Source organism: Scyliorhinus torazame, chromosome 18, assembly GCF_047496885.1.
Source record: "Scyliorhinus torazame isolate Kashiwa2021f chromosome 18, sScyTor2.1, whole genome shotgun sequence".
Lineage (NCBI taxonomy): Eukaryota > Metazoa > Chordata > Chondrichthyes > Carcharhiniformes > Scyliorhinidae > Scyliorhinus > Scyliorhinus torazame.
The window spans coordinates 116,190,118-116,334,296 of NC_092724.1; the positions used below are offsets into that span (position 1 = coordinate 116,190,118).

Genomic DNA, 144,179 nt, shown 5'->3' on the forward strand with positions numbered 1-144,179 from the left:
AAGGAGCAGAAGAGTCAGAGATGGACAAGACGAAGGTGAGGGAAGGGTGGAGATTGGAAAGAAAACCAATTAAATTCCAGTTCTGGATGCGAGCAGGAAGCAACACTGATACAGTCATCAATGTACCAGAAATAAGAGGGATCAGAAATAGGGCTGCAACGTTCCACATATTCCATAAAAGGTAGGGATACCTTGGACCTATACGGGTGTCCATAAGAACCTTTCTTTGTAGGAAGTGAATGGAGTTTCAGGAGGAGTTGTTCAGAGTGTGAGGAAGCTCAACCAGGGGGAGAAGGGCGGTGGTGGATGGAGAATGGTTGGAGGCCTCCGCTTCTTCCTCGAACAGACTTCCACTCTTGACCTTTCTGTTCACGACCTTCAGTTCTGATAAAAGGTCCAAACTCCTCTCCACCTGATGCTATCTGACCTGCTGAGTATTCCCTAGCATCTGTAACGTTTTGGTGGTGTCACATTCAAACACATGGCATTTTCACAGAGTGCCTGGTACTCATTTACAGGCTGTGTTGGCTCAACTCCATTGCCTTTATCCTTTGAGCGGTTTAATTTACCAGGTAAATCTTAATAGCTTCAATCACAGTCAAATGTTTTCCAAATTTTGTTTTAATCTTTCCACGAACATTGCGTCTGTACAAAAGTAAATTTTGTCAGTGTACAATATGTCATGCATTTCAACATGAATTTATTGCTATAACTTTAAAAATTGGAAATTTGTGCATTTACAAAAGATGTTCTTTTCTTAGCCACATTATTTCCTCCTTAAAGAGTAGCTCAAACGCTTCACCAGTCTCTCAGACGAGTATTTTATTAGAAAGCACATACAATTTCTAAACCTCATTTCTCCCCTCCCCCCCAAAAATCTTTGTGTTTATGATGAAAGTAAAATTTGAGCCTTGATCTCAACCCACACCAAGGAGTGATGAGGTTCCCTCTTCTTTTTACACATCCTCCCTGTCCCTTGACATAGATTAACTTTTTGGAGAGATTCTAACATTAGATTTTGCTTCAAAGGTTCATTCCAGGCTGGGAGACAATTAAATCAGCTCCCATTGAGACCGACCGCAACAGTTTCCAAACATAATTAATGGGGGCGGGGGCAGGGGGAGGAGGAGAGAAAGGGGGTGAAATAAAAGTAAAAACTACAAATCATGAGATGATCGCAATTTTATCTGATCTTCCTTTATCCCAAATGAGTTCCGAATATTAAAAAGAGAGAAAAGTAATGTAAAAATTGCCAGTCTTCAGCAATACGAGTTCCAAATTCACAATACAAAAGGCATCTCAAGTGTGTTTCCAAAATTCCCATCCTTCTTTTAAGGTTCTGTGTTCTCTTCTTTCTTCAATGCCTGTGACGTTAAACAAGAAGTGACCTTGATCAGCCAGGCTGCTCAAAACAGTCTACAGAAGATGCTGGTTAAGCTCAGCAGATCGGGCAGCTCTGAAGAAGTCCATATGGACTAAAAACATCGACTCAGTTTCTCTCTCTCCACAGATGCTGCCCGACCTGCTGAGCTGATCCCGCATCTTCCATTTTTATTTCAGATTTCCAGCGCACGCAGTATTTTGCTTTTATTAGGCTAAAAGGCTAATAAAAAGGCTTTCCAAAAAGCAGCTTTCTATTGTAACTGTCTTTATATTTATCTTTATATTTTTAATACTATGCTGTTAGATAACAGTCACTGAACATGACATAGTGAAGCCATTTCAATTAAATCTACAAGGCACACAACTATTATCTGAACTATAAAATCAGATTACATCTTGAAACTCCATTATCTGGCACATTAACATTTGCAAGTCTATGGTTTCAATATTGTCTGCGTCTGCACAAACTTGATCTTTTTTGGCCCATTTTGTTCATTTAGTAGTACAATAAAGTTCACCAAAACAAATCAAGGAATGCTTGCTGGGGCATTTTTTAAACAAGCATGCTTTTATAAATTACTCCTCCACTCAAAACAAGGAATAAAGACGCTGCACTTCAAGATCCCGACGTACAAAGCTGTAGGTTAGAGGATGTATAATTTGTGACAGGAAGCAGTGAATGACTATATATATGTGAGGGAGGCAGCAACAAAGAGGAAGGGCTCACAAATTATACACTATACATTTGCCAGAAACTCAATACCCGCTATTAAACAGGATTTATTTGTTGGATTCATGCCGATATAGATCATAAGAAGGCACTGGTGTAATGTCTCCTTGCTTGGATGTATCATTTGGGACAGATTGCCACCATGAGAAGAAAGCTTGATATTTTTTTTTATTTTTTTTTTTTTATAAATGAAAAAAACCTGTCCCAAACGATGCCTCCGTACATATCAGTCATCACTATCACCAGGTGCTGCAAGCACATTTCACCCAGTTTCAGGCTCCCGCAGTCCGACAGCCAAATGCAAACCAGGAAGGTTTTAAACAGCCATCTGCGCAGCAGACAAATCGTGCTGATGGGCCCAGCGCCGAGTGCATCACTTGCAACATAATGGATCAATTATTGGACCCTTTTCATGATTAGGACATCAGTGCACACACTGCAAATTATTTTCAATAGAAGCTGTACAGAGCTTTATTCTGGTCACCTCACACAAAAAAGCACATTATTCATAATTCTGCATCGAGTCAAGGTCAGTTAAGTTTTGTCTATGTGGATTAAACAGGCCTTCCGCATTCCCTTGGGTGTAGAGAACAACCCACTTACTGTAACTGCTAGATTAATGGGCTGCTGTTGCTGAAACAGATCTAAATATACCTCCTGTAAATTATCATTTGAAACCTTGATCACCATGTCTGTAATCATATTACATCAAAACTAAAATGGTTTTGAATACAGGCTGTGCGGCATCTTTTAATTTGATCTCTTTCACTCAGCACAATGTCAGGGTCTTGATTCAGGAGTTGGAGAGGGCCAATTCAAAACCATTTAACCATATTAAAATGGTCGAACTATAGATACCAGTGAAAATGTCATTAGCTTCAAGAATCATTGGATCCACCCACTCTTCACAGAATCTGGACTCCCTAAAGTGCAGGAGGCCATTCAGCCCATCAAGTCTGCAACGACCCTCTGAAAGAGCGTTCCACCCATGCCCACTCCCCTGCCCTATCCCAATGACCCCTTTAGGTTCCTTCAAATCTTTGGACACCAAGGGGAAATTTAGCATAGCCAATCCATCCAACCTCAAACCTTTGGACTGTAGGAGGATTGCAGAATTGGAGAGGCTCGAATTAACCTCAACAACACTGGATGGGCCAAATTGGTTGATAGTGCAGCTATCAGAGCACTCAGGGTTTAAAATGTCAATCAAGCACGTAATGTGGCTCATTTCCACATCTGAGAAGCATCAGAAATTCAAACACAGGAGTCTGTTCTCTGCAAACAGTAGGAATATGTAAAATAAGAAAAAGAAAATGCTGGAAAAGTGCAGATCTGGCAGCATCTGTGGAGACAGAAACAGTTAATGTTTTGAGCCCATATGACTCTTCTACAGAGCTTGGGGGGGATAGCCTATCAGGGGAAAACAGCAGCAGCCAGAGCAGTGGCACCACGGCTGGCTCTGATGTTCAGAAGGGAGGGTCAAAGCGCAGAAGAGTAATAGTAATAGGGGACTCTATAGTCAGGGGCACAGATAGGCGCTTCTGTGGACGTGAAAGAGACTCCAGGATGGTATGTTGCCTCCCTGGTGCCAGGGTCCAGGATGTCTCCGAACGGGTAGAGGGAATCCTGAAGGGGGAGGGCAAACAGGCAGAGGTCGTTGTACATATTGGTACTAACGACATAGGCAGGAAGGGGCATGAGGTCCTGCAGCAGGAGTTCAGGGAGCTAGGCAGAAAGTTAAAAGACAGGACCTCGAGGGTTGTAATCTCGGGATTACTCCCTGTGCCACGTGCCAGTGAGGCTAGAAATAGGAAGATAGAGCAGACAAACACGTGGCTAAACAGCTGGTGTAGGAGGGAGGGTTTCCGTTATCTGGACCACTGGGAGCTCTTCCGGGGCAGGTGTGACCTGTATAAGATGGGCGGGTTGCATCTAAACCGGAGAGGCATAAATATCCTGGCCGCGAGGTTTGCTAGTGTCACACGGGAGGGTTTAAACTAGTATGGCAGGGGGGTGGGCACGGGAGCAATAGGTCAGAAGGTGAGAGCATTGAGGGAGAACTAGGGAATAGGGACAGTGTGGCTCTGAGGCAGAGCAGACGGGGAGAAGTTGCTGAACACAGCGGGTCTGGTGGCCTGAAGTGCATATGTTTTAATGCAAGGAGCATTACGGGTAAGGCAGATGAACTTAGAGCTTGGATTACTACTTGGAACTATGATGTTGTTGCCATTACAGAGACCTGGTTGAGGGAAGGGCAGGATTGGCAGCTAAACGTTCCAGGATTTAGATGTTTCAGGCGGGATAGAGGGGGATGTAAAAGGGGAGACGGAGTTGCGCTACTTGTTCGGGAGAATATCACAGCTATACTGCGAGAGGACACCTCAGAGGGCAGTGAGGCTATATGGGTAGAGATCAGGAATAAGAAGGCTGCAGTCACAATGTTGGGGGTATACTACAGGCCTCCCAACAGCCAGCGGGAGATAGAGGAGCAGATAGGTAGACAGATTTTGGAAAAGAGTAAAAACAACAGGGTTGTGGTGATGGGAGACTTCAACTTCCCCAATATTGACTGGGACTCACTTAGTGCCAGGGGCTTAGACGGGGCGGAGTTTGTAAGGAGCATCCAGGAGGGCTTCTTAAAACAATATGTAAACAGTCCAACTAGGGAAGGGGCAGTACTGGACCTGGTATTGGGGAATGAGCCCGGCCAGGTGGTAGATGTTTCAGTAGGGGAGCATTTTGGTAACAGTGACCACAATTCAGTAAGTTTTAAAGTACTGGTGGACAAGGATAAGAGTGGTCCGAGGATGAATGTGCTAAATTGGGGGAAGGCTAATTATAACAATATTAGGCGAGAACTGAAGAACATAGATTGGGGGCAGATGTTTGAGGGCAAATCAACATCTGACATGTGGGAGGCTTTCAAGTGTCAGTTGAAAGGAATACAGGACAGGCATGTTCCTGTGAGGAAGAAAGATAAATACGGCAATTTTCGGGAACCTTGGATGACGAGTGATATTGTAGGCCTCGTCAAAAAGAAAAAGGAGGCATTTGTCAGGGCTAAAAGGCTGGGAACAGACGAAGCCTGTGTGGCATATAAGGAAAGTAGGAAGGAACTTAAGCAAGGAGTCAGGAGGGCTAGAAGGGGTCATGAAAAGTCATTGGCAAATAGGGTTAAGGAAAATCCCAAGGCTTTTTACACGTACATAAAAAGCAAGAGGGTAGCCAGGGAAAGGGTTGGCCCACTGAAGGATAGGCAAGGGAATCTATGTGCGGAGCCAGAGGAAATGGGCGAGGTACTAAATGAATACTTTGCATCAGTATTCACCAAAGAGAAGGAATTGGTAGATGTTGAGTCTGGAGAAGAGGGTGTAGATAGCCTGGGTCACATTGTGATCCAAAAAGACGAGGTGTTGGGTGTCTTAAAAAATATTACGGTAGATAAGTCCCCAGGGCCTGATGGGATCTACCCCAGAATACTGAAGGAGGCTGGAGAGGAAATTGCTGAGGCCTTGACAGAAATCTTTGGATCCTTGCTGTCTTCAGGGGATGTCCCGGAGGACTGGAGAACAGCCAATGTTGTTCCTCTGTTTAAGAAGGGTAGCAAAGATAATCCCGGGAACTACAGGCCGGTGAGCCTTACTTCAGTGGTAGGGAAATTACTGGAGAGAATTCTTCGAGACAGGATCTACTCCCATTTGGAAGCAAATGGACGTATTAGTGAGAGGCAGCACGGTTTTGTGAAGGGGAGGTCGTGTCTCACTAACTTGATAGAGTTTTTCGAGGAGGTCACTAAGATGATTGATGCAGGTAGGGCAGTAGATGTTGTCGATATGGACTTCAGTAAGGCCTTTGACAAGGTCCCTCATGGTAGACTAGTACAAAAGGTGAAGTCACACGGGATCAGGGGTGAACTGGCAAGGTGGATACAGAACTGGCTAGGCCATAGAAGGCAGAGGGTAGCAATGGAGGGATGCTTTTCTAATTGGAGGGCTGTGACCAGTGGTGTTCCACAGGGATCAGTGTTGGGACCTTTGCTGTTTGTAGTATATATAAATGATTTGGAGGAAAATGTAACTGGTCTGATTAGTAAGTTTGCAGACGACACAAAGGTTGGTGGAATTGCGGATAGCGATGAGGACTGTCTGAGGATACAGCAGGATTTAGATTGTCTGGAGACTTGGGCGGAGAGATGGCAGATGGAGTTTAATCCGGACAAATGTGAGGTAATGCATTTTGGAAGGGCTAATGCAGGTAGGGAATATACAGTGAATGGTAGAACCCTCAAGAGTATTGAAAGTCAAAGAGATCTAGGAGTACAGGTCCACAGGTCATTGAAAGGGGCAACACAGGTGGAGAAGGTAGTCAAGAAGGCATACGGCATGCTTGCCTTCATTGGCCGGGGCATTGAGTATAAGAATTGGCAAGTCATGTTGCAGCTGTATAGAACCTTAGTTAGGCCACACTTGGAGTATAGTGTTCAATTCTGGTCGCCACACTACCAGAAGGATGTGGAGGCTTTAGAGAGGGTGCAGAAGAGATTTACCAGAATGTTGCCTGGTATGGCGGGCATAAGCTATGAGGAGCGATTGAATAAACTCGGTTTGTTCTCACTGGAACGAAGGAGGTTGAGGGGCGACCTGATAGAGGTCTACAAAATTATGAGGGGCATAGACAGAGTGGATAGTCAGAGGCTTTTCCCCAGGGTAGAGGGGTCAATTACTAGGGGGCATAGGTTTAAGGTGAGAGGGGCAAGGTTTAGAGTAGATGTACGAGGCAAGTTTTTTTACGCAGAGGGTAGTGGGTGCCTGGAACTCGCTACCGGAGGAGGTAGTGGAAGCAGGGACGATAGGGACATTTAAGGGGCATCTTGACAAATATATGAATAGAATGGGAATAGAAGGATACGGACCCAGGAAGTGTAGAAGATTGTAGTTTAGTCGGGCAGTATGGTCGGCACGGGCTTGGAGGGCCGAAGGGCCTGTTCCTGTGCTGTACATTTCTTTGTTCTTTGTTTGTTCTTTGTCAGAAGCACTGACGGAGGCAGAGGAACTGGGAAAATGGGATGGAGTCCTTACAGGAAGCAGGATGTGAGGAGCTGGAGCCGAGTTAGCTGTGGGAGTCGGTGGGCTTGTAATGAATACTGGTGGTCAGTCTATTGCGAGAAATAGAGACAGAAGGGGTCATGGAAGGGAAGGAAAATGTCAGAGATGGACCGTGAGAAGAGAGAGAGGGGTGGAAATTGGAAGAAAAAACAACAACATGAAGCAACACCGATATATAGTCATCGAAGTAACGGAAAAATAATTTGTGGAAGCGGGCCCGGATAGGACTGGAAGAAGGAATCATCTACATACTCCACCAAAAAGACAGGCATAACTGGGGGCCCTACAGGTACCCATAAGCACACCGTTTATTTGCAAGAAGTGAGACGAGTTAAGCCAGGTGGAGGAGTGGACATTGTTCAGGCCTCTGCTCTTAAGAGGTGGAGAGGCTTCAGACTCTCCTGATGGGGGATGCTGTAGAGAGAATGGACGTCCAGATTGAAGAGGTGGCAGTCAGGGCCAAGAAACAATTGATATGACGCAGGGAACCAGAGGAAGCGCAAGCGTAGGTGGGAAAAGACTGGACATGGGGAGTGAGAATCGAGTCAAGACAGGAAGAAATTAGTTCCCTGTGGCAGCAACAGGCTGATATGATGGGTCTACCAGGGTACCACAGTGTGAAGATTTTGGGAAGGAGGTAAAGGTGGGCTGTGCTGAGTAGGGGGACTGAGGTTGGAGGCTGTGGAGGGAAGATCACCAGAGGTGAGGAGGTTAGTAACCGTCCTGGAAACAATGGCTTGGTGTTCGATGGTGGGGTCATGGTCCAGAGAAGGTAGGAGGAAGTTTTTAAGAGTTGGCGTTAGCACACTGGACTAAATAGATGGCTTGTAATGCAGAACAAGGCAGCAGCGAGTTCAATTCCCGTACCAGCCTCCCCGAACAGGTGTCGGAATGTGGCGACTAGGGGCTTTTCACAGTAACTTCATTGAAGCCTACTTGTGACAATGAGTGATTATTATTATTATTAACACTGAAAGTGGGTGGAGTAAGCAGAGCAGGGTGATGAAGGTGATGAAAAAAAGACTTCAGCACTGTGCCGAGATCAAAATTAATTGAGGTGAGGATGCAAGGGGATGAAATGTAGTCCTTTGCGGAGTACAGGATGTTCAGCATCAGCGAGGGGCAGGTCATAGTGAATGCGCGGGAAGGGTTGGGTTTGGAAGGAGTGGGGTCAAAGGGATGGGAAGGAGTGGATGGTCCCGGGTGGACGTTGGTATCTGTTGGAGTTTGTTTTCCTTGACACCTGAAAGAAAAAGCTTCTTGTTAAGGCATCAGATGGGATGAAGAGTAAAATGGAGCTGGAGACATGAGCAGCTTTGAGAAAGTGCAAATGTGAATCAGTGCTGCTGGAGAGAGAGGTAGAGTGTGTACGTATGGCGGCACATAGTACTGAGTGTGGACCTCAGCAGGCGGCGAGAACAACAGTCCGAGGGGCATTTATGTCCCAGAGATACTGGTTATTCTGGGTGGATTCGAAATATAAGAGATGAAACTTCAGTTGGAATCCACATGGGATAAGTCAGCGACAGAGACGGTCATCGAAGAAGAAATTGTGACTGTGGAATAAAGTTCTGGTAAACACCTTGTCAAACACAAAGAGGGAAACGGAAAGCAAGAAGGCGAACAGAATAAAATAGGCAAACGGAAATCCTGTTGAAGAGAAAAACAGTACTTATTAGGCAAACCTAGGAGAGAAGTGGTAGTGAATTAAACACTAAAATAAATGAAAACAAAATACTGCAGATGCTGGAAATCGGAAATAAAAACAGAAAATGCTGGAAAAACTCAGGTCTGGCAGCATCTGTGGAGAGAAAAACAGAGTTACTCTCCACAGCTGCTGCCAAACACGCAAAGTTTTTCCAGCATTTTCCGTTTTCATTTACGATTTCCAGCACCTGCGGTATTTTCCTTTCATTTTAGGAATACGCAAAAGCCTTGCACCTTTTTTGAATTATCCCAGAGTTTTGCGAGCCTATAGTTCCCCGCTGCTTTTGCCATGCCAATGTTTTTGCCAATCAGAGTCAGCTTGTCAACTATTCAGCATGCTTTTCTAGTGTACTGTAAATTCTTGTGATAGTTCAAAATTCTTGCCTTTGTTCTGATGAGTGCAAGATGAAAAGCTTCAGCAACATGTGTTCTTTTTCCAGCAATATTCGAGATACTGGTTAATTTATGAAATCAAATGTAATCTGTTCTAACGATTTGCATCTACATCAATGGTTTACTTTCAACAAGCGGATTCGTAGCCGACACCCAACCAAGGTGACATAGTCTGATAATGTTTCTTCGTCATAAACCAAAGATTAGCACACAAGAGGCTTTTTGCAACGACAGTAATCTATTCAAACAATGAGAGTTCTTCTTTAACCCCCAGACAATGCTACTGGGAAGATAATGCATCAAAAATAATGCTCTGGACTGTCTGTAGCAAGTGCCTCATTTATTCTGTTTGGCACAAAGCACAAGAGAACGTCTGGAGTAAAATCACTTAAGGGGAGACCCATGGCGCCGAGGTCCCGGGTTCGATCCTGGCTCTGGGTCACTGTCCGTGTGGTGTTTGCACATTCTCCCCCTGTTTGCGTGGGTTTCACCCCCCCTCCCCCAACCCCAAGATGTGCAGGATCGGTGGATTGGTCACGCGTTTGTCCCTTAATTGGAAAAAATTATGTGGGTACGCTTAATTTTTTTTTTTTTTTTTTAAAGATTTAAGGGGAGACCACCAGCATCTGTGGAGTTCCAACTCAGCACCAAATATCACCTTCAAGCACAAAGGATACAAAACAGGAAATGATTTTGGGGAGACTGAGTGGCTGCTTTGCGGAACAACTTTGCCCCGCCTGCAAGAACGATCCTAACCAACCTGATGCTTGTCATTTCAACTCGACATCTTTCTCCCATGCCCACATGTCTGTCCTCGGCCTGCTGCAATGTTTCAGTGAAGCCCAACGCAAACACCACCTCATCTTATTTAGGAAGGTTACAGCCTTCTGGACTCAACGCCGAGTTCAGCAACTTTAGACGGTGACCTTTCTCCTCCATCTTGACCTGCTCTTTATATCCCAAACATTTTTTGCCCCATTGCAAAATCTCCCCCTCCTGGCCATCTGTCACTCGTTCTTAAGTTTTGTTACACCTTTGTTGTTCTCACTTCCACCAATCACTGAACTTCTACTCTGTTCCAGCTGTCCCACCCGCCTCTCTTAAAGTATACAATCCAACACATTTCTCCCTCTTTAGCTTTGAAGAAGTCATACAGACTCAAAACATTAACTCTGTTCTGGTCACGTGAGGCAACAAGAGTCTCGGATTGAACTCACCGTCTTGAAAAACTGACGTCCCAGATAGGAGGTGGCCATGCTAGTTAGATTCTTTCCACTTCCTATTTTACATTTTACGTATCCATAAAGATTAGACCCTTGAAGCGTAACACCCATGATAACCACAGCCTGTTCCAAAAGAAGAAAAACAGTAAGAACATTCAAAAAGACTATCCCATGGATGTAAAACAATCTCCACCTTCTACAACCGATGTAGCAAAACTGTGTGTGTAGTAACATCTGCTTTACCCCTCTCCATCACTTTCACCATTTTAAACATATTTCAAGACCAGCATGAAGTTTTAAAACAACATTTCAAGTGGTACAAGTGACACAACCTGTCGCGATTCTGCAATCTCCCAGGATGTAGAAAACCATCTGCATTGTTTGCATTTATGCAAATATATTTTAAAAACCATGAATGTAATTTTTAATGAGAAAAAAAAAGGTAACCACAAAACTCCACATAGGCTGCCAGTCAGGAACTTACCAACCATTTCAACTTAAAGGAAAAGAAAGTGCTGAAGACAAAAATGATCCACAGAATGGGACAGATGATTAATCCTAACCAGAAGATTTTGGATTCTGCGTCGGAGGAGGCTCTCTTTCCTTTTCGTGACGCCTATGAAAACCATACAGAAAAAAAAACATTTAAAATTAGAACAGAATAACCTACTGTTTCCCCCAGAACTCAATGCAACAACTGTATGGGACCCAGCTTGATTAAAAAGGTTTTCAATAATTCATAAATATTTATGTAATTAGTTTAAAAATATTTCCAGTATTACTCGTGTACTTTAAAAAAAAAAACATTTCCTGCTTATTCAGGTTAAACAGCGTCCACGGTACCCAGCATGGTCTTAAACTCGCATCTACAAACCTCGGGGCTGCACTTCATCTTCTTGACTGGAATGAGAGTGCGTGGGGAGTGAAGAGCTTATATGCAGCTCCAGCTTGTCAAGTTCTCTTGTGCCAATCCCAACGCCAGTGAATCCCACTCCGGCGTCAGTTGGAATTGCACTAGTTCCACGTGGCGAGAGTGCTGGCCTATTAGCATGTCGTGAATGGCTCCGGCACTGGTGCCCCCATCAGAACCAGGGAACGCTTAGTCTCTCAGACGGAGAATCCACCCCTTTGTGTCTGCCTTCACAGTAGCAGACACAAAGCTTCATACCAGAAGGAGAGAGTAACGTAGGTGGCAAGAAGAATGACAAAATTAAGGAAATTATTGGCAGAGAAAATCTACTGGAGAAACTCAAGGGACTAAGTACTGACAAATCTTCAGGGCCAGATAGCCTACATCCTAGGATTCTAAAATAATAATAATCTTTATTAGTGTCACAAGAATGCTTACATTAACACTGCAATAAAGTGAAAAGCCCCCAGTCGCCACATTCCAGCACCTGTTTGGGTGCACGGAGGGAGAAGTCAGAATGTCCAATTCACCTAACAGCACGTCTTTTGGAACCAAAAGAAATAGCTACATAGATAATAGACACTCTGGCTACAATTTTTTTTTTCTTTTATAAATTTAGAGTACCCAATTAATTTTTTCCAATTAAGGGGCAATTTAGCATGTCCAATCCACCTAGCCTGCACATCTTTGGGTTGTGGGGTGAAACCCACGCAAACATGGGGAGAATGTGCAAACCCCACACAGGCAGTGACCCAGAGCCGGGATCGAACCTGGGACCTCGGCGCAGTGAGGCAACAGGGCTAACCCATCGTGCCACCGTGCTGCCCTCTGGCTACAATTTTGCAAAATTCCCGAGATTCTGGAACAGTCCCAGCAGATCAGAATTCAGTAAATGTGACACCGGTATCCAAGAAAGGGAGACGCACACAAACGGGAACGCCAGACCCGTCAGCCCAACATTAGTTGTCTGGAAAGTGCTGGAATCGGTTAAGTAAGCCTTAACAATGCCCCGAGAAAATCAAGGCACGATCAGACAACGACCACATGATTTTAAGAAAGGCAAATCCTGTTTCACAAATAGATTCGTTTTTTGAGGATGTAACTATTAGGGTGGATAAAGAGGAGCCAGTAAATGTAGTATACCTGGATTTCCAAAGGCATACGATAAGGTGTCGCACAAAAGGCTGATAGGCAAGCTAAGGGCTCATGGAGTTGGTGGTAATATATTTGCATGGATAGAGGATTGGTTGACAACAGGAAGCAAAGAGTAGGCATAAATTGGGCAGTCTCATGTTGGCAGATAGTGAATAGTGGAGTGCTGCAAGGATCAGTGCTGCGGCCTCAGCTATTTACAATCTATATTAGACAAAGAGTCAGAGAGAAATGTATCCAAGGTTGCTGATGATACAAAGCTAGGTGGGAGTTTACATTTTGAGGCGTACGCAAAGAGATACGAATAGGTTAAGCGAGTGGGCAACAAAATGGTAATGGAGTATAACCCGGCGGGAGGGGGGGGACGTTATTCCATTCTATCGCAAAAATAGAAAAGGAAGAACATTTTTGAAAAGACATGAAACTTGAAAGTACCAAGCTTCAAAGAAACTTGGATGTGCTCGTACAAGTAATGCAGAAAGTTAGCATGCACGTGCAGCAATCAGGAAGGCAAAAGGCATGCAGACCTTTATCGCAAGGGGGTTGGAGTAGAAGAATAAAGAAATCTTGTTACAATTATGCAATTTTTTGTGAGATCGCATCTGGAATACTGTAGACAGTTTTGGTCTCCACATTCAAGAAATGACAGACTTGCATTGGGGGCCAGACAGCGAAGGATCACAGGACTGGTCCCTGGGATGAAGGGATTGTCCTATGAGGAGAGGCTGAGTAAACAGAGTTTCTTTTTTCTGGTGTTTAGAAGAATGAGAAGCGATCTCATTGAAACAGACAAGTTTGAGATGGTATTGATGGGGTGGACACGGAGGTTGTTTCCTCTGGTCAGGGAATTCTGAACACAGAGATGCAGTCTCAGGATAAGGATCGAGTTCTTTTAGGATTGAGGCGAGGAGAATGTTTTCCCTTTTGAATTCTCTACCCCAGAAGGTTGTGATGGTTCCATCATTGACCATCTTTAAGTCTGAGATAGACAAATGAAGGGAAATGGGTGGGAAAGTGCAGTTATAGCTCATGACAAACCTTGATCGTATTGAATGAAGGAGTAAGTTCGACAGACCCGGTGATCTATTCTTATAAAAATTGAATCCAATACTATTCATCAACTAGCTTTCCAAATGAAAACACCCACTGGTATTTGTAATCTGTACACACAGACTGTTTTAGTTTCAAAGAACAATACAGCACTGGAACAGACCCTTCAGTCCTCCAAGCCTGTACTGGTCATGATATCAACCTTTGCCAAAACCATCAGCACTTCCTTGTGCCGTATCACTCTATACCCATCCGATACGTGAGTTTGTCAAGATGCCTTTTGAACGCCGTTAATGTATCTGTTTCCACAACCTCCTCTGGCAACGCATTCCAGGCGCTCACCACCTGCTGCGTAAAAAACCTGCCTCGCACATCTCTAAACTTTGCCCCACGGACCTTAAACCTATGCCCCCTGGTAACTGACCCCTCCACCCTGGTAAAGAGTGCCTGCCCATCCACTCTATCCATGCTCTCATCATCTTGTAGACCTCTATCAGCAGCACGGGGCACAGTGGTTAGGACAGTTGCTTCACAGCTCCAGGGTCCCAGGTTCGATTCCCGGTGTGGGTCACTGTCTGTGCGAAGTCTGCACGTTCTCCCAGTGACTGCGTGGGTTTCCTCCAGGTGCTCTGTTTTCCTCCCACAGTCCAAAGATGTACAGGTTAGGTGGATTGGCTAAACTAAATTGCACTTGGTGTCCAAAGAAATGGTTAGATGGGGTTACAGGGGATAGGGTGGAGGTACGGGGATAGGGTGGAGGTATGGGCTTAGGGTGCTTTTTCAATGGGCCGGTGGCAGACTCGATGGGCCGAATGGCCTCCTTCTGCACTGTAAATTCTATGATCAGGTCACTCCTCAACTTCCGTCTTTCTAATGAAAACAGTCAGAGTCTATTCAGCCTCTCCACATAGCTAACACCCTCCAAACCAGGCAACATCCTGGTAAACCTCCTCTGCACCCTCTCCAAACCCTCCACATCCTTCTGGTGTGACACCAGAATTGTGCGCAATATTCCAAGTGCGGCCTCACCAAGGTTCTATCTAACTGTAGCATGACGTGCCAGTTTTTATACACGATGCCCCGTCCAATGAAGGCAAGTATTCTGTATGCTTTCTTGACTACCTTGTCCACTTGTGTTGCCATCTTCAAAGATCTGTGAACCTGCACGCCCAGATCTCTCTCTATATTCCTAAGAGTTTTACCATTTATGGTACATTTCCCCTCTATGTTAGAATTACCAAAATGCATTACCTCACATTTGTCCGGATTAAAACTTCATTTGCCATTTCTCTGGGCAAGTCTCCAACCTGTCTATGTCGTGCTGTATCTTCTGACAATCCTCAACACTATCTGCACTCCACCAACCTTGGTTTCATCCGCAAACTTACTAATCAGACCGGCTACATTTTCCTCCAAATCATTTATGTACAACACAAACAACAGAGGCCCAAGCATCGATCCCTGTGGAACACTACTACTCACAACCTTCATTCAGAAAAACACCCTTCTACTGCTACCCTTTGCCTTCTGTGACCGATCCAGTTCTGTATCCATCTTACCACCTCACCTCTGATGCCATGTGACTTCACCTTTTGTACCAGTCTGCCATGAGGCACCTTGTCAAAGGCTTTACTGAAGTCCATGTAAACAACATCCACCGCCCTCCCCTCATCAATCATCTTTGTCACCTCCTCAAAAAACTCGATCAAGTTAGTGAGGCATGACCTCCCCTTCACAAAACATTGTTGTCTATCGCTTATGAGTCCATTTGTTTCCAAATGGGTATAACTCCTGTCCCTGAGAATTCTCTCCAATAATTTACCTACAACCGACGTGAGGCTCACCGGCTTATAGTTTCCAGGATTATCCCCGCTACCTTACTTAAACAGCGGTACCACATTAGCGTGGGCAGCACGGTAGCATTATGGATAGCACAATTGCTTCACAGCTCCAGGGTCCCAGGTTCGATTCCGGCTTGGGTCACTGTCTGTGCGGAGTCTGCACATCCTCCCCGTGTGTGCGTGAGTTTCTTCCGGGTGCTCCGGTTTCCTCCCACAGTCAAAAGATGTGCAGTTTAGGTGGATTGGCCATGATAAATTGCCTTTAGTGTTGGGTGGGGTTACTGGGTTATGGGGATAGGGTGGAGGTGTTGACCTTGGGTAGGGTGCGCTTTCCAAGAGCCGGTGCAGACTCGATGGGCCGAATGGCCTCCTTCTGCACTGTAAATTCAATGATCTATGATGAATTCTCCAGTCCTCTGGGATCTCACCTGTAGCCAATGAGGATACAAAGATGTCAGTCAAGGCTCCAGCAATTTCCTCCCTTGCTTCCCTCAGTATTCTGGCCCAGGAGACTTATCTACCTTAATATCTTTTAAAAGACCCCTCCTTTTCGATGTTAACATGATCCAGGATGTCCACACACCCTACCCAAGAATCAACTTCCACAAAGTCCCTTTCTTTAGGGAACACTGATGCAAAGTATTCATTTAGTACCTCGCCCATTTCCTCTGGCTCAACAGATAGATTCCCTTTAGTGGTCCAATCCTTTCCCTGGCCACCCTCTTGCTTTTTACATATGAATAAAAAGCTTTGGGATTCATCTTAATCCTACTTGCCAAGGACTTTTCACGACCCCTCCTAATTTCCTGCTTCAATACCTTCCTACTTTCTTTATACTCAAGGGTTTCGAATGTTCCCATCCTTCTAGACCATACAAAAGTCTCCTTTTTCTTTTTGACGAGGTTTACAATATCCCTCGTTGTCCAAGGCTCCCTAAACTTCCCACACTTATCCTTCATTCTCTCAGGAACGTGACTTTCCTGAATCCTAATCAACTGTCGCTTGAAAGACTCCCACATGTCCGATGTTGATTTATTATCCAACAGCCGCACCCAATCCAAATTCAATTCCGGTCTATTGTTATCGTAAACAAAGAAACAATCGAAACAAAGAACAAACTTTGGTCAACCATACCTTTTTGGCCTCAAAGACCCAGTGGCTCTTTCCATCATCATCAACCTGGTTCCACCAGCGTAGCCCCACCAGCAGCCTACCAGTGATATTCTGGACGAGAGATAGAACAGTGCAGGGTAACTGGAGGATCACGTTTGCACATTAATATATGTTGCGCCAACATAGTGATTCTCACAATACATATCATAACATAAACATTGAGGTTTTAGTTCAGGAACATTGAAGGCTGCCTTCGTAAAGAGTAAAAACACTCGATCAATTCAAATATGCAGCAGCAATATTTGGAGTTTTCTCTGGCTATAACAATTGACTACAAATAGTAGGTAACAATTAGAACTGCTACACACACCCCTTTAACAAAACCAGCACATAATTTGAACAAGTGCATGACTGTTCAATACAGATAAACAATGCTCGACTCATTTATACTGCACAGCAGCCAACGTACAGCAAAGTGGTTACTTCTGATCTATGGCCCAAGCTTTGCAGTCAGCAAAGTGACAGCACTTACCAGTAATCTCAAGAAGAAGCGGCCCACACAGAACTAGTGGTGGGGATTTCACCTCTCCCCCATCCCCTCTGTTAATTTCATTCTGGCACTAGCTCTCGAGGATCTCTGGCGTCAGGCACCTATGATGTCATTTCCAATCACATTGTAGAATTCTCACAGACAGCAAACCAGAAAGTAACAAGCGGGTTCTCCCATTCATAATTTTACAGAAAGCAAAATAAAGATTGGGCAGCACAAGTGGATAGCACTGTGGCTTCACAGTGCCAGGGTCCCAGGTTCGATTCCCCGCTGGGTCACTGTCCCCGCTGGGTCATTGTCTGTGCGGAGTCTGCACGTTCTCCTCATGTCTGCGTGGGTTTCCTCCGGGTGCTCCGGTTTCCTCCCACAGTCCAAAGACGTGCAGGTTAGGTGGATTGGCCATGATAAATTGCCCTTAGTGACCAAAAAGGTTAGGAGGGGTTATTGGTTACGGGGATAGGATGGAAGTGGGTCAGTGCAGACTCGATGGGCTGAATGGCATCCTTCTGCGCTGTATGTTCCATGACTTACACAGGGAAGTAATGCAAAAAACTGAATTTCAAAAACAAGACTTTTTTTTTTTAAAAAGATCAATGAAATCTTTATCATGGAATGGAGAAATTTGACATTCCACATATACGAAAAGTAGCTTTTGAGGGCCAATGAGATTGCTCAACAGTAATTATAACTTAACATGCTGTTACATCCCATTCAAGCAGTCAGATTTTCATTTGGGAGTGTTTCTACAGTGAGATTACAGCCAAAGAAGAAGTTCAAATCACCGCAGTAACATCTCCATTTCCACTTTTAACTGTGCATGTATGGACATGAGAAGTTGATGACAGTTATTACAACTGCAAAATCTGGGCCATTATATTCCTACAACATCAAAACTGCATTGCTAAATGCTAGAGTCCAACTTATGAGAACATTAAAACTAAGAATCTTGTCACCTATGTATCCTGCTAACGATGTACTCATTATAATTAATCGCTTGAACTGGTTAAATAATGACAACTTAATACTATCACGGGCTGGAAATTTGCTGAGACCTACGAAGTACACCATGATTACTCAATGGCCCAGATATTACAAGATAAATAAAGAGTTCACAGTGTAAGCCATTATTAGTGCATCAAAATCACCAACCTGCTGTGGTGAAGAAATTCGCTAGGAGTTGCAAATCACCAATTGCTGGACTATTGCTGCGAGGGTATACTCTTCAGGTAAGGATGAGCAGATGGGGTCAAAAGACAAGGCTGAAGAGCGACCCAATAAGAGGTCTTTAAAATTATGAAAGCTTTGATCCGATGGACACAGAGCAAGCATTTTCACAAGAGCGAGCATTTTCACTTGTGGGGAAGAGCAAAACCAAAAAGGCCATCAACATGAGGTAGCCACTGAGACCCAAAGCTCACAGAACTGAATGTAAACACCAGGATGATGATAAGATTCAAATACCAGGGAAGATTATCGATTAGAAAACTCGGGAGTAAGAAGGAAAATCATCTTTAATTTCTCTTTCCCATATGAAAATCGCAGGTTTTGTCACGAGTAGGCTTCAATTAAGTTACTGTGACAAGCCCCTAGTCGCCACATTCCGGCGCCTGTTCGGGGAGGCTGGTACGGGAATGTGTATTTAAGTCTCTGAGGAAAGAGGAAGGATTGAGAGACATAGTGAGTTTGGTGGGGTTAAAACCAATGAAAAACAGTCATGTTCTATCAAATGGCCTTTATCAACACCTAAAGGAAATTGTTATTGAACAAGTTTTTTTTAAATATAAATATGTTCGTCTACTATTTATCCAGCTATAACACAGCCCTAGATATGTTGTGGTGCATGCCAGTAATCCTTTAACATTCAGTTCAACAGCACAGGTTTCCTTTACTGAACAGCTAAATTACACACTTCGAAGATTACTTACTTTCACAGTCCAGAAGTCACACGATAAAAGCAATATTATTGTCACAAAGCAGGCAATGAAGCTATTGCTCAGGAACTCACAAAGAAGGTAGACAACTATTGCACTAATTCGGAAAAACAGATGGAAGAAGCAAGCCACTGGATGCCTTTAAAAAGAGAGACAATATTATTTTCAATTAATCTACTGATATCTAACAATACATGACCATAACTACAGCACAATATCATATTGTGTGAGGTTTTTAAACTGCAAATTAACTATGGTTGATAATACTTTGCACTCTTTCACATACCGTAAAAGATTTGTCACGTAGGCTTAATTTTAACTTGTGGAAGATCTTGGGTTTGTTTGGTTGCAGGTGGGAAGCATGCAAAGGTAGAAATTGACTGCACTACATGTCGGGAAGTTGGCTCCTACCCATCAAATCCCACGTTTAATTGCACCATTTTGCACTGCGTGCAAACGTGAGAAATGGGCTGACAATTTCAAACTGTTAATCGCTTACTTGCCGTAATTTTATCACAGATTTTGGAATTTGCTGATTGGCACCCAGGTTTCCCTGAACTTCCCAGTGTCAGGGAAAACAAAGTGAAAACACAGCAGCAATTCAGGGAGCTGAAGCACAGGTCAAGATATTTTTATGTTAGGGGTCTTTTTGAGATTTTCTTGAGGACTGCGTTTTGGTATTCAGGGGCTACTTTTCGGTTTCTTTATAATCCTCACTAACTCCTTTATCAGAGGATGCAGCTATATATTAACATTACCTTCATGCTGCCTGACTTGCCCTCGCTATTGCGAAGTCCACTTAGGTTCCTCAAGTGCACCGATCTGACAGCAACACCCCGACCGTCATACATGCCCTCACCACCAACCTTCCTCCAACAGACAGCAATGCTGCAAACAACTAAGCATCCTCTCCACAGCACCCCCATTGCTCAGAACTAATTTGGTCTTACCATTCATCACAATTGGGAAACCACTTGCCAGGCAGCAACTAAAGATGGGCATCACAGTCTCACCTCTCTCCCGCCTGCACACACTCTCACAAACACACAGTCTTATCCCTCAGCGCACACACTCATACATGCTACATGATGGCAGCTTCCCCACTTGCTCAGTGGCCGCTTCCTTCCCTGTTCTGTCCCCCGCTCCACCATCCGGCCACCTCACTCTCGTCCTTGCCGGAGAGTTTGAATATGGACTTTGCCACTATTAGCAACTTGTCCAATCAACACTGTCCGTGTGGAGTTTGCACATTCTCCCAGTGTTTGCGTGGGGTTCGCCCCAAAACCCAGAGATGTGCAGGGTAGGTGGATTGGCTACGCTAAATTGCCCCTTAATTGGGAAAAATGAATTGGGTACTCTAAATTTATTGTCCAATCAGAGGGTGGCTTCTCGGTGCATTGGTTGCTGAGAGGCCGATTAGTCTGCTGATCAGGAGCCAACGCAGTGTGAAAATCGCCGATCGGACGAACTGGAAGGACAGGTTTTTTTTCAAATTTACGATGGCCGAACCTAGCAAGGGTACCCCAGGGTGGTTAGCACTGCTGCCTCACAACGCCAGGGACCAGGGTTCAATTCCGGCCTTGGGTGACTGACTGTCTGTATGAAGTTTGTACGTTCTCCCAGTGTCTGCGTGGGTTTCCTCCGGGTGCTCTGGTTTCCTCCCACCGTCCAAAGATGTGCGGTTTTAAGTGGAATTGGCCAAGCTAAATTACCCCTTAAGTGTCCAGGGATGTGCAGGATAGGTTATGGGGTTACAGGGATAGGGCAGGGTGAGCGGGGGAGTACTCTTTCGAAGAGTTAGTGCAGACTAGATGGGCCGAATGGCCTCCTACACTGTAGGGATTCTATACAATAATGACTGTTACATTGAAAGTTATTGAAAATTTAGTGAATTATGAATTTCCAAATAGATCAGTCAATATAAAAAATATTTTTTGAAAAGCTAGGCATTTAGAAACCAAAAATAAAAGTTCTCGTTAGCAAGGTACTCGAATAAACAAGTTTTGGACAAAATGTCCAACAAATGTGGTAACTATGCATCGACAATGAGTAACGGCTAAAAAGAGCGCAGAGTGAACGTCAAACTTTGCAACTTCAGTAAAAACGTACAAGAATTTTAGTTCATTCTAAGCAAATCAGTGACTATCCCAAGGTCAATTATTCGTTAGCAATATGTGAAATTTCTTGGAAAATTTATTTTGTTTCTAATATATTTGATAAAGATTAAAATGTAGCTTCTTTTACTATTCAGGGGTTAATTTGGCAAATTTCCTTCGGCATTGTGCAACAAAGAAGGAGGAAGTAGGTGACTTTCTGGAATCAGGCAAGCATTAAGATTTCCTATTAAGATATCAGTTCTGATGGCGGGGGCTAATCTAAAGTACAAGAACCTCTCGCCATTGAACATCCTTCTCACTCACTTGATCAGTTCCTGCTTTCCGACCAGGTGGGGTTATGGGGATAGGGTGGAGGTGTGGGCTTGGGTAGGGTGCTCTTTCCAAGAGCCAGTGCAGACTAGATGGGCCAAATGGCCTCCTTCTGCACTGTAAATTCTATGATCAATCCTGACATACTTTGAACGAAAGATTTTGAGAGACTGAAAATAAATGCCCCTACATCTAGAGACAGATGGAGGACAATTGAGACACTGAGGCCGGCCCTCTCCCAGCGATCCAAATTACACCCCCCCCCATGGGAACTGCACTTTCACCTGCGTGAGGATCACATCCACTTTAAACACAGACATAACATTTTAAGAACATAAGAACTAGGAGTAGGCCATTCAGCCCCTCGGGCCTGCTGTACCATTGAAATGAAGTAGACCCCAAGGACCATAGGCTGCTCTCCCATTTTGAGAGAAAGTTGACTGGTGGTGATTTAACCTGCTGGTCACCACACCGCAGGCGAGGGGAAGGTTGAGAAGGCAGGCCTTCATGGGATACCCTCAGCCGGTACAGGAATTGAACACACGCTGTTGGCAACACTCCGCACCACCGACTAGCCATCCAGCTAACTGACCTAACAGACCCCAATACAACCACAGCTGATCCAATTGTGGCCTTCCAACTCCAGTTTTCTGCCAGTCCCTCTTAACCCAAATCTGTCTAACACAGCCTTGAATATATTCAATGACCCAGTCTCCACTGCTCTCTGGGGAAAAGTATTCCACAGACTAATGACCCTCTGAAAGAATAAATTTCTTGTCCTCATCTCATCAATTAACATTTTGTTTTTTGTTAAACCTGAAGAACATTAGGTTCTTTTGACTTTGAACCTTCACCCTTACAGCAAACCCCCGCTCACAGAGCCAACATTGTGTTGATCTAATTTCCCGCCCAGACTATCTCATGTATAGCTGTAATTCCCCAAAGAGCTAACATCCTATAGATCTAATCCACCCCCCCACCCCAACAAAAGAGCACAACCTTTTCCAGGACAACATCAAAGCACCCCCCCCCCCCAAAAAAGACTTCTGGGTCCTCTTTCCACACAAACCCCAGTATTACCGGATCCTCCTTCGCTTGGGTTTCCTCGACACCTCATCATCGGCATCAAACAGCGACACATCCTCCGCCTCGTCGCTGGATTCCTGCAGAGAGAAAGAAGGCAATCATAGAAGCAGTAGTTCACCTTAGGGGAGGGTGCTCACTGGGAAATATTAATGAGGAGCAGCTGGAGACCATTCAGCCCCTCAACCCTGCTCCACCATTCAACGAGATCACGGCTGATCTGATTGTAACCTCACCCCACATTTCTTCCTACCCCCGGTAACCTTTCACCCTCTCCCTCTTGTTAATCAAGAATCTGTCTTAAAAAGGTTCAAAGATTCTGCTTCACTGCCTTTGGAGGCAGAAAGCTCCTCTCAATCTCTCTAACCCCTTATCTCCATCGCCGTCTCTCTTATCCTCATATCTCTGTCTCTTCATCACCTGCCGCATCATTCTCTTCGTTCCGCCATTGACAACACTTCCGGACCACGTGTCCCTTGTTTACCCTCAGGACCCCTCAAGCCTCGCCCACCTCCTCTATCTGGGGTGACCATTCAGCGCCTGAGCGGCCGTGATAACAGCGCGGCCGGCGCCTTTTGTCAAGCACGCATGCGCACGGCCGGCTCCATCTGTCAAATGCGCAGGCGCGCGACTGGCTCCCTCTCTCAAGTGCGCAGGAGCGGACGAAATCAGGGCGGGAAGAGTGAGCAGGTTGTTATTAATTAGTCCTGATTTTAGAGAGTAAAAAAAGTCAAGAATTCTTTGCTGTTGCTCAATAAATGAGCAATAAATGCTGATTTAGCCAGTGAAGCCCCCACATTCCTTGGATGAATAATAATTTTTTAAAATCATTTTCATTCAATATTTCTCTTTACCAGATACAAAAATATTGAAAATGTTTTTAAAGAAAAAAGCTGTTTGGCTGACAATTAAACATCATCCAATTGGGTCATGAGAGTTTTTGCTTTCCAACTGGTGTAGGAATGGGCTTTCATGATGGAACCTCCAGGAATGTGTTTAATCACAGTTGGGAACCCTAATTATGCTGAGGTGTTACAGTTCATTCAGGGGGGCAGAGTTGCTGTGGCAACATACACTCTTACATGCACATTGTAGTCTGGAGTGATGGATAGAGATGGTGGAGGCTCCAATATTCTCTCCATCGTATGGCTGGCCAAGTATCTCCCACTCACCACCTGCCTGTGCTGCCAAGTTGATACTGCCTGTTTGGTCAATATAACAACGCAGCTCCGGTGGTCATCGAATCCTGGCACAGGATTCAGTTCCACCCACTGCTCCACAAGACCTGTGAGTCTTATAAAAAGTTGTCTTAAAAGTAAAGCAATGGTCCTAAGGTGTTTCACCGAGCTGTGTAATGGGACAGCTGTGTAATGTGTGTTGTGGAAACAAAAGTCGGCATTTGAAGAGCTTGTCAAAAGCTTTGTATTTTCCTGGAGGTGAAGTGAGGGCCGTCTGATTTTATCTTTTTTTGCGTTTTAATGTTGGCTGCTGGGCCACATTTCCTGTTAGCCCTGCTTGCAATGTGTTAGTACAAGTGAATGTGGGCTTGACAGGCCAAGTGGTCTGCAAGGTGGGTTTCTCGCAGTGTGAGTCAGTCCACATTGCTGTCAGAATACTTTTGCGAGCATAGTAGCTCACGCTTTGCATGGGATAGGCCTTCAACGTTGAGTCTTGAGGTGGATAGAAAACTGGTTAGCAGACAGGAAGCAAAAAGTTGGAATAAATGGGTCTTTTTCTGATTGGCAGGCAGTGACTAGTGGGGTACCACAGCGATTTGTGCTAGGACCCCAACTGTTCACATTATATATTAATAATTTGGACGAGGGAACTAAATGTATTATCTCCAAATTTGCAGATGATACAAATTTGGGTAGGAGATTGAGCTGTGAGGATGCAGAGATGCTTCGGCTGTATTTGGACAGGCTGAGTGAGTGGACACATGCATGGCAGGTGCCGTATAATGTGGATAAATGTGAGGTTATCTGCTTCGGTAGCAAAAATAGGAAGGCAGATTATTATTTGAATGGGAGTAAATTGAGAGAGGTGAATACTCACCGAGACCTTGGTGTCTTTGTGCATCAGTTGCTGAAAGTAAGTACGCAGGTACTGCAGGCAGTAAAGAAGGCAAATCGTATGTTGGCCTTCATAGCAAGAAGATTTGAGTATAGGAATAGGGATGTTTTACTGTAATTGTATAGGGCATTGGTGAGGCCACACCTGGAGTATTATGTGCAGTTTTGGTGAGGAATTATGTTCTTGCTTCGGAGGGAGTTCAGCGAAGATTTACCAGGCTGATTCCTGGGATGGCAGGACTGCCATAGGAGGAGACTAAATCAGTTAGGATTATATTCATCGGAGTTTAGAAGAGTGAGCGGGGATCTCATAGAAACTTATAAAATTCAAACAGCGTTAGGCAGGGTAGATTCAGAAAGAATGTTCCCGATGGTGGGGGAGTCCAGAACTAGGGGTCATAGTTTGAGGATAAGGGGAAACCTGTTAGGATGAGGTGAGGAGAAATTTCTTCACCCAGAGAGTGATGAATCTGTGGAATTCACTACCACAGAAAGTAGTTGAGGCCAAAACGTGTCATTTCAAGAAGGAATTGGATACAGCTCTTGGGGCTAAAGGGATCAAGGGATATGGAAGGAAGGTGGGATCAGGGTATTAAACTTGATGACCAGCCATAATCATAATGAATGGCGGAGCAGGCTTGAAGGGCCGAATGACCTCCTCCTGATTCTATTTTCTATGTTTCTATAAATTTTAAAAGCAAATATGAGAAGCAAATGTAGAGTGAGAGGAGACTGCCAGCTTAAGAAAAAAAGGAATCCAAAAGTCTTCTATGGGCATTTAATAGTAAAAGGCTGGTAAGAGTAGGAGTGGGGTTAGTTGGAGACCCAAAAGGGGATTTATGCATGGAGGCAGGATGCTTGACTGAATACTTTCATCTGTCTTTACCAAGGAAGATGCTACCCAGACCATGGTGAAAGAGGAGATAATTGATGATGATGAGGGATTGGATAGGCTGTCTGTTATTAAACTTGATAAGTTACCAGGGCCAGATGAGATGCATCAGGAATACTGAAGGCATCAGGAATACTGAAGGAAGTGAGTGTGGAGGCACTGGCCATAATTTCTCAGTCTTCCTTGGACTCGGGTGGTGCCGGAGGACTGAGATTTGCAAAGTTACACCCTGGTCCCAAAAAGGGAGCGAAAATAAGCCCAGCAATTACGGGCCTATGTTTATCCACGGTGGTGGGGAAGCTTGTAGAAGCAATAATTTAGGACAAAATATATCATCATTTGGACAAATGTGGGTTAACTAGGGAAAGCCAGCACAGATTTCTTAAGGGAATGTGGTGTTTCATTAATCCGCTTGAGATTTATGATGAGGAAGCAGAGAGGGTTGATGAGGGCGATGTGGTGTACACAACCAGGCATTTGACACAGTGCTACGCAGCAGACTTGTGAACATCGATAGAGCTCATGGAATAAAAGGGGTCGTGGCAACATGGATATGAAATTGGCTGAGTAACAGGGAACAGAGAGTAGTGGTTTATGGATGGAGGCAGGTTTATAGTGGAGTTCCCAGGGATCAGTATTGAGATACTTGCCCATCCTGACATATTAATGACCTAGACCTTGGCGTCGAGGGCACAGTTTCAAAACTTTTGGAGAATATGAAACTTGAAGCCATGATGAACTGTGAAGAGGATAGTGTAAGACTTCAAAAGGACATAGACAAGTTGGTGGAATGGGCAGACAAGTGCCAGATAAAGTTCAATACAGATTTATTTTGGTAGAAAGAAAGTAGAGAGACAATATAAAATAAAGTGTACATTTCTAAAGGAGGTGCAGGAGCAGAGGGATCTGGCTGTATATGTGCATAAATCATTGATTGTGGCAGGAGAGGTTGAGAGAGCGGTGAATAAAGCATACAGTATCCAAGGATTTATCAATAGGGGCACAGGGTACAAGAGGAAGGAAATCATGTTAAACATGTGTAAAACACTGGTTCAGCCTCAACTGGGGTATTGTGCCCAGTTCTCGGTGGCACATATTAAGAAGGATGTGAAGGCATTTGAGAGAACGCAGAAAAGATTCATAAGAATGGTTTCAGAGATGAGGGATTTCAGATATGTGAATAGTTTGGAGAAGCAGGACCTGGTCTCCTTGGAGAGGAGAGAAGAGATGACTGAGAGGAGATTTGATAGAGGGTGTTCAAATTCATGAATGGGGGCTGGACAGAGTAGATAAGGAGAAACTGTTCCCATTGATCGAGAACCAGAGATCACAGATTTAAGTAAAAAGTCTTACACCATGTTAAAAGTCCAACAAGTTTATTTCATGATTCCAAGTAAATCTGTTGGACTTTAGTGCCCACCCCAGTCCAACACTGGCATCTCCACATCACAGATTCAAGGTAATAGGGAAAAGAGGCAATGGAGATAAGACAAAACATTTTTGTACAACCTATGGTTAAGATCTGGAATGTACTGCCTGAGAGTGTGGTGGCAGCAGGTTTGATCGAGTCTTTCAAAAGAAAATTGGATTATTTATCCAAAAAGGAAATATTTGCAGGGCTATGGGGAAAAGGCAGAGGAATGGCACAAGGTGAGTTGCACTTTCAGAACAGGCCGGGGCAGACACTCTGAGCTGAATGGTCTCCTTCTGTTCTGTGACCAGGGCGGAATATCCCGGTTCTTCCCGTCAGTGGGATCTTCCGGTCCCTTCGAAGGTGACGTCCGTGGAAGCGGGACCATGAGCGATACAAAACGCTGTAGACATCGGCGAGACAGGAAGATCCCGCAGGTGGCAAATGGTGAGCTGCCTCCGCTGCCGGGAAACACCCCACAGCTGTGGGAGTGAATTCTGCCCAATGTTTTCTCTGAATAGGTGCTGTGTTGGTGTCCTCTCGAAAAAGCCAGAGATCAGCAGCAGTTCAATTCCTTCAATTATGTTTCCTTCATTGTGTTTACTTCATACAGTATTTCAGTATGCGTTACTTCATACTTTTATCGATTTTATTCATGGTTCCCAACTTAAATATTGCACTTCCAATGGACACTGCACTGTCGTGACTGCCTAGCAGTAGATTCACTACCAACTGGAGCAGTGGGATGTGATTGGATTATTACTGGATGACCATTTTGAATAAGAACATTTAAACAATGTAACCAATTTCAATACCTAATTTATACGACATCTCTGCATTAACATATATCAGATGGAATGCCTTTTGAAGGAAGAAGTTAAATGTATGGGGAAACTTGCAAACTGTATTTTCATTACTGGTGAATCCTTTTGAAACTGTAACCTTGTGAAAATCCTTCAATATCACCTCGATCGCAGCACAAGGTGCCCTTTCAGACACAAAATCTTATTCAGATTCCAACTTAACACACAGAATTGACCCACACAAGCACGTGTAATACTAGCTGTACAGCAGGCAAACGATTTATTAAACCATTACTCAATATATTACTGTACATATGAACTGCTTTCGAACATGAGGTTTCTTATCAGCTCATTTCCGCGAATGAGGCTCAAGTTCAGTTCCTTCAGCTTTCTTTAACCAAGCCCTCCGACTAGCTGTGTGCTTTTCCTGATCTTTTATTTGCTGCTGAACATTGTGTTCCATGACTACTCTGTCCGCATACTCCTTCATTTGTTTTGAAGTCAAAAGATAGAAGCCACTGTTTATCCGAAGTGGATTAATGTCACCTGTTGGCTGTAGCTTCATTTTGGTATCTAACATGGGTATCGCCATAGGGCTCACGAGCAGATTGGTTTTGTTTTGATCTTCATTGTTGCCACTAGTTACGTAGCTCGTCGTGTTAGCCATATCTTCAACTGCAGTCTGGGGTCTATTCTTTTTGCCTATGAACTTGACCGGGTCTACAAAACCTAGTGCCGACTTTGATCGTTTCGTCATTGATTTTGATGTAAAACATTCGTTGAAATTGTGCAACATATCTTTAAATCCTTGCCCTTTCGAAATGTAAGGAGCCATGAGTGTTTTGACAGTAACACAATCGTCTGTTGATTTAACAGCATCGGCAACATTTTTCGATTTGTCTTTGGACATCTTTTTTGCTGTACTTGGGAGCATTTCCCCAGTGTCTTCAAGAGGGCATAGGGACTGACCCCAGTCCTCTGCAAGTGAATTGTTGTAGAGAGTATTTATTGATGTTTCATCAAATCGGAGGGAATTGTGGATGGCGTTGACAGTCAGGTAAATCTGCTCTGCGGTTTTCGGCCGATAGGGCCGATGTCTTTTAATGCGCTTTAATGAAATCTGCTCACTGGCTGAAAGGAATCTAGAAGCTGTTGACAAGGATTCGGACCTTGTACCTATAAAAAAGTCAAAAGCAAATGATGTCATTGTGTTGCAGAGCATTAGAATTATGCAAATAAAAGAAAAATTTAAGTAAATAAAACCCTGCACAACCTTGTTTCACTTACCAATATCTCGCTCCAAACCGTTTGGAGTCTCTGGTCAGGGTTTTTATAGGGCAGTGCTGGCCCTTCCCACCATCTGCATATCGCAGGAACCCTGCCCCTACCAGCCTGGATTTTAATGATCTCCAGGCAATTCATGGCCTGTGGTCAGGGCCTACACCCTGCTAAGGCAGCACAGGATGTCCTGGTCCCCATAAGCTGCCGGCCAATCAGATGACTGGCTGCCCTCCAGTCCCATGGGCATCACCAGGAATGGTGACCAATGCTTGGGACTGCAGCAGCCCCAGAGCAGCCAGGCTGGTGGAGCTCCGGACCATAGGTAGTTGGGATAAGGAGTGGCTGGGGACATAAAGGCAGACCGGGGATGAGGGTCAGGGAGGGAAGGGGGTCGATCACAATGGCAGGTTGGGTGGATCTCTCATCGGGAGCATGCATTGGTACAGGCGTTCCCTCCGTGGGCCACCCAATCAGGAGGAATCCCAGCCTTCACTAGCTCACAAGGAGGCTGCTGGCTTTCACTGGCAGCTGAATGAGGCCATTACATATTGCCCCATCCACCATACCACTCAATCTCCACCACCTCCCAGGAAGTGAGTGGAGGGCTTAAAATCCCAACCTTGGTTTTATTCTTCCATTCTGAACTCTGTGAATATTCCAGCTTCTTGAGCTTAACTTCAAGAAAATAAAGTTCTGTTGATAGGATGACAACATTACACTAACCTTACAAAAAATTAATTTTTTGACCCTCAACAAATCCCTACTCCTCTTAACATGAAATGATTTGTGTTGTATTGGGGTTGCATCTTGGAATGCCCTGGACGATGTGATTCTGGAAATGAAAACTTTTTCATAGATCCATAGAATCCCTACAGTGTAGAAGGAGGCCATTTAACCCATCGAGTCTGCACCCACCCTCCAAAAGAACATTCACCACCCCATCCCCATAACCCCGCGCATTGATCATGGCCAATCCACCTGATCTGTACATCTTTGGACTGTGGGAGGAAACTAGTGCCCCCGGAGGAAACCCACAAGGACATGGGGAGAATGTGCAAGGTTGCAGGCTAGGTGCTGGAAAATGGGATTAAAATGAGCGCCCATTTTATTTTTTCTCTCTTTTCAGCTGGCGCCGAAACGATGGGCCGAATAGACTCTTTCTGCTCCATAACCTTTCTATGGCTCTAAAAAGGTGAACGGTAGAAAAAGCAGAGCATTTTATTGCCAATTTTATGCAGACTGAGTGATCCTCACTGCAGTATAACTAGTAACCATTTGTTAATTGGCAGTTCATTGTTGTGAAGCTGGTATTGCCCAAGTTATTTTCATGTCACACAAACCGAAACACGGTTGGCGTATCCTGAGTAAGTCACTACGTCAGTCCAAGTGTTAAAGTCTGGGCTGAAGGAAGAAGGAAATTCAGTGATGTTTCAGTTCTTGGCCATTGTTCAATGATCCCCTGCTATAACTGGATATTTAATGGAAACAGGATCCAGGTTCATCTTCCTTATTCCAAGGTGATACCGAGAACAGCAACCTGAACAAGCATCTCTAACTGGCAGAAAATATCCCCTAAATGGCGGAAAAAAATAACTTCAGAAGGATCCTAAACGGCCAACGCTCCTGCCCTCCGACTCGTGAAACTCAAAAAAGACATTGGCTCAGATTGGATAATAGAACAGCTCAGTCCCACTTGTAACCTCTCCAAACAGAAATAAAATCAGCTGACCGGATTCATATTCAATGCTCCAGCTGTTCTAACAGTTCACTGTAGAGGATCAGCATAGTCAAAGTGAGAATTCTAAAATGCCAGCAGACACCCTCCAGCCATGTGCCCCAGTGTCTTCTTCACTTAACTGCAGACACTAAATCCACCTTCCCCAATCCAGTATCTGGCAAAAATCTTCCATTCTGTAATACCATTCATAGCTTACCACTAATATCTGACCGGCGCAGATGAGTTGGGCCGAAGGGCCTTTTCTGTGCTGTATGGTTCTGTGACTATGGATGGGATTTACCGACCACCCCGCTGCGTGTTTTGCAGCTTCCCCGTTGACAGCACCCCGCATCGCCGGGAAACCCGTACGCTGGCATGGGACAGGAATTTCCCGCCGTGAACAGCCGGTAAATTACGCCCTCTGACTCCTATCTCCCACGCCAAATTTTCCTCCTCGTACAGGTACCTCCTCTCTTGTGGAAACAGTATTAATGAGGGCTCTGTCATCATATTTAGAATGAATATCCCTTAATACCCGGGTATGAGTAGAGCTGTACCAATAAGATTGCTACGTTTCAATGTTGCAGACTGCTTCTGTGAAACACAATAGAGGTGTAACGCCTTCAACAACATAGAATCATAGAGTTTACAGTGCAGAAGGAGGCCATTCGGCCCATCGAGTCTGCAACGGCCCTTGGAAAAGACACCCTACTCAAGCCCACACCTCCACCATATCCCCGAAACACAGTAACCCCACCTATCCTTTTGGACACTAAGGGCAATTTAACATGACCAATCCACCTAACCTACACTACTTTGGACAGTGGGAGGAAACCGGAGCACCCGGAGGAAACCCACGCAGACACGGGGAGAAGTGCAAACTCCACACAGAAAGTAACCCAAGGCTGGAATTGAACCTGGGACCCAGGAGCTGAGGCGGCAGCAGTGCTAACCATTGTGCCACCGTGCTACCCCATTAAGACTTCTTTCCAGAACCGGGTTGCTGAGTATAGCAGTCTGTATCCAGCCTCCATTCCCCGAGCACAAACTCAAATCGACAAACATTTCCTATCAAGAAACAAAAAAACAGGGGCAATAGAAGAATCCAGGAATGAAATTCATTCTTGGTCTCTTAGCTGGAAAACAGAAAGATGATAATGCCTCAATCTGTAGCCTTATGATGGAAGAAAGGGGAATTACTCAATAGTACACAATTCTGAGAGGTCTAAATTTATGTTTGCTAATGCAGTAACAGTCAAGTAGGCCAATAGAAAATATAATGCACGGATCAAGAAAACCTGGGAGAATTCAGAAACTATCCTTCGTTATTCTGATCAAGAGTGCCCGTTGTCTCAATATGACGGTCCATTTCAGCCCCTCTAAAATAAGGTCATATGTGACTGAAATCAAAACAATATAATTGAATGTCAGATCTTCCCCCACAACCTCCAGCACCCCCAGAAAATCATCGCTGCTTTAATCTCCAAATGCAGCACGGGGTTATCTGTCAGTAAAATGCCTGCTGTTCACACAGCCCACCTCCGAATGAACAAGCTGGTCAAAATGTTTTGCCGTCATTTGATCAGCTGAGCAACAGCCATCCACCTCTCCCCTCCCAGCTTTTCCAGCCTCAAGATTTCCAAACAACAGCTCAGTGTGGTGTATGTATTAGGGGTCATGTGGGACCTGTGAAGCCGAGATGCTATTGGCTGACAGATCCCGGGTCCTGGTTGGATCTGCCGACTTCTGGCTCCGCCCTGAAGGCGGAGTATAAGAACCCAAGCTTCTCCCCGCAGCTTCATTCTGTTGCTGAGCTGCCGGGGACCAGCATCGCTTAATAAAGCCTGGATCGACTTCATCACTTCTCGTCTCTCGTAAGTCATTGTGCGCAACAATTTATTAAGCGAGCTTAAAAGACTATGGAGCTCCGGATCGCCCCGGAATGCCTGCGGATCAGCCCCCACGCAGCGAACTCGGCAGCAGTATTCAAACACTGGCAAGCATGCTTTGAAGGCTACCTCCGAACGGCCCCCGGCTGGATCACAGAAGACCAGAAATTGCAGGTCCTGCATTCGAGGGTAAGCCCAGAAATTTACCCTCTCATAGAAGATGCAGAGGATTTCCCGATGGCGCTCGCATTGCTGAAGGGCATCTACGTTCGGCCCGTTAACCAGCTCCACCAACTCGCGACGAGACGGCAAAGTCCCGGAGAATTGCTAGAGGAATTCTACGCTGCGCTGCTAATTTTGGGACGAGGCGGCAGCTGCCCGCCGGTGAACGCGATCGAACACACGGACCTGCTAATTCGTGATGCATTTGTGGCAGGTATGAACTCTCCCCAAATCCGCCAAAGACTTTTGGAAAGAGAGTCGCTAGGACTCTGAGGCACGGGCCCTTGCAACCTCCCTTGATGTGGCCTCGCAATACGCCCGCGCCTACGGCCCCGACGGCGCGGCAGCCCCTTGGGCTCCATGGATCCCCGTCGCGACAACCCCCCCCCCTCGCAAGCTTGCACGGTTAAAGCGCCAGACCATCCCGGGGGGGCCCGCTGCTATTTCTGCGGACAAGCGAAACACCCCCGGCAGCGCTGCCCGGCCCGCGCAGCTATTTGTAAAAGCTGCGGCAAAAAGGACCATTACGCGGCAGTGTGCCGGTCCTGGGGGGTCGCCGCAATCCCCGGAGAAGAACGAGCCCAGCACATCCCAAACACCCCCCCAGCGCCCCATGTGCGTCCCGCGGGCGCTGCCATTTTGGGTCCCAGGCACCACGAGGGGAGGATGGGCGCCGCCATCTTGTGACCCCCCAGCCACGTGCGATTCATGGGGGCAGCCATTTTGTCCACCCCCGACCACGTGCGATCCATGGGGGTGGCCATTTTGTCCACCCCCGGCCGCGTGCGATTCATGGACACCACCATCTTGGTTGACAACAAAGGACCCCAACATCGATGGCTCCACGGGGTCCGAAGAAGACGCCGTGACACTACTACCACGACTGGCTTCGGTGACACTGGATCAATCGTGGCCCCGGACGCTCCAGACGACGACAACAACGGTGCTGGTCAACGGATACGAGATGCCATGCCGGATCGACTCCGGGAGCACTGAAAGTTTTATTCACCCAGACACGGTAAGAAGCTGTTTTCTGACCATCCATCCAAGCACGCAAAAGATTTCAATAGCTGCAGGATCCCATTCCGTAGAGATCAAAGGGTTCTGCATCGCAAACCTAACGGTGCAAGGGAGGGAGTTTAAGAACTATAGGCTCTACGTCCTTCCCCAACTCTGCGCGCCCACATTACTGGGATTAGATTTCCAGTGTAACCTGCAGAGCCTAACATTCCAATTCGGCGGCCCAATACCCCCACTCACTATCTGCGGCCTCGCAACTCTCAAGGTTGGACCGCCGTCCTTGTTTGCAAACCTCACCCCGGATTGCAAACCCGTCGCCACTAGCAGCAGACGGTACAGCGCCCAGGACCGGATATTTATTCGGTCTGAAGTCCAGCGGTTGCTGAAGGAAGGCATAATCCAGGCCAGCAATAGTCCCTGGAGAGCCCAGGTGGTAGTAGTAAAGACCGGGGAGAAGCAAAGGATGGTCGTAGACTATAGTCAGACCATCAACAGGTACACGCAGCTAGATGCGTACCCTCTCCCCCGCATATCCAACATGGTCAATCGGATTGCCCAGTATAAGGTCTTTTCCACCGTGGACCTCAGGTCCGCCTACCACCAGCTCCCCATCCGCCCAGGTGACCGCAAGTACACAGCATTCGAGGCAGACGGGCGTCTATACCACTTCCTAAGGGTCCCATTTGGCGTCACGAACGGGGTCTCGGTCTTCCAACAGGAGATGGACCGAATGGTTGACCAGCACGGGTTGCAGGCCACGTTCCCGTATCTCGACAGCGTAACCATCTGCGGCCACGATCAGCAGGACCATGACGCCAACCTCCAAAAGTTCCTCCAGACCGCTAATGCCCTGAACCTCATATATAACGAGGAAAAATGCGTTTTTAGCACAAACCGGTTGGCCATCCTGGGATACGTAGTGCGCAATAGAGTAATAGGCCCCGACCCCGAACGCATGCGCCCCCTTATGGAATTCCCCTCCCCCACTGCTCCAAAGCCCTGAAACGTTGCCTGGGTTTCTTTTCATATTACGCCCAGTGGGTCCCCCAGTACGCAAAGGCCCACCCGCTAATACAGTCCACTACCTTCCCCCCGTCGACAGAGGCTCGCCAGGCCTTCAGCCGCATCAAAGCGGATATCGCAAAGGCAACGATGCGCGCCATCGACGAGTCCCTCCCCTTCCAGGTCGAGAGCGATGCATCCGACGTAGCTCTGGCGGCCACCCTTAACCAAGCGGGCAGACCCGTGGCCTTTTTCTCCCGGACCCTCCACGCCTCAGGAATCCGCCACTCCTCAGTGGAAAAGGAAGCCCAAGCCATAGTGGAAGCTGTGCGACATTGGAGGCATTACCTGGCCAGCAGGAGATTCACTCTCCTCACCGACCAACGGTCAGTAGCCTTCATGTTCGATGATGCACAGCAGGGCAAAATTAAGAATGACAAGATCCTAAGGTGGAGGATCGAGCTCTCCACCTTCAACTATGAGATCTTGTATCGTCCCGGAAAGCTGAACGAGCCGTCCGATGCCCTATCCCGCGGCACATGTGCCAACGCACAAATAGACCGCCTCCAATCCCTCCACGAGGACCTCTGCCACCCGGGGGTCACTCGATTCTACCATTTCGTAAAGTCCCGCAACCTCCCCTACTCTGTTGAGGAGGTCCGTACAGTCACCAGGAACTGCCACATCTGCGCAGAGTGCAAACCGCACTTTTTCAGGCCGGAGAGAGCACACCTGATCAAGGCTTCCCGCCCCTTTGAACGCCTCAGTTTGGATTTCAAAGGGCCCCTCCCCTCCACCCACCGCAACGCATACTTCCTGAACGTGGTGGACGAGTACTCTTGTTTCCCCTTCGCCATCCCCTGCCCCGACATGACAGCGGCCACAGTCATTAAAGCCCTTGGCACCATATTCACACTGTTCGGTTGCCCCGCGTATATCCATAGCGACAGGGGGGTCCTCCTTCATGAGTGACGAGCTGCGCCAGTTCCTGCTCAGCAACGGCATAGCCTCGAGCAGGACGACCAGCTCTAACCCCCGGGGGAACGGGCAAGTAGAGAGGGAGAACGGCACGGTCTGGAAAACCGTCCTACTGGCCCTACGGTCCAGGGATCTCCCAGTTTCCCGGTGGCAGGACGTCCTCCCGGACGCTCTCCACTCCATCCAGTCGCTGCTGTGTACCACCACTAACCAAACGCCTCATGAGCGCCTCCTTGTCTTCCCCAGGAAGTCCTCCTCCGGAATGTCGCTGCCGACCTGGCTGGCGGCCCCAGGACCCATCTTGCTCCGGAAACATGTGCGGGCGCACAAATCGGACCCGTTGGTCGAGAGGGTTCACCTTCTCCACGCGAACCCGCAGTACGCCTACGTGGCGTACCCCGACGGCCGACAGGACACGGTCTCCCTGCGGGACCTGGCGCCCGGCAGAAACACACACACCCCCGACACCGATCATCCCCTCCCTGCCACCGGCGCACCCCGCGACCGCCCCCTTCCCGGGGGGATCGGTCCTCCTCCCGTGCCCGCCCAGGAGCAAAACAAGAACAAACAGCGAAACGCTCCCGGAGACGACAATGCCCGAGCAAGCACCTGCACCACCACCGTGGCTGAGGCGATCGACGAGGAAGACCAGACCGCCCGCTCGACTCGGGGAATCCGCGTGACACCAAGAATGTTGTAACAAAAAAAAATGTTTTTTTGCTCATATTGTAAAAAGTTCTCACAAACTTGTACATAGCCCAGTGTAGGGCTAAAGCTGTAGTAACACTGTCTGAAAATTGTTCCAGGGCCAGCCTTGTAAACTCCTACCACCATGCGAACCACCACCCCGCCGGGTTCCTTTTTAACAAGGGGTGAATGTGGTGGTATGTATTAGGGGTCATGTGGGACCTGTGAAGCAGAGATGCTATTGGCTGACAGATCCCGGGTCCTGGTTGGATCTGCCGACTTCTGGCTCCACCCTGAAGGCGGAGTATAAGAACCCGAGCTTCTCCCCGCAGCTTCATTCTGTTGCTGAGCTGCCGGGGACAAGCATCGCTTAATAAAGCCTGGATCGACTTCATCACTTCTCGTCTCTCGTAAGTCATTGTGCGCTACAATCAGCAAGACTCTCATTCTCTCCTGATGATTTGAGCCTGTTTAGGTTTATAGGACGCCTCTGTATCTATCCATAAGTCCCTGTGTTACCAACAAAGCCACAGATATTCTTCTGTATTTTACAGTGATCTGAGATGGTGCGCAAGGTACTGTTCTGCTTAACAATCGCAAAATGAAAGAAAACCCTTCCCATCTTTTTGAGAAGAATCAAGGCACCCAAATGAAAAATACCCAAATAAGGATGTCCGAGAATGAATGACAGCCCCAGTTCCAAGATGGGAGAACATTGTCACGGCAACTTACGCAACGATTTGTTTTATATCTCCTGCTGAAAGATATTTGAATCAAAATTTAAAATATATGACATACTGAGTTACAACCAAGGGTATCAAAGGAAATGAAACCTCATCTGTCTCACCATAAAAAATCCTGGATGGCACATCTGTTCTTAAACCGTCTCCTCTGAACATCTTTGGACTCCTTGAGGATGCCAAGGGTGGCTTTGAAGGTAATTCAGACCGCAGGCCAATGTGCGGTGCACTTTGATGCCGATACTTTGAATCTGATTGAATCCCTGCCAAAGAGTAACAGAAAGGAAAATAATATCTGCATTGTACCATTTGTAAAGTTGCTATTCAGGTCTTCAATCGTTTTTATGTTGATCTTTGCTTAACCGTGTTATACTTTTGAGGCATCAGGAATCACAGCAATTTAATCCCACCGCTGTAGATGATGTATAAAGAAAACCTTTATTATAGCTGCATAAACAAATGTTGTTAATTTTATTAAGACACTTACTTCGTGCTGCCTCCAAGCACCTTCCTGACATGTAGCGTGTATGGTGGAACAGACCCTCTTCTGCAAGATTCTCACGTCTATGGTAGATCTTTTCATTAGTTGAACCAATTCTTCTCATGCGCTGAGCACGGGTATAACTATAGGGTTGCTTCCTCAGTGGGGCCATTTTGAATTTGTCTAGCAGCGCTAAACTTTCAGTTGCTGATTTTGCTGTGTAATCCCATGTAATCTCCTCAAAATGAAAGTTCACCACATTGAACACAGTGTTTATTATCATCCTAAGTAAGTAAAGAAACTTTTGATGGTACCAGAGACAGAAAATAAAATACTTTCTCTATAAAACCTCCAAACTATGCATGGCTCAGAAAATATCGAGGCGTAACTTTCAGACTGCTGACAGCTCAGTGCTCAGTTAACACACTGATAGTTATCTCGTACCATTCAAGAATTCACAGGTATGGAATCAGTTCTCGTGCAGCAAGCCCTGGACAACATTCAGGCTTGGACTGATAAGTAGCAAGTAACAGCGTGCCACACATGTGCCACGGAATGACCATCTCCAACCAGAGAGAACCTTGCCATCTACCCAAGATAGAACAGGAGGTAAGAGAGGAGGGGGAGTTGCGTTTTTGATTCGGGACAGTATCACGGCAATACAGAGAGAGGATATATCCAAGGGTTCGCCGACTGAGTATATGGGTAAAACTGAAAAAGAAGAAGGGTGAGATCACTTTGGTAGGAATGTACTATAGACCCCCAAATAGCGGGATATTGAGGAGCAAATATGTAAGGAGATGACAGATACTTGCCGGAAAAATAGGGTGGGAATAGTTGGGGTCTTTAATTTTACCAACATTAACTGGGACAGCCATAGCACTAGGGATTTGGATGGAGAGAAATTTGTCGAGTGTATTCAGGAAGAATTCCTCATTCAACATTTTGTGGGTCGGGAAGGGCTAAACTAACAGACGGGTCTAGGCTCATTACTATGAGTTTCACTTCTTCCTGCTCGTCCAGACCGTACATGACGGTCTGTTGCCTAACTCGCTCAAAAAAGTGGTGTGGGTCTGATGTGTGGTGCAAGGTTTCTATTTTATCCAAGGCATCCCTTAACTGGGTGATGGTTAGTGGGGTGGTGTACACAAAATCGGGTTGGTCTTCTGTCGGTACTCTGCGCTGTGTGGTGACTGGATTCATAGGGTTGGGTGCTGCCTGTGCAGTCGGTGGTGCGGGTGCTTTCCTTTTCATGGCCTGGAGGGCTCTATTCTGACTTTCTGTTTCGTTTACATATCGATGGGCCGTTTCGTTAAGTTCCTGCCAATCGAGGCCATCTTCCTGATCTAGCTTTATAAAACCCTGGTTAGACCACACTTGGAATATTGTGTCCAGTTCTGGTCGCCTCATTCTAGGAAGGATGTGGATGCTTTGGAGAGGATGCAGAGGAGATTTACCAGGATGCTGCCTGGACTGGAGGGCCTGTCTTATGAAGAAAGGTTGAGGGAGATAAGGCTTTTCTCACTGGAGCGAATAAGGAAGAGAGGTGACTTGATAGAGGTGTGCAAGGGGATGAGAGGCATGGATAGAGTGGATAGCCAGAGACATTTCCCCAGGGCTGTCACGAGGGGACATAATTTTACGGTGATTGGAGGAAGGTATAGGAGGAAGGTATAGGAGAGTTGTCCGAGGTTGGTTCTTTACAGAGTGGTGGGTGTGTGGAATGCACTGCCAGCGGAGATGGTGGAATCAGAGTCTATAGGGACATTTAAGCGACTCTTAAGCACGTGGACAGCAGTAAATTGAAGGAGTGTAGCTTCGGTTGATCTTGGATTAGGTTAAGTGGTCGGCACAACATTGTGGGCTGAAGGGCCTGTACGGTGCTATACTGTTCTATGTTCTAATATGTGGATGGCCCGACTCTTGGGGAATAAGGAAGGGCAGGTGATGGAAGTGTTGGTGAGGGATCACTTTGGGAGCAGTGACCATAATTCCATTAGTTTTTAGATAGCGACGGAGAATGATAGTTCTGACCCAAAAGTTAAAATTCTAAATTGGGGCAAGGCCAATTTCAAGGGTATTAGGTGGGAACTTTCAAGAGTTGATTGGGGGTGCCTGTTTGCAGGCGAGGATACAACTGGTAAGTGTGAGTCTTTCAAAAAGGTGTTAACTAGGGTTCAGGATAAACACATTCCTCTTAGAGTGAAGGGTAAGGCTGGTAGAAGGAGGGAACCCAGGATGCCATGCATAGACAGCTGGGATCAAGTGGATCCCTTGAAGAGTATAGGGCTTGTCGGAGTAGAGTTAAGAGAGAACTTGGGAGGGCAAAAAGAGGACATGAGATTGTCTTGGCAGCTAAGGCAAAGGAAAATCTAAAGAGCTTTTAAAGATACATAAAGGGTAAAAGGGTGACTAGGGAGAGGGTAGGGCCTCTTGAGGATAAACAAGGTCATCTATGTGTGCATCCACAAGGGATGGAAGAAGTCCTAAATGAATATTTCTCATCAATATTTACTGTTGCGAAAGGCACGCATGTTAGGGAAATTGGGGAAATACAAAGTGATTTCTTGAAGAGTGTACATATTAGAGAAGGAGGTGCTGGGGGTATTAAAGCACATCAAGATAGATAAATCCCCGGGACCTGATGAAATGTATCCCAGGATGTTGTGGGAGGCTAGGTAGGAAATTGCCGGACCCCTAGCTGAGATATTTGAATCATCAACAGCCCCAGGAGAGGTGCCTGAAGATTGGAGGGTAGCAAATGTTGTGCCCTTGTTTAAAAAGGGCTGTAGGGATAAGGCTGGGAACAACAGACCGGTTAGCCGTACTTCTGTAGTGGGTAAATTGTGAGAAGGTATTCTGAGGGACAGGATCTACAGGCATTTAGACAGGCAAGGGCTAATTAGGGAAAGTCAGCATGGATTTGTAAGGGGAAAGTCATGTCTCACCAATTTGACTTGAGTTTTTTGAAGGTGTAACCAAGAAGGTAAATGAGGGCAGTGTAGTCGACATTGTCTACATGGACTTTACCAAGGCGTTTGACAAGGTACCGCATAGTAGGTGGATGCAAAAGGTTAAATCTCACGGAATCCAGGGTGAGGTAGCCAATTGGATACAAAATTGGCTGGGCGACCGAAGCCAAAGGGTGGTTGTGGAGGGTTGTTTTCCAAACTGGAGGCCTGTGACCAGCGGTGTGCCTCAGGGATCGGTGCTGGGACAACTGTTATTTGTTATATATATTAATGATTTGGATGAGAATGTAGGAGGCATGGTTAGTAAGTTTGCAGATGACACCAAGATTGGTGGCATAGTGAATAGTGAAGAAGTTAGAGAAGATTGCAACAGGATCTTGACCGATTGGGCCAGTGGGCCGATGAATGGCAGATGGAGTTTAATTTGGGTAAATGCGAGGTGATACATTGTGGTCGATCAAATTAGGGCAGGACCTACTCAATTAATGGTAGAGAGTTGGGGAGAGTTACAGAACAAAGAGATCTGGGGGTACAGGTTCATAGCTCCTTGAAGGTGGAGTCACAGGTGGACAGAGTGGTGAAGAAGGCATTCAGCATGCTAGGTTTTATTGGTCAGAATATTGAATACAGGAGTTGGGACGTCTTGTTGAAGTTGTACAAGACATTGGTAAGACCACACATGGATACTGTGTTCAGTTCTGGTCACCCTATTATAGGAAGGATATTGTTAAACTAGAAAGAGTGCAGAAGAAATTTACGAGGATGTGACCAAGACATGTTGGTCTGAGTTATAAGGAGAGGCTGGATAGGCTGGGATTTTTTTCCCCTGGAGCGTAGGAGGCTTAGGGGTGATCTTATAGAGATCTATAAAATAATGAGGAGCATAGATAAGGTAGATAGTCAACATCTTTTCCCAAAGGTAGAGGAGTCTAGAACTAGAAGGCATAGGTTTAAGGTGAGAGGGGAGAGATACAAAATAATAATCTTTATTGTCACAAGTAGGCTTACATTAACACTGCAATGAAGTTACTGTGAAAAGCCCCTAGTCGCCACAATCCAATGCCTGTTCGGGTACACAGAGGGAGAATTCAAAATGCCCAATTCACCTAACACCACATCTTTCGGGACTTGTGGGAGGAAACCGGAGCACCCGGAGGAAACCCACGCAGACACGGGGAGAACGTGCAGACTCCACACAGACAGTGGCCCAAGCCGGGAATCAAACCTGGGACCCTGGAGCTGTGAAACAACAGTGCTACCCACTGTGCTACCATGCTGTCCAAAAGAGACCAGAGGGGAAATTGTTTCACACAGAGGATGGTGAGCATTTGGAATGGGCTGCCAGAGGGAGAGGCGGGTACAATTTTCTCCTTTAAAAAATAGTTAGTCGGTTACATAGGAAGAGCGTTATGGGTCAAATGCGGGCAAGTGGGACTAGCTTAATGATAGAAACTGGGCAGCATGGACAAGCTGGTTCGAAGGGCCTGTCTTCGGGCTGTAAATATCTATGCTCTATGACATTCAATGGCCTGCCACCACTGAACTCCCACTCTCAACATCCCTTGGGATTTCCACTGACTGAAAACTGAACTGGAATAGTCACATAAATACTGTGGCTACAAGAGCAGGTTAAAGTCTGAGAAACCTTTGGAGTAACTCATCACCTGACTCCCCAAAACCTATCCACCATCTACAAGATATAAGTCAGGAATGTGATAGAATACTGTTCACTTGCCTGGACGAGGGCAGCTCCAATAACACTCAAGAAACTTGACACCAGGACAAAGCTTCTGCTTGACTGGCACTTCATCCACAGCCTTTAACATTCCCTCCCTTCATACCGATGCAGTGGTAGTAGCAGTGTGTGCCACCTACAAGATGCAGAACGGCAACTTGATAAACCTCCTCTGTCAGTAGCCTCCAAACCCACAATCTCTACCGCCTAGAAGGACAAGGGCAGCAGATGCATGGGAACACCACCACCTGCAAGTTCCCCTCCAAGCCACTCACCATTCTGATTTGGAAATATATCGCCGTTCCTTTACTGTCGCTGGGTCAAAATCATGTAACTCGCTCCCTAACAGCTCTGTAGGTATACCTACACCACATGGACTGCAGCAGTTCAAGAAAAACGCCCCCACCACCTACTCAAGCACAACTGGGATGGACAATAAATGCTGACCCAGTCAATGATGCCCACATCCCATAAATGAATATAAGAAAAAACAATGAACCCACTCAAATCTTATTTCTAGCTATATACCAATAATCCAAGTACAAATCATAAACACAAACGCCTTTTTCTGCTTTCCCTGCCCCACTCTCTTTGTCCACAATCTCACCATTTCATCATCTCCTGATTTCATTATATGTGGTTTGGTGTGGTCAAATATAACCTTTACTGCAGTCATTTCCCTGAATAACATAATTCTTAGAACATTCTGCTCTGCAGCTGCCTCTCAAATCCCATCGAAATTTTAAAGATGGAAACCAGTCAAAAGCAATGGGGCTGGATTCTCCAAAAATGGGGCTATGTCCCCACGCCAGGGTAAAAACGCTGGCGTTTCACTCTTGACTTTCCTTAAGAAAGTCCTGAGCGATTCTCCTACCTGCAATGGGCTGACAGGGCCCCGGAGTGTTCCTCGCAGCTCTGGCTGTGGATACGGGGCCCCGCACTTACGGTCGGGAGTCCGCGCATGCGCACTGCGGTGGTCTGCAGCAGCCGTGGCGTGCGCTATTGCGGACTTGGACTGCGGACCGTCATCCAAAATCGCGTTTGACGTGGTGGTGGAGAATGGCTGTTTGCGAGGAAATCGGGACCGAGATCGCGCGCGCCCTCGGATCCGTGCCGCCCGATCGCTCCCCTTGACGTCCATGAGGCCCCCATGGTGATCGCCCCCCCCCCCCCCCCCCCCCCCCCGCCTGAGTCCGCAGCCGCCACCCGAGGTTCCCGACAGCTGATACATGGTTAGAACCACACCGTCGGGAACTCAGCCAGTTTTGAGCGGAGAATTGCAGGGGGGATGGGGCGCCTCTTTCAATGGCCCCCTAGCCATTGTGCGCGAGAATCGCTTCAGCGGCACCGGTCCCAATTTGCTCATAAACGGCCATCCTCCGCCCCGTGCAGAACGCGATTTCGACGCGGGGCTGCGGAGAATCCAGCCCATGATTGCCAGGAAAAACAACCACAAAGGCAAGTTATTCAGTCAGTTAAGCCCTTGAAGTCTGAAGACGGATATTCACCTCTTAATCACAAATGTCCAAGTGCTAGCACTGGATGAAAAATCTCATACCTGGGCAAGACAGAGTAATGGTAATCTAGCTTCAGAAATCAGAGTAATGGTAATCTAGCTTCAGAAATGCCATGGGTCAGTAACTGTAATGTGTGCCTTTATTAAACTGTATACTTGCACGTAAATCCAGAAATCTAGGTCACCATTTGGGTGTTAACAATAGGAGGTATTTTTTGGTGGCTCACTTTGAGGGAGATGGCGGTGTGGTGGTATTGTCACAGGATTAGTAATTCAAGGTAATGCTCTGGGACTCTGGTTCGAATCCCACCATCCAAATGGTGACATTTGAATCCGATTAACAATCTAATGCTGACCATGAAACCATTGTTGACTTTCGTACAAACCCATCTGGTTCACTACTGTCCTTTAAGGAAGGAAATCTGCCATCCTCACCTGGTCAGGCCTACCTGTGACTCCAGACACATAGCAATGTGGTTGACTCTTAAATATCCTGTACTGTACACACCCCTGTCAGCATTAACGGGGCTGAGGTGGAGATGGTTAGCAGTTTCAAATTCCTAGGGGTGCACATCTCCAAAAACCTGTCCTGGTCCACCCACGTCGACGCTACCACCAAGAAAGCACAACAGCGCCTATACTTCCTCAGGAAACTAAGGAAATTCAGCATGTCCACATTAACCCTTACCAACTTTTACAGATGCACCATAGAAAGCATCCTATCAGGCTGCATCACAGACTGGTATGGCAACTGCTCGGCCCAGGACCGCAAGAAACTTCAGAGAGTCGTGAACACCGCCCAGTCCATCACACGAGCCTGCCTCCCATCCATTGACTCCATCTACACCTCCCGCTGCCTGGGGAAAGCGGGCAGCATAATCAAAGATCCCTCCCACCCGGCCTACTCACTCTTCCAACTTCTTCCATCGGGCAGGAGATACAGAAGTCTGAGAACACGCACGAACAGACTCAAAAACAGCTTCTTCCCCACTGTCACCAGACTCCTAAATGATCCTCTTATGGACTGACCTCATTAACACTACCTGTATGCTTCATCCGATGCCAGTGCTTATGTAGTTACATTGTATATGTTGTGTTGCCCTATTATGTATTTTCTTTTATTCCCTTTTCATGTATTTAATGATCTGTTGAGCTGCTCGCAGAAAAATACTTTTCACTGTATCTCGGTACATGTGACAATAAACAAATCCAATCCAATCCAATCCTCTTGCATGGTCGACCATGCCACTCAATTCAAAGGCAATCAGGGAGGTGCAATAAACACTGGCCCAGCCAGCGACACCCACATCCCACGATTGAATAAAAAACCACTTTCATCTGTTTCTGGTCCAGTTCCTAACCTCCAATGTGACTGGGTTTTATTTTGAGGCTCTGGCCCAGATACCTACGGGGAGAGGGCAGAAAGTGGCTGAGAAAGCTGAAAATGAGGATCATCTAATTAAACGGCAGGACCTCATTTGCAACTTTTTTCTACATTTCACAACTGGCAGCTGGATGGTCATGTGGGAAGGTCTTTGGGTGTTATAGTGTTTTACAGCACAGGAAGAGCCCCTTCGGCCATTGTATCTGCACCGGCCATCAAACACCTATCCATTCTAATCTACATTTTCCAGCACTTAGTCCATAGCATTGCATGCTCTGGCATTTCAAGTGCTCATTTAAATGCTTCTTAAATGTTGTGAGTGTTCCTGCTCTACCATCCTTTCAGGCAGCGAGTTCCAAATTCCCACCACCCTCTGGGTGAAAAAGCTTTTCCTCAAATCCCTTCTAAATCTCCTGCCCTTAGCTTAAATCCTGCCCCATGGTTACTGACCCCTCTACTAAGGGGAAATGTTCATTCCTATCTACCCTATCTATGTCCCTTATAATTTCAATAATACACCTCAATCAGGTCCCCCCTCAGCCTTCCCTGCTCAAAGGAAAACAACCTCCACTTAACCAGCATCTCTTCATAGCTGGAAAACTACAGCCTAGGCAACATCCTAGTGAATCCCCTCTGCACTCTTTCTGGTGCAATCACATTCTACTAATAGTATGGCGACCAGAACTGCACACAGTACTTTAGCTGTGACCTAACAAATGTTTTATACAGCTCCATCATAACCTTCCTGTTTCTCATATTCTATGCCTCGGTTAATAAAGGCAAGTATCCCATATGGCTTTTTAAGCACCTTATCTACCGAATTGAATGGAGTAACTGAACACAGTGAAAACTTTTGGTCGATCAGGGAAAGCTAGAATGGATTTGTGATGGAAATGTCATGTCTGACTAATCTTATTAAATTTTTTGAAGAGGCGACTAAGGTAGTGGACAGGGGACTATCTATAGATGTTATTTATATGGACTTTCAGATGACATTTGATAAAGTTTCACATAAGAGATTGTTAACCAGGGTGGAAGCCCATGGAATTGGGGGCAAATTATTGACATGGTTAGGAACTTGGTTGAGTGGCAGGCAACAAAGAGTGGGGATAATGGGTAATTACTCTAATTGGCAGATGACCAGTGGTGTACCACAGGGATCTGTATTGGCCCCTCAATTATTCAGAATATTCATGAATGACTCTGATGATGGCATAGAAAGCTATGGGGCGATTCTCCGAGCCCCGTGCCGGGCCGGAGAATCGCCGCAACCGCGCCACGATGCCCCGGTGCGTGATTCTTTGAGGTGCGGAGAATCGGCGGCATTTGCGCCGGCACGTTTGGCGCGGCGCGGCCACGGGAATCGGCGGGGCTGCCGATTCTCTGGCCCGGATGCCGAGCGGCCGCGCCGATACGACAGAGTCCCGCCGGCGTTGTTCACCCCTGGTCGTTGCCGGTGGGAACTCTGCAAGAACGGTCGGGGGGCAGCCTGGGGTGGGGGGTGGGGGCTCCTTCACCGGGGGGAACTCCAATGGGGTCTGGCCCACGATCGGGGCCCACCGATCGGCTGGCCGTCCTCTCCCCACCCCACCCCGGGCCTACTTTCTGGTGCGGCCGGCCCCTGAACACTGACTCCATCTTGAGTCGGGGCCGGCGCGCTAAAGAAGTCCCCCGCGCATGTGCAAGATGGCGCGGGCCAACTGCGCATGCGCAGGATTGAGCTGGCCCAACTGCGCATGCGCGGGTTGGCGTGGCGCCCATTTGGCGAAAGGAGACTGGAGCGACGTGAACCGCTCCAGCGCCGTGCTGGCCCCCTGTGGGGGCCAGAATCGTACGTAACCGGGCCTGGTTCGCGCCGTCATGAAACGCGACGGCTTTCATGACGGCGCAAACGCTTGGGCCCAATATTGGAGAATCGCCCTCTATCCAAATTCGCTGATGATACAAAGTTAGGCGGCATTGTAGGCAACTGAGATTATAGCATAACATTGCAAGGAGATATTGACAGACTAGGTGAATGGGCAAAATCGTGGCAGATGAAATTCAATGTAAGCAAGTGTGGGGTTATCCATTTTGGATCAAAAAAGGATAGAGTAGAATACTTTCTAAATGGAAAGAGGTTCAGTACAGTGGATGTCCAAAGAGACCTGGGAGTTCAGGCGCATAGATCCTTAAAATGCCATGAACAAGTGCAGAAATCTCTCCCTCAACATCAGCAAAACTAAAGAGCTGGTCATTGGCTTCAGGAAGCAAAGTATCATACACAACCCTGTCTGAATCAATGGTGCTGAGGTGGAGATGGTTGACAGCTTCAAATTCCTCGGTGTGCACATCCTCAACAATCTGTCCTGGTCCACCCACGTCGACGCTGCGACCAAGAAAGCACAAGAGCGCCTATAACTCCTCAGGAAACTAAGGAGATTCGTCATGTCCACATTGACTCATCAATTTTTACAGATGCACCATAGAAAACATCTTATCTGGCTGCATCACAGCTAGTATGGCAACTGTTCAGCCCAAGACCGTAAGAAACTACAGAATCGTGAACACAGCCCAGTCCATCACGTGAACCTGTCACCCATCCATTGACTATGTCTACACTGCTGCCTTGGGAAAGCGGGCAGCATAATCAAAAGCCCACTCCCCCCCCCATCCGGGTTATTCTTCTCTTCCAACTTCTTCCATCAAGCATGAGATACAAAAGTCTGAGAACACGCACTAACAGATTCAAAAACAGCTTGTTCCCCGCTGTTACTAGACTCCTGAATGACCCTCTTATGGACTAAACTGATCTCTTCACACATCTTCTCCACTGAATAGTACTACACTCTGTATGCTCACCCGATGCCTGTGCTTATGTATTTACATTGTATATTTATGCATGTCCTCTGTTTTTCCATTTATGGAACGATCTGTCGGGACTGTATGCAGAACAATACTTCTCACTACCTCGGTACATATAACAATAAATCAAATTAAATTCAATTTTTTTTAAAAGGCTAATGGAATGCTAGCCTTTATATTTAGAGGATTGGAGTATAAAGACATAGAGGTTGTGCTGCAGCTATACAAAACCACTTGGAGTAGTTATGGGCACCAAACCTTAGGAAGGATATTTTGGCCTTGGAGCGAGTGCAATGTAGGTTTACAAAAATGATACCTGGACTACAGAGGTTGAATTATGAGGAGAGGTTACTCAAATTAGAACTGTTTTCCATAGAATTTAGAAGGTTAAGGGGTGATCTAATTGAAGTATTCAAGATATTAACAGGGAAAGACAGGGTACATAAAGATAAACTACTTCTACTGGCTGGAGATTCTAAAACTAGGGGGCACAGTCTAAAAATTAGGACTAGACTATTCAGGGGAGATGTTGGGAAGCATTTCTTCACTCAAAGAATGGTAAAGGTTTGGAACTCTCCCACAAACAGCAGTTTAAGCTGGATCAGTTGTTGATTTTAAATCTGAGACATAGATTTTTGTTAAGCAAAGATATGAGCCAAAGGCAGGTATATGGAGTTAGGTCACAGATCAGTCATGATCTCATTAAATGGCAGGGCAGGCTTGAGGGGCTGAATGGCCTACTTTTGGTCATATGTGCCTGTCCTGTGGTCTTCAGGAATCAAGGGAAATGTATTGTACTTCCTAGTGTTCATTGTGTATTCCCTTGCGATGTTTGTCCTTCTAATCTGTATTGGTGGAGAGGAGGAAATGAGAGAGGGCAAGATTGAAGAGATTGCAGGTAAAGTTGCAAAGTCCTGGATGGAGGTTGAGGATGGATGTGCAGAATGAAGACTCAAAAAGTTCATGGTTCCTATTGCAGGAAGATTCTGATTATAGAAAGGAAATGTGGTGAGCTTGGGAACTGGAAGAGATTAGGGAACCAACCCCTGCTCTGCCTGGCTCACAGGCAGTACTCAAAAGGCACTTAGCTGCTAGATCGGGCCTTTCACACTTCCCTTTAGCTCCAGGGTTTCCTGAGCCTTGGGAAATCTAGCCCTTTGTTTTAAAACTGGCTGACAGCCTCATTAAAATATTTCAATCACAAACCTATATCTGGAGACAAAAACAGAAAATACTGGACAATCTCAGCAGGAGAGAGAAGTGAGCTAACATTTCGAGTCTGGGTGACTCTTTGTCAAAGCTGGAGAGAACTGGAAATGGGGTCAGATTTATACTGTTGGGGGGGAGGGAGCGGTGGGGCTGGCTAGGGGGCCAGCGATAGGTGGAGATTGACAAAGATGTCAAGGATAGAAGACAAAAGGAATGTAAATGGAGGTAATTAAGGCTAATAAGGGTGCTGATAGTGGCACATAAAGAGGTTAGAATGTGAGAATGGCAGCACAAAGATGAACAATGAATGAAAGGGCAACTAGGAACAGTTGGTTCAAGTGGACTGGCGGGGGAGGGGGGAACGATGGTGAGGGAAAAACAGATTAATGGAAGAAATGAAAATTAATGGATTGAAATAAAAATGGGGTGAAGTGGAATTAGTGTACAGTCTATCCCAGAATTTTGAAGTAGAAAGGTCAAGGAAGGGAAGAGAAGTGTCGGAGATGGACCATGTGAAGGTGATAGAGGGGTGGTAATTGGAAGCAAAATTAATAATTTTTTCCAGGACCAAACGGGAACATGAAGCGGCACTGGAACAGATGTCGATGTACCGATTAAAGAGTTGTGGGATAGGGCTGAAGTAGGACTGGAACAAGGAATGTTCCACATACCTCACAAAGAGACAGGCAAAAACTGGGATCCATGCTGGGACCCTTTGCTTTGGAGGAAATGAGGCATTCATAGAATTTAGTGCAGAAGGAGGCCATTCGGCCCATTGAGTCTGCACCAGCCCTTACAAAGAGCACCCTACTGAAGCCCACATATCTACCCTATCCCCGTAACCCCTACTTAACATTATTTGGACACTAAGGGCAATTTAGCATGGCTAATCCACCTAACCCGCACATCTTTGGACTGTGGGAGGAAACCGGAGCACCCGGAGGAAACCCACGCAAACATGGGGAGAACGTGCAGACTCCGCAAAGGCAATGACCCAGCCGGGATTCGAACCTGGGACCCTGGAGCTGTGAAGCAACTGCTAACCACTATGCTACCGTGCTGCCCTATGTTGAAGGAGAAATTGTTGAGTGAGATGACAAGTTCTGCCAGCTGGAGGAGAGTGCTGGTGGATGGGGGATTGTTCGGGGGCCTCTGTTTGAGGAAGAAGCAGCGAGCCCTCAGATCATCCCGGTGGGGAAAGGAGGTTTAGAGGGATTGGACATCCATGGTAAAGAGGGGGCGGTTAGGGCCGGGGAACTGGAAGTTGTTGATATGATGTAAAGCATCAGAGGAATCACGAATGTGAGGTTGGAAGGACTGGACAAGAGGAGAGAATATGGAGTCAAGATAGGAAGAAATTAGTTTGGTAGGACAGGAACAGGCTGATACGATGGGCCTAATGGGACAGTCCTGTTTGTGGATTTTGGGAGGACTGTCTACACCTGGAGAGTAGGTTAGTCACTCAGCTCCCAACCTGTCCCCATTAAAACTGGAAGTGGTTGTGTTGGAGGCAGATTGTCAGTCAGATTTCCAGTTTTTAAAATCATAGAATCTCTACAGTGCAGAACGAGTCCATTCGGCTTATTGAGTCTACATCAAACCTCTGAAAGAGCACCCTACCTAGGTCCATTCACGCTATCCCCATAATCCCACCTACCATTTGGACAATAAGGGACAATTTAGCATGGCCAAGCCACCTAACCTTCACATCGTTGGATTGTGAGAGGAATCCGGAAAACATGCAAACTCCACAGTCATCCAAGGTCAAGGTGTCCATGGCGCTGTGAGGCAGCAGTGCTAACCAGTGTGCCACCCGAACTCTTAACCTGCCCTTCCTCACCCATTATAGGTTAAAAATTACCACCTTCACTTTTCTCAGGCTTCTGACTTGTTACAAATGCAAGACATTTTAAAGCAGTTATGTTTTAAATTGTCTTAATTAATTTAAGGTGAAACAAAATGAAGGGCTTTTTTGACAATACTGGAAAACTCACCTTGGTTGACAAGAATAAGAGATCCTGCTCAAAGCTGAGAGGAGTTTGGGACTATAACTTCAAAGCTCCTGAGAGTGAGGCATAACATATAAGGGCAGCATGGTACCAACAGTGGTCAACACTGTTGCTTCACAGCCCCAGGGTCCCAGATTCGATTCCGGCTTGGGTCACTGTCTGTGTGGAGTCTGCATGTTCTCCCTGTGTCTGCGGGAGTTTCCTCCAGGTGCTCCAGTTTCCTCCCACAAGTCCCAAAAGATGTGCTGTTAGGTAATTTGGACATTCTGAATTCTCCCTCTGTATACCCGAAACAGGTGCCGGAATGTGGCGACTAGGGGCTTTTCACAGTAACTTCATTGCAGTGTTAATGTAAGCCTACTTGTGACAATAACGATTATTATTATTAAAGGGTTTTTTGGTTGTTGATCAGTTAATGGGGAAAATGCCTTTTCTGTACATTTATATATTAGGTGCCTACGAAGTAATGTTTATTCGAGATTGATATTAGTTTGTTTCTTACAGTAAAAGTGTTAAAAACATGAAAACATGTGCGATTTTTGGTCACTGGGAGAAACATGGGCAAATCACATTAAATCAGTAGCAAATTCCTTACTTCTGGAGAACTGTGGTATCAGAATTGGTATAGTGAATTCTTTTTTCTAAGTCTTTCCATGACAGCATGGTGGCACGGTGGTTAGCAATGCTGCCTCACAGCACCAGGGACCTGGGTTCAATTCAGGTTTTGGGTGACTGTCTGTGTAGACTTTACACACTTTCTCCCCTTCTTTGCATGGGTTTCGTCTGGGTGCTCTGGTTTCATCCCACAGTCCAAAGATGAGCAGGTTATGTGGATTGGCCATGATAAATTGCCTCTTAGTGTCCAAAGATGTGCAGGTTAGATGGGGTTATGGGGATAGGGAGCAAGAATGGGCCTAGGTAGGGTGCTCTTTCAGAGGGTCAGTACAGACTTAATGTGCCGAATGGCCTCCTTCTGCACTGTAGGAATTCTATGGTTCTAAGTTGCTGAATGACATTTTTCATGATCCTTGGATGTAAATGAGGAGGAATTGTATGTGGAAGTCGTATATGGAAGTGTATACAGTATTTTGTGTTTATTTGTAGTATATATATATATATATATATATAATCAATCGCTGTTTTTAAAGGATAATATTATTTACTGTACAGCTACACTAATTATATGCTTGAATATTCCTATTGTTTGGAAAATTAACACGTAACAAAAAAAAAAATAGAAAATCGCGCAGAGCAAGATATATACATGGCAAAATGATATATTTACACAGCTTTGTTCACTGGCCCTCACCCGTACGTGCCAGTTTCCCCCAACCCTTCATGTTATCTCTTGCTCATCCACCCTCCCAGGCAGTCCCCCCCCTTCCCCCCCCCCCCTCCCAGGACGTCCCCTCCACCCTCCCACCCCCCCCCCCCCCCCCCTCCCAGGACGTCCCCTCCACCCCCCCCACCCCTCCCAGGACGTCCCCTCCACCCCCCCACCCCCTCCCAGGACGTCCCCTCCACCCCCCCCCCTCCCAGGACGTCCCCTCCACACCCCCCCCCCTCCCAGGACGTCCCCTCCACCCCCCCCCCCCTCCCAGGACGTCCCCTCCACCCCCCCCCCCCTCCCAGGACGGCCCTCCACCCCCCCCCCCCCTCCCCCCCAAGGTTGCTGCTGCTGCTGACCGACCTTCCTCGAACGCTCCGCTAGATAGTCTAGGAACGGTTGCCACCTCCTGTAGAACCCCTGCGCAGATCCTCTCAAGGCAAACTTAATCCTCTCCAACTTTATGAACCCAGCCATATCATTTATCCAGGCCTCCAGGCTGGGGGGCTTCGCCTCCTTCCACATTAGCAAGATCCTTCGCTGGGCCTACTAGGGACGCAAAGGCCAGAATGCCGGCCCCTTTCGCCTCCTGCACTCCCGGTTCGTCCACTACTCCAAATATTGCTAGCCCCCCAGCTTGGCTTGACCTGGACTTTCACCACCTGAGATATTGCTCCCGCCACTCCTCTCCAGAACCCCTCCAGTGCCGGGCATGACCAAAACATATGGGCATGGTTCACCGGGCTCCCTGAGCACCTTCCACATCTGTCCTCTACCCCAAAGACCTACTCAACCTCGCCCCCGTCAAGTGCACTCTGTGGACCACCTTAAATTATATCAGGCTGAGCCTACCCTAAATTGTATCAGGCTGAGCCTAAGTGCCACCTTTTTGATGTGATGTTAAACCAAAGTCCGGTCTGCCCTCTCAAATGAGCTTGATGGATCCCATGGGACCATATAGAAGAGATCCTGGTCAGTACTTGTCCCTCAATCAACATGACACTGACATTATCTGGTCTTTATTACATTGCTGACTTGTGGAATCGGTTGTGTGCAAATATCCTGCCATGTTTCCCACTTTACTTGATTTAAGTGCTTTGGCATGTCCTGTGGTCATGAATGGTGCTATATAAAAACTAGTTTTTCTTTAAGGTTTTCTAAGGCGGCTATTTTTAATGATCTGGGAGGCAAGAACAAATAAGAACCCGCAAAGTAATGAGTGCAGTTTCTAACAGTTTACCACATACGTACGTGTTTCCAGTAGGATGTAAGGATAGCACAGGATCACCACGGCCGTTTGCTCTCATTACTCTTAGGCAGCTGCCATTGCATACGTCGAAAATCCGGATCTTTCCATCGCCACATCCACTGATCACACGCAGATAAAGAAATTTCACACACAGCACTTCCCTGGAGAAAAACATCGCTAGAAATTGGATTTGATCATTGACATAAAATTGAGAGTACATCAAAATAAAGTGGATAATTTTAACCCCAAAGGCCAGTAGTTTGAGTTAGATGTTAAAATGCTAACATTTGAAACAGAAATCCAACCACAACTTAACCCTGCCTGTTCGTGAGGGCCAGGCGAGCAACTCCACGCACCCCCCCACCGCTGGAGGTGAGACAGTCATTGGAACACTTTAAGGAGACTGTCCTTCATTTTAACAGTGCTTCTACTTTTAACCAATGTGGTCATGTTTCTATGCCTCAGGAAACCCAACAAGAGATGATGTGAAGAGCCCTTGGTGTTGGGTGGGGTTACTGGGTTATGGGGATAGGGTGGAGGTGTTGACCTTGGGTAGGGTGCTCTTTCCAAGAGCCGGTGCAGACTCGATGGGCCGAATGGCCTCCTTCTGCACTGTAAATTCTATGATAATCCTTCAGATAAGTGGGAAACCGCTTCTACAGCACTGTTTTCTGGAGGTGCAGGGGTACAATCTCTTTCGACCTCCCTAGCTGCTCCGCCATAGAGTCCTTTTGTAAGGGCCCCGAAGAATCCAGCACGAGTTTTAAGGATACAAAATAATAACGTTTATTTACTATAACAATATATACATAACAGTAGCAGTAACTGCCCTTGCTACCTTCTCCTTCCTCCTGGTTCCTGGACTGGCCAGCTATATTTATAGTAGGAGTTCCTCCGCCCCCCTCATTGGGGAAGTTCATACTCCCATAGGATTGTGGGATAGTCATTAGTCCCCAGCCAATCAGCCAATCGTCAGTAGGCAGGTTATAACAAGTCCTCTTGCTGCAGGTGACTGCAGTTAATAATTACAGGACATAAGGACATTTCATACTGAGTTTCCATGCATAAAGCAACCCTCCAAACAAGCGGCCCTTGTAAATATCAGGACTAAAATATTACAACACATTCAGGTCTTCAAAGGGCTTGCTGTATTCACCGCAAAATCTATTTAATGGAAATAATTAGAATTCTTGCGATTGTCATTTTTCTGCACCTGATTTGTCAGTCTTTCTAAGCCCTTCTAAGTTTTTCTAAGATTGGTCTATCAGTGAAATCGATAATATACGAAATAAATCAAAATTGGGTTACAGTTCCAATCTGTGAGGTAAATGTTGAAAGTTCCAAGCTTTTACTTTCGGGGGCGGGGGGGGGGCGGGGGGGGCGGGGGGGGGGCGGGGGGGCGGGACATCTAAATGATAAGATGGGAAGCCACAGAGGACTAGATAAACACAGAACTCTTAATCAGGAAATCGAGAGTTACCCAATCAGCGAAACAGAGAAGGAATGAGAGCATGTGGAATAAGGACAAGAGGAGGAAGACAGCAAGTGAGATCTTATTGAGGGGAGTAAAGAGAAACATCGTTCAGGAGAAGGTAAAGAGAGAGGCTGCACAGTAGGTATATAAGAGGGAGACCTTGGGAGGGTTTTTTTTGGCCCTTCCCACCAGTGCGATCTTCGGGTCCGGCCGAAGACAACTCTCGGTAAGCAAGACATACAGAACGTTGTAGACTTCAACAGGTCGTGAAGGCCAATACAGAGCCATCTCCACCGTCAGAAAACATGGAGGGTTGGGAGGAAAATCCCAGCCCATGTTGCTCATATATAGGAAAGAGAAGGAAGATAATTTTGTCTACCCAATACCCAGCTGTGTGTTGACTGTCATCTCACTGTATGGATGGTGATGGAAAGGGCAAGATTGAGATGGTAACAAGCCAACAATGAAAGGAAGAATGTGAGAGACTTGGGGGGAAAAGGGCTGAGTGAAACAGAAAGATCAGGACAGGGAAGAGAAATAAAACCAGTCACATAGAGACACTTCTGGAAACAAATTGTTTGCGTTATACAACAGCAAATTACTTAGACGTAGGAGTGAGACAGGCAAAGCACTAGGTTATATCTGTTTTCTGTAGCTTATTTTTCCTGGCACAGGCCGATAGCCTGAAACCAGCTGTAGCTTGAAGGGCGACACTCCACATCAGGCACAGCTGACCAGGAGATCAGCCACCAAAAGCAGATTGGAAAGATTTGCTTACTTGTTTGCCCGTGTAACAAACGCATCTTCCTTGGCCATCAAGCCCTCTGGTGGGGGGGGGACTCAAATCCAGGGCTTCAGGATCAGATGCAGGGACACCACCCACTGCCACAAGACGTCCAAAACCAATTCGTACAACATGAGAAATATCTTCAATGTCATTTGTACCTTTCTAATTTATTGTTTCAACCCACCCCAAAGTGTTATTCTCTTTGTTCTCAAGGCGCTCATTTAGGCTGTAATGGGATCCATAGGTTTCTCTGTTAAATGAGTTTTTATTAATGCAAAGTCTTGGAAGGGTGGCACGGTGTTTTAGGGTGGCAGGGCAGCACAATGGTTAGCCCTGCTGCCTCACAGCACCAGGGACTCGGGTTCAATTCCAGTCTTGGGTGACTGACTGTGTGGAGTCTGCACGTTCTCCCCGTATCTGAGTGGGTTTCCTCCGGGTGCTCCGGTTTCCTCCCACAGACCAAAGATATGCAAGTTAGGTGGATTGACCATGCTAAATTGCCCCTTAGTGTCTAGGGATGTGCAGGTTAGGTTATGGGATTAGTATAATCTTTATTAGTGTCACAAGTAGGTTTACATTAACACTGCAATAAAGTTCCTGTGAAAATCCCCTAGTCGCCACACGAATGGTGCCTGTTCGGGTACACAAAGGGAGAATTCAGTATGTCCAATTCACCTCACAAGCACGTCTTTCGGGACTTGTGGGAGGAAACAACAGACACGAAAATGGTTTGTTCATACTACGGAACACACATGCTCTGAAACCAGTGGGTCCATTAAAAACTTTAATCCAAGAAGCAAAACCTCCTGCTGCTATAATTAAAGATGGAAAAAGTTGTCATGTTGTGTTGAAGCTTAAAGAGACAAAAATATAGAAATTAAACCTAATCTATTACACGTGGAGAAAAATTGGCAAGAATGTTTTTCATCCATTTTGACAAAGGTTATTTTTAATGTTCGAGTTTGGAATGATTATGCATCATTGATGCCTTATTTACTATTAAGTTACTTACTGTGGATGGTTGAAAGTCATTAAACATTCACTAAATTTTCCAATCATACTCCAGGCCTTAACACATCTATCTTTGCTTCCACTGATCAAATGCCATTGATCAACAGACAGACATGTGATTGAGCTTATATGACCAATCAGAACCTGAATAATCAAAGAAGGGAATTCATCAATTGAATAGTACAACCACATCAATCCTGCCAAAGTGACACAGAATGAATTTCAACAGTCAATATTATACATCACACAGTAAACAGAGTAGAATGTCTAGACCCCAGCTCGATCATGTCGTAACACTGGTCTCTATTTCAAGATGATCATTTTTACCCTTTTATTCTGAATTGCGTTGCGACTATGGAGGATTTTCTAATTCTAAGCCTAAAGTAAATATGCAAAGCTATCATCTATTATAGAAATAGAAAGGATGAAATACTCAGCAGGTCAGGCACAAACAGTGGAGACAGACACTGAGAGTTCATGGGCAGAATTTAAGCGGCCCCTTGCCGACAAGCTGGAAAGATTGTCAAAATGGGGGGGGGGGGGGGGGGGAGAGAGCGATACATGCTATTCTGCCTGTGGCAGGAAAGCTGGCAGACGTGCCATACACCATGAGCTCAGCTGAGCTATTTGCATGGCCAATTAAGGGCTCTTGCCTCCTCCATGGGCCAACCACTGGTTGAAGAAGGGTCACCTTCCGCTTTTGAGCCAGTGGCAGGACTTTCGCGCCTGTGACAAAATCCAGCCCAACGTTCAGATCGATGACCTTTTACTCTCTCATAACTGATTCATTCTCCAGTACAGTGGGGAGAGATTTTAACTCCCTTTAACGAGCAAAAACTGGTGTTAAAATGTCATTATAACTACCTACTTGCCAGAACGTCTGCTGTGGGTGCTCTGTTCAGTAACACTTGCTGCAGAGGCAGAAGCAGACCATAAAGGCAAGAATTGAAACTATTTTCCACCAATTCCATAAGAATAATGTGGGTCAGTGCCACCAGGCTACAACCTTTCCCACCAGCATTGATCGATTGGCACCCCAACTGGACCTATCACTTTCTTGCTCAGAATATATGATGTGAAGATGCCGGCGTTGGACTGGGGTGAGCACAGTAAGTGGGGTGAGCACAGTAAGAAGTCTTACAACACCGGGTTAAAGTCCAACAGGTTTATTTGGAATCACTAGCTTTTGGAGCGTAGCTCCTTCATCAGGTGAGTATGTTGTTGAGAGAATATGGGCGTCATTCTCCGACCCCCCAGAGGGTCGGAGAATGGCCTTTGGCCGCCGTGAATCCCGCCCCCGCCGGTTGCCGAAGTCTCCGAAGGGAGAAAAGTCGGCGGGGTGTTAATGGCGCCGCTGCCGCGGAGAATGTCACGGGTCTACGCAAGGCAGCCGATTTTCGGCCTGCCGATATTCTCCCTTCCAGATGGGCCGAAGTCCCGTCGACGTGATGACCGTTCACGTCGACGTGAATCAAACCTCCTTTTCATCGGCGTGACCCGGTACTCCAGGCTCACGCCGACCAGCGTGGAGGTGAGTGACGGCCTGGGGGGTTGGCTCTGGGCAGGGAAATGGCGTGGCCGCAGTCTGAATGCGTGAGGAGAGGTGTGTCTCGGGGTTGTGTGTGTGTGTGTGTGCGGCGGGGGGGGAGGTTAGAGTAGGCTGGGCTCCAGGGGAGTGCCGGAGGGGGTCCGTGCCAGGGTGGAGGTTGGGGGGGGTGGGGGGGGGGGGTCCGTGCTGGGGTGGAGGTTGGGAGGGGGGTCCGTGCTGGGGTGGAGTTGGGGGGGGTCCGTGCTGGGTGGAGGTTGTGGGGGTCCGTGCCGTGCCGGGGTGGAGGTTGCGGGGGGGGGGTCCGTGCCGGGGTGGAGGGTTGGGGGGGGTCCGTGCTGGGGTGGAGGTTGGGGGGGGTCCGTGCCGGGGTGGAGGTTGGGGGGGGGGTCCGTGCCGGGGTGGAGGTTGGGGGGGGGGGTCTGTGCTGGGGGTGGAGGTTGGGGGGGGGTCCGTGCCGGGGTGGAGGTTGGGGGCGGGGTCCGTGCTGGGGTGGAGGTTGGGGGGGGGGTCCCGTGCTGGGGTGGAGGTTGGGGGGGGGGGTTCCGTGCCGGGGTGGAGGGTTGGGGGGGGTCCGTGCCGGGGTGGAGGTGGGGGGGGGGTCCGTGCTGGGGGTGGAGGTTGGGGGGGGGGTGTCCGTGCTGGGGTAGAGGTTGGGGGGGGGTCCGTGCCGGGGTGGAGGTTGGGGGGGGCGTTCCGTGCCGTGCCGGGGGTGGAGGTTGGGGGGGGTCCGTGCTGGGTGGAGGTTGGGGGGGGGGGTCCGTGCTGGGGTGGAGGTTGGGGGGGGGGTCCGTGCTGGGGTAGAGGTTGGGGGGGTCCGTGCTGGGGTGGAGGTTGGGGGGGGGGGGGTCCGTGCCGTGCCGGGGTGGAGGTTGGGGGGGGGGGGGGGGGGTCCGTGCTGAGGTGGAGGTTGGGGGGGGTCCGTGCCGAGGAGGGGGATGGGAGGGCAAGTGAGTTGGTCCACCTGGCCAGGTGCCAGCCTCCAACAGTTGGACCCATGCGGTCCATGCCACCTGGCTGGGGGGAGGTGGGGATATGGGCAATGATGACATGTCGTCGTTCCCTCCCCCCCACCAGGCCGTCATGTTTTCAGATCATCCAGCGATGTTGGCCGCCGTGGTGGCAGCCGCTCATGTCTATGTTGCCCTGGATGAGGAGGAGGAGGAGGAGCGTGCCAGAGAGGCGGCGCAGGCTGCCGCAGAGGGGCAGGCGGCAGCCGCCCAGGCTGGAGGGACACCTGACCGACAGGACGAGGAGGGGGAGGAGGACGTCGCGGCCCCACGGCAACGGAGGCACCCGAGGGCGCCCCGTGTGTACCGGCCCCGGCAGTCATACCAGGACCTCACGGACCGGGAATGCAGGTGGAGACTCCGGATGAGCCGGGAAACCGTGGCACACATCTGCCACCTGCTGGCACACCTGTCACCGCGTGGCACTGGCGGGGGACACCCTCTCCCCGTGTCCGTCAAGGTTACGGTGGCCCTGAACTTTTATGCAACGGGGTCATTCCAGGCACCGAGTGGGGACCTGTCCGGCATATCGCAGACATCAGTGCATCGGTGCATCCGGGCAGTGACAGATGCCCTATATGCCATGGCGCACCACTACATCCGCTTCCCCGTGGACCAGGCCAGCCAAGATGCCCGGGCCGTGGGCTTCTCTGCCGTTGCCGGGTTCCCCATGGTCCAGGGCGCGATCGAATGGGATGCACGTCGCCGTGCGGGCACCTGCAGATAACAGGGCCGTGTTCACTAATAGGAAGGGGACCTATTCGATGAACGTACAGGTGGTCTGCGACCACCGCATGATGATCCTGCACGTCTGCGCCCGTCACCCAGGCAGTGTACACGACTCATTCGTGTTGTCGCGGTCATCCATCCCCGGCATGTACGAGGGACGCCATCCCCGGCTGAGGGGCTGGTTGCTGGGCGACAGGGGCTACCCATTGCGATCGTGGCTGATGACGCCTATACGGAGGCCACGCAATGAGGCGGAGAACCGCTACAATGATGCCCATGTAGCGACAAGGGGAGTGATCGAGAGGTGCTTTGGCGTGCTGAAGATGCGTTTCAGGTGCCTGGACCTCTCTGGGGGCGCCCTCCCAGTATCGGTCAGATAGGGTCGGCCGCATCATTGTGGTGTGCTGCGTCCTGCACAACATAGCCCAGCAGAGGGGCGATGTGCCGCAGGCAGAGGAGGGGCGGAGTGGAGGAGCAGCAGGAAGAGGCCCAGTCCTCCCAGATGAGGGGGATGGGGGCAATGGTCAGGGCAGACAGGGTAGACACAGGCGGGTGGCTGTCCACCGTTACCGGCTGGCCCAGCGGGCACGGGACAGACTGATAGACGCCCGCTTCACTGACTAGATGGTGTGGGAATCGGGTAGTATGGCCACAGACCGCACACCATGGCAACAGCCGACCACCCACACCCCCCACCCATCCACCCACCCAGCACCCCTCACCCCCCTCCCCAACCCCACCCACCCCACCCGCATGCACACCATCCCCCCCCACCCCCATTGCCGATCCACCTGCGGCACAACGGGCCGGGCTCACACAGTTGCGGGTGGACGCGTGTCTATCGCAGGCCATGGAGGATGATGACAACCCGCCCTGCGATGAGCTCCTGGCTCTACATCGTTGGACTATGTCTGACCCATGGCCACAGTACCACCATCCACCCGGACCATCCCTGCATGCGGCTGGTGACACTGCAGCGCACGGTCCCGTCCTCTGCCCGGGGGATGTTGATGGCGGCCCAGGGGAAGGGGGCAGACTCACCTGGGGCTGAGGTAAGACCACCCCTCACACACACACTTGCGCTCAACGTACATGACACCCCCGCACACTTTGGACAGAGCACAAAGGCAGCTTCTGTAGGTGTAACATTGACTTTAATAACCAAAGGAGTTCATGCACGTGCCCTAGCCCCTAAAATCTCATCTGTGCCCCTGCACCCGTGCCAACTTACTCAGTGTCTAATTGTTTGGCCTTACGGGCCCTTTGACTATGTCTCCGTGGTTCCCCAGACGGTACAGCAGAACTGGAGGTGGACTCCTGTGATTCCTGCCCTCTGACACTGGATCCCTTTGGCGGCCGTTTCCTGGGGGCGTCCTGGCCTAGATGGGCCAGGCTGCGGCCCAGGCGACTGGGATGGCGAGCTGCCAGCCTGTCCTGCCCGTTGCCCACCCGATGCACCTGGGACGGAAGGGGGGGGAGTCCGAGGTGTCGCGGTAGTACCGGGACCTCCCCTACAGAGGAGCCGGGACGGACCACACCACCTCCTCCTCCTCGGGGTGCCCGATGGCCCCCCACGCCTCTACATGGGTGGGGGATGCGAACGGACTGGCCATCCGACGGCCCCCCCCCCCGACATCTGGCCCTGCCAGTCCTGGAGGCCCGTGCTGGTATCGACAGGGGTCTGCAGGTTTGCAGCCATGGAGCCCAGGGTGTTGGCAAACCCTGTCTGTGACAGTGCGACGCCGGCTCGCACATGGCCACTGGCGCCGATGCCCTCAGCGATGGCCTGCTGAGACTGGGCCATGGCCTGCAGAGACTGGGGCTATGGCGTTAAGCGCCTCTGCCATCTGGCGCTGGCACTGGCTCATGCCTCCCTGTGAGATGGCAGCCATTTCCTGGGCCACAGACGCCGCCTGCACGGAAGGCCCCAGGCCTCGCAAACCGTTCCCAATGTCTGACACCGTCGCACCCATTGCCTCCACCGCGGACGCCACCCGTGCGGTGTCAGCCTGGGTGGCACGCATGACCGGCACCACTCCCAGCTCCTGGACGCGGGTGGACTCCTCCACCTGCGACCGCAGCCGCCGCAAGCCGCCCGTCACCCTCTTCGCTCGTCTCCGGGTCGGTGGTTGCATCGGATCTATGTGTGGGTGTGGTAACTGCAGGATCCCGGGATCCATCTGGGCGGCAGATGTTCGCTTGGGCTGGGCTGCCCTCCGACCGCCCGGTCCCTCTGCTGCTCCTACCTCCACCTGCTGTACCGGGACGGCTGTGTTGTGCGCACTAGTGAGTGTACCAGACGCCTCATCACTAAAGTGCCCAACCGTGGTGAGTGTTTCTGCGATGGTGGAGGGTGTTGGTGACAGCAGTGGCGTTGTGTCGTGCTCTTCGTCCCACTCTGAGTCCATGGCACTTTGGGGTGGGGGGTTCGTCTCCACCCATCCACTCTGACTCACTGTCCGGTATTTCGTCTTCCTGTGTAGTGCTGTCCCGGGTAGGGGTGTCCTGGGTAGTGCTGTCCCGGGTAGGGGTGTCCTGGGTAGTGGTGTCCTGGGTAGTGGTGTCCTGGCTCGGATGTGACGGGGGCCTGTGGCTGCCCCCCCTCATCGCTGGGTGGTCGCTCCCGCACGTGACGGGGGGTGTCGTCTCCCTGTTGCTCCAGGTCTCTCCGTCTCCCCGTGGTGTGCGAGGGGCATCCTTGCGGGCGTCACATGCTGGAGGGTGCGGGTCTCTCCGTCTCCGTGGTCTCCGAGGGGCATCCTGCGGGCGTCGCATGCTGGAGGGTGCGGGTCTCTCCGTCTCCCGTGGTCTCCGAGGGGCATCCTGCGGGCGTCGCATGCTGGAGGGTCCGGGTCTCTCCGTCTCCTGTGGTCCTTCGAGGGGCATCCTGCGGGCGTCGCATGCTGGAGGGTGCGGGTCTCTCCGTCTCCTGTAGTCTCCAAGGGGGCATCCTGCGGGCGTCGCATGCTGGAGGGTGCGGGTCTCTCCGTCTCCTGTGGTCTCCGAGGGGCATCCTGCGGGCGGTCTGCATCTGCGGGGATTGGTGCCTGGACGTTTGGTCCTGCGATACACAAAGAAGCATGCATGGTTAGACATCAGGCAGTGATCAGGTGATACGGGGGAGGGGGATATAGGGGAGGGGGGATATGGGGACGGGCTGTCGGTGGCTCACTCGCTAGTACGCCCCCGACCTCTGCATCAGCAACCTCCTGGTCCTCAGGTCCGCCAGCCAGTTCCAGGGCCCTTTCCTCGTGTACGGTCAGTGGCCTCTCATCAACGGGCCCCTCCTCCAGTCCTCACATGCTCCCTATTGTTGTTGTGCGCGCTTCTCCTGTGGGGGGGGGGGGGGCAGGGGTAAAAGGCAACAGTGTTAGGCAGGTATATGAATGCACGCCATCGGTTGCGCGTGCATTGCAGAGGTTAAGGTTAGGGCTGGATTCACTGGAGGATATGGGGGAGGGGGGGCTATGGGGAAGGGGGGATATGGGGGAGGGGGGATATGGGGGAGGGGGGATATGGGGGATATGGGGGAGGGGGGATATGGGGGAGGGGGATATGGGGGAGGGGGATATGGGGAGGGGGGATATGGGGGAGGGGGGATATAGGGGATATGGGGAGGGGGGAATATGGGGGGAGGGGGGATATGGGGGATATGGGTAGGGGGGGGATATGGGGGAGGGGGGTATATGGGGAGGGGGGGGAGGGGGGATATGGGGAGGGGGATATGGGGGAGGGGGGGATATGGGGGAGGGGGGGTTATGGGTGAGGGGGGGATATGGGGGAGGGGGGATATGGGGAGGGGGGATATGGGGGGGATATGGGGAGAGGGGGGATATGGGGAGGGGGGATATGGGGGAGGGGGGGGATATGGGGGAGGCTCACCCTGCCTGCTCTGACGAGGTCGTTCACCTTCTTGTGGCACTGGGTGCCTGTCCATGGTGTCAGGGCCACAGCGGTGACGGCCTCTGCCACTTCCCTCCACAGACGCCGGCTGTGGCATGGGGCAACTCTGCGGCCGTGCCCGGGATACAGGGCGTCCCTCCTCTGCTCCACCGCGTCCAGGAGCGCCTCCACATCGCGTGACTCGAAACCTCGGGGCTGAGCAACGGCCAGCCATCCAGTCGGGTGTTGCGGTCGGGTGTTCCGGTCGGGTGGGGGGGGAGCAGCGCGGCCTTATGAGCCGTCACGCCGTGCAGCGCGTATGACGCTGCACGGCGTGAACCACTGCGCAAGCGCGGATCCCGTTACGTCGCTGCTAGGCCCATTTCGGGCCGGAGACTATCGACCCATTTTTCCGACGTGACGCAAGTCGGATTTGCGCCGTTTTTTGCGCCGATCGGCGGACTTTCCTCCGATAACGGAGAATTTCGCCCTATATGTTGACTCTGAGCTATGAGCCTGATTGATGCCAGTAACCTACCCCATATATGTTCCCGGGTACTGTTGGAAGGGTCTGTCATTAGCTGCTTAACCGTTAAGCATATATTCAAGTGTCTCTTGCCTGCCGTAGCCACTGTATATGTTACCTGTTATTTACAGATGGACACATTGAAGACCTTGGCCGGGATTCTCCCCTCATTGGCAGGACGGGCCATACTGGCGCCGAGGGAGTGGCGTGAACCACTCCGGCGTCGGGTGCCTGGAAGGTGCGGAATGCTCTGCACCTTCAGGGGCTAGACGCGCCAACCAGCGCCTAAGGGCCTCCGCTGGCCGGCGCGAGTTGGCGCATGCGCGGGAGCGCCAGCGTGTACTGCCGTGATCCCAGCGCATGCGCAGGGGGGTTCTTCTCTGCACCAGCCATGGCCGGACCGTTACTGCCGCCGGCGCGGAGGGCAAGAGTGCCCCCACGGCACAGGCCCGCCCGCGGATCGGTGGGGCCATGATCGAGGGCCAGGCCACCGTCGGGGCACCCCCCGGTCCTCCCCCCCGAGGACTTCGCAGGCCGCCCGCAGAGCCAGGTCCCTCTGGTAAGGACCTGGTGTATTTCATGCCGACGGGACCGGCCGAAAACGGGCAGCAACTCGGCCATCGTGGGCCGGAGAATCACCGGGGGTGGCCGCTGCCAACGGCCTCCGACCGGTGCAACGCGATTCCCGCCCCCGCCGAATAACCCACGCGCGAGAATCCGGCGGGGCGGGATTCACGCCGCCCCTCAGCCGATTCTACGACCGGGCCCGGCGGGGGGGGGGGGGGGGTGGGGGGGGTGGAGAATCCCGGCCCTTATGTGGTTATGTACATTTGAGTGGCACTACAACATTGATATGAGGTCATTCATTCGCAGGAAAGTTAAGCAAAGCAAAGATCTCACCGAGTACGTATTCCGGATAGAGTTTTGGAAAATATCGTACTTAGGGATGGTCAGTTAGATCGGGATGTGCGACGTTTGATAATCCCTATTTTCATTTGGCTAAGGTAGATCAGGATGCGGATAAGTTGATCACATCGCCATAGAATTTACAGTCCAGAAGGAGGCCATTCAGCCCATCGAGTCTGCACTGGCTCTTGGAAAGAGCACCCTACTTAAGCCCGCACCTCTACCCTATCCCCGTAACCCAACCTAACCTTTTGGATACTAAGGGGCAATTTAACGTGGCCAATCCACTTAACCTGCACATCTTTGGACTGCGGGAGGAAACCGGAGCACGGGAGGAAACCGGAGCATGCGGGGTAGAACGTACAAACTCCACACAGTCACCAGAGGCTGGAATTGAACCTGGGGTCCCTGGAGCTGTGAGGGTGCGGCGCTAACCACTGGACCACCTGATCCTTTCCCAGTTCCAGCACAGTCCAGACATTAATTCTTCTTTTCGCTAGAAAGGACAGGACATTGAAGAAGAAGGGGATCTAGGGAATCACGGTCACCAGTATACTTAGTAACGGCACACCATTCTGCACTGAATACCTTGACTAGTGAAGGTGGTTTGATGCTCCAGACATGAACCAGTCCTTTGGCACATCCGCTCACCACATACATCTCAGTGAGAACCACAGACTCAACCGGCTTTTCATGCCTGAAGCTGCAAAGACATTTTCCTTTCTGAATGTCCCACACTAATGGCAAAGCAAAAAGAACACACCACAATGTGAATTAATTATCAATGAGCATAACAAACAAGCATTCATCAGAAAATGCACTGCTCCTAACAGGGTTTCACACGGATTGGGACGTCTATAGACAGCGCCTAGCAAGGGCAAGTGTTTAGTTTGTGTATTATTGATTATACAGCTAATAAAGACAAAAGCGACTCACGTTAAAATGAGCGTGTATTGCATAAATGGATTCAGTGTGAAAGTTGTGAATCATGCATGAATCACAAGTTATGTAATGGATCAAATAGATTCAGGAATGTGGAGGAATGAGAAGGTGGAAATTAAGATATTAGATCAGGGATTATGCACAATAGGGATAACGGAATTGATTTCTCAAAGGTAAACTTTCAGTTTTGCTGGGTTATTTATTCATTAATAATAAGGGAAATATTATAAGAGTGTGAGATTTGCTGTCTCTCGGCCAGCACTATCAGAACCCAGAACAACACAAACAAAATACTGCGGATGTTCTGAAATAAAATCAGAAAGTGCTGGAAAATAATTTCCAGCCCCGCCCGACCGCTGCCGTGATCGTCCAGTGCCGCCAAAGGAAATGTAATCAATGAGGGATAAAGCAAAAATGTTTAATGGAATCACTGCTGGCATTATATTTATAATTCTCCATTTGAGCTGTAAATGGGTTAAACTACATGTACCTCAGTGATTCAGTAATGATCAACGTTTATCATTGAGTCACTGAGTTACGCAAGACATAATGAGAACAAACAGAGAATGCAGGAAAAACCCAACAGGTCTGGCAGCATCCATAGTGAGAGTAAACAGAGTTAATGGATTTGATTCAACTAATTGTGGAAAAATTCCCATTTCAAGCCAGGTTTAGCCGTGTGTTTCCCGGGCTTGCAGTGTTATGCAATGAGGAGATCTGCGCGCTAGAACTCCAGAGTGTAGCGAGAGATCATTTAAAAATGGCGTTCCAAAGCAACGACCCTGCACCCCCCTCCCCCAGCCTGAATGCACTACAGGAGGGCCCCCCGGCCCGGCCCCCACCCCTGCACCCTCCCAACACCCACGCAGGGGCAGTCCTGGCTCAATCACGCACATGCAAAAAATGCCAGGTTGGCACCCTGTCAAAAACGGGACGAGGAAGCAGCCAACCGGATCCATTGAGACAAGGTTGGCACCATTTGTTTGATTATCGAACTACACTACATACCACGTGAGTCGCCTGCCAAAGACTGTGATGGGATGACGACTTTGTTCCAGGCTGAGCCTGTTCTTTCTCAATTTGTTGGGGTAGGTGGAGTCCAAACAGGAGAATCAAAGTAGAAATTATGACACCATGAGGTCTGAGAGAGTGTTTAAGACGGGGAGAAATGGCCGTGTAGGCGTGTAACCTCCGGTATAGCTCTAGTTGGGTCTCTGGAGTCGTATTGGAGAAGATGGAGTCTATCTCCTACAAAATCAAGGTTCAAGGAAAAGTCCTCAAAAAGCACTTAGACCACCTTAGGAGTAGGGAGCCTGCACTTGTCGAAACCACGTCTCCAACCCCAGTCCGTGGATGTCTCTACTGCCCACGGAGGACCCTAGGATCGTCTCCCCGAATAGTCGAAGAAATTGGATCACCCCCGGTGGCTGGTAACGATGACAAACCTGCATCCATGACCTTCAGGGGCTCCTTGAGGAAGCAATGGTCACATGTCCAGCTCCATCTGCCATGGACTCGAGGCTGAGCGCTCAAAGGCAGAAGTGGCCCTCTTTGTCGCGGGAGAGATGAGGACGAAACGGACTGAAGGAGGGAGGGATGTTAAAGCCCCCATGAAGACTAGCGGGAGGGGGGGGGTCGTCGATTGACCTCCCTGTGGAATTTGTGGAGCATGAGTTCCCATATTGACTGGGGCGGAGGCTCGCCCAATAGGGACTTGTCAGCTGGAGTCTAAATACTGTAACCCAGATCTGGGCCGTGTTCCCGATGGTCCTGGACCGAGAAGCTTGTTGTACTCCCGAACTGCGGCTCCTGTTTTTGTTCTGGAAAAAACCTTTGGTTGCTTTGCCTGGCCCTCCGCTGGAGTTATTATACCTGTCAAACCCTCTCAGAATCCTATACGTTCCAAAGAGGTCACCTCTCATTCTTCTAAACTCCAGAGAATGTAGGCCCAACGGACGCAATCTTTCCTCTATCAGAAAATCCTCTCATTCCAAGAATAATCCTGGAGAACATCGGACAAAGTTAATACACTGGGCGGAATTCTTCATTCGAACTCGGGGATAAACAGCTTGATTTTTTTTTGCTCTAACGTGTAGGTCAGGAGACTGTTGGGAATGAGTGCAAAGCTGGTTTAAACCTGTCCGGTGCTTCCACTGAAGTCTATAGAGTGTGCTGTTGATTGGGGTGGAAAACTGAGATTGCACCCAATTCCCGGATAACAAATTCAAATTAGCGTCCACAATGTATCTAACCTTTGGCCTGCAAGGTCCAGTCCCGCTGATGCAAACATATCCTTGTGCTGGTCAAGACAGGTAATGATCCCCATGTGACCACGGTAGGTGTTCACGCATATCCAGTCTTCAGATCCCACCGTCTAAAATTGACCAATTTTGTTTGTTGTAAAATGAGTTATATTTCGTTCTCGCAAGCAAAGTATCTGCTAAGAAACATGCAAGAAAATATTTTAACTCCCACCTGATGCTGAGGTCATAACTTCCACTGAGTAAAAACCCTTTTTCCTCATTGAGAAACAGTGACTTGATGCGTCCGGCATGTCCATGCAGCGTAAGAGAAATTTCTTTGGAACGATTGGAATCCAAAAATTTTAATCCTTCTATCCGATGTCCCCACAGCTATCAGGTGTCCACCACTATAGTCAATTACCTGCTAGGGTCCGTACTGCATAATGGAAGACAAAAATGGTTCGACATCAGCTCTCACTATGTCCTTACAATCCCTACAGTGCAGATGGAGGCCATTCGGTTCATCGAGTCTGTACCGACCCTCTGAAAGAGCACTCTGCTTGGGCCCACTCCCACCACCCCTTCCCCGTAATCCCACCTAACCTGCATATCCCTGGACACTAAGGGGCAATTTGAGCATGGCCAATCCCCCTAACCTGCACATCTTTGGACTGTGGGAGGAAACCGGAGCACCCAGAGAAACTCACGCAGACACGGGAGAGAACGTGCAAACTTCACATAGACAGTTACACAATGCTTGAATTGAACCTGGGTCCCGGGCGGCGTGAGGCAGCAGTGCTAACCACTGTGCCGCCCTTTTATGTTGGTCATTATTTTCTCTTGTCTTGTTTTCCCATGAGAGTCACTCGCCTCAAATAACCCAACTTCACTGCCAGATCGTTAAACTGGCCCGTTGACCTTTTGTTTAAATTCTTGGTCCTGTGTGTGAACTTTCCAGAGAATGTAAATGTAACAAATGTTATCCTTCGACTAAAAGGCAGCCAACCGGATTGCTAAACGGGAGTGGCAAGACCACCGAGGCCCAGTAGGTACGTGCGGCAAACCCGAATCTCTAACACAGGGTGAGTGAAGCACAAGGCAGAAGTAAGTAAAGGAAAGAGAAAGAAAATGATTCAAAGTAAAATTAATAAGACTTCCGAAGGACAACATTGACCCAGAGGATTGATAACAATAAGGATTATAGCTGGAATTTTCTAGATCCCCTGTGGAAGGGATGAGAGGCTGGAAGGCTGGCACAATAGCAAGAGAAGGCCTCGGGGAGGGAGAGGGGTGCGGTGGTAACTTCTTCCCACTGACATGCCATTTTGCCAGTGGCAGGAAAGTTGGCAGATTGGCTGTGAGCTGGGAGGCCAATTGAGCCACTTAAGCCACCAGCTCAGGACCACTTCCCACCTCCACTGACATTTTGCCCACACGGTGAGGACCTATCATGGTGTGTTGAGACGGTTCAGTGAAACCTGGCAGCCTTCCAAGATTGGGGGGGGGGGGGGTTCTCCTTTATGGATACGCCACAGATCACAGAAGAAGTCCCCCCCCCCCCCCCCCCCCCCACACTGAAGAGCAATGTCCACCCCGGCAGCACTGGCACCACTGGTGCAATGCAAACCCCATTTCCTACAGCAGGGCCTACCCGTCGAGCCTTAGTGACCCCCAACCCTCTTCGAGGGCACCATGGAGGAGTCCTCTCCACATCCACAGAATGGCCCCGGTGCAATTGGTGGCACTGCTGAGTTGTCAGCCCACTCATTGGGCCAGCAGGTCATGGGAGGGGGCGGGACAGCTCCCATCCAATTAAGTGACCTTGCTGGGAATGGGCCTCCACAGGGCCTGCTGCAGGCTGATGTGGGAAATGCTCCTACCTTCAGCCTGGCAACAGGACTTCTGCCATTCCAGGAAAATTCAGCCCAGAGCTGGATGTTGGATTTAAATCGCTTCTCCACCCCACCCTCCCCCAAACCCTTCCCAGTACAAACAATATTTAGAGCAATAGTTTTTAAATGTAAACTTACACACCATTGTTTAACTCTTATGACACAAAAGTATTTGTGCTTTATTTTTTACTGCAACTAATGGGACTAAAATTATTAAAAGATTCAGAAATGAAAATAAACTGTTTGTGTTTGGTATAGTTATTACATACTGTTGTTTGATGACTTTTATATTGTAAGGACCACAGTAAACATTTCTCTCCTCCATCTGTATCCTGTTTGTATGAATGCCAGAATATGCTGCTCCTAATCCAATCTAAAATTAAACACATCAGCACATTTAACAATGTATTAAAGTATCAGATTTCACTCAATAGCCTTAGATACAGAAATATCATTGAGGAGAAGCAGCTTACCATTTAACTTACTTAATAGCCTTTTTTGTTATTCATTTACAAGATGTGGGCTTCATTGGCTAGGCCAGGATTTATTGCCCATCATTAGTTGCCCTTAAGGAGGCAGTAGTTAGCTAGCGTCTTGAACCGCTTGCAGTTCCCCAGGTGTAGGCAGACCCACAGTGCTGTTAGGGAGGAGGTGCCAGAATATTGACCCAGCGACAGTGAAGGAATGGCAATATATTTCCAAGTCAGGAAGGTGAATGGCTTGGAGGGGAACCTCCAGGTGGTAGAGTTCCCAGGTATCTGCTGCTCTTGTCCTTCCAGGTGGTAGTGGTCGTGGGTTGGGAAGGTGCTGCCTAAGGAGCCTTGGTGAGTCACTGCAGTGCATCTTGTAGATGGTACACACTCGACTACTGTGCGGTGATGGAGGATGTTTGCGGATCGGGTGCCAATCAAGCGGGGCTGCTTTGTCCTCGATGGTGTCGTGTTTCTTGATGTTGTTGACCTTCACTCATCCAGGCAAGTCAGGAATATTCCATTACACTCCTGACTTGTGCCTTGTAGATTGTGGACAGACTTTTGGGAGTCAGGAGGTGAGCTACTCGCCACAGGATTCCTAGTCTCTGACCTTCTCTTGTAGCCACAGTATTTATATAGCTAGTCCAGTTCAGTTTCTGGTCAATGATCATATTGAATGGTGGAGTAGGCTCGTGAGGCCAAATCGGCGCCGCCTGCGCCTATTGTTTTTCAATGGGAAGGATTTTCCAGCCATTCCCCCCAGCTGGATATTCTAATCCTGCAGAAGAGCCTCCCCCCCCCCCCCCCCCCCCCCCCCCCCCCACCACCCTGCCCACACACACACACACACACAGTGGCTTCCCTGGCAGCGGAGTGGGCAAGCCATGCTGAATGTCATAGAGTTTGGTGGGATTGGGAGAGCCCACGGGTGACCAATGACGAACAACCGCCGCCACCCGAAAGCCCGTCATGGTCCCAGCCGAATATGTTTCACTCTTCGGATTTAATAGGAAGCTATTGCAATAATGTACCACTGGATGGTGACCTAACTACATGGTTTGGAATTACAGACCACCCACGTATCATGAAAGATGAGCTGCTTATTTGCACACTTAAGGATCAGCATTGCTAAATGTATGCCAGCACGTCAGTTTCGACTGACAATCTGCTTGTATTGCTTGGTGTCTTGAAAATAGAGTGTAAATGGCAAAAAACAAAATAATAATAAGCTATTATTAATTTATAAAATAAATTCTTAATCATAATAATGTTTTTTTCCGCTATTGTAACAGTAACCTTGCTACCTGGCTAATAAGGTGAGATTTAAATGTGTCACCATTGTTCCCTCACTTATTCAAATTGACAGTGATGGATAAATTGAGGGAGCAACTGGTGCAGGGTGGGGAGGAACATCGGGTGTCGCTCTATGTTCTCGGGTATAAGCTCAATATGGGAAGAGCGAGTTGTTCGTTGTTCACCCAGGGGACCAGGAGAGGAGGATTGGTGAGCTCCCACTTAAAAAGGGCGGAGAGGAGTTTTAGGTATTTGGGGGTGCAGGTGGCTAGGAGTTGGGGGGCCCTGCATACGTTTAAGTGGAGTGGAGCAAATGGAGGAGGAGTTTAAGAGGTGGGACATGCTCCCACTCTCCCTGGCGGGTAGGGTGCAGTCAGTTAAAATGACGGTGCTCCCGAGATTTTTGTTCCTGTTCCAGTGCCTCTCCATCCTGATCCCCAAGGCCTTCTTCAGGCAGGTCAATAGGGGCATTATGGGGTTTGTGTGGGCGCAGAAGACCCCGAGAGTGAGAATGGTGTTCCTGGAGCGGTGCAGCGATATGGGGGGGGTTGGCGCTGCCTAACCTCTGTGGGTATTATTGGGCCACCAATGTGGCGATGGTGCGTAAGTGGGTGATGGGGCGGCATGGAAGAGGCTGGAGATGGCGTCTTGTGTGGGCATGAGCCTGGAGGCGCTGGTGACGGCGCTGCTGCCGCTTCCTCCAACGAGGTATACCACAAGCTCGGTGGTGGCGGCTACCCTCAAAATTTTGGGGCAATGGAGACGCCACAGGGGGGAGGTGGGGGGCCTCGGTGTGGTCCCCGATACGGGGTAACCACCAGTTTGGCCGGGGAGGATGGACGTAGGGTTCTTGAGCTGGCACAGGGCAGGTTTTAGAAGGATGGGGGACCTGTTTGTGGATGGGAAGTTCGTGAGCCTGGGTGAGCTGGAGGAGAAGTTTGGGCTCCCCCAGGGGAACACCTTCAGATATATGCAGGTAAGGGCGTTCGTTCGGCGGCAGGTGGTGGAGTTCTCACTGTTGCCGCCACGCAGGGTCCAGGACAGGGTGCTGTCGGGGGTGTGGATTGGAGAGGGGAGGATCTCGGCAACATATCAGGTGATGCAGGAGGAGGAGGAGGCCTCGGTGGAGGAGCTAAAGGGTAAGTGGGAGGAGGAATTGGGTGAGGAGATTGACGAGGGGACGTGGGCGGATGCCCTGGGGAGAGTGAACTCTTCCTCCTCTTGCGCGAGGCTCAGCCTCATACAATTTAAGGTGCTGCATAGGGCTCACATGACCGGGGCAAGGATAAGCCGTTTTTTTTGGGTGCGAGGACAGGTGTGTTAGGTGCTCAGGGAGCCCAGCAAACCACACCCACATGTTCTGGGCGTGCCCAGCGCTGGAGGACTTTTGAAGAGCGTAGCGAGGACAGTGTTGAGGATGGTAGGTTCCAGGGTCAAGCCGGGCTGGGGGCTGGCAATATTTGGGGTGGCCGGGAGTGCAGGAGGCGAAAGGGGCCGTATTCTGGCCTTTGCGTCCCTGGTAGCCCGTGAAGGATTCTTCAGTGGAAGGATGCGAGGCCCCCCAAGCGTGGAATCCTGGATCAACGATATGGCGGAGTTTATTAAATTGGAGAGGGTGAAATTTGCCTTAAGGGGATCGGCGCAAGGGTTCTTCAGGGGATCGGTGCAAGGGTTCTTCAGGCGGTGGCAACCGTTCATAGACTTCCTGGCAGAGCGTTAGAAGATGGTCAGCAGCAGCAGCAACCCGAGGGGGAGAGAGGGAGAGAGGGGGGGGGGGGGAGAGCGGGGAGGGGGGGGGGGAGAGCGGGGAGGGGGGGGAGAGCGGGGAGGGGGGGGGAGAGCGGGGAGGGGGGGGGGGAGAGCGGGGAGGGGGGGGGGGAGAGCGGGAGGGGGGGGAGAGCGGGGAGGGGGGGGAGAGCGGGGAGGGGGGGAGAGCGGGGAGGGGGGGGAGAGAGGGCCGGGAGAGCGGGGAGGGGGGAGAGCGGGGAGGGGGGAGAGAGGGGGGAGAGAGGGGAGGGGGGGAGAGCGGGGGGGGAGAGGGGGAGAGAGGGGGAGAGCGGGGGGGGAGAGGGAGAGGGGGGGGAGAGAGGGGAGGGGGGGAGAGAGGGGAGGGGGGGAGAGAGGGGAGGGGGGGAGAGGGGGAGGGGGGGAGAGAGGGAGGGGGGAGAGAGGGGAGGGGGGGAGAGAGGGGAGGGGGGAGAGAGGGGGGAGAGGGGGGAGAGAGGGGGGGAGAGAGGGGAGGGGGGAGAGAGGGGAGGGGGGAGAGAGGGGGGGGGTGGGGAGAGAGGGGAGGGGGGGAGAGAGGGGGAGGGGGGGAGAGAGGGGAAGGGGGGAGAGAGGGGAGGGGGAGGAGAGAGGGGAGGGGGGGAGAGAGGGGGGAGAGAGGGGAGGGGGGGAGAGAGGGGAGGGGGGAGAGAGGGGAGGGGGGAGAGAGGGGAGGGGGGAGAGAGGGGAGGGGGGGAGAGAGGGGAGGGGGGGAGAGCGGGGAGAGAGGGGAGGGGGGAGAGAGAGGGCGGAGAGAGAGGGGGGGAGAGAGGGGGGGAGAGAGGGGGGAGGGGGGAGAGAGAGAGTGAGGAGGGGGAGGGAGGGGGAGAGAGAGGAGGGGGGGAGAGGGGGGGGAGAGGAGGGGGGGAAGAGGGGGGAGAGAGGGGGAAGGGGGAGGGGGAGAGAGGGGGAGGGGGAGGTGGAGGGGAGGGGGGAGAGAGAGAGGGGGAGAGAGGGGAGAGGGGGAGGGGGAGGGGTAGACAGGGAGGGGGAGGAGGGGGAGGGAGGAGGGGGAGGGGGGAGAGGGGGAGGGGAGAGAGAAGGGGAGGGGGAGAGAAGGGGAGGGGGAGAGAAGGGGAGGGGGAGAGAGGGGGAGAGTGAGAGGGGGGAGGGGGAGAGAGGGGGAGGGGGGAAGAGGGAGGGGGGAGGGAGAGAGGGGGAAGGAGAGGGGGAGGGGGGGCCCTCGGGGGTGGTTGGTTCGTTTTTCTTGAGTTGGCGTGTATATTTGCTTTTGTGTTGATGATGGTTGTTGATTTATTATTTATGTATACGGGGGGGGGGGGGGTTGTTCTTTTTTTTTTAAATTGAGGGAGCAAAGAAAAAAAAATGCCTTTGGCAAATAACTGAAGGCGGCACGGTAGTACAGTGGTTAGCACTGCTGCTTCACAGCGCCAGGGACCCAGGTTCGATTCCTGACTTGGGTCACTGTGTCTGTGCAGAGTCTGTACGTCCTCCCCGTGCCTGCGTGGGTTTCCTCCCGGTGCTCCGGTTTACTCCCACAAGTCCCGAAAGATGTGCTTGTTAGGTGAACTGGACATTCTGAATTCTCCCTCAGTGTACCCGAACAGGCGCAAGAGTGTGGCGACGAGGGGATTTTCCCAGTAACTTCATCTACCAGCCTTTTTATAAATGCAGCGTTAAGCCTTTGAAGGGTAGCTCTGGATTTGCATTAACATCACTTTCTGGGTAAAATCAACTCCATTTTGTTTTGCCATGCATGACTGATCTTCAAAAGGATCTTCATTGCTCAGCAATCACTGCCCCCTTCATTCTTTTTAAAATAAATTTAGAGTACCCAATTCATTTTTTTCCAATTAAGGGGCAATTTAGCGTGGCCAATACACCTAACCTGCACATCTTTGGGTTGTGGGGGCGAAACCCACGCAGACACAGGGAGAATGTGCAAACTTCACACGGACAGTGACCCAGAGCCGGGTTCGAACCTGGGACCTCGGCGCCGTGAGGCTGCAGGGCTAACCCACTGCACCACCGTGCTGTCCCCCCTTCACTTTTATTTAATTTCAGGAAAGAGAAATGATGGGCGTGATTCAGCGGACTTGAGTTAAAGGTGCGTTTAGCGGTAAGTTTCTCGGTGCCGACCTCGCCATTTTTTTTGCCCTCGGCAAGGAACTCCTCGTCAAGGCCACTCTTTAAATCATCTCCAGGAAGACTATTGGCAGATCAGGGCACCATTTTTAAAGGCAGCCCCCATTTTTCAACCCCCCCTCTGTGCAGCCTCACCACAGCCTCAGGACCCCCGCCCCCCCCCCCCCCCCCCCCCCCCCCACTTCACCCAACTTACCTCTTCTGAGGGCCTTGAGACCTCCCCTCACCCTACCTCTTATGGGCAAGGCGCCCCCAGGCCAGACCCCTGACATGGGCAATCTGGGCACTGTCAGGGTGTCAGACATGGCAGTGCCAAGGTGCCATGCTGGCAGTGCCAAGGTGTCCAGGTGTCAGACGAAGTGCCAAGGTGTCACCCTGCCCAGTGTCCGACCACCCAGGTGCCCCAGCTCTCAAGCGACACCCCCATAGCTGCCATCAAGTACCAAATGGTGCCCGGTTGAGGCCTCGCTGGGGAGTGAACTCCGGACCCCGGGTGAATTGGGCAAGCGCATATTTAATGAGCCTAATGGATAATTTAAATATGCATGCATGGATCCCGCCGAGTGAGAGCGATTCCAATGATTCCCGCAAGACTTTCCGAGCGTTGCGAGGCCTCTCGCGAGATTCACCGGCCTCAATGCACCCGACTTGGTGTCGGGACGAGGCCGTTGAATCTCACCCATTATTTAATGAGATCCCCAGGTTCATTCTGACCAGTTGTATTGAGACATAAAACAAAATGACAAGCTGGCACTTTACTGGTCACACATACACTTCATCCTTTGCCATCTGTAAATTAAGCAAATACACTCAATTGTTGTCATTCTTTTCTGCAAAACTCAATACCTTTTTTGTTGACCTTCGTGTTGGCATGGTGAATCCCTTCTCATCTATTCTTGGCACTGGAATGTGACGGATCTTTGCATATGTAACGTTTGCATTGTGATGTGCTGTTCCCTGTAAAAACAAATGTACTATAAGGAAAACGGCAATTGCTTTAAAATGTATTCTTTACTCAATTTATATCGTGCTAAAATAAAAACCTGCAATGTTAACATGCAAGTCTGCTAAAGGTAGCAGATTCATCAGCCCATGGAAAGATGGCTGGATGTGTAACGTTAATGCTTGTGCTGGGACATTTGTCCCTGAAACATTCACCTCTCTTTTCAGAAGGTCATTATCTTACTCTGTAATTTCAGCGTGTTCTATTTTTAACTTGCATGTTAATCGTTTCTTTTTATTTTTACTTTTTAAAAAAGGTTTTGGCTTGATTCGGCACGACGGAAAATAATCCGTCCCCACATTCTTGTCAGTAACGTTTTGTAGCCAAACACTGGGAACTTAGTACAAGCTCAAGGCACTCACTATTTCATCTTTCCCCTCATTGTATGAAATCAGTGGGTGGAGTTCCCCCATGCCCTCGCAGGCAGGTTCAATGGTGAGTGGGGGAAGGGGGGAGGAATTCGATAGGAGACCCAAAATCGGTTTTACCCCGGCGCAAATTTCCCGATCACTGTGGGATCCACAGGATCTTCAGCTGGTGCCCGCCACGGCGATCAGGAAACCCATTGGAGGCCAGCATGAAACTCATTTGTATTTCGCTAATAGGATTCAGATAATGGTCTGGCCACCCAAGCACGATTCTCAACAGTGTCAAAGGAAAACACGCCTGTGGGAACACATATGCAGCGCGTGGTGCGCAGGTGGTGTTCAGGCTCACCTGAACAATACCTGGGCTGCTTCTGGAGTGCAGGGTGGAGGCAGCCCACAGCCCTGGACTCCAGAATAGCAGTGGGGGCAGGGAGTCATTCTCAGGTGGATCCTCCAGGTTTGGTGTCTCGGAAGGACGGGGGGAGGGGGAGACATCATCCAGTCTCAGAATGTTCCTGGAAATACATCTTCATTTTCAGGGGGTCCACCTACTTTCTTCAATAGTAGGTCAGTGATATCGGCCGCCTTTACTACATGCCGCCCGGATGGGACAGCGAATAATGCACCATCCAGACCTGCCCCACCACGGAATACGGCACAAAACCCTTGGGTGCACAATTAATCAGCTCGGGGGCTGGAAGATGTGGTTTGTTTTCTCCTCGGCCTCCGCAGTAGGAAATAGACCATGTTTCCCCAGGACGAGAGCATTCCACCCATTGATTCCTCCAGTCTTCCCAGGCAAGGTAAGAAATCTGCAAATGAGAACTGTACTGACCTGCATCTCACCGCCATGTGCCACCATATAATCTGCATACCAACCACAGCTTTCCATTAAAATCCACAACAATATTAAACTTGACAGTGCTTATTAATTAATGACCCGAGCTGTTAATTTTGAAAAACTGTTTAATGATGACTCTTCTTTCAAACCATTTTAGGGGGCGCTGTTTTAAAGCTAGGGATCGCCCTCTGAGGGTAGAGTTGAGGAAGAGGAGCGAGATTCTCCATCCCGCCAGAACCATTTTCTGGCGCGGCGTGCCCCCCCCCCGGCAGCGGGATCCTCTGTCCCAGCAGCCGGCCAATGGGGTTTCCCATTGTGAGCTCCCCCACACCGTTGGGAAATCCGCGGGCGTGAGTGCGCTGCCGGCGAAGCGGAGGGTCCCACCGATGGAGAATTCAGCCCAAGATTTATTTTTCTCTCAGAGGGTCGTGGGAATTTGGAACTCTGTCTCAGAAGGTGGTGGAGCAAGGGCACTGAATATTTTTTAAGGTAGAGGTGGATAGATTCTTGTTAGGCAAGGGAATCAAAGATTATTGGGGGTAGATGGGAATGTAGAACTCGAAACACAGACAGATAAGCCCCGATCTTATTGAATGGTGCAGCAGGCTTGAGGGGCCGAAAGGCCTGCTTCTGCTCCTATTTTCTATGTTTGTATGTTTTGAGGTCAGTGGTGAGCTGGTTTTGTATTTATGAAATTAACATATTCAACAAATGATTCAACAAGTGATTCAAATGAGTTCATGGGCTTTATGCAAACTGTGGGCGGGACTTTCCGGGCCGCCGCTCCGCAGCGTGCTTTCCGGGCCCCCGCTCCGCAGCGTGCTTTCCGGGCCGCCGCTCCGCAGCGTGCTTTCCGGGCCGCCGCTCCGCAGCGTGCTTTCCGGCAGCAGAGACGGTCCCGCTGGTGTCTGCAATGTTTTGCTTGGCTCGCCCGTCCTGCCGCCAGGGAACCCGCCGCCGGCGCGCGTTGCCTTCGGCGGGACTGGAAGATCCTGCCGATGGGATAGGCCGGAAAATTTTGCCCAACAAAGGAAAGACAAAGTGATCACGCAAACACATCCTGTTACAGAATTAATATCAAAATTCCACACAAGTCAAGCATTTCAGTGATGCAAGAGACTTTCGTCACGTTAAAAATAACTCCATTATTACAAATGCATACAGTGCTCAGCAAGTCAAAATGGAATAATTTCAAACTGTTCCATACTTCTATCCGGAAACGAAAATCACTACTTTTTATCAACAATGCCCAATGCAATTTGTAAAAATGGCATTTGTACTGTATCAACAATTGAATTCATCTGTTTGTGCCAAAGGGAGTTACTTCTCTTGTGCTTTTTTTAGATAACTTTATTTGTTTGTTATGAGCACTTACACTGAAAACATATCTTTACGCAGGTAGAGGTTAACTGGGCTTGATCCTCCAATCTCAAAAATATGGCGGCCATGCTAAATTGCCCCTTCGTGTCTCATGGTTAGGTTGGGTTTCGGGGATAGGGTGGGGAAGTGGGCCTACCTAGGATGCTCTTTCAGAGGGCCGATGCCGACTTGATGGGCCAAGTGGCCTCCTTCTGCACTGTAGCCATTCAATGATTCTATGGTAAATTGCATTACCATTATTTTGAGGAAGTACAAACATCCACTGCCTCAAAAAAAAACTGGAGAGCTAGCCGCCATATTTAAATGTTTAGCGAGAGTGAAAACACGGTGGCAATGCTGAGAAAGTTCTCCGGTATCGGTGCGATGTCCACCGACCGGCGCCAAAAACGGCGCAAATCAGTTGGTCATCGCGCCGCCCCAAAGGTGCGGAATCCTCCGCACCTTGGGGGGCCCAGCCCTAACCTTGAGGGGCTAGGCCCGCGCCGGACTGATTTCCGCCCCGCCAGCTGGCGGAAGTGCCCCGCCAGCTGGCGCGGAAATAACATTGCCGGGCGGCGCATGCGCAGGAGCGTTAGCGGCCGCTCACGGCATCCCCGCGCATGCGCTGTGGAGGGAGTCTCTTCCGCCTCCGCCATGGTGGAGACCGTGGCGAAGGCGGAAGGAAAAGAGTGCCCCCACGGCACAGGCCCGCCCGCGGATCGGTGGGCCCCGATCGCGGGCCAGGCCACCATGGGGGCACCCCCCGGGGCCAGATCGCCCCGCGCCCCCCTCAGGACCCCGGAGCCCGCCCGCGCCACCTTGTCCTGCCGGTAAGGTAGGTGGTTTAATCCACGCCGGCGGGACAGGCATCCTAGCAGCGGGACGTCGGCCCATCCGGGCCGGAGAATCGCGGGGGGGGCGCCAACCGGCACGGCGCGATTCCCGCCCCCGCCGAATCTCCAGTGCCGGAGAATTCGGCAACCGGCGGGGGCGGGATTCATGCCAGCCCCTGGCGATTCTCCGACCCGGCGGGTGTCGGAGAATCTCGCCCCAGAGGTCTACATTTCTTTACACCTCGCCTACTTCTTCTAAATTAATTTATCTGCTTTAAATATCACTGTTAAATACCAGAAAATAAAAGTCAGATGTCTCCAGTACTTTAGTTGAATTTTTCACTTAGCAGTTAAAAAATTTTATAAGTACCAGTGCTGGACATAAAATAATTCCTTTTCTTCTAATCTTGGTATTAATTATACCAAAATTTGCAGTTTCCAATGTAAAACTGGGGGCGACATTCTCCGACCCCCCCGCCGGGTCGGAGAATCGCCGGGGGCTGGCGTGAATCCCGCCCCTGCCGGTTGCCGAAGTCTCCGGCACCGGAGGTTCGGCGGGAATCGCGCCGCGCCGGTTGGTGGGCCCCCCCGCTCGATTATCCGGCCCGGATGGGCCGAAGTCCCGCCGATAAAATGCTTGTCCCGCCGGCGTAAATTAAATCAACTACCATACCGGCGGGACAAGGCGGCGTGGGCAGGCTCCAGGGTCCTGGGGGGGGCGCGGGGCGATCTGGCCCCGGGGGGTGCCCTCACGGTGGCCTGGCCCACGATCGGGGCCCACCGATCCGCGGGCGGGCCTGTGCTGGGGGGACACTCTTTCCCTTTCGCCTCCGCCACGGTCTCCACCATGGCGGAGGCGGAAGAGACTCCCTCCACTGCGCATGCGCGGGAATGCCGTGAGCGACCGTTAACGCTCCCGCGCATGTGCCGCCCGGAGATGTCATTTCCGCACAAACTGGCGGGGCACCAAAGGCCTTTTCCGCCAGCTGGCAGGGCGGAAATTCCTCCGGCACCGGCCTAGCCCCTCAATGTTGGGGCTCGTCCCCCAAAGATGCGGAGCATTCCGCACCTTTGGGGCGGCGCGATGCCCGTCTGATTGGCGCCGTTTTGGGCGCCAGTCGGCGGACATCGCGCCGTTTCTGGAGAATTTCGCCCATGGTTTCCAATTAAAAGCTCCTGTGCTGTAACAAAGGGTCACAGGTGTGTTGGTTGTCCTGATGCACAAATGAGCCAACATGGCTGTAGATGGTACAACTTGATTTTATTATGTTAACTAACAGATGCAACTAACTATAGACTTGGGTACGTTAGCTACCAGCTAACCTATGGACCCAGCCCTATCACTAATGTTGGTGAGGCACTCAGCACATTGTCCATGTCTGAGTGTCACGCTGCAAGCTCTGTGTCCCGAGCTGTCTCCTACCAGAATGAGCGGGAACTCTCGTGTTCCCCCTTTTATAGTGCGTGTGCTTTTACTAGTGATTGGCTGCGATGTTGTGTGTGTGCTGGTTGGTCCAAATGCCTGTCCATCAGTGTGTGTGTGATTGCACCATGATATGTTGATCTGGATATCATGACATCCCCCCCTTTCACAAGAAAATGTGCCTGCATGATAATAAATAAGATTGTGTACTGGGTGCAACTAAATATGTGTGTGTGAGATTAACTACAAAATGTACAGGAGGCTAACTATATACATAGGAAGATGTCAGGTGCAACATAAGAACAAAAGTGTACCAAGAACGGAACAAATGCAAACTCTCAAACACAGAACGATAATAGAAACATGTCAACAGTAGTGTAAACCAGTTCAGTAAGTCCAATGGAACAAAAGAAACTAAAACAGGCTCATAAGTTCAGTCTCTCAGGTGGGCGACGAATTCGGGTTGACCGTCAGGGTGGCACACCACTCATTGTCCGGATCAATGGTGTGGACTGGCAGCTGCTGATGGTGCCTGCTTGGGGACAGCCTGTTCTTATGGATGACCACAACGCTGAAGGGCTCGCTGTCGTCGGTGTCGCCGATCTGCAAGGTGTCTGGAGGTGAGCCAGTGAATGTAGGCTGAATGGCGTGCACGGTCCTGTGAGACTGGCGGAATAGTTGCGAGTTGGCAGGTTGAGGTGCTTGACAACAGGCAGCATGGTGGCCCAACCTGCCACAGCGTAGGCACTGTCAGGTTCTAGCAGGACATTGCCCCTTTAAATGTGCAGATCCACAGTTGCTGCACGTCATGATGTCATTACGTCCATAACGTTTGTTGCGCCACCGCACATGTGCGGTGCGGTCCTGCGTAGTGAGCGCCTGTGCATCGCGTTCCTCTGCCTCGGCGTCCCCTCTTTTGGCGCGTACAAGTGCGGGAGGCCTTTGAAAGCGCACGAAATGGCCGCCCTCGTCTGGGCCACGGGCCGGGAGGCATTCAATCGACCAGACCTGCTCCGTCTCGGGGGCCCCGTGCTGCGCCATTTCGGCCGCCTGGATATGGGAGTACCGGCTGGTCGCGTTTTCATTGAGGACACAGGTCTCTATCGCAGTCGCCAGTGTGAGTTGTTTCACTTTAAGGAGCTGCTGGCATAGTGTGTCTGACACAACCCCAAAAACTATCTGATCCCTTATCATGGAGTCGGAGGTGGCCCCGTAGCCACAGGATTGCGCAAGGATCCGGAGGTGTGTTGGGAATGATTGAAAAAATCCGTCCTTACCCTGCAGGCGCTGCTGAAATAAATACCGTTCAAAGCTCTCATTTACTTCCACGCTGAAGTGTTCATCGAACTTGAGCAGCACCGTTTTGTATTTCTTTTTGTCCTCGCCTTCCGCGAATGCCAGGGAGTTAAAGACGTGGATGGCGTGTTGCCCTGCCGTGGAGAGGAGAAGGGCTATCTTCCTGGTGTCCGAAGCATTCTCCGTGTCTGTGGCCTCGAGGAATAGCTGGAAGCGCTGTTTGAAAAACTTCCACTTTACACCTAGATTGTCAGCAATTCGGAGCGGCTGCGGCGGGCTGAAGCTTTCCATGGATCAGGATGGCGGATGGCTGAAATGGTGCAGGTAGGTCTCACAGTCGCTGGTCTGCGTCCACTCGTATCATGTCGTGTTGGGTGTCCTGATACACAAATGAGCCAACACGGCTGTAGATGGTACAACTTGATTTTATTATGTTAACTAACAGATGCAACTAACTATAGACTTGGGTACGTTCGCTACCAGCTAACCTATGGACCTAGCCCTATCACTAATGTTGGTGAGGCACTCAGCATATGGTCTATGTCTGAGTGTCACGCTGCAAGCTCTGTGTCCCGAGCTGTCTCCTACCAAAATGAGCGGGAACTCTCGTGTTCCCCCTTTTATAGTGCGTGTGCTTTTACTAGTGATTGGCTGCGATGTTGTGTGTGTGCTGGTTGGTCCAAATGCCTGTCCATCAGTGTGTGTGTGATTGCACCATGATATGTTGATCTGGATATCATGACAACAGGGGGAGGTTTATGTCATGTATGACACTCTCAAATCAAACTCTGAACTTATCTATTTTTGTCCTTTTCAGCCATATCCTCCCCATTCAAATGCATTCTGCAATCTGTTCCATCTCTGCTCGTTCAACCTGTGATATGGAATCAGTGATTTGAGTGTTATATTGTTACATTACTAAAATTGGGCGAGATTCTCCGACCCCCCGCCGGGTCGGAGAATCGCCGGGGGCTGGCATGAATCCCGCCCCCGCCGGTTGCCGAATTCTCTGGCACCGGCTATTCGGCGGGGGCAGGAATCGCGCCGCGCCGGCTGCCCCCCCCCCGGTGATTCTCCGGCCCGGATGGGCCGAAGTCCCGCTGCTAGAATTCCTGTCCCGCCGGCGTGGATTAAACTACCTCTCTTACCGGCGGGACAAGGCAGCGCGGGCGGGCTCCGGGGTCCTGAGGGGGTCGCGGGGCGATCTGGCCCGGTGGGGTGCCCCCACGGTGGCCTGGCCCGCGTATGGGGCCCACCGATCCGCGGGCGGGCCTGTGCCATGGGGGCACTCTTTTCCTTCCGCCTTCGCCACGGTCTCCACCATGGCGGAGGCGGAAGAGACTCCCTCCACTGCACATGCGCGGGATGCCGTGAGCGGCCGCTGACGCTCCCGCGCATGCGCCGCCCGGCAATGTAATTTCCGCGCCAGCTGGCGGGACACCAAAGGCCTTTCCCGCCAACTGGCGGGGTGGAAATCAGTCCGGCGCGGGCCTAGCCCCTCAAGGTTAGGGCTCGGCCGCTCAAGGGGCGGAGGATTCCGCATCTTTGGGGTGGCGCGATGCCAGACTGATTTGCGCCGTTTTTGGCGCCGGTCGGCGGACATCGCGCCGATTACGGAGAATTTCTCCCATGATTTTGGAACTATATGTTCATGCTTATGTGTACATAAGTATCCAGTTTGAAACATCACTCATTGCTACACTATAGTCATGGTACCGAGCACTAACGTACGATGTTCCATATGTTCTGAGAAATTGGATTGGATTTGTTTATTGTCACGTGTACCGAGGTACAGTGAAAAGTATTTTTCTGCGAGCAGCTCAACAGACCATTAAGTACATGGGAAGAAAAGGGAAGAAAAGAAAATACATAATAGGGCAACACAAGGTATACAATGTAACTACATAAGCACCGGAATCGGATGAAGCATACAGGTGGGTAGTGTTACTGAGGTCAGTCCATAAGAGGGTCATTTAGGAGTCTGGTAACAGCGGAGAAGAAGCTGTTTTTGAGTCTGTTCGTGCGTGTTCTCAGACTTCTGTATCTCCTGCCCGATGGAAGAAATTGGAAGAGTGAGTAAGCCGGGTGGGAGGGATCTTTGATTACTCCATTAAAATAAAAGTCACAAATATAAATAGTTCTGCACAGCTTGTTACCGCCCCCTTTGGCGGACGTCTCTTAACATGAGAATTATCAGACGACTAACGCAGTCAAGAGGCTCGTGTGCAAATCATTTAAATAGCTACAAACAATTGAAACGGATTAGGACGACTTGAAAGGTGACCATTTGATGACCTTTTAACTATGAAACGAACACACAGTCCGCTGAGTGCAAAATACAAACGCCTTGGCCGGAATTCTCCAGTCGTCAAGATTCACTTTCCCCGCTGGCAGCGCATCCCCGCCCATGGGTTTTGCGGCGGCTGATTTTGATGGGAAATCCCACTGACAAGCGGCGGGAGGATAGAATGCAGCCGCCAGCGACACCGCGCGGCCAAGAAACATGTGGCTGGGGGACTGGAGGATCCCGCCCATTATCTACATCTAATTGGATAGTTAACATTCTAATAGGTCAGTTCTCATAAATACCTGCACTACATCTGTGGCAATCTTCTTGGATGTTGCCTTGGTTAAGTGTACTCTTTTACTTTCTAGTTGCCTGACGCATGCTTCTAAGGTTGTTTCCTTTTCCTTTCTTTTATGCTTCCTGCTTTTCTTTCCTTTCTCTTTCTTTCCTTGGTCTTCTTTTTCTTTCATTTCATTCTTTATACGTTTCACTGTTTCCTTCTTTGTATTGATGCCTATTTTCTTTCATTTTTTTCACGGTAAAGACAATCATGTCAAAAAAAGAACATCTTGCTGCCTCTTGTAAAAGAGCTGATTTTCAAAGTTACCTCAAAACAATGGAATAAAAACAGAAAATGCTGAGAAAACTCGACAGGTCAGGAAGCATCTGCGGAGAGTGAAACAGAGTTAACTTTCCATGTCCATATGACTCTTCTTCGTGAGCTTTTCCAGCATTTCCTGCTTTTTTTCCCCCCCAGAGTTCCAGCATCCAAAGTATTTTGCTTTCATCCCCAAAAAGTGGAAGTGTGCTTTCTGCACATTTCCAAACTTTTCCAAAGAATTTACAAGTTTGTACTTGATCGTTTTAAAATTATAAATGAAAATGACATAAGCGACCACTGGAGATGCTCTGGAACTTCAGAAAAAACCCCAGAACAATATTTCCAATTTTTGCAAACAAGATAAAACAAATGTAGAGGAATGATAGTAACTGCGTGCAACTCTTAAACAATGGTTTCTATTGCTGCAAGAGAATCAATGCACATCATGCTTATCAACAGCAGAGTAAGAAGGATTAGAAAAGGGCCTCTTGACCTATCGATATGCGTCTACTGGTTCTCGGATTTCTCCATAACAATCACTATTCCATTGAGATTTTGTGCCACATTTTTGGAAGTAGCTTTTTGACAAGAAGCTAGTTTTGTGAATCAACATGCATAAATGAGGATAGAAATATTTGAACTGTGTTCGAAAATAGGAGGAAAACTGGAGGAATTAGAGTACCAGGGGATGAACATTGATTGGTCAAGAGGCCTTTTCTAATCCTTCTCAATCTGCTATTTTTTTAAAAATTCTTTCATGGAATGTGGGCTTCGCTGACCAACATTCATTGCCCATCCCCAATCGCCTTCTTGAACCGCTGCAGTCCCTTTGGTATAGGTAGTTTGATAAGCACAGTTTGCACTGATTCTCTTCAGCAATGCAAACACATTGTAAGAGTTGCGTCCAGCTCCTATCATTCATCTGCAAGTTCTTTTTTATCTAGTCAGTAAAAACTGTAGATAATGATCTGGGGCTTTTTCTGATATCTCGGTATAACTAATCAAATATTGTCAACTCATGAAGGTAAAGGATGTCCATGAAAATGAACAGAATACATTTCCTCTTCTATTGCACAGTGTTAGCAGCATGAACTCTCTGGTCAAGTTTGATACAGCCATACGCAGAGTAAATTTCCTGAGCTATCAAACTTCAGTGCTGCAAATCTACAGCACAATACTGCACACTAATTAGTAATTTTCAATCAGAAAATAAAATGTTATCTTGAACCTATATCCTTTGGAGTTTAGACAATTGAGAGGTGATTTTGAAATATATAAAACACTTAAGTGGCTTGACAGGGCAGTTTCAGAAAAGCTGGTCCCCCAATCCTACTTCTGCTTGTCTTTCTCAGGATTGGATACAAACCCAGGTGTCACGGGTGAATGGATAATGCGGTAGTGCATCCCTTATCCAAAATGCTTGGGGCTGAGTGTGTATCGGATTTTGGAATTTTTTGGATTTCAGAATAAACTGCGCAGGTACGGCGCGCTGGGAACTGCGCATGTGGGGTGCACATTGGGAACTGCGCATGTGCAACATGCATTGTGAACTGCGCATGTGCAGAACATTGGGAACTGCGCATGTGCGGCGCACGTTGGAAACTGCACACATGCAGTGCGCGTTGGGAACTGCGCATCGCCCAGGAACTTGAGAGATTTCCCATTCGTGATGTCATGCGACGCTGAAAAAAAAGTGCGGATTTCAGAATTTTTCGGTTTTCGGATAAAGGATGCTCAACCTGTATTTTCTTTTCTCCAACTCACCGCTAAAAAGAGATAAGTTTAATCATTTGTATGCTTGTTGGATGAACAAGTGCTTCTGGCCTCATTATGTCCTCAGGCTCTTTTCTATTAAACTCCACTTGGTGCTACAAATGGACTTCCATGGCGTCAAAGCTGTCCTATATATTTTGCAGGGCAGATTTAGCAGAAATAGCAAACTATTTTTAGGCAAGATGCAACAGGGCTCGTTGTAAGTGCAACTTTAAAAGAACTGCGGACACACAATTTAATACACGTCAGAAACTTTCTGACTGTGGAATCTCCTTGGTGTCAAGAAGAGTTCTCTGCAGGTCATCAATACCAAGTCAAAAACGTTTGTCTTAAGAGGTGAGGCCGGAATCAAACTGGACCAGATGCAAGCACTGGCATTTATCTTTGCTGCCCTGTTTTTATTCTCTCATTCGGAGGCAGACACGACAAGAGCTCAGCTCCCACAGTGGGTTTCAAGGACCACGATGGATTTCACCGCCTGGTTGTTTTGGTGCTGGTTTGTGTATCTTACATATTTGCTCTCGGAGGCAACTGTGAAATATATGAAGCATAAAAGAAAAATGATTTTCACGAACAGGGTGCAAGTAATGTGATCATTATTTTCCCCTCAGCCAAAAATAAACAGGGGGGCGGGATTGTCCATCCCACCAGACCTGTTTTCCAGCACAGCATGCCCCCACCGGCAGCAGGATCCTCTGTTCCAGCAGCCGTTGTGGCCGTCGGGAATACCACAGGCGTGGATGTACTGCCGACAAAATGGAGGATCCCGCCAACGGAGAATCCCACAGGGGAACTTTTCACTTGAAAGATGAATTTCCATTTAAAAAATATAACGGCAGAAATCCTGATATATATTGCTATATATTGCCAATATTCATGAAGTAGGAACTGCAAAGGGTATGCTGCTTAGAGGGGAAAAAAAGCGGCTGAGTTCCATTCATGCTTAATGTCTGTCCCCTTCTCCATAGCACAATGCAAATGAAATGCACTGGAGTAAAGGCGGGGGCAGGGGAAATGAGCAAAAGTGAAATGCAACCCAAATCTATTTTTGCTGAATGTAAATTTTGTCACTTTTATGATAATTCAGGTGGGGGACTTCAGCTTCACAGATCTGCGCAGCTTGCACGCATGACTAGATTTTACAGTAATTAAATTTGCCCTAAGGCTGTCAATCTGTCATGTTGCTTTCAATGACATTTTACACAACCATGTTAAGTTCACAATCACGGTGTGGTTCAATCTGGGTATTCTAACTCTAACATCTTGAAAGTTCAAAACTCAAAAAACTTTTGTTTCAGTTCACTTGAAACCTTGCATCAAACCAAATTCGAAATTAATCTCATCAATTAATGGTGCACCTTTTCAAACATTTCTGCCGAATGCTCACTCGATCCTGCAGAGGGCTGTACAGTCAGATCCGCAAGCATCGCAACTACCTCAACACGCCTTTTAACCAATAACTAAATAGATATTTTAAAAATTAATATCTCATTCTTCTGGGATGCAGTACCAGGTCGATTCTGAGAAAAGATACAAACCAGCTTGGTCTTAACAAAGCGAATAAAGAAATTTAGTAATTTTAAAATAAAATAACACTTGGGCTAGCGATCAGGAATTTTAATATTAAACATATCTGACGATACATAAGGATAACTATGAATGATACCTGTAACTTTAAGACTTCATCAAAAATGCATCGGAGAGCCAGTTTATCCCTGATAATCTCCTTTCCCAAGCAGGCCCAGTATCGTGACACATGCATAGAGTTTGTGAGAGATCTTCCATCCAGAAAACCTAATGGGGAAAAAACATATTTCATTCGTTGGAGATTTTTAAACAGACAAAAAAGGAACCATTTGTTGGATCGTACCAGTTCCTACGGAAGGCCATCGACCTGAAGTGTTCTGCTTCTCCTCTCCACACACGTTGCCAGACCTGCTGAAGATTCCCAGCATGCTGTGCTTTTATCTCAGATTTCCGGCATCTGCAGTAATTTGCCGACTGATCTAACTTCCTGCAGATTTTAAACTATGAAATGGGTTTAATAAGCCTGGCATTCCCATGCTAAGGAAAGGAACAATGATGGATTCTCGTGCATATTAAATTACCATATGTAAATTCATACAGGTATCAGCCTCTATCACTACCCTTCTATTTTCACCTCAGTTTCAGTACATTGAAGACGAACAGTGATGGGAGATCGACCCTCCCTGATGATTCATAACTGGATAATAATAAAAAGCTGCTGTAGCCATGGAGGCACGATTGTGTTAGGAGGTATAATGCTCCCTTCCAGCTTTACCAGCATTCATATTCCTTGGCCCTCAGTTCTAAAGCTGTCTTCTTTTTAGTTGGGCCAGTCGAGGCACTGAGTGTTTTATTGAATCACAACTCATAGAAAACCAGATCCAGTAATGTGGAAGAAGCTTACCAGCAAGAAGAATGAACAGTGGCCTGTAGAAAGCACATTCTTTATAAGAAAATGCAATTGCTCATTTTTACCTGGAACGACATTGAACATAAAGCTCAGAAACAGTCCATTCAGGCCAACTGGACTCTGCCAGTGTTTGTGCTCCACGTGAAACTCCTCTCACACCCTTCATCTAGCCTTTCCATTCCTTCGTCCCTTATGTACTAATCTAGTTTCCCCTTAAATACGCCTTTTCTACTTGCCTCACCTACTCAACACACGCCTAAATTTGGCCACAAGCGGATGCCAAAATAGGTTTCTCAATTTCACAACATGCCAGTAAGCAGCAAGAGACGTCTTAAACTATTCCAGGGACATCTGAGTTAACCGGCTGTTATTCCTCAGGGAATCTCATTTTCAGGTTTTATGACGGTAGTTTTCAGTGTTCTGAGTCAGTTATAGTTAAAGGTACAGTCTTCTACATGTGAAAATGCACTATGCAATAGGAATATTCTTTTATTAGTTGTTCACATACATCATAATGTTGCAGTTAATAACGTGTCCTTACTAATGTTAATCAATCCGATAGAACAAGTGAATATTTATTCATAACATTTTGAAACATCATTGAAATATAAAACCAATACAGTTTGTTTAAACCAATATTTCCGATGCTTGTTTATAAACAGCAAGGAAGGGAATTGGAATGTCCATGGCCAAGTTTCAATATTAGCAAACTGACTGTGATGCCTGTGTTTATCCTTTTTGAAATACAATATGAAAGTTGTATTGCACCTATTTTTCTTTTCTATCCCAGGGGAATCCGGTGCTGGAGAATTTGACTTTGGACTGAGGTTTTCTGAGGTCTCTCTTGCCACTGGGATTGAAAGCTGGGTCCGTCTCTGAAACTCCTGGCTGCAGTTCCCTGGGTGGCATTTTGCCAGGGGCAGCAAATTAACAGGGATGCCACTGTCCATCAGAGCCACCCACCTCTCCAGAGCTGCTGACCCCATCAGAGAGCCGGCAGCCTGGCAGCCCCAAAAGGCACCACTAATAGAAGTGCGGGCTGAAGGAGAGGACCCAGGGGGTGGAGGCAGGCCTCAGTGATTGGGGATGGGGGAGCACATTCAGTCGGCAACAGCATAGCCGTAGAGATGGCTGTTGCCACCAGGCGGCTCCTCCGGGGGCTATGGAGTGGCCATAAAGGCGAAGCAACCTCCTTCCCTACACATTAGGAACCTCCAGGGAGGCAGAGGCAGTCACCACATGCAGCGATTGCCCCTTCTGTGGTAGTAGAATGCCAGCTCGGGTGGAAAGGGGCCCTTAATTGGGCACTTAATTGCCACATTGAGGTTCTTGCTCCTTGCAATATGAAGAAGAGGTGGTTAGGGCCATGGAACTGGACATGACGTAGTGCATGACTCAGAGGCTCTGAAGAGTCGTATTCAACTTGAAACATTAACTCTTGTTTCTCCCCCCAGGGTTTGCAAGCTTTTGTTTGCAAAGATCACTCCATGATAAAAGCAATAGCCTGGGTTTTGTGATCAGTGTTTGTACCATGTGACATTGGGCTCCATCGTGAAAGTGTATTGGGTCTGCAACTGAAAATTAATTCTATTAAATTATTTTTTCCTCACTGCTCACACCCCTCCCAATAATCCAAAGGAGGTTTATCTGAAAGAAAATCCGCCCTCACCAAGTATATATTTTGCCAGATGAATGGGTAGACAGCGGAGAAAGTCCTTATGATGAGTGATCCCTGAGGTAGCCTCGAAAGATGAAGTTATAATTATCGAAGGATTTTCATTGTATGAATCAATAATTTCTTTCCATGACGGCAATTGCTCCGTCTTTTCGCTTTCAACCGGTGGCTGAGAATTAGCTGCAACTAAAAAATATTTGTGAATCATTTGTGAAAAGCTAACTTGTACTGACAGTAAGATTTCATGCTGTAAATTGCAACAGGCTTATAAGTTATTTTAGTACAAATTTATTCAAATCTTTCAGCCCCAGCTGTTAAATAATGCCAACAGTTAGGTCGAAGCAAACATTTTCAGCACTAAGTGAATATTTTCCGTTTAATATAAAGATTTACTCACATATTGTGCAAAATCGTTTGCTCTCGCTTGGTGAGTTTGGAGGTGGGAATGGCATTTGTTTTGGGGGGGGGGGGGGAGAGTATGGCGTACCGGAGCCCTGCCGCCTTCCTGCCTCAGCCAGAGTTAGGTTCTGGGTGAGAAGGCACATGGTCGCCCTTCCTATTGAGGCCTTTAGTGCTTTTCAGAGACGACTCGGGAGGAGGTGGGGTGTGATAGCCTTCAGCTGAGAGCTGCAGGATGCTCACCTTGCCGGACCTCATGAGGGTCAATGAACCTTTTCGAGAACTGAATGTTCCCGCTGCTCACTGCCACAGTTGAAGCCACCTGTTTGGTGAGGCTCCCTAGCCTCCTCTTGTTATCCTCCAGGTAGAGGAGTTTTCCCCTTGCCCTCATCACCTGAATTATTACCTCCAGGGCTGAGTCTGCAAAGTGAGGAGCAGCTTTTTCACACTGTGGTCTTTCCTCCCTCACACTGGATGTTTTCCTCCACACAGTAATACTGTTGTGAGTGGCGGAGACCAATTATTTTTTTCACAGGAAGAGCAGATAAAGAGGGTGCAGAGGACATTCACCAGGATGTTGCCTAGGTTCAGGGGTGTTTCAGCTATGAAGAGAGGTTGGTTAGGCCAGGGTTGTTCTTCTTGGAGCAGAGATGGCTGAGGTGGGACCTGACTGAGGTGCACAAAATTACGAAGGACATGGATAGGGTAGATAGGAAGAAGCTTTTCCCCTTAGTAGCGAGGTCAATAACCAGGGGGCATAATTTAAGGTAAGGAGAAGGAGATTTGGAGGGGATCTAAGGGAAATAAATGTCATCCAGAGGATGGTGGGAATCTGGAACTCACTGCTTGAAAGGATGTTGAAGAGAGGAACCCTCACAGCATTTAAGATGAATGGAAATGAGCACTTGAAATGCCATCGCATACAAGACTACGGTCCAAGGGCTAGAAACCAGGATTAGGATAGGTGCTTGATGGACGGCACAAACACAATGAGCTGGAGGGCCTCTTTCTGTGCTGTAAAACTCTATTACTATGATTCGATGAGAGAAACCATGAGGTATGTAAATCGGGAGTTAGGTTTCCAGCCCAGAAATGGTTCCTACCTTTATGCCAGGGGTTAGATTCCACCACCACTTTCTGAAGCCTACATTCAATGGTACAACTGCCAAATGCTAAACTTATTTTGAAAGCCTTTACATGCAAAAATTCTTCACTCTTTACTGAAGAAAAATCATTGGTGAATCTGTGGAACCCAATCTCACAAATCGGATCAGATTGGGATCCATTGGCTTTTTAAAATTTCACACCATTGAAACTTTCTTACCAGCATGATGCTTTGGGTGAAAGAGCAGGCTTGCAGGAAGCATATCAGCTGTGAGAATTGTATATTTAGGCCAGATCTCACTTAGCAGCTCCAGTTCAGGATGTTCTTCCGTCCGAAAGGTATAATGTGATCCATCAAATGAGCTGGCATCTACAGCCACATCTGAAAGGTGAAGCACAGTTTTATGTGCTGTTCTTGTTGTAATATAGAAAATACAGGAGCTTACTTGCACCCAGAAAGATTGTACTAGTAGCAGGTGATGACCACCAGCTAACGTGTCTCTTTAATTTAGCGATGTTGGCTGAGGGATAAATATTGGAGAGAATTCTGGGATCTCAGTGCTCTGTTCGAATAAGTGCCTCGGAATCTGTTATAGTCGCCCAAGAGGGCAGCTGTGGCCTCAGTTTTACCTCTCATCCAAAAGATGGCACCTCCGTCAGTGCAGAATTCCTTCAGTACAGCGCATGAGAGTCAACCTAGATTACGGGCAGGATTTCCCCGGCCTCCCAGCCATGTGTTTCCCAGCAGTGGGAAGCAGCGCACCGTTTTCTGGTGGTGGGATTTTCTACTCCCGTCGCTTGTCAATGGAAATTTCCATTGAAGTCACCTCACGCTGCCTGGAAACCCACAGGCGGGGATGTGCTGCCAGTGGGACTGGAGAACCCACTGCCAATGAACAGCCGGAGAATTCCGGCATATATGCTCAAATCTTTTGGTCGGAATTCTCCAAAACCAACCCCCCCGCCCCCCCCCCCCCCCCCCCCCCCCCCCGGCATGCACCCCTCAACCAAATGATGGCATTACCTCCCTCTCGTGTGAGGTTTTGGATATACTTTTGCATGCAGGTTTTTAAATCTATGTTGTAATCTCCCACCAAATAAACTTTAAAACAAAAATTGTGCGACTAACCACAGAATTTAAGTTTGGGATGACTTAACTAGGATGAGAGGGAAGTATCATATGTCATTAATTTTTTTAATTAATTGAAAAGCTTGCTTTGTAATCAATTTGGAAAAATCTTTTCATTTATATAAAGCTCAATAATTATGGGGAGAGTCAACTCTTGGACTGTTTTTATCACTTCAAACGGAAAATCGTTGGGCATTTGAAGGACGTAAACTTGCAAGTCTGTGAGGATAGAGTGGGGGGAATGGAACTGACTGGACTACTCTAAAGAGAGCTAGCCTGAGCTCGATGAGCTGTATGCTACTTGTGTGCTGCAATATCTCTCAGGCCTAAGTTTTTGTATCATCGGAGACCGAACGTACTGCCCAAGATGCACAATGGGACCCCAAGGAAGTCCTGATGTGCTGACCTCCATGGTAGTGGACAAATCCCCTGCTCCCCAGGCTCTCCACGAATGTCTTTGAATCAGAGTTGAAGACTTTGGGAGGTTCCGCTGCACTAACCTGGATAGTTCCCAAGGAAATGTTAGACAGGTTAAAACGTAATCTAACATCTGGGTAACTCCAGAACTGAAACTCCCCCCTTCCCACCAAATATTCACACTGAATACTCCTTCCCTCCCCCAACTCCTCAATCACCCCTCACCCCCAACTACCCCACCACCCAACCACCAGCTAACCAGACCTGACTACCAATGACCCATTTACCCAACTCACCCACCTGCGACCTCACCAATCTACCACTTCATTTATTCATCCACTCACCCTTTCACTAAGATTCAAACAAGACCATTAAACACTACTAGGCAGCTACTGCCGTTAACAGTATCGAATTCCAATCTCCCCTCGACTCTACTCCGCTGAGGATGAAGCTCTCCGAGAGATGTCTTGCCTTTATTTGCCTTTATTAGTCGAGGCATTGAGTTGAAGAGCAGGGAGGTTATTCTGGAACTGTATACGATGTTAGTTAGGCCACAGCTAGTGTCTTGTGTGCAGCTCTGGAATCCACATTATAGGAGGGATGTGATAGCACTCGAAAGGATGCAGATTTACGAAGATGTTGCCTGGGCTGGAGAGATTTAGCTATGAAGAGAGATTGGTAGATTGTTTTTTTTTTCCTTGGAGCAAGGAGACTGAGGAAGCACATTATTGAGATGTATAAAATTATGAGGGGCATATAAGGAGTAGACAGGAAGAAACCTTTTCCTTTGGTGGTGGGATCAATGACCAGCGGGCATAGCATTACGGTAAGGGGCGGGAGGTTTAATGGGGGTGCGAGGGAAACCTTTTCCACCCAGAGGGTGGTGCGGGTCTAGAACGCACTGCCTGAAAGGGTGGTGGAGGCAGAGACCCTCATAACATATATGAAGTATTTAGATGTGAACTTGTGATGCCAAGGCATACAAGGCTATGGGCCAAGTGCTAGAAAATGGCATTAGAATAATTAGGTGGTTGTTTTTGACCGGCACAGAAGCGATGGGCCGAAGGGCCTATTCTGTGCTGTAGACCTCTATGACTCTGTGCTCTGCACTTCTGGAAAGTATGGGCTCAGAAGATCCGGTAAGAAATACAGGGCTGCATCAAGGCGGGAAAGTTTGAGCAGTGTAACAATCCGACAATGACTGCTGTTCCTCGGAAGAGGGGCTGGTTTAGCACAGGGCTAAACCGCTGGCTTTTAAAGCAGACCAAGGCAGGCCAGCAGCACGGTTCAATTCCCGTACCAGCCTCCCCGAACAGGTGCCGGAATGTGGTGACTAGGGGCTTTTCACAGTAACTTCATTTGAAGCCTACTTGTGACAATAAGCGATTTTCATTTTCATTTCAAGATCTGGGCCAATGACTCTGAAGTTGGTGAAAGTATTGAACTAAGAGGTGTCAGTGTGAAAAGGTGGATGACTTTTGCTTTGTCACAACAAAGTTCATTGATGTCAAAGCAAAACCAAACTTGCATTGATCATTACAGCATGTATAATCTTCAGCAGGCAGGGGATCTTTTACTTTACAGTGACTAGTTTTATAATTTTTTGGTGCTCAGCTCACTACTCAACTTATTCAATATCATTCACAATATTACTTGCTGCAAAATGGTGCCCAAAGTCTTGTGACAATTTCTAAGCCCTTCTGGGGGGTTAATTTGGCACTGGCTGAGTTTCTCGTTTGAACAAGGTTGTTTTTTTCATTTGTTACTGGGATGTGGACGCTGCTGGCGAGGCCAGCAATGGTTGCCCATCCCAAATTGCCCTTGAGACGGTGATGGTTAGCCTTGAGACTGCTGCAGTCTGTGTGGTGTAGGTGCACCCATACTGCTGTTAGGGAGGGAGTTCCAGGAGTTTGACGTAACAGCAGTGAAGGAAGTATGATCTATTTCCTGGTCAGAGTCTTCTAGGACTTGGAGAGAAACCTGCAGGTGATGTTGTTCCATGTCCTTGCTGCCACAGCTCTTCAACCTTACATAAATAGATGGAAGAGTGAGTGTTTGGTTTATGACACCTTCTGGGACTGAGAATTACACAGCATCAAATCAGGCTGATAGGCAAATGTGCTACAATGCAGGCTTTCAACCACGATGGCAGTAAGTATAACCATAATTCACCCAAAATGTTTGAGTGAGATGATACAAACATTTGTTTGAAGGGTATTCTATTCATGCTGTGAAGATAATTTTCCAGTAATTATGGTCCCCAAACAATTTAATAATCTAGCTGTGACTCATTGCGTTCGAGTCACATTGCAAAGATTTAGGCACAAAATCTAGGTTGACACAAAAATTAGGACTGCTCCTGTATTACTTTCTGTTTGACAAGCAGAAGTACTTATTAATTTTTTTTTACGGTTGTGGTGATATGCCTGTGCAGTTTTGTATATAGTTGTCTATCAATGTATATAGTTATCGATGCGACCTCCAACCAGCTGGTGGTGATAGAGATCTACAATGTGACTGGAGATATCTGCCAGCTGTCAGTAAGTTGTACAGGAGGATAGTGGCACTAAAAGTAGCTCCAGGAGAATTCACTGAATTCATTTATTTCATTACTGTTTGTATCATAGTTCATCAGTTATCTTTCCATGTGTTCACCTTGTTAATAAATCATCTTATTAGTCAAAGAACTAGGGGCTGGATTCTCCGCAGCCTGACACCGAAATCGCGGCCAGCGCTGGGGCGGAGAATCCAGTTTGACGCCGTAATCGGGCCCGGCACCGGTTCGGAGATTCTCTGGGCAACGAAAATCAGCATCACTGTGGAGTACGCCGCGCCGCCGAGGGCCCATTGCCAGAGGCTAGCTCATCTATCCTCCGCTCCCAACCGGCTGAGTTCCCGACGGCGTGGAACTAACCACCTATTGCCGATCGGGATGCTCACGTGGCGGCTTCAGACTCAGTCCGATGCCACCCTGGTTGGGGTGGGCGGAGTGGGCCTTATAGGCAGCCGGCGATTAAATGCGCGGGGTTTGAGGCTCGGGCGCGCGGCCGATCGGGGCGTCTTTTCTTCAGTGTGGCTCTGCGGTCCAAGTCCGCCATGGAGCACGGCGTGGCCGCCAGAGGCCGCCGCCGTGCGCATGCGTGGCCTCTGACCCGGAAGGGCAGGGGCCCATATCTGCAGCAAAAGCTGCGAGATTCACTCCAGGTCCCTGATAGCCCCCTGCAGGGCTACAAATTCATGGAACCTATTTGCAGGAATTTCTGGAGTAAAACTCAATCATTTTTACGCCAGCTGGGGACATAATCTCATTTTGGGAGAATCCAGACCACGATGTTCTATATTGATCTTTACTATGGCATAACACAGAACATAACAAAAAGTGGTGACAAACCAAATGCATTTGTAGAAAAGGAGGAAATTACTTGCAATTTTGGTCACCCACAATAATCAGTTCCACTGTCATTCAAAGGAAAATAGATTAAATGAAAGGGTCCAAAATGTTTGTGCAGGATTTTTCCAAAGTTATAACTAATAAGGCTATAGAACAAGAACAAAGAACAATACTGCACAGGAACAGGTCCTTCAGCCCCTCCAAGCCTGCGCAGATCACATGTCCTATCTAGGCCAACTGCCTGTATCCTTCTATACCCCGTCTGTTCATGTGCCTATACAGATAAGTCTTAAAGGAAAGGTCACTAACGTATCTGCCTCAATCACCTCACTTGGCAGTGCATTCCAGGGCCACTACCACCCTCAGTGTAAAAAACTTCTCCAGCACATATCACTGAACCTATCCCCCCTCACCTTGAACCTGTCAATTCCGACCAGGGAAAAAGCCTCCAACTGTTCACCCTATCTATACCCCTAATAATTTTATAAACTTCTATCAGGTCGTCCCTCAGCCTCCTTCTCTCTAGGGAGAACAATCCCAGTTTATTCAATCTCTCCTCATAGCTAGTAACCTCCATACCAGGCAACATCCTGGTAAACCTTTTCTGGACTCTCTCCAAAGCCTCCAACATCCTTCTGGTAGTGTGGTGACCAGAATTGGACACAGTATTCCACAAGTGGCCTAACCAACATTCTATATAACAGTAACATAATTTTCGAGCTTTTATACTCAATACCCTGTCCTATGAAGACAAGCATGCCATATGCTTTCTTTATCACCATTTCCACCTGTGCTGCCACTTTTAAGGATCTGTGGACCCGCATGCCCAGATCTCTCTGTGTCTCTATGCTCCTGATGGTTCTGCGATTTAATTTATAGCTCTCACCTGAATTGGATATACTAAATTCCATCTGCCATTTCTCTGCCCAATTTTGCAGCCTATCTATATCCTGTTTTATTCTCTGACGATCTCCATCACTATCCGCAACTCCTGCAATCTTAGTATCATCTGTAAACTTGCTAATCAGATCCGCTACGTTTTCTTCCAAGTCATTTTTATATATTACCAACAGCAGACGTCCCTGGACTGATCCTTGCGAAACCACACTTACGGTATTTAGTAACTTTCTTAGAATGGCAAATATGTTCAAAATGATTATTATGCTAATCATTCTGCAGGTAGTTTTAATTACCAGGCAGTTATAATCCTAAAACAGTAATATGACTTTGTAGCGCACAAAGACTCCGTGAGACGAATAGAGTGAAGTCGATGAGGCTTTATTAAGCGTGTCTGTTCCCCCCACAGCTCGATAGTAAACTGGCCTGTGGGGGGACGACTCCGGCTTCTTATACTCTCGCCTTCAGGGCGGCGCTAGAGGTCAACGGCCAACCAGGACCCGGGATCTGTCAGCCAATGACATTAGGGCTTCCAGTCCCACATGACCCCCAATACATACTACCACATTCACCCCTTGTCAAAAATGAACCCGGCGGGGGTGATGCTTTCGTATGGTGGTAAGGGTTTACAGGGCTGGTCCTGGGAGGAAAAAAAACATTCACAAGGCAATACAGTATTGTACAATTTTGTCCTGTTGCAAACTATTTACAGAGGGTATGGGAAGAAAAGCAAAATGTTCTTGTGAAAGTCCATATTTAGTTTTAGACTCGACGCCACGAGTCGGGTCGGGGTGGTCTGGTCGTCCGTGTCGATCGCCCTCGGCCCCGGTGGTGGTGGTGCTTGTACCGTTGTCGTCGCCTCCAGGAGCCTTACGGTTTCAGCTTGGGCTTTATTCTTGGTCGGTGCTGAGGGGAGGGGAACCGATCCTCCTGGAAGGGGGGCGGTCGCGGGTGGTGCGGCGGTGGCAGGAAGGGGGGGGGGGGTTGGGTTGATGGTGTCAGGGGGGGGTGTGCGTGTTGCCGGCGGGCGCCAGATCCCGTAGGGAGACTGTGTCCTGTCGGCCGTGCGGGGTACTTCCACGTAGGCGTACTGGGGGTTCGCCGTGGAGGAGGTGAACCCTTTTCGACCAACGGGTCCGCCTTATGTGCCCGCACATGCTTTCGGAGCAGGATGGGTCCCGGGGCCGCCAGCCAGGTCGGCAGCGACGTTCCAGAGGAGGACCTCCTAGGGAAAACAAGGAGACGCTCATGAGGCGTTTGATTAGTGCTCGTACATAATAACGACCGGATGGAGTGGAGAGCGTCCGGGAGGACCTCCTGCCACCGTGAAACTGGGAGGGTCCCTGGACCGTAGGGCCAGTAGGACGGCCTTCCAGACCGTGCCGTTCTCCCTCTCTACTTGCCCGTTCCCCCGGGGGTTGTAGCTGGTCGTCCTGCTTGAGGCTATGCCCTGTGCTGAGCAGAAACTGGCGCAGCTCGTCACTCATGAAAGAGGACCCCCTGTCGCTGTGGACGTAAGTGGGGTAACCAAACAGTGTGAAGATGCTGGACGTAAGTGGGGTAACCAAACAGTGTGAAGATGCTGTTCAGGGCTTTAATGACTGTGGCCGCGGTCATGTCAGAACAGGGAATGGCAAAAGGGAAGCGGGAGTACTCGTCCACCACATTAAGAAAATATGCGTTGCGGTCGGTGGAGGGGAGGGGCCCTTTGAAATCGAGACTGAGGCGTTCAAAGGGGCGGGAAGCCTTAATCAGGTGCACTCCATCTGGCCTGAAAAAATGCGGCTTGCATTCCGCGCAGATGTGGCAGTCCCTTGTGACTGTACGGACCTCCTCTAAAGAGTATGGGAGATTGCGGGACTTGATGAAGTGGTAAAACCGAGTGACCCCCGGGTGGCAGAGGTCCTCGTGGAGGGTTTGGAGGCGGTTAATTTGTGCGTTGGCACATGTGCCACGGGATAGGGCATCGGACGGCTCGTTCAGCTTTCCGGGACGATACAAAATCTCATAGTTGAAGGTGGAGAGCTCGATCCTCCACCTTAAGATCTTGTCGTTTTTGATTTTGCCCCGCTGTGCATTATCGAACATGAAGGCTACCGGACCGTTGGTCCGTGAGGAGAGTGAATCTCCTGCCGGCCAGGTAATGCCTCCAATGTCGCACAGCTTCCACTATGGCTTGGGCTTCCTTTTCTACTGAAGAGTGGCGGATTTCTGAGGCGTGGAGGGTCCGGGAGAAAAAGGCCACGGGTCTGCCCGCTTGGTTAAGGGTGGCCGCTAGAGCTACGTCGGAGGCGTCGCTCTCGACCTGGAAGGGGAGGGACTCGTCGATGGCGCACATCATGGCCTTTGCGATATCCGCTTTGATGCGGCTGAAGGCCTGGCAAGCCTCTGTCGACAGAGGGAAGGTCGTGGTCTGTATTAGGGGGCGGGCCTTGTCTGCGTACTGGGGGACCCACTGGGCGTAGTATGAAAAGAACCCCAAGCAGCTTTTCAGGGCTTTTGGGCAGTGCGGGAGGGGAAATTCCATGAGTGCGCGCATACGTTCGGGGTCAGGGCCTATTATCCCATTGCGCACTACGTAGCCCAGAATGGCTAGCCGATCGGTGCTAAAGACGCACTTGTCCTCGTTGTACGTGAGGTTCAAGGCTTTGGCGGTCTGGAGGAATTTTTGGAGGTTGGCGTCGTGGTCCTGCTGATCGTGGCCGCAGATGGTTACATTGTCGAGATACGGGAACGTGGCCCGCAACCCATGTTGATCAACCATTCGGTCCCATCTCCCGTTGGAAGACCGAGACCCCGTTTGTGACGCCAAAAGGGACCCGTAGGAAATGGTATAATCGCCCCGTCTGCCTCGAAGGCTGTGTACTTGCGGTCAGTTGGGCGGATGGGGAGCTGATGGTAGGCGGACTTGAGGTCCACGGTGGAGAAGACTTTATATTGGGCAATCCGGTTGACCATGTCGGATATGCGGGGGAGAGGGTACGCGTCTAGTTGTGTGTACCTGTTGATGGTCTGGCTATAGTCAATGACCATCCTTTGTTTCTCCCCTGTCTTCACTACTACCACCTGCGCTCTCCAGGAACTATTGCTGGCCTGGATTATGCCCTCTTTAGTCGCCGCTGGACTTCGGACCGAATGAAGGTCCGGTCCTGGGCGCTGTACCGTCTGCTCCTAGTGGCGACGGGTTTGCAATCCGGGGTGAGGTTCGCAAACAAGGACGGGGGTTGCACCTTGAGGGTAGCGAGGCCGCAGATAGTGAGTGGGGGTATGGGGCCTCCGAATTTAAACGTAAGGCTCTGTAGATTACATTGGAAATCTAATCCCAGCAAGGTGGGGGCACAGAGTTGGGAAGGACGTTAAGTTTGTAGTTTTTGAACTCCCTCCCCTGCACCGTTAGGGTAACTATGCAGAATCCCTGGATCTGTACGGAGTGGGATCCTGCAGCTAGGGAAATCTTTTGTGCGCTGGGATAGGTGGTCAAGGAACAGCGTCTTACCGTGTCGGGGTGTATAAAGCTCTCCGTGCTCCCGGAGTCGACTAGGCATGGCGTCTCGTGGCCGTTTATTAGCACCGTTGTCGTCGTCGTCTGGAGTGTCCGGGGCCGAGCTTGATCGAGCGTGATTGAAGCGAGCCGTGGTTGTAGTAGTGGAGTGGGGTCCGTTGTTGCCGTCCAAGATGGCGTCGGGGATGGACAAAATGGCCACCCCCACGCGTCGTACAGGTCTGGGGCGGTCCAAGATGGCGGCGCCCCTCCTCCCCTCGTGGTGGCCGGGGACCCAGAATGGCGGCGTCTGCGGGTCGCACATGGTGTGCAGGGGGGGCTGGGGAGCGCTAGGACCCTCGCGAGGGACCGCGAGCGCTAGGACCGCGCGGAACTCCCCTCACCGGGGACAGCGGTGGTCGGGGCCCAAGTAGGTGGTGCCGGCGGGTCAGGCGTGGGGTGCAGGGTGGGGGTTAGGGTGGCGTTAGGGACGCGCAAAACTCCCTCCTCTCCGTGGAGAGTGTTGGCCGGGACCCAAAGCGGTAGCACCGGCGGCGGGTCATACATGGGCTGCGGGGAGGGGGGGTTGGGGAGCGTAAGCGGCGTGCAGAGCTCCCAGTTCTCCCGGGACCGCGGTGGTCAGGACCCAGAGCGGCTGCGCCTGCGGGTCGTACACGGCGTGCTGGGGGGGGTTGGGGGCGCGTAAACTGCTTGCAGGGCTCCCTGTGCTCCCGGGACAGTGGCGACCTCGCGGGACCGGCACACAACTGCATAATGGCCCTTTTTCCCGCAGCTCTTGCAGATAGCTGCGCGGGGGCCGGGCAGCGCTGTCGGGGGTGTTTCGCCTGGCCGCAGAAATAACAGCGGGCGCCCCCGGTGCGACTCGGCATTTGGACCGTGCAAGCCTGTGGGGTGTCCAGGGAGGGGGGGGTAGGGGGTTTGCCGCGACGGGTACGTACGGGGCCCAATGGGTTGCCGCGCGGGTCGGGGCCGTAGGCGCGGTTATTACGCGCGGCCACGTCTAGGGAGGCTGCTAGGGCCCGTGCCTCTGAGAGTCCTAGCGACTCTTTTTCTAGAAGTCTTTTGCGGATTTGCGAGGATTGCATACCTGCCACAAAAGCATCGCGCATTAACATGTCCGTGTGTTCGTTTGCGTTCACCGACGGGCAGCTGCAGGCTCGTCCCAAAATCAGCAGCGCGGCGTAGAATTCGTCCATCGATTCTCCGGGAGCTTGCCGTCTCGTTGCGAGCTGGTAGCGAGCGTAGATTTGGTTAACTGGGCGGACATAGAGACTTTTCAGTGCTGCGAACGCCGTCTGGAAATCCTCCGAATCTTCGATGAGGGAGAAAATCTCAGTGCTCACCCTCGAGTGCAGGACCTGCAGTTTCTGGTCTTCTGAGACCCGGCCGGTGGTCGTTCTGAGGTAGGCCTTGAAGCAAGTCTGCCAGTGCTTGAAGGCTGCTGCCGCGTTCACTGCGTGGGGCTGATCCTCAGGCATTCTGGAATGATCCTGAGCTCCATAGTCCCTTTTTAGGCACGCTTAATAAATTGTAGCGCACAAAGACTCCGTGAGACGAATAGAGTGAAGTCGATGAGGCTTTATTAAGCGTGTCTGTTCCCCGCAGCTCGATAATAAACTGGCCTGCGGTGGAAGACTCCGGCTTCTTATACTCCGCCTTCAGGGCGGAGCTAGAGGTCAACGGCCAACCAGGACCCGGGATCTGTCAGCCAATGACATTAGGGCTTCCAGTCCCACATGACCCCCCAATACATACTACCACAGACTTCCAGTGATGACATGTAGGGGAGAAGTCGCACATGAGGGTGGCTCCTGCAAAACAACTTTATTTAAGCCCTTTTTCGCCCAATTTGTGTAAGAAATATGGGCTCAAGTTTGCTTTTATTGATGGGTTAAGTTTTCCACATCAAGGGGATGCCCAATAGATACCCGAGCAGGCAGCAGAAAAAGAACTAGCATAGAATTTGGAAGCTTCAAGAGTCCTGTCTGGAAAACAAATGGCGACTGCAGCTGTGATATCAGGGTCCACTTCACTAACTGTTCTTAGCGGTCTTGGCGGTGGGGCTCGGGGTGACCATGAGAAAGCGGTTCAGGTAGTGATATCGTTGATTTGAACGACCTTGGCTAAGGTGGACGAGGTGGTGAAGGTGCAGGATGTGGAGCTGAAAGAGGTTGGGGTAGCTCTGTCTTGGCAGAGTCATCAGATCACAACCCTGGAAGGGCCAATAACAAAATATTAAGGGCCAAGGTGGGTGACTTGGAAAATCAGTCTTGTAGGTAGAACCTGAGGTGGTTGGATTGCCGGAGGGTCTAGAGGTCCCGAGCCTGAGAAAGTTCATGTCGCAGTGGTTTTGGAAGATGTTGGTGTGGGGGAAATGGCATCCTCTCCCGATTTGGATCATGCCACAGGTCGTTGAGGCAGAAGTCCCATGCAGGTGAACCACTGCCTATGATCATTGTGCACTTCCACAGCTTTCAGGAAAAAGAAAGAGTGTTACGGTGGGCAAAGGATCATTGCGATCGCAGTTGGGAGGGCCATGCAGTGAGAGTTTATCAAGATGTTGGAATGGAGCAGGCCAACAGGCATACTGCATTTAATAACACCAAGGTTGCGTTGGTATCGCAGGTTCAATTTGTCATGGTTTACCCCCGCATGCCAACGTGTGACTTACAAAAATAGAGACCCTGTGAGACTCCAGAGGAGGCTGAAGCGTTCATGGAGAGAAATTGACTGGGCTTGAGATAAATGTTTTTTTTTTGTATTGTTTGGGTGATGTTTGGATGGAGGCGGGCAGGTGATTTCTGGTATTTCATGGCATGTTTATTGGGCGGTTTGGGAATTTTTTTCTTTGCTAAAGGGGAATTTTATTGTGGGGTTAGAGGGATGGGTGTTGATTGTTGTTCATGTTTCTTTCCGTTTTTTCTCTCTCTCTACTTTGGAGATAATAAAGTTCATTTGGGCAGGGAGGGGAGGTTTGTTTATATTTGGGAATTTTGATGAATGGTACTCTGTGTGGAGGCCACCCCGCAAGCTAAGATAGTTAGTTAACAAGCGCAAAGGGATGGGGATAGCTGCAGCTCATACAGTTTGGGGGGGGGGGGGGGATTTTAAGTATGAGCTTAGGGTTTTGTTTTTGTGTTGGGTGGGGTTGTGGGGGAGGGGGGATTCGGTTACCTGGCTGGGCGTGGTATTGGAGGGGGGGGGGGGAACAGGGTGGGAGGAGTGGTTTCGTTTTTTAACGGTGGCTGGGGACTGGACTTTGTTCGGCCGTGTCTGAGGATTTGGTGGCCATCTTGGGTGGGCCTGGTGTCGGCTTTCCTTGAGAGGTTGCTGGACTGCCACAAGGGGTGGAAATAGCTGACCCTGATATGGGGGTGGGGGTGTGAGGGGGGTGCGGTAGACGACCCCCTATTCGGCTGGTCACATGGAACGTGAGGGGGTTGAGTGGACTGGTAAAGAGATCTAGGGGTTTGAAGGCTGATGTGGTGCTATTGCAGGTGATCGATTTGTGGGTTAAAGATCAGTTAAGGTTGCAGAAGGGTTGGGTGGAGCAAATGTTTCATTCGGGACTTGACAGTAAGGCCCGGGAGGGGGTGGGGGGGGATCTTGAATAATAAGAAGGTAGCATTTTCAGCAGCTAAGATTTTGATCCGAATGGGAGACATGTTATGGTTAGGCGGCTGTTAGCGGGTGCCCTGGTGGTGCTGTGAATGTATATGCCCCAAAATGGGATGACACAGCTTTTATCAAAAAGTTTCTGTCACTCATCCCCGATTTGGACTCGCATCAGCTAATCCTGGTTGGGGATTTTAACTGTGTACTGTATCCTGTTGTCAGATAAAGGATTCTGTGAGAGGGTTTCCTCCTGGCGTTTAATAGAAGTGAGGAGATTTCACCTTCCACATTGTGGGAGTCTTTGACGGTGATTATTACAGCCGAGATCATTTCTTTCAAGGCACATAAGGAGAGGAGTGAAAGAATGGAGTGGCAGAGGTTGGTGAACTACTCTAAGGGGAGAAATCTTACCGAATAGTCGATCAAAAAAGATACTAGTTGGCATTTCTAAAGATCGACAACTTATCCTCTGTAGGGATTCCAAGGCACTTTGAAACTTAATAAAATAATACACTGGTTTTCAAGTGTGTCTCCATTGGAAGACCTGCGATAGATGATAACATACTCCAAAGAATATCACTTCCAAAATATAGAGCCAGCTAGCCAGAGGAAAACGGTGCTATGATCACACAAACAGTTTTATTGTGGACAAGGTAACAGACATAGCATGCAGAAATCTGCGGGTAAAAGGAAGAAATGTGATAATTTCACAAAACTCCCAGAGACCAGGCAACCACTTTTGGAACCTTTTGCCACAACAGATTGTATCTCCTTTTTCTGAAAGGAATTCAAAATTATCTAAAAATTAAATCTCAACTGAGATTTGATAAGGGATAAGAGCACAAGTTATTTTAATTAAAGGGAGCATAACTCAATCTACTTGTATTCACGGTGGCACAGTGGAAAGCACTGCTGCCTCAGGGACCCGACCTTGGGTAATTGTCTGTGTGGAGTTTAAAAAAAAATAATTTTATTAAAGGTTTTCATAAAATATCAATAACAAAATGAAAAAAAAAACCAACAGGGTTAAGTACAAAACACAGTCCAGAAAAGCAACCCTCCATACCCTCCTCCCCCTTGTACATAAATAATAAATTAACAATAACACCCCGACTTAACACAACAGGTATATACACCCCCTCGGACCCTTCAGTGTAAATAACAAAAACAAAAATAAAGTAACCCCCCCCCCCCGCGTTGCTGCTGCCATTGACCAATGTCTACCGTTCTGCCAGGAAGTCTAAGAACGGTTGCCACCGCCTAAAGAACCCTTGTACCGACCCTCTCCAGGCGAATTTCACGCTCTCCAATTTAATGAACCCCGCCATATCGCTGATCCAGGATTCCATGCTTCGGGGCCTCGCATCCTTCCACTGAAGAAGAATCCTTCGCCGGGCTACCAGGGACGCAAAGGTCAGAATACCGGTCTCTTTCGCCTTGTTGCTAACTTTTGGTTCGTTCAATTGGCTCTGTTTTATAGCCTTTGCTCTCGAGTCGCCAGGTATCTTTATGATACCGCCACGAGGTTCAAGTAATGACCAATAACTCAATACACCGATTAGTAAGATTCAAATCAAAGCACATTTATTATACACAATAATCGCTACTCATGCACAAATTCTATGTCTAAGCTACTTCTATGACTAACAGGCCTATACTTAGCTTCGGACTGGCCCACCAGGTCAGGGGGACAAATGGCCTTTCGTTCGGGTTCTGAGTCTGCGGGATTCGAAGTTGGTATGGATTAGTAGCTAGGAATGCCTATCTCGTAGCGAGCGTTGACTTAAGACTTACTGAATTTCGGCGGCAGTTGAACCGGTCACGGTCAAGGTTGGTTCGGGATGCTGAGTGACCCGGTCAAGAAGAACGATTTGAACTTGGGGGCTTAACTTTATAGTCCCCAGGGGCTTCCCGCCTTTCGGGGCGGACCCTGTAGCTGGTTCCAGGTGATTGGACTTTGTTCCAATCGCTTGGTTTGATTTCTCCAATACTGGAGCGGTTCCCTGATCGATGGGCGGTCTTGAGGTGCCCGTTAACCTCTTTTGTGTTGGCTCCTGCTGGCGCCGAGGAGTCTGGCTTAGCTTTGTTTGTCCCAAATGTAGCGATTGTTACCGGGGATCGCTCATCAGTATGTAGATGGCTGCTACATTATTATGCAGATGGCTGCTTGTATCGATGCTGCCTGGGCTTTTGCAGAGTTCAATACACAGTAACTTGCACCTGCTGGTTTCTGCCTGTGTTGGCTGAATTTCCCTGCAGCCTTTGCTGTTCTCCATTTTACATCAGGAGTTGCCCAAATCAGAGGCTACAGCCTCCTGCACTCCCGGCTCCTCTGCCACCCCAAATATTGCAAGCCCCCAGCCCGGTTTGACCTTGGATCCTACCACCCTCAACACCGTCCTCGCTACGCCCTTCCAAAATTCCTCCAGCGCTGGGCATGCCCAGAACATATGAGTGTGATTTGCTGGGCTCCCTAAGCACCTAACCCACCTGTCCTCACCCCCAAAAAACCGGCTCATTCTTGTCCCGGTCATGTGTGCCCTGTGCAGCACCTTAAACTGTATGAGGCTGAGCCTCGCGCACGATGAGGAAGAATTCACCCTCCCTAGGGCATCTGCCCACATCCCTTCTTCAATCTCCTCTCCGAACTCCTCCTCCCACTTACCTTTCACCTCCACCACCGAGGCCTCCTCCTCCTCCTGCATCACCTGGTAAGTTTCCGAGACCTCCCCCACTCCCACCCCCCCCCATCCCCCGAGAGTACCCTGTCCTGTACTGTGTGTGGCAGTAGCCGCAGGAATTCCACCTGCCTTCTGGCAAACGCCCTTACTGTAAGTACCTGAAGGTGTTCCCCGGGGGGAGCCCGTACTTCTCCTCCAGCTCACCCAGGCTCGCGAACTTCCCGTCCACAAACAGGTCCCCCAACTTTCGTATCCCTGCCCTGTGTCACCCCGAGAACCCTCCACCTGTTCTCCCTGGGGCGAACCGGTGGTTCCCCTTTATTGGGGTCCACGCTGAGGCCCCAACTCCCCTCCTGTGCCGCCTCCACTGCCCCCAAATTTTGAGGGCATCTGCCACCACCGGGCTTGTGGTATACCTCCTTGGAGGGAGCGGCAGCGGCGCCGTTGCCAGCGCCCCCAGACTCGTACCCACACAAGACTCCCCCTCCAGCACCCACTTGCGCACCATCGTCCATTGGCGGCCCAGTAGTACCCACAGAGGTTGGGCAGCGCCAATCCCCCCCTATCTCTACTCCGCTCCAGGAACACCTTTCTCACCCTCGGAGTCCCTCCGCGCCCACACAAACCCCATTATACTCCTGTTAAACCGCCTGAAAAAAGCCTTCGGGATAAACATGGGGAGGCACTGGAACAGGAACAAAATCCTTGGGAGCACCGTCATTTTGATTGACTGCACCCTACCCGTCAAGGACAGCGGCAACGCATCCCACCTCTTGAACTCCTCCTCCATTTGCTCCACCAGCCTTGTAAAATTAAGCCTATGCAGGGCCCTCCAGCTCCTGGCCACCTGGACCCCCAAATACCTGAAGTTCCTCTCCGCCCTTTTTAGTGGGAACTCGCCAATCCCCTTCTCCTGGTCCCCTGGGTGAACTACGAACAGCTCGCTCTTCCCCATGTTGAGCTTGTACCCCGAAAAGTCCCCGAATTCCCTAATAATCCTCATTACCTCCGGCATTCCTCCCACCGGGTCCGCCACATACAGCAGCAGGTCGTCCACATAGAGCGACACCCTATGCTCCTCCCCACCACGCACCAACCCCCTCCAGTTCCTTGACTCTCTCGGTGCCATAGCCAGGGGTTCAATCGCCAGTGCAAAGAGCAGGGGGGACAGGGGACACCCCTGTCTCGTCCCTCGGTGCAACCGAAAGTACTCGGACCTCCTCCTGTTTGTGGCCACACTCGCCATCGGGACCTCATACAACAGCCTAACCCACCTAACAAACCCCTCCCCAAACCCGAACCTCTTCAGCACCTCCCACAGGTATCCCCACTCTACCCTATCAAAGGCTTTCTCAGCGTCCATCGCCACCACTATCTCCGCCTCCCCCTCCCTCGCCGGCATCATGATAACGTTCAAAAGCCTCCGTACATTCGCGTTCAACTGCCTCCCCTTCACAAACCCCGTCTGGTCTTCATGGATGATCTGCGGCACACAATCCTCGTGGCTAAGACATTCGCCAGCACCTTGGCATCTACATTTAGCAAGGAAATCGGTCTGTAAGACCCACATTGCAGGGGATCCTTGTCCCGCTTTAGGATCAAGGAGATCAGTGCCCGGAACATCGCAGGGGCAAAGCCCCCCCCTCCCTTGCCCCATTGAAGGTCCTGACTAGCAACGGGCCCAGCAGGTCCATATATTTTTCATAGAATTCGACCGGGAAACCGTCCGGCCCTGGTGCCTTCCCCGCCTGCATGCTTCCTATCCCTTTGATCAGCTCCTCCAGCCCAATCGGGGCCCCCAGTCCCGCCACCAGTCCCTCTTCCACCTTTGGAAACCTCAATTGGTCCAGGAAACGGCCCATCCCTCCCTCCTCCCGTGGGGGCTCGGATCGGTACAATTCCTCGTAGAAGTCCCTGAAGACCCCATTGATGCCAACCCCACACCGCACCACGCTCCCTCCCCTGTCCTTCACTCCCCCGATCTCCCTAGCTGCGTCCCGCTTCTGAAGCTGATGCGCCAGCATCCGGTTTGCCTTTTCCCCATACTCGTAGACCGCCCCCAGGGCCTTCCTCCACTGCACCTACGCCTTCCTGGTGGTCACCAGGTCGAATTCGGCCTGGAGGCTGCGCCTCTTCCTCAACAATCCTTCCTCAGGCTTTTCCGCATAACTCCTGTCTACCCTCACCATCTCCCCCACCAGCCTCTCCCTCTCCCCCCGCTCCCTGTGGTCCCTAATGGAGATCAGCTCTCCCCTCACCACCGCCTTCAGTGCCTCCCATACCATCCCCACTCAGACCTCCCCGTTGTCGTTGGTCTCCAAGTACCTCTCTATACTTCCTCGGACCCGCTCGCTCACCTCCTCGTCCGCCAACAGCCCCACCTCCAAGCACCACAGCGGGCGCTGGTCCCTCTCCTCCCCCCATCTCCAAGTCCACCCAATGCGGGGCGTGGTCCGAAATTGCTATTGCCGAATACTTAGTATCATCTACTCTCGCTATCAGCGCCCTACTCAAAATGAAAAAGTCGATTCGGAATAAGCCTTATGGACATGTGAGAAGAATGAAAATTCCCTAGCCCCCGGCCTTGCAAATCTCCGAGGGTCCACCCCTCCCATTTGGTCCATAAACCCCCTCAGCACTCTAGCCGCCGCCGGCTTTCTACCCGTCCTAGACCTGGAGCGATCCAGTGCCCGATCCAGCACCGTGTTAAAGTCTCCCCCCATTATCAGGCCCCCCCTCACTTCCAAGTCTGGATCCGACCCAACATACACCGCATAAAACCCGCATCGTCCCAGTTCGGGGCATACACATTGACCAGTACCACCCTCTCTCCCTGCAACTTACCACTGGCCACCTGGACCATTACCTACCACCATTATCTGCCACAATGCTCGACGCCTCGAATGACACCTTCTTTCCCACCAAGATCGCCACCCCTCGATTTTTGGCATCCAGCCCCGAGTGAAACACCTGACCTACCCACCCTTTCCTCAATCTTACCTGGTCTGCCACCTTCAGGTGTGTCTCCTGGAGCATAGCCACATCCGCCTTGAGCCCCTTCAGGTGCGCGAACACGCGGGCCCGCTTAATCGGCCCATTCAGTCCCCTTACATTCCAGGTTATCAGCTGGATCAGGGGGCTACCCGCCCCCCCTCCCCCACCGACTAGCCATGACCCCTCCTCAGCCAGCCACGCGCCCGCACCCCACACCCGGCCCGTTCCCCACACCCGGCCCGTTCCCCACAGCGGCATACCCCCGTCTCGACCCCCCCCCCCCCCCAACAGCGGCATACCCCCGTCTCGACACCCCCCTCCCCCCAACTGGCTCCAGCTCCCCCTTGACCATAGCAGCAACTCGATTCCCCCCCACCAAACCCCCCCCCCCCCCCCCCCCCCCCCCCCGGGCTAGGACCCAACCTAGCTGATTTACTCCCCCCATTGCACTTCCGCAAGTCAGCTGACTCCTGCTGACCCCGGCCACTCCCGCCTCTCCTTCGACGTCTGTGTGGAGTTTGCACTTTCGCCCTGTGTCTGCATGGGTTTCCTCGGGTGCTCCAGTTTCTTCCCACAATCCAATGATGTGCAGGTTAGGTGGATTGGCCATGCTCAATTGCCCCTTAGTGCCCAAAGGTTAGATGGGGTTATGGAGAGAGTGCGGGGGAGTGGGCGCAGGTAGGGTACTCTTTCCGAGGGTCGATCCAGCCAAGATGGGCCAAATGGCCTCCTTCTGCACTGTAGGGATTCTATGGATAAGTAGAATTACATACAAAATTCCATTGATTGACAAAAATGATTGCTGAAGGCCATATGTCCATTACTTCAATGTCTTGAAATAGATCATTCAAGTTATTGAGCGAATTTCTGCCATCTTTTCTCCCGATGGACTCTCATTTTGTATAATTATATCTCAACAAGTGGACACCACGCCAATCAACAAGTAACAAGCAGGAATGAAAACCACCAATCTTGAATGTTAAAAAGCCACAGCTCAAAACTGGCAGTTACCAATCACAAAAAGCAAAGAAGTCAAAATGAATTTTCATATTTTTTGCTGTCAATTTTCCCAATAGTATTGCAGGATTACAAAATGCTGAAACTGAGAGTTATAATAAACACAAAGGATTGAATTTCTCCTGATAATCATGATTAAACTTACTCACTTCAATGCCATAGCAGATCACCCATGCATTGTTCATGGTGGATATGTAGTGAATTGTCAGAAGTTTTCACAATGTGATGACTGCATCTGTGTTCCTTTAAAGCTATGAACTCAAATTGGTGTGGAATAAATATAGATTCACGGTAGTCAGAGCTCGACTATCGTTGATTCAGGGAACTTTTCAAATCAAAGTCCTGGTCAGTTTCAGACTGGAGCTCTGAAATATACTACAATTTAAGATGACAAAGCATTTCCAACATCCAGAGTGTCACATCTGTGTTTAGTCCACAGCAAAGTTCAAAATTACCTTCTACTCGTTGTAAAGGGACAAAAGAATAAATGCTGAGTGTAAAATCTCCAAAAATATCTAGCAAGTGCACATCCCTCCCCATTTTTACACATCAGCTGGTCCAGGCGTAATTAGAATATGTATGCGGTGATTGTCCATTTAAGGGCAACAGTAAGGGTCACATGGCTTATGTGACAAACCAGGACTCAGTATGTGGAATCACCCTATGTTGAGAGAGGCTCCAAGGCAAAGAAAGGTTACTTGTATTAAAGTTACAAACCTGGTGACTTCAATTTATTGGGCTCAGCCAGGACCTCACATATTTAAAATAAATCTAATTTTCCCTGTGTTGTGACTCCGGGTCAAGTGGGGCTGGAATTGACCGTGCACTAGCCCAGGGTGCCGTGACAAAAGCAAACCATGAATCACATAGGACAGCACCATCATTTACAGTAAATGAAGCCGTATACGCGAGAGACTTCGGTAGTGGAACAAGTTGGATCCTAGGAATTACTGTCTCTAAGACCAGAGACGGGATTCTCCCATCCCGCGGCAGAGTGTCCACGCCGTCATAAACGCCGTCGCGTTTTACAACAGTGTGAACGGGCGGCTGCCAGGAATACTTCTGACCCCTACAAGGGGTCAGCATGGCGCAGGAGCGGTTTGCGCCACTCCAGCTGCCGATCCCGGCGCAAACTATGCGCCGCGGGATCCGCACATGCACAGTGGCGCCGGCGCCAACGCGGGCATGCGCGGTGGCCTTCAACGCGCTGGCCCCAACGCAACATGGCGCAGGAGTACAGGGGCCGGCGCGTAGGGAAAGAGGCCGGGGGACAGAGAGGCCAGCCCGCCAATCGGTGGGCCCCGATAGCGGGCCAGGCCGCATCGGAGGCCCCCCCCGGGGTCGGAGCCCCCCTCCCTCCCCACAGGCCGCCACCCAACCTTTGCACGCAGAGTTCCCGCCGGCTGCGAGCAGGTGTGGACGGCACCGGCAAGACTCGTTTTTTTTCCCCACAGCCGCTTAGCCCATATGGGCCGGAGAATTGGTGGGCTGGCCGTGTTTAGCGAACGGCGCCGCGCCAACCAGAGCGGCGCCAATGGCACCGATTCTCCGCTCTGCGGAGAATCGCGTGCCGGCATCGGGGCGGCATGGCCCGGTCGCTGGGATTCTCCCGCCCGGCCCAGAGCTGGGAGAATCCCGCCCCAGATCCCTTTCATACCAAGTCTGTGTGGAGGGACGGATCATTCGCAAATACGTTGGCCACTGCAGGAGTAGAGAGACGTTCCTGAAGTCAGTGTTGCTATCAAGAAATGTTTTCGAACCCATAAGCACTGAAGAGCCTGATCAATCTGTTATCAACATAACTGATGTCTCTGTGGAGGCAAATAGTGATGAATCACGTGTGCCAGAAGATATACTCGTTATTGCAGTTCCTGGTAATGTCGATCCTGTCGAAGCATCTCAGACAACAGAATTACACCGCTCTACAAGGAACTGAATACCCCTCAAAGACTCGATTTATAATTGCCCAACTCATGTTCATAATGTTTAGTTAATATTTAGGACTGAGTGAATTATTTATTGAAGATTGTATAAAGGACTTAAAGGGGAGGGATGTAGTAATTGTTCCTTTAAGTGCAACACAGCAAAGTAAGTGTCACATGGCCTGTGTAACCAATCAGCACTCAGTGTGGAACCACTCCATGGTGAGAAAGGCTTCTTGGCAGATACAATTTGGGAGCTAGCTACAGCCATGAGGTTGCAGTACAATTTCTATTAATATATACCTTTTAGGGCGGCACGGTGGCGCAGTGGTTAGCACTGCTGTCTCACGGCGCCGAGGACCCAGGTTCGATCCCAGCTCTGGGTCACTGCCCGTGTGGAGTTTGCACATTCTCCCCTTGTTTCCGTGGGTTTCGCCCCCACAACCCAAAGATGTGCAGAGGTTAGGTGGATTGGCCACGCTAAATTGCCCCTTAACTGGAAAAAATGAATTGGGCACTCTAAATTTATAAAATCAAAATAAATAAATAAATAAATACCTTTTGAGTTCATTAATGAAATCTGTGCAAGTGCATCTGTATAATATACTATCCTGGAATCTTGATAAGATTGGATCAGAAGGCATTAAAACTTGCCAATAATTAGGCAAGCATATGGAAGATCTGGTAATGCGAATTATGTCTTGGTCACATTCATTTGACAGACGTATAATTATTTAAACATTGACTGTTCATACGTTGCTAAGTGAATTTTGATAGAAGCAATCTGGAGTCAAGGTGATTCCTTTACAGGCTTCTCACATATTGACCACAAATTCCCCTCACAAAACATTCTCAGATATTGTCCCAAACCCTGCCAATCTAAAGGGTATCTTTTATGGTTTCCTTACTTACAGAGAACATTTTTAAATAATCCTGCCTGAACAGTCTCTCAAAACTCATTTGTGTTACACTGGAAAACAACAGAGTGAAAGCCTTTAAGTGTATCCTTTCTAATTTAACGTTTTGTCACAACTGCAGAGCTTCTTGCTGTTTGTGCTATTCAGCATCATGCAGTACAGAATTCAATAAATTGACCGAATCAACCCCTCACTGAATGCTTGCACATGAACTTTACCATTGTACAAAATCTCTGTAGGCACACATAATTTCCTATATCAGAATGTGATTAATAACAGAACCATAGCAACCGACTGTTGTACTAAAGCTTTGAGCAGCAATCTGTGCACTGAGGGTGACTGGAGCTCTTAATAAAACAACATGTAACGGCACAAAAGAACATTTAGAACCTGGAACTGCCTGTTTGTGCTGTATTTCATTTTACCGATAATCATTGAAATAATAGCAGAATGGAAGATCTGCGCTTAAAGAGTGTGCACAGAGTCACAACAGAGTCTGAGGTGGACTGAGCTGAACTGGAACCATCTATTCAAATTCCATTTCCCAGCTCGTTTCCAGTATTCTTTTAACATTTCTTTCCCTTTCAAATATTTATCCAGTGCCCTTTTAAATTATTGTTTCCGCCCCCAAAGGTATTTGTGACAGCACAGCCCATGTTCGAATAATCAATCCTCTGTAATAATAATAATAATAACCTTTTATTGTCACTATGAAAACATCGTCCAATTTACTATCTCATTCCTTTTAGCAATTCAGAATCTTGCTCCTGGGTGACAGATTTACCAAGCAGTGGGAAAAAAGCATTCACTACTTACCCATTCAAAAAATTTCACTGTTTTGAAAACCTTTTCAGTCAACCCCACCTACCCCAAACCCCTTTTCTTAATCTTCTCTGTTCTGCTAAAAATGTTTGTTTTTTTAAATTACATTTATTGAGATTTTACATTTGAACAAATGACACAACAAAACCACAGGAATGGTACAGTGCCACAAGAAGAAGTAACGACCGAACATACATGAATACAGAAAGAAACCGGAGAACAGCAGTACAACTGGTTGGATACAATCATTAGATATAACTTGATACGTCTAAAAGCCCCATCAGAGAAGAAAGGAGAAACAGGATAATGCCATGAAAACATGGTAAAATGGCACACACCTTCACAAGCAGCAATTGCTCGTAATTACCACAAGGGTTTAGGGGAAATTGTTCTCGCCATGTTCGGGTGCGCACCAATATACATCTCCCTCGACTCCAGAGGCATAAATGACACAGTGTGACCTCCTTCTCCTGGACAACAGACCACCTCTCTGAACATACTATCCACGTAGCTCTCAGGCTCACAGTGACACCAGTTGCCGCACAAACTCTGAAATCCGGAGCTGTAGTTCCTGCAGTATTTTGTACATCCTGGTATTCCTCTCTCATATTTTATCTTGGTTTCCACACCCCCTACCAGTTAGTTTAAAGCCCTCCCAACAGCACTAGCAAAATACCCTGCAAATAACTCATTTCCAGCTTTGTTCATGTGCAACACCAGCGTCCATGGCTTCTCACATATTACAGAATCATTTAATCCCTACATGTAGTAGGAAGCCATTCAGCCGGTCATGTGAGAGTACCTTTAATAAATGGGTGTTTATCAGTGATGTCAGAGTGTGGGTGGAGCTGGGCTGTCTGTCAGCTTTTTACTTTTGTTTTAGGCTGTTTGCTGCAGGGTGTGTTTTAGTTTCGTTTTCAATGTTGGAGCTGAAGCCAGACAAAGCAGGTGTACTGGTGATCTCCCTGCCATGAAAAGACTATCTCTTGATGATTTGGTGAATTCGGAATTATAAATGTTCTCAGCAGTGAATGTAAACCTGATGTGCTCCTGTTAAAAGGTGTTTCTTTTGTCTTCTGGATGTTGTTTGGGAAGTTATTAAGAATTACTTAGTGTTGTATTCTTTGGGGGTTGTATTTGAATTGACGGTTGCTAAGATGTTCACTGTATGTTTTAAAAAGGTTAACTTGAGTTCATAGAATAAACATTGTTTTGCTTTAAAAAATACTTTTCCATTTCTGCTGTACCACACCTGTAGAGTGGGCTGTGTGCTCCCAATACCACAATCTATTAAACGTTGTGGGTCAGGTGAACTCCATGATACACTTTGGGGTTCTCTAAACCCTGGCCCTTAACAAGTCCATCAGGTCTGCCCCGACTCCCTGAAAGAGTAGCCTAACTATTCCACGCCCCCACTCTATGCCCGTAACCCCAACTACCCTTTTCGAACACTAAGGGTCAGTTCAGCATGGCCAGTCCACCTAACCTGCACATCTTTCGACTGTGGGAGAAAACCGGAGCACCCGGAGGAAGCCTACGTAGACAAGGGGAAGAGTGTGCAAAATCCACACAGACAGCCACCCAAGGTCAGAATTGAACCCTAGTCCCTGGTGCTGTGAAGCAGCACTGCTAACCACTGTGCCACCGTGCCAGGACATGCATTCCACTCGACGGAGCTGCCCTGCCACTTCTTAACTTTACTTCCCTCACATTCACTTTATCCTACTTTGGATTACTTGCATTGCCTTACCATACTGGCCCGAACTTGCCCCTTATTCCAGCCACTGCTTTTTCACACACTGCCCCTTACACCATCCAGATGATCATTGTTGGGCTTGGCAGCATGGTGACGCAGTGGTTAGCACTGCTGCCTCACGGCACCGAGGACCTGGGTTCGATCCCGGCTCTGGGTCACTGTCCGTGTGGAGTTTGCACATTCTCTCCGTGTCTGCGTGGGTCTCACCCCCATAACCCAAAAGATGTGCAGGGTAGGGGGATTGGCCACGCTGAATTGCCCCTTAATTGGAAAAAAAATAATTGGGTATTCTTAATTTTTTTTTAATGAACATTCTTGTGCAGTGACTATTGTTAGGCAGCACATTTCAATCGTTTCGGAAAATTCCACGACCTGGTTACCCAGAAGGCGGGGTGGGACAGTAAAATTGGGATTTTGGAAAACTGATCCGAACTGTCCCCCCACCCACCTTCCCTGGGTAATTCTCACCTTTCTCTTCGTAGAGGTCAGGGACTTTCTGTCTGATTATAAGCGTTCGGATCAGGTTCCCTAGGTTATGGAGCAGCGTGGTGTCGCACAGGCGAAACAAGGCCAGCAGGTAGTTGGTTTTGATCCAGTGCCTGCTGCCCACGAACCACTCCCAGGTGCCCGCCATGTCCCGGAGCAGGGTCTGCTTGTTGAGGGAGCGGTTGGAGCTCAGGGTGCTGAAGTCCTGGCGCAGGCTGGGGTTGGCGCGGCAGCGCGAGTGGGTGAAGTCCTTGCTGAGGGTGGGCTGCAGGAGCCTGTTGAGCTGCAGCAGCAGGTCGAGGCTGTCGATCCGGCGGACCAGGCCGATCAGGAACTGCTGCTTGGCCAGGTCGCCGGCCCGCAGGAACCACTGCTTGGTGGAGGCCAGCCGCAGCTGCAGGGTGCAGGTGTAGCAGGAGCCGCAGCGAGGCAGCGCGCACTTTGCGCTCTGGCACGTCTGGTGGGCCGGCGCGTAAATGTTAAACTCAGCAGCTTCCCCCGCCGCGTCCACATCATACATCCTTATGCAGGGCGCTGGCAGCCGCTCCAAGTGATCTTCAGCTTTCTTTTATCTCCCTCCACCCCTCTTCTTAAACAACCTGTACTTTAAAGAGCTGTGGGGTTTTTCTCCTCCCCACCCCCGCTTCTCTTGTCTGCGCTTCGATTTTCCTCCAATGTGTCTCCTCGCCGTTGCTGGGCAGCGGAGATTCCGCCACGCAAACTCTCTCGGCTTCTAAATCACCTGAGCAAGTCAATGGCGTCACTATGCTCAGAATCACAGACAATACACACACATAAAGTGATCTCATTCCAAAAGAGTCGTATCTATGGAGGTGTACAAAACTAGGAGGGATGTGGGTGATGTAGGAGGGAGAGGTAGGAAGTAAGGGTGGTAGAGGCGGGAACCCTCGCAACATTTAGGAGAGCGGGCACAACATTACAACCTTCCTTGGTGCTCGATCAGAAGGGTGTGGAGATGCCGGCGTTGGACTGGGGTGAGCACAGTAAGAAGTCTTACAACACCAGGTTAAAGTCCAACAGGTTTGTTTCCAACACTAGCTTTCGGAGCACTGCTCCTTCCTCAGGTGAATGAAGAGGTATGTTCCAGAAACATATATATAGACAAATTCAAAGATGCAAGACAATGCTTTGAATGCGAGCATTTGCAGTTAATTAAGTGTTTACAGATCCAGAGATAGGGGTAACCCCAGGTTAAAGAGGTGTGAATTGTCTCAAGCAAGAACAGTTGGTAGAATTTTGCAAGCCCAGGCCAGATGGTGGGGGATGAATGCAACATGAATCCCAGGTCCCGGTTGAGGCCGAACTCATGTGTGCGGAACTTGGCTATAAGTTTCTACTCGGTGATTCTGCGCTGTTGCGCATTCAGCCTCTGATCTCCGGGTAAGCGTTCTCCAAGGCGGCCTTCAGGTCTGGGTGCGGGTTATGGGTGGGGTTGACCCAGGGACCGGAGTTCAGCCACCACTCACTGCACTGGTGTCCCACCCCTATCTCCACTACCCCAATAATTTGATGGGCCCGTGTGATGGAATGGCCAACTTGCATGCAGGGATCACTCAGGTAGACAGTGATAAGTGCTACAGTGGGTTGTCCTACAGTGAGGAGCACCAGAGATCATCGCAGAGCAGGTTGCCATCATCCTCCATCCCAAGGACGAGACCCGCTGTTACTTACAATCCAGGGCCAGCACCCCATAGTGAGGCAAGTAGGTATCATGGAGGGGGTTGCAAGGGGGAGGGGGGTGCAAGGGGGAGGGGGAGAGTGTGGAGGTGGGATGCAGTGTCCCTGCACCTGGCCAGCCTCCCTAGTCAGTGAACCTGGAGGCAGTTAGAACATCCCGTGTGCGTTGGCACAGGCACACATGTTGTGCGACATCCCATGTCCTGCCTGTCCTCCCCCTCCCCCACGTCAGACGAGGACTGGCATTCTTCCTCCTCCTCCAGGATATCGCCCCTCTGCTGCGCAATATTGTGGAGGGTGCAACAGACCACCATGATGTGGGAGACTCTCCCAGCACTATACTGGAGGAACCCCTTAGAGTTGTCCAGGCACCTGAACTGCATCACCAAGGTGCCAAAGCACTGCTTGATCATGCCCCTGGTTGCTGCATGGGTGTCATTGTCGTGGGCATCGGCATCAGTCTGCGGCCCCCGGATAGGTGTCATCAGCCATGACCGCAGTGGATAACCCCTATCGCACTGGAGCCAACCCCCCAGTTGGGGGAGCACCTCGAAGAGACCAGAGACCGTTGAGTGTGCCAGGATGAAGGCGTCATGCACACTGCCTGAGTATTGGGCGCAGACGTGCATGATGTGTAGCTGATGTTCACACCCAAGCTGTACATTCATCGAGTGGACCCCCTTTCAGTTTGTGTAGAGGGGCCTGGTATCCGCAGGAGCTGGTAGAGCGACATATATCCCATCGATCATCCCTGGACCCGGGGCATCTCGGCGATGGCGGCGAACCCCGCTGCTTGGGCATCCTGGTGGGCTGGGTCCACATTGAAATGGATGGACTGTGTCGACTGGGTATACAGGGCCTCCATGACGGCATGAATGCACCTGTGCACTGAGCCCTGTGAGATCCCTGTCAGGTCCCCACTCAGCGTCCGGAAGGACCCATTACAAAGAAGTTCATGGCAACCGTCACCTTGACAGCCACTGGGAGTGGATGTCCTCCCCCACAGTACCAGGTGCACCATGATCCGGCAGATATTTCGCACTGTCCCCTGCTCAGGCAGAGTCTTCGATGGCATGCCCCATCCGGCAGGTCCACAAATGACAGGCACTGCCGATACACACGGGCCTCACTCATACAATGCCTCCTTCCCAGTTCCTCCTCCTCGGCCTGTTGGGCGGCTAGCTCCCAATCCTCACCGGCTGCCTCCTATTCCTCTGGGGAATGCTCCGCTGGTGCAGCGTTCTCCTCCTCGAGCAGCTCCAACTCGTACAGCCGCAGTGCATCCCCAGGACTGCAACAACTAGAAGGAAGGCCACCATTGCTGGTTGTATTCCAATATCCATTATCTGTAGGTGGTGAAAGGCTGACATGTTAGCATGGTGCGTACTGCCATGCCCAACCAGGTTCAATGGGCTACATGGTGGCCTCCTGCACTGCAGCCTCTACCCCCGCATGTTCCCCCCCTCCTCCATCCCCTCAACCTGGCCCATCGGTGCTCAGCACTGTGGGGGCCTCTGGCACCGGCACCTGTCCCTGCTGCCAGTGGTACTGCCAGCTGGTGCTGCCCTTGCCAGCAGTAAGCTCCGCGGCCCGTCTGGCATCCCCCTGTAGGGACTACTGTGGACATTGCGCTTGTGTGGACCATGTGCTGCCCTGCCGGTGGGTGTTGACCGGTTGTGGAGGCATGGTATGGCTGAGGGTGGGGTGGGGGATGCTGTGGTGGAGAGTGGGGTCTGGGGCTGGAGATTGGGGGTGGGGTGGAGAGTGGGGGCTGGGGTGCGGGGGTGGTGAGGTGGGGGCACCCATGTGGCTGGTAGCACTCTGCTACACCACGGGCCACAATGGATGATCAGTGGGGTGCACAACAAGATGCACCCCATCTTGGGGTGGTACCTTACAGACCACGGCAATGGCAGTCCATGCCTGGACACCATCCCAGGCCCACAGGGGGTCACCGCAGCCCACCCGCTATCAACCCACGGTGCCTCCCCCACCCCCTAGCCCTGGCAGGGCACCCTCAAACAGCAGGGCCATTGTCAGGACCGGCAGCCACGGTCGCGCCTCTCTGTGTCCTACTTCCTCTCTCTCCCTCATCAGCCACGGCGCCTGTTTCCCAATTTTTAAAAGCAAAGTGAACCTCACCTTTGGGAATTCCCCTAGTAGAGGCGGAGCATCACAGAGGCCCTGGAGAATATCAGGTCAGACCCGCTAATGATATGCAAATGATATTTACTGTACGTTATCACTGCTGACGTGGCACTGGAGAATTGCGATTTGCCGTGAGCCCGGTGCCAACGCAATTTTGCCGTCAGAACCGTTTCTCCGCCCAATCGCCTTTCCTGATATCAGCGCCAGCTAACGGAGAATCCCGCCCCAGATCTTTTGGGTTTGTTTGTGAGGTTTTACCACCCCGTAGACCCAGAAAAAAGTAAGTATTCAGTGTGTGTTAGAGAGAGAAGACTGGAATTTAAGCTCTCTGATAATTAAGACAATAAAGCTGTTGAGACAGTAGGTAACTGCATAGTCAGTTGTAGAACTTAGTAAAGTGGTCAGTTCAGCAAAGGTGCTACTGGAAGACTGAAGGGAGTCATGTTGTTTGCTCTGCAGTTAACAAAACAGTGAGTTTGGAGTATTCTTTTAAGTCCCTCGGGTGAGAGACAAGTTGGGTGTGAAGCATCACATGAATGCCTATGAATTCACCAGAAGAACACTGTTTGCAACTGTGCCAGTCCCAAGTGAAAATCCTTTGTGTTAAGTTAGTGGTAACTCTTCACTGGTTTATGTGTCTGTAAAGATATTAAGGAGGAAAAGGACTGAGATGAATTTGAAGTGTCTTCTTGTGTTGGTGTTGAGATCTCTCCAACCTTGTTCTGCAACTTTCAGCCACAGTATCTAAAATAAAAAATTTAGGATCTATCAGGCCAGGTTTTCATTCTGGGATCTGATTAGTCCAGTATTAACATCAGCTGGGATCACAACATAAAGCACATTCCTGTTTCAGTGCAGCAGACTGGGGAGACTTCCAGTTGCGACATGCAGGGTGCAATCGCACACAAGGTGGCTTCTGCCATGGTACTTTAATTTTCGCCCTTTACACCCAGTTTCTGAGGGTTGTTCAAGTTAAAACTTTACTAATTTGATGGGATAGAATCTATGATTCTATGATTTTTTGATGGGATAAGGTTTCCACACAAGAGAAATGTCCAGAAGGTCCAGGAACAGGAAGCCAGCAAATAAAGATTTGTCGCCGGATTCAAAAGCTTCTCAAGGCTCTTCTGCTGAGATCATGGCGGAGGCCGCTACTGCGACTCTGCCATTCCATTGACGGCCAAGATGCTTATATGCATCTTAGCAACGGAATTTCAGAAATAGCGGCGGACTATCGCCAAGGACTTACGCAAGCCAATAGAAGAGGCCTTAGCTCACATTCGGTTGGCGTTGGCAAAGATGACTGTAGCACAATCAATCACTCACGAGATGAGATGAGAAGGAGTCAAACGATGGCTTTATTACGCAGACTTGTTCCCCAGCAGCACAGTTACAGAATGCGGCTGCTGGGAGAACCCGGGCTCTTATACTCCGCCTTACTGGGTGGAGCCAGTAGGCGGCTGATCCAATCGGGACCCAGCGTCTATCCAGCAATAGCCTCGCGGCATCACAGGGTACCGTAATACCCCTAATACATACCACCACATTCACCCCTTGTTAAAAAAGAACCCGGCGGGTGTAGTGGGCCATATGGTAGTAGGGTACTTAGGATGCCGCTAACACAGTGGCTATGCTCCGATATCAACTACCAGTACTATTTACAATGCCACTTTTACTGGGCAACTGAATTATTTACAGAGGCATTTCTTGCTTTGTTATACGGATTTGATGAGTCAAATGGGTGCCCTGGTCGTCCTCGCCGATCGTCTCAGCCCCGGTGGTGATGCAGGTGCTGGTTCGGGCACCGTCGTCTCTGGGAGCGTAGCGATGCCTCTTCCTGCTCCACTACCCCTAGGCGGGGCCGGGGGAAGGACCGATCCACCCGGGAAGGGGGCGGCTGTGGGGTGCACCAGTGGGAGGGAGGGGGTGATTGGTGTTGGGGGGTTGTGTGGAGCTCCGGAGGGGACAGCTGTGGGGTGCGCTGGTGGGAGAGAGGGGGTGATTGGTGTTGGGGGGGGTGTGTGGAGCTCCGGCGGGCGCCAGGTCCCGCAGGCAGACCGTGTCCTGTCGGCCATTGGGGTACGCCTTGTAGGTGTATTGAGGGTTCGTGTGGTGCAGATGAACCCTCTCGACCAACGGGTCCGATTTGTGCGTCCGCACATGCTTTCGGAGCAGGATGGGTCCCGGGGCTGCCAGCCAGGTCGGAAATGACATTCCGGAGGAGGACTTCCGAGAGAAGCCAAGGAGGCGTTCGTGAGGTGTTTGATTCGTTGTTGTACAGAGCAGCGACCGGATGGAGTGGAGGGCGTCTGGGAGGACTTCCTGCCAGCGGGAAACTGGGAGACATCTGGACTGTAGGGTCAGCAGGACGGTCTTCCAGACCGTTCCGTTCTCCCTCTCTTCCTGACCGTTCCCCCGGGGGTTGTAACTAGTCGTCCTGCTCGAGGCAATGCCTTTGCTGAGCAGGAATTGACGCAGCTCGTCGCTCATGAAGTGGACCTCCTGTCGCTATGTATGTAGGCGGGGGAACCGAACAGTATAAAGATGGTGCAGAGGGCTCTAATGACCATGGCCGCGGTCATGTCGGGGCAGGGGATGGCGAAAGGGAATTGTGAGTATTCGTCAATCACGTTCATAACGTACGTGTTGCGATCAGTGGAGGGGAGGGGGCCTTTGAAGTCCAGACTGAGGCACTCAAAGGGAGGGGAAGCCTTTATCAGGTGCGCTTTATCTGGCCTGTTGAAATGCGGTTTGCACTCTGCGCAGATTTGGCAGTTCCTGGTGGCTGTCCTGACCTCCTCGATGGAGTAAGGCAGGTTGCGGGTCTTTACGAAGTGATAGAACCGAGTGACCCCAGGGTGGCAGAGGTCCTCGTGGAGGGTACGGAGACGTTCCACTTGTGCGTTGGCATATGTGCCGCGGGATAGGGCATCGGAAGGCTCGTTCAGCTTCCCGGGTCGATACAAGATATCATAGTTATAGGTGGAGAGTTCGATCCTCCACTGCAAGATCTTGTCATTCTTGATCTTGCCCTGCTGTGCATTATCGAACATGAAGGCAACCGACCGTTGGTCAGTGAGGAGAATGAATCTCCTTCCGGCCAGGTAATGCCTCCAATGTCGCACAGCTTCCACAATGTCCTGGGCCTCCTTTTCCACTGAGGAGTGGCGGATTTCTGAAGCGTGGAGGGTGCGTGAAAAAAAGGCCACGGATCTGCCCGCTTGGTTGAGGGTGGCCGCCAGAGCTACATCGGAAGCGTCACTCTCGACATGGAAGGGGAGGGACTCGTCGATCGCGTGCATCGTGGCCTTTGCTATATCCGCTTTGATGCGGCTGAAGGCTTGGCGGGCCTCTGTCGACAGGGGAAAGGCCGTGGACTGAATTAGCGTACGGGCCTTGTCCGCGTAGTTGGGGACCCACTGGGCGTAATAAGAGAAAAAGCCCAGGCAGCGTTTCAGGGCCTTGGAGCAGTGAGGGAGGGGGAACTCCATGAGGGGGCGCATGCGTTCAGGGTCTGGGCCTATAACTCCATTTCGCACTACGTAGCCAAGGATGGCTAGACGGTCGGTGCTAAACACGCATTTCTCCCTGTTGTATGTGAAGTTCAGGGGATTTGCCGTCTGGAGGAATTTGCGGAGATTGGCGTTGTGGTCCTGCTGGTCGTGGCCGCAGATGGTGACGTTATCGAGGTGCGGAAACGTGGCCTGAAAACTGTACCGGTCAACCATTCGGTCCATCTCCCGTTGGAAGACCGAGGCCCCGTTAGTGACACCGAATGGAACCCTTAAAAAGTGATAGAGCCGCCCATCTGCTTCAAAAGCAGTGTATTTGCGGTCGCTCGGGCGGATGGGGAGCTGGTGGTAAGCAGACTTAAGGTCCACCGTGGAAAAGACCTTGTACTGTGCAATTCGATTGACCATGTCGGATATGTGGGGGAGAAGGTACGCATCCAGCTGCATGTACCTATTGATGGTTTGACTATAGTCTATGACCATCCTCTGCTTCTCCCCGGTCTTTACAACTACCACCTGAGCTCTCCAGGGACTATTGCTGGCCTGGATTATGCCTTCCCTCAGCAGCCGCTGGACTTCTGACCGGATAAAGGTTCGGTCCTGGGTACTGTACCGTCTGCTCCTAGTGGCGACTGGTTTGCAATTCGGGGTGTGGTTCGCAAACAGGGAAGGGGGGTCGACCTTGAGGGTCGCGAGGCTGCAGATAGTGAGTGGGGGTATACGGCCGCCGAATTTAAACGTTAAACTCTGGAGGTTGCACTGAAAATCCAACCCCAGGAGTATGGCAGCGCAGGGTTGGGGGAGGACGTAAAGCCGGTAGTTCTTGAACTCCCTCCCCTGCACCGTGAGGTTCGCGATGCAGAACCCTTTGATCTCTACAGAATGGGACCCTGCCGGCAGAATTTTTTTTATTACTCGGGTGGATCGGAAGGGAACAGTGTCTTACCGTATCAGGATGTATAAAACTCTCCGTGCTCCCAAAGTCGATCAGGCAGGGCGTCTCGTACCCGTTTATGAATACCGTCGTTGTTGCCGTTTGGAGCGTTCGGGGCCGCGACTGGTCCAAGGTCACCGAAACCAGTCGCAGTTGCTGCATCGGGGCGTTTTCTTCAGGCCCCTTGGGGCTCTCAATCCCGGGGTCCTTAGCCGTCACCCAAGATGGCGGCGTCCACGGCTCGCACACGGTCTGGGGTGGACAAGCTAGTGCCGCCCATTGATCGCACGTGGCCGTTGGAGCACAAAATGGCGGCGCCCATCCCCCCCGCATGGAGTCAGGGACCCAAGATGTCGGTGCCCGGTGGCCGCACATGGATCGTCGGGGGGGTTGAGGTTGGGGTCCTGGTTCTCCCCTGGAGATTGCGGCGACCCCCCCGGGCTTGGCACACTGCTACAAAGTGCCCCTTTTTGCCGCACCCTTTACAGAGGGCTGAGCGGGCTGGGCAGCGCAGTCATAGAACATAGAACATTACAGCGCAGTACAGGCCCTTCGGCCCTCGATGTTTCGCCGACCTGGGAAACCACTCTAAAGCCCATCTACACTATTCCCTTATCATCCATATGTCTATCCAATGACCATCTGAATGCCCTTAGTGTTGGCGAGGCCACTACTGTTGCAGGCAGGGCATTCCACGCCCTTACTACTCTCTGAGTAAAGAACCCACCTCTGACATCTGTCCTATATCTATCTCCCTTCAATTTAAAGCTATGTCCCCTCGTGCTAGACATCACCATCCGAGGAAAAAGGCTCTCACTGTCCACCCTATCCAATCCTCTGGTCATCTTGTATGCCTCAATTAAGTCACCTCTTAACCTTCTTCTCTCTAATGAAAACAGCCTCAAGTCCCTCAGCCTTTCCTCATAAGATCTTCCCTCCATACCAGGCAACATTCTGGTAAATCTCCTCTGCACCCTTTCCAATGCTTCCACATCCTTCCTATAATGCGGCGACCAGAATTGCACGCAATACTCCAAATGCGGCCGCACCAGAGTTCTGTACAGCTGCAACATGACCTCATGGCTCCGAAACCCAATCCCTCTACCAATAAAAGATAACACACCGTACACCTTCTTAACAACCCTCTCAACCTGGGTGGCAACTTTCAGGGATCTATGTACATGGACACCGAGATCTCTCTGCTCATCCGCACTGCCAAGAATCTTACCATTAGCCCAGTACTCTGTCTTCCTGTTATTCCTTCCAAAATGAATCACTTCACACTTTTCTGCATTAAACTCCATTTGCCACCTCTCAGCCCAGCGTTGCAGCTTATCTATGTCCCTCTGTAACTTGTAACATCCTTCCGCACTGTCCACAACTCCACCGACTTTAGTGTCATCTGCAAATTTACTCACCCATCCTTCTACGCCCTCCTCCAGGTCATTTCTAAAAATGACAAACAGCAGTGGCCCCAAAACAGATCCTTGTGGCACACCACTAGTAACTGGACTCCAGTCTGAACATTTCCCATCAACCACCACCCTTTGTCTTCTTCCAGCTAGCCAATTTCTGATCCAAACTGCTAAATCACCCTGAATCCCATGCCTCCGTATTTTCTGCAGTGGCCTACCGTGGGGAACCTTATCAAACGCTTTACTGAAATCCATATACACCACATCAACTGCTTTACCCTCATCTACCTGTTTGCTTTCGTGGCAGGTATGCTTTCATCCCAAATTCGCCAGCAATTGCTGGAAAGAGACTCACTAGACCTCATGGAGGCACGGGCCCTCAAAGAACTCAATAAGGTTTGTGAGGCACGACCTACCCTTCACAAAACCGTGTTGACTATCTCTAATCAAATTATTCCTTTCCAGATGATTATACATCCTATCTCTTATAAACCTTTCCAAGATTTTGCCCACAACAGAAGTAAGGCTCACTGGTCCATAGTTACCGGGGTTCTCTTTACTTCCCTTCTTGAACAAGGGGACAACATTTGCAATCCTCCAGTCTTCTGGCACTATTCCTGTAGACAAAGATGACTTAAATATCAAAGTCAAAGGCTCAACAATCTCCTCCCTAGCTTCCCAGAGAATCCTAGGGTAAATCCCATCCGGCCCAGGGGACTTATCTATTTTCACACTTTCCAGAATTGCTAACACCTCCTCCTTATGAACCTCAAGCCCTTCTAGTCTAGTAGCCTGAATCTCAGTATTCTCCTCGACAACATTATCTTTTTCCTGTGTGAATGCTGACGAAAAATATTCATTTAGCACCTCTTCTATCTCCTCAGACTCCACGCACAACTTCCTGCTACAGTCCTTGACTGGCCCTACACTTACCCTAGTCATTCTTTTATTCCTGACATATCTATAGAAAGCTTTTGGGTTATCCTTGATCCTACCTGCCAAAGACTTCCCATGTCCCCTCCTGGCTCTTCTTAGCTCTCTCTTTAGGTCCTTCCTAGCTAACTTGTAACTCTCAAGCGCCCTAACTGAACCTTCATGTCTCATCTTTACAGAAGCCTCCTTCTTCCTCTTGACAAGTGTTTCGACTGCTTTAGTAAACCACTGTTCCCTTGCTCGACCACTTCCTCCCTGCCTGACAGGTACATACTTATCAAGGACACGCAGTAGCTGTTCCTTGAACAAGCTCCACATTTCCATTGTGCCCATCCCCTGCAGTTTTCCTCTCCATCCGATGCATCCTAAGTCTTGCCTCATTGCATCATAATTGCCTTTCCCCCAGATATAATTCATGCCCTGCGGTATATACCTATCCCTCTCCATCACTTTCGCTTGCCCACAAAAGTAGCAGCAGGGCCCACCCGGGTGATCTGGTGCTCTGGCAGCACAGGCCTGCGGGGGAGCGGGGGGTGCCAGGGTTCGGTCGTGGTGGGGGTCCACGGTGCCCAAGGGGCTGTCGCACGGTCGGAGGCGTAGGCACGGGCATACTGCAATGCCACATCGAACGAGGCCGCGAGGGCCCGTGCCTCCATGAGGTCTAGTGAGTCTCTTTCCAGCAATTGCTGGCGAATTTGGGATGAAAGCATACCTGCCACGAAAGCATCTCGAACCAGTAGCTCTGTGTGTTCGTTAGCTGAAACCGATGGGCAGTTGCAGTTTCTCCCCAGTATTAACAGCGCACTGTAGAATTCGTCCAGCGATTCCCCGGGGATTTGCCATCTCGTCGCGAGCTGGTGGCGTGCGTAGACCTGGTTGACGGGCTGAACGTAGATTCCTATCAGCACGGCGAGCGCCGCCTGGAAATCGTCCACGTCCTCTATGAGAGTGGCCTCAGGACCTGCATTTTCTGGTCTTCTGTAGGTACGCTGGGGGTCGTTCGGAGGTATCCATGAAAACACGCTAACCAGTGTTTAAAAGTGGCCGCTGAGTTTGCCATGTGGGGGCTGATTCGCAGACACTCCGGAATGATTCGGAGCTCCATGTCCTTTAAAGTCTACGTAATAAATTATAGCACAATCAATCACTCACAAGACGAGATGAGAAGGAGTCAAACGATGGCTTTGTTATGCAGACTTGTTCCCCAACAGCACAGTTACAGAATGCGGCTGCTGGGAGAACCCGGGCTCTTATACTCCACCTTACTGGGTGGAGCCAGTAGACGGCTGATCCAATCGGGACCCAGCGTCTATCCACCAATAGCCTCTCGGCATCACAGGGTACCGTAATACCCCTAATGCATACCACCACAATGACCATAGGCTGCCTACCACTTTGAGAAGGAGAGCTGAGGATCACCACACCTCAAGCGAAAGGCAAGATTGAGAAGGCGAGGCCTTCAGGAATAACCTCAGCCAGGAATTGAACCCATGCTGCTGGCCTTGCTTTGTATTACAGACTAGCTGTCTAGCCAACTGAGCTAAGCCATCCCCCCGGCAGTGGGGTAGGGGAGGGCTTTGGGGGCCAGGGGTAGTTTTCTGACAGTGACTCCAGCTAGTTCCTTGTTTTGTCATGAGGGAGAGTTTGGTGGCCATCTTGGGTGGGCCTAGTGTCTGTACTCTGAAAGTAATTCCTGGATGACCCCTTTTGGTGGAAATGGCTGAATCTGGTTTGAGGCGGGGTTGGGGGGGTGGTTGCAAGGCTCCCAATTCAGCTGGTCAATTGGAATGTAAGGGGGTTGAACAGCCCAGTAAAAAGGTTGAGGGAATGTGCTCAGCTGAAAAGTTTGAATGCTGATGTGATGTTTCTGCAGGAGACCTATTTGCAGGTCAAAGTCCAGACGGGGTTACGGAAGGGATAGGTGGGACAGGTACTCCACTCAGGTTTCGATGTAAACCGGGGGGTGGGGGGTGCGGGCGGGGGGGGGGGGGGGGGGGGGGGGGGGGCGGGGGGGGGGCGCGTGGCGCGGGGGGTTACGGTGTTGATTAATAAACTGGTTCTTTTCAACTGCTAATTTTTTGGCAGACCCGAACAGGCGACATGTGATTATCAGTGGGTCTTTGGCGGGCACCTCGGAGGTCTTAGTTTATGTGCATGCTCCAAATTGGGATAAATACAGCCTTTATTAACAAGCTACTGGCTTCTATTCCTGACTTAGATTCACACCAGTTAATTTTGGGTGGGACTTAAATTGTGTTTTCGAACCTTGGTTGGACCAATCTAGACCTCAGTCTCTGATTCCAACAGGGGTGGCAAAGGCATTATTGTTTTTTATGGAGCAGATGGAGAGGGGGGGCAGACCCGTGGCGGTTTTTGCTTCTGAGTGATAAGGCTTTTTCTTATTTCTCCCATGTCCATCAGGTTTATTCTCGGATTGACTTTTTTGTGGTGGGTAGGTCTCTTCTTCCTGGGGTGAAGAGGGCAGAGTACTCGGCAATTGTTATCTCAGATCATGCCACACGTTTCTTGGATCTGATGTCAGAGCCAGGTCCTTTTCGACATCTGCTGTGGACATTGGCCTCGGCGTTGTTGGCAGACAAAGGATTTTGCGAGCCCATATCCTCCACCATTGAGGAGTACAATACATTGAATAAAAGTGAGTTTATCTCAGATTTTACATTGTGGAAGGCCCTTAAGGCAGTCATTAGGGGGAGATAATTTCCTACAAGGCACACCAGGAAATGATTAGGGTAGAGCAGCAGAGGCGGGTGGATTCCATCCTTGAGGTGGACTGCCAGTACTCGCTTGCCCCTACATCAGAGTTGCTGGCGAGTAGGAAAAAGTTGCAGATGCAATTTGAGTTACTCTCAACGGATAAAGCAGTGGGCCAGCTGCGACGCTCGTAGGGGACATTCTCTGAACATGGGGAGATGGCCAATCACCTTACGGTGTACCAGCTGAAGTGGCAGGCTGCCTCCCGGAGATTGTGCAGGAAAGGTACTAGGGTGGCAGATTGGTTTCCGCCCCGTTGAAAGTTAGTGCTGCGTTTGAAGCGTTTTATCGAGGTCTGTACAGATCGGAGCCCCCGAAGGGGAGTTCGCCCTGATGAAGTTTGTGGAGGGGTTGTCCTTCCTGGTGGTGAAGAGAGAGAGAAGGGGGAGAGTGGAATCCCCATTGGGTCCTGAGACGATTATGAAGTGTGTTGGTTTAATGCAGTTGGGTAATGCTGCGGGCCCGGATGAATTCCCCATCGAGTTCTATGAGAAATGTGCTGGGCAGTTGATCCCATTGATATTTGACATGTTTAATAATTCCTTGCCCAAGGGTTATTGCCAGTTACACTGGTGCAGGCTTCGATTTCCCTGACTTTGAAGAAGGATACGCACCCTACAGAATGTTGGTCGTATCGGTCTATCTCGTTGTTGAATGCTGATGCTACATTGCTGGCTATAGTGTTGGCAATGCGTTTGGAGCCCTGCCGTCCAGGGGTGCTCTTGGAAGAACAGAGTGGTTTTATCAAGGGTTGGCAGCTGTCGGCCAATATACGTTGGTTATTAAATGTCATTTTTTTCCCCTCTCCAGGCCCCGACCCAGAGCTGATTGTCTCAATGGATGCCGAAAAAGCGTTTCATAGGGTCGAGTGGGAGTATCTATTTAAGAGTCTTGGGAGGTTTGGTTTCAGGTCAAAGTTTATATCTTGGATTTGGCTTCTACATAGGACTCCCACTGTAAATGTTCACACAAATGCCTTGAGCTCAGGTTACTTTCAGTTGAATAGGGATACGAGGCAGTGTTATCCATTGTCTTCTTTTTTGTTAGATTTGGTAATTGAGCTGCTGGCTATAGCTTTAAGATCTTCCACCAAATGGAAGGGAGGGAGGGAGCACAAGTGTCCTTGGATGCAGATAATCTGTTTCTTTATGGCATGGATCTAGTCTCCACCATGGTTAAGATAATGAGGCAACTTAGGAGTTTTGGCTCCTTCTCAAGGTATAAGTTGAATTTGGCCAAGAGCAAATACTTTGCGGTCAACTCCCCTGGGGAGGGGAGCCTATCTGGGAATGTTGCCTTTTTGCCTTGCCAGATCTAGCTTTCCTATTCTGGGAATCCGGCATTGGGCATTGCTCCATAAATTAAATTATGTTGGTCAGATGAATGAGGTCAAATCCAATTGGTAGAAATGGGATAACCTCCCTCTGTCCTTGGCAGGCAGGGTTCAGACTGTTAAAATGAATGTCCTCCTGAGGTTTTTATTTCTTTTTCAGTGTCTCCCTATTTTTCTCCCCAAATCTTTCTTTGCTAGAGTCAACAAAATGATAGCTTCCTTCATTTGAGCGGGCAAGACCCCAAGGATTCTTAGGGCGCTTCTTCAGAATGAGTGACAGTCGGGTGGTTTAGCTTTACCTAATTTGTTGTTTTATTACTGGGCAGCTAATAGTGAAAACGTACCTGGGTGGCTCAAGGAGCCAAATTCCATATGGAGGCAGATGGAGGAGTGCTCTTGTAGAGGTTCTAGCTTGGGAGCCCTGGTGATTGCCTCGTTTCCATTTTCCCCTGCAACATTTCCCTCGAGTCCGGTAATTGGAGTCCACTCTGAGGATTTGGAGGCAGGTTAGACAATATTTTAAGCTCGGCTCCATGGCGCTGTTAGCCCCTGTTTGTAGGAATCAACTCTTTGTGCCAGCAGGTTTAGAATCAAGGTTCAGGTCATGAGAGGAAGAGGGTTTGGAGACATTTGGGGACCTGTTTGTGGAGGGTAGGTTTGTTGGTTTTGAGGAGCTGTTGGACAAATTCCAACTCCCGAAGACTAATTTACTCAGGTATTTCCAGGTTCGCGATTAATTGCATAAGGAGATTTCTTCATTTCCCTTGGCACCCCGTCATTCCTCCAGGATCTTGTCTCTGACCGATTTGGGTGAGCGGAGGATTTCAGCCATTTATAGTCAGATCCTGACGGTGCAGCAGGTTCCGTTGAATGAGGTGAAGAGGAAGTGGGAGAGTGAGCGGGGGGGTGTGAGGAGTGAGGCTCCCACAGGGTCAACTCTACCTCCTCATGTGCTAGACTCAGCTTTATTCAGCTCAAGATGATACTTCGGGCATACTTGACAAAGACGAGGATGAGTGGCTTTTTCTCGGGAGTGGAGGATAGGGGGCGAACGTTGTTCTTGGGGGCCGGCGAATCATACCCACAGGTACTGGTTGTATCCCAAACTTATAAGCCACTGCGACTCCTTCTTTAACACCATGTCAGGGCTTCTTGATAGTGAGCTGGAGCCTTGGCCGCTGGTGGCCATTTTTGGGGTTTCGAACTCTCCGGTGCTGCAGACGTGGGCGGAGGTGGAAGTCTTCGCCTTTGCCTCGTTGATACCCGGAGACAGGTTCTGCTGGAGTGGATATATCCTACCCTGTCCAGTGCCTTGGCCTGGTTGGGTGACTTGATGGAGTTCCTATATCGAGAGAAGATCAAGTACACCATTAGGGGGTCAGTAGAAGGGTTTCTACTTGAGGTGGCAGCCATTAATTTCCTTCTTCAGTGAGTTAGTCACTGTCAGCTGTGAGGGGGTTAGTTTTCAGTTATATGTTGAAGGATACGGTCTAGTGGCATTGTTCAGTATTGATTGAGCTATTCTTGTATTGTACCTTTGTGTATTTGTTGTATAGTGTGGTAATATTTTGTTATAATGAAAAATGTCTTCAAGAAAAATATTTAAAAGAAAGATTGCAACAGACTGGGAGTCCTAAGAATTTTTGCTTGGACAACATTTTGTAACACCAGATCTGGGATTATATATTTATATATAGCAAACCACTGTTAGTGTTGAGAAAAATAATTAAGTATGAACTTATTGCTTTAAAAATAATTATGTTAACCAACTTAATCTGTTTAAATGATATTCAGTTATTGATGTTTCCAGCAAAACTATAACTGACATTTTCAATCTTTTTAGAAACTGGGGTGGTAATTTTGTCATTTCCCATTTATTTTGTCAGCAGCAACGATTTTTAAAAAATTTTAGAGTACCCAATTATTTTTTTTCCAATTAAGGGGCAATTTAGCATGGCCAATCCACATACCGTGCACACCTTTGGGTTGACACGGGGAGAATGTGCAAACTCCACATAGACAGTGACCCGGAACTGGGATCAAACCCGGGTCCTCAGCACTGTAGGCAGCAGTGCTAACCACTGTGCACTTCTTCAGGCTTTTTGTACCTCTTTGTCCTTTTACCCACCAATTTCCACAGCCTTTTCAGCCACTTCAATCCCATTCTCTGGAATTCGCTCCATCTCCTTTTGGAAATAAAACTTATCAAAACCTATTACTGGGGCCAATTTAAGTCATCACTAATCTTTAATTTGCTGTTTTTGTACCCATTTCCTGTTACCTATATGAGTCACAAAGTGTTTTTTTAAGAGGCTCTCTCTAAATATATATTACATATAGCTAACATATGAATTGTTGGAATAACCACGAATCAGAAAATTGACAATAGTGGACACCCTTCCGCTTCGCAACTCACTGCTAAAATTCAATGAATGTTGTCTGTTTGTATTGTCACCGTGTTGCACAGTAACGGATACAGAACAGAAATGCAGAGTAACAGAGATACAGAGCGTCAGAATAAGATTAACAAGAAATGCATGGCATCAGAGATACAGAGTAACAAAGGAAGAGTAACATATACAGAGTTACAGAAATACAGGGGTACAGAGTATGCAAAGTAACATATACAGTTACAGAAATTCAGACGTACAGAAATACAGAGTAACACTGGGGGAGTTTACAGTCTCCCTGCAGTGTTAGCTGGCTGCCTGCGGAGCTGTTCACTTCTCTTCGATTTGCTCCCCAGGGGCTGGCGGGCCCGCGCTCCGATGTCCGGGCTGTTGCGCCCTCTCCGCGGCTGTGGATCCGGCTCAGCCCCAGGATCCGGGTGGCAGGGGGAGTGGGTCTACCCACTCGAACTCGCCTCGACCTTCAATCCCCTTTCCTGCTTGCCAGCCGTATTTCTGCGTTTCACCGGAAAGACGGACCTGCATTTTTTGCCCTCAAACATATAAAATGAAATATTTATTTTTAGAAAGCGCGTTTGTAACAAAAGATTTGGATGCAATTCGGGCGAGATAAAGAACGGTATTATTTTCGGTTGATGAATAAGTAGAAAAAAGAAGTGCGCCGCCCGGGAATCGAACCCGGGTCGCAAGAATGGGAATCTTGCATGATACCACTACACCAGCGGCGCTCTGGATGTAGGTTTGACACTAGCCTATATAACAGTGAGTAACACTCAACGTCATTATTTTCATGTTGTTCTGTCACAGACTACTGCTTCTTGTCCACAATCCCTCCACTCGGGTCCATGTTCCATTGCAGCAACATTCTGGCCGAGAATGGCCTGGCTTTAGTTCAGCCAAACCCTCCAGGGCTCGAGTTATAGTGACTGAGGCAGAGAATCTGTCAAAGCACACAGCGTGAGGGGAGGACAGGGTGGCGCCCCCCCCCCCCCCCCCCCCCGCCTGAGCCCCACTGCCTGAGCCTGCTGCAAGATAATCTGAAATAAAAACAGAAAGTGCCGGAAACACTCAGGGTCTATCCGGCACTTCCCTTGTGCAGGAAGATAACAAGAGTTAAAAGTTTCAGGCGGATGGCGAAAGCTCTTCCTTTGTTTTTTTAAAAAACTATGGGAGGAAAGGGATATGCTGGCAACAGGAGAGATTGATATAAACAGAAAGTGCTGCATACTCTCAGCAGGTCTCGCAGTGTCTGTGGCGAGAGGAACAGTTAACGTTTCGAGTCCAGTATGACTCGACTATTCATCCAACTATTGATCCGGTGCGGAATCATCATATGGAATCATAGAATGCATAATAATAATATTTATTGTCACAAGTAGCCTTACATTAACACTGCAATGAAGTTACTGTGAAAAGCCCCTAGTCGCCACATTCCGGCGCCTATTTGGGTACACAGAGGGAGAATTCAGAATGCCCAATTCACCTAACAGCACGTCTTTCGGGACTTGTGGGAGGAAACCAGAGCACCCGGAGGAAATCCACACAGCCAAAAGTAGAACGTGCAGACCAACCCAAGCTGGAAATCGAACCTGGGACCCTGGTGCTGTGAAGCAACAGTGCTCACCACTGTGCTACCATGCCACGCTGTGTGCGGCACAAATGGAGGCCATTCAGCCCATTGTGGCTGTGCCGGCTTTTTGCAGGCAACGCACCCATCCCACTCCCCATTTTATTTTCTTATCCAATTCTCCTTTCAAGGTCTCAATCTGCCTTCATTGTGCATTCCAGATCCGAACTACTCGCTGCATAAAAAGGTTTTTCCATATATCGCTGGGATCTGAAGAGTACTTGTGGTTATTACTGCTACCATTCACCATTGTATTACATTACATTGTATTATGTTGATGCCCTTGTGGGCTCCGCCTGTGGCCCACCATTGTATTACATTACATTGTATTATGTTGGTGCTCTTGTGGGATCCGCCCCCTCGGGGGAGGTACATAGATCTGCAGCCTGTAGGCGGCACTCAGTACAGAGCAGTCGCAGGCAGGCACAGTTCTAGCTGATTAAAACCACTGTTCACTTCAACTCTCCGTCTCGTGTGAATTGATGGTCGCATCAATTTAATCAGCTATAATATCGCTATGGAAGCAGCCCTCAAACCTGATCGACTGGAACTCGGCCCTCAGGCAGCAGAAGCCAATGGAATGTTTTCGCACTGGCTCCGCTGTTTTGAGGCCTACCTCGCTGCCTCCTCCTTGCCCACCGTCACCGAGGAACAGAAACTGAGTCTCCTCCACGCCCGGGTGAGCCCTAACTCCGTGCAGATCGAGGAAGCGACCACGTACGCAGACGCGGTCATGATCCTGAAAAGGCAGTTTGTGAGCCGGTGAACGAAGGGTTCGCGCGGCATCTCCTCACCACTCATCGTCAACGCCCCTGGGAATCGCTGAAGGAATACCTACGCTGAAGGTACTCGCTCGAAACTGCAATTATAAGGATGTCACGGCCTTGCAGCATATGGAACTCGCCATCCAGGACACCTATGTGGCTGGAGTCCGGTCCAACTACGTCAGACAGCGCTTGCTCGAAAAGGGCATCCTCGACCTAGAAGAGACGGCAAAACTATCCACCTCCTTAGAAGTAGCGCTTCAGAGCCTCAATGCTTCCCCTCCGGCCACGCGATCCCCTCGTGGACACCTGATCAGAGGGTGCCCCAGGCCTGTGCCGCGCGGCTGCCCGCCCAACCCGGGAGGCTGCCCTGCTATTTCTGCGGCCAGAACCAGCACCTCAGGCAGCGTTGCCCGGCTCGGAATGCGACCTGTAGCAACTGCGGCAAGAAAGGACACTTTGCCAAAGTCTGCCTGGCCAGATCCAAATCTTCTAAATCACAGGCCCGACTTTCAGACTCACAGGCCCGCAGACCCCGCAGCGTGGCGGCGTGCCTGCCGGTGCCGTCCCCTTCGGACGCGTCATCAGCCTCGTGTTGTCCATGGGGGCAGCCACCTTTAACCCTACCCAACACGTGTGACTCATGGGGGCCGCCATCTTGGCCGCCAACTTCCATGCCGCTCGACACGTGCGACCGACAGGGGCCGCCATCTTGGATGCCATCTCCAACGCTACCCGACACGTGCGACCGACGGGGGCAGCCATCTTGGGATCACCCCACCACCTCCGACCATGCCGGCTACCCGTAGCTCGGCACTGTCACCCTCGGCCAGTCACGGCCCCAGCACCTCAGGAACTCGATGATGACCGTCCTGGTCAATGGGCACGAAACTTCCTGCCTGTTTGACTCTGGGAGCACGGAGAGCTTTGTACATCCAGACACGGTAAGGCGCTGTTCTCTCCAAATTTCCCCCGCATTCCAAACAATCTCACTCACGTCCGGATCATATTCGGTGCAGATCCAGGGGTACTGTGTCGCAAACCTCGCGATACAGGGCGCCGAGTACACCAATTTCAAACTATATGCCCTCCCCGACCTCTGCTCTCCTCGTCTGTTGGGACTGGACTTCCAGTGCAACCTCAGGAACCTGACCCTGAAGTTCGGCGGGCCCCTACCCCCTCTCACCGTATGTAGCCTCGCGACTCTTAAGGTCGCTCCTCCCCCGCTCTTTGCGAACCTCACCGCCGACTGTAAACCCGTCGCCACTAGGAGCAGGAGGTACAGTGCCCAGGACAGGACTTTTATCAAGTCAGAGGTCCAGCGGCTCTTGATGAAGGTCATCGAGGCCAGTAATCGCCCCTGGAGAGCTCAAGTGGTGGTCGTCAGGACCAGGGAAAAGAACCGGATGGTTGTAGACTACAGCCAAACCATAAACCGGTATACGCAACTCGATGCGTACCCCCTCCCCTGCATAGCGGACATGGTGAATCAGATTGCACACTACCGGGTGTTCCCCATGGTAGATCTGAAGTCCGCATACCACCAGCTTCCAAACCGCCCGGAAGACCGCCACTACACGGCCTTTGAGGCGGGCGGCCACCTCTTCCACTTCCTCCGGGTCCCCTTCGGCGTCACCAACGGGGTCTCGGTCTTCCAAAGAACGATGGACCAAATGGTGGACCAGTACCGTCTGCGGGCCACATTTCCGTACTTGGACAACGTCACCATCTGCGGCCATGATCAGCAGGACCATGAGGCCAACCTTCAGAAGTTTCTCCAACCCGTCCAAGCCCTCAATCTCACCTATAACAAGGAGAAATGCGTTTTCCGCACAAGCCGACTGGCCATCCTCGGCTATATCATAGAAAACGGAGTCCTAGGGCCCGACCCCGACCGCATGCGCCCCTCCTGCAACTCCCCCTCCCTCACTGCCCCAAGGCCCTGCAAAGATGCCTTGGGTTCTTTTCATATTATGCCCAATGGGTCCCCAACTATGCGGACAAAGCCCGCCCACTTATCAAAGCCACCATCTTCCCCCTGACGACTGAGGCCCGACAGGCCTTCAGCCGTATCAAGGCAGATATTACCAAAGTCGCGATGCGCATGGTGGACGAGTCCATCTCCTTCCAGGTGGAGAACGACGCGTCAGAGGTCGCCCTCGCCGCTACCCTTAACCAGGCAGGCAGGCCCGTAGCCTTTTTTACCCGTACCCTCAACGCCTCTGAGATTCAACACTCAGTCGAAAAGAAGCTCAAGCCATTGTGGAAGTTGTGCGGCATTGGAGGCACTACCTGGCTGGTAGGAGGTTCACCCTCGTCACCGACCAATGGTCGGCAGCCTTCATGTTCAACAATACACAGCAGGGCAAGATCAAGAATGATAAAATCTTGAGGTTGAGGATCAAACTCTCCACCTATAACTACGATATTGTATATCGTCCAGGGAAGCTCAACAAGCCCCCAGATGCCCTGTCCCACGGCACATGCGCCAGCACGCAAGATGACCGACTCCGTGCCATCCACAATGACCTCTGTCACCCGGGGGTCACCCAGTTTCTCCACTTCATCAAGGTCCGCAACCTGCCTTACTCCACCGAGGAGGTCAGGGCCATGACCAAGGACTGCCAAATCTGCGCGGAGTGTAAGCCGCACTTCTATCGACCAGTTAAGGCCCACCTGGTGAAGGCATCCCGGCCCTTTGAGCACCTCAACGTCGATTTCAAACCTCCCCTCCACTGACCGCAACGTGTATTTTCTTAACGTCGTTGACGAGTATTCCGTTTTCCCTTTGCAATCCCCTGCCCCGACATGACTGCATCCACTGTCATTAAGGCCCTGCATAGTATCTTCACCCTGTTCGGTTTCCCCACTTACGTCCACAGTGACCAGGGCTCCTCGTTTATGAGCGCCGAACTGCGTCAGTACCTGCTCAGTAAGGGCATCGCCTCGTGCAGGACTACCAGTTATAACCCCCGGGGAAACGGACAGGTGGAGAGGGAGAATGCAACGGTATGGAAGGCCGTCCTCCTGGCCCTACGGCCTAGGAGTCTCCCAGTTTCCCGCTGGCAGGAGGTCCTCCCCGATGCGCTCCACTCCATTAGGTCACTCCTTTGCACAGTCACGAACGAGACCCCTCATGACCGCCTATTTGTTTTCCCCAGGAAATCCACCTCCGGCGTCTCGCTTCCGTCCTGGCTGATGACACCGGGGCCCGTATTCCTCCGAAAGCACGTGAGGAGCCATAAGTCCGACCCCCTGGTCGAGAGGGTCCAGCTCCTTCACGCCAACTCCCAGTATGCCTACGTGGCGCACCATGATGGCCGACAAGATACAGTCTCCCTCCGGGACCTGGCACCCGCCGGTTCCTCTGCAACCATCACCTACCCCCCTCACCCTACACCGAACACCGCCCCCGCCCCTACATGGCCTACACCCCCCTTCCCCCCCATCGCCGATCTACAGGGATGAAGCTCCAGAAGACACGCTCCCGGAGTCAACACTCATGTCCGCAGCGAAACCAGAGCTCAGGCGATCGCAGCGAACAATCAAGGCGCCGGACAGACTCAACCTGTAAGCCCACTTCATCCCCGCTGGACTTCAATTTTTAACAGGGGGTGAATGTGGTGAATGTATTACTGCTACCATTCACCAATGTATTACATTACATTACATTATATTATGTTGATGCCCTTGTGGGCTCCACCTGTGGCCCACCATTGTATTACATTACATTACATTGTATTATGGTGGTGCCCTTGTGGGCCCCGCTTGTGGCTCCGCCCCCTCAGGGAAGGTATATAGATATGCAGCCTGTAGGCGGCACTCAGTACAGAGCAATCGCAGGCAGGCACAGTTCTAGCTGATTAAAGCCACTGTTCACTTCAACTCTCCGTCTCGTGTGAATTGATGGTTGCATCAGTACTGCACGTATTATTATTTTGTAATAAAACTAGATTCTCTTTATCCGCACACCTCGGACTTGTCTGTGATCACTAAACTGGTGATGTGAATAAAAGTGGAACTAAAGTCGGTGCAGCTGACCATCGGATGAACAACCACCCCCTCTGCACTACACGACTAAGGTTGGAACCTTTTTCCCCACAGTGCCAGTTTGGAAGATTGTGAGCATCGACAATTAAACGCAGTACGCTAAACATATGCATGATTTCTTGGGGGAAAATGCTATCACCAGTGAAGACCAACAGACGGTAATCCTTTTAACTGCCTGTGGGGCTCACACCTATGGAGTGACATATCTTGTATGCCTGGACACTAAGTCCTTCAAAGAGCTGGTGACAGTAGTAGCACAGCATTATAACGCCAGGACATCAGTCATTATACAATATACCGTTTTAACGTGGCTGAGAGGACCCCAGGAGAGTTTTGACCGAGTTTCTAACGCGACTGAGAAAACTAACCAGATTTTACGAAACTGGCAATTCGCTCCCGGAGATGCTACGGGAGTGACTGGTCTGTGGCGTTAATAATATGGCAACACAAAAAAAGTTGCTGGCAGAGCCATCTTTAGACCTTCAACAGGCCGTGCAGATTTTGCACTTGAGGGAAAGCGCGGAAAGGGGATTGCAGACCTAAGCGGTAGAAGCAATTAGCTTCCCCCCCAAGCCTCATTGAGTGTGAGCTTCCCACTGAGGGGTGGGGAGCCCATGGACACTTTCATAGCCTTTGATATAAAAGTCAGCCAGGTTTGGAACCGACACCTCAGACCCGACTGGGATCTGAAGAGTATTGTCCATATTATTACTTTGTAATAAAACCAGTTTCTCTTTCTCCTCTCATCTCGGACTCAGCTGTGGTCACTAAACCAACAGAGGTGGAGTAGGCCAAATGGCCTGTTTCTGTGCTGTAAATTCCATGTCAAGCTGCCAGCAGGAAATACCAACACTATATTTTTTTGGGGGGAGGGATTATACCAGAGTGGCAGGAGGATCGGAACCTGAGCAGGGAGACACAAGAGAGGTGTTATGGGCGAGACGTTTTCAGAACCCCAAAATGTATCATGGAGTTCCACCAACCTCTCCCTTTAATGTATTTGTTGCTTTCCTAGCACA

The 144,179-nt window shown here is 49.6% G+C and overlaps 2 protein-coding genes and 1 non-coding gene across 4 annotated transcripts; all 3 read right to left on the minus strand.

Moving 5' to 3' along the window:
* Nucleotides 1–603: 603 nt before the first annotated feature.
* Nucleotides 604–23,169, minus strand: LOC140395433 (Golgi apparatus membrane protein TVP23 homolog B-like). Of its 2 annotated transcripts, none has more exons than XM_072483172.1 (7): nt 23,018–23,169; nt 22,595–22,677; nt 19,083–19,227; nt 16,629–16,718; nt 11,026–11,157; nt 10,536–10,664; nt 604–1,364 (listed from the first exon to the last, which is right to left on the minus strand). In XM_072483172.1, exons 1-7 carry the CDS (start codon nt 23,027–23,029, stop codon nt 1,332–1,334), a joined length of 624 nt encoding a protein of 207 aa, XP_072339273.1. In that variant the 5' UTR covers nt 23,030–23,169; the 3' UTR covers nt 604–1,331. The 2 variants fall into 2 exon arrangements, with proteins under 2 accessions (XP_072339273.1, XP_072339272.1); XM_072483171.1 differs by having other exon boundaries at nt 16,629–16,748.
* A 4,860-nt stretch (nt 23,170–28,029) lies between these two features.
* LOC140394754 (F-box and WD repeat domain containing protein 10B-like) lies at nt 28,030–120,448 on the minus strand. The gene is given in 19 exon segments (XM_072481971.1): nt 28,030–28,951; nt 37,419–37,574; nt 37,799–38,076; nt 54,040–54,198; nt 57,311–57,453; nt 66,497–66,645; nt 66,750–66,820; nt 69,103–69,202; nt 69,205–69,224; nt 69,326–69,450; nt 69,452–69,516; nt 69,519–69,529; nt 71,255–71,358; nt 77,468–77,578; nt 86,334–86,552; nt 90,072–90,199; nt 92,512–92,703; nt 94,241–94,402; nt 119,549–120,448. Coding segments are annotated over 19 exon segments (3,558 nt in total). The 5' UTR covers nt 120,087–120,448; the 3' UTR covers nt 28,030–28,124.
* Nucleotides 120,449–137,376: 16,928 nt separating this feature from the next.
* On the minus strand, nt 137,377–137,447 carry trnag-ccc (transfer RNA glycine (anticodon CCC)). Its single transcript has one exon. It is a non-coding gene; the product is annotated as a tRNA-Gly (tRNA).
* Between the last annotated feature and the right edge of the window lie 6,732 nt (nt 137,448–144,179).

Coding starts and splice junctions, on each gene's coding strand:
- LOC140395433 (XM_072483171.1), bottom strand. Junction 11,158..16,628: donor GGGTCTTTGAGGCCAAAAAG/GTATGGTTGACC, acceptor TGGTTTTCATAG/GCGTCACGAAAAGGAAAGAG. Junction 10,665..11,025: donor CCTTTAAGTTGAAATGGTTG/GTAAGTTCCTGA, acceptor CTTTTGGAACAG/GCTGTGGTTATCATGGGTGT.